Source organism: Drosophila erecta, unplaced genomic scaffold (assembly GCF_003286155.1).
Source record: "Drosophila erecta strain 14021-0224.00,06,07 unplaced genomic scaffold, DereRS2 tig00000219-arrow-pilon, whole genome shotgun sequence".
Lineage (NCBI taxonomy): Eukaryota > Metazoa > Arthropoda > Insecta > Diptera > Drosophilidae > Drosophila > Drosophila erecta.
Window position 1 is genome coordinate 686,718 of NW_020825213.1, and position 144,179 is coordinate 830,896.

At 38.6% G+C, this 144,179-nt stretch overlaps 2 protein-coding genes and 1 long non-coding RNA gene across 4 annotated transcripts; 1 reads left to right on the forward strand and 2 right to left on the reverse strand.

The window, feature by feature from the left end:
* Positions 1-15,423: 15,423 nt before the first annotated feature.
* LOC6541615 (protein CNPPD1) lies at positions 15,424-18,075 on the reverse strand. Its single transcript, XM_001970897.3, has 4 exons — positions 17,917-18,075; positions 17,564-17,857; positions 16,461-16,583; positions 15,424-16,410 (listed from the first exon to the last, which is right to left on the reverse strand). Exons 1-4 carry the CDS (start codon positions 17,950-17,952, stop codon positions 15,727-15,729), a joined length of 1,137 nt encoding a protein of 378 aa, XP_001970933.1. The 5' UTR covers positions 17,953-18,075; the 3' UTR covers positions 15,424-15,726.
* Positions 18,076-51,819: 33,744 nt separating this feature from the next.
* Positions 51,820-53,492, reverse strand: LOC113564605. The gene is made up of 2 exons (XR_003408124.1): positions 53,314-53,492; positions 51,820-52,179 (listed from the first exon to the last, which is right to left on the reverse strand). It is a non-coding gene; the product is annotated as an uncharacterized LOC113564605 (long non-coding RNA).
* LOC6541787 (2-oxoisovalerate dehydrogenase subunit beta, mitochondrial) lies at positions 52,534-90,072 on the forward strand. 2 transcript variants are annotated; one of them, XM_026982842.1, is made up of 7 exons: positions 52,534-52,671; positions 52,845-53,012; positions 53,069-53,146; positions 89,034-89,280; positions 89,342-89,560; positions 89,622-89,714; positions 89,774-90,045. In XM_026982842.1, the coding sequence occupies exons 2-7, from the start codon at positions 52,909-52,911 to the stop codon at positions 89,999-90,001; spliced, it is 969 nt and encodes a 322-aa protein (XP_026838643.1). In that variant the 5' UTR covers positions 52,534-52,671; positions 52,845-52,908; the 3' UTR covers positions 90,002-90,045. The 2 variants fall into 2 exon arrangements, with proteins under 2 accessions (XP_026838643.1, XP_001970931.1); XM_001970895.3 differs by having other exon boundaries at positions 52,538-53,012; positions 89,774-90,072.
* The last annotated feature ends 54,107 nt before the right edge of the window (positions 90,073-144,179 follow it).

Consider the following 144,179-nt stretch of genomic DNA (forward strand, 5'->3'; position numbering starts at 1 on the left):
GACGGTGATTATAATGGCTGCACAGAATACGAAAGTATGTATGTATATGTATGAGGAAGAGCTCCAAAGGATAAGACGTGAGCGTTGTACTTTTTATGTCAGACTAATCCTCTCTCCGCTCCAAATCCTCTCTCAATTTGGGTCATTGGATATAATCCAGACCATTTAACAGTACTCTTTAAGCGAACCGGTATTAGCTCAAACGGCCAGATCGCTCTACAGGTTTCACAAAGGGGCCACCGAAACCATCGTCCCACCGTACTACCTATCGATAAAGCCCTCCTCATCGACTTCAAATGCAACATTAGATTAAACATTTTTGCTTATCATATTTTTTAGAAAAGTAAGTTATTTAAAAAAATATTATTTTTGGATGTTTATTACATAAAAATTGTAAACACATAGTCCTTAATACATTTAATTTGTCATAGTTGCAACGAGCTGGCTCGTCCGTAGGACCATTAGGAACAGAACATTACAAACTATTAAAGAATATAAGAAGCAAAATGTTGCTGGTTTTGAATTCCGATATGCCATCTCTCCAAAGTATCTTTTCAAATGTTACTTCCAGTTGCATATGTTATGGTAATGTCATAGATTATTGGGTCTGCTAAATAAAAAGTTTTTGGAATTATTTAAAACAAGGTCTTTGACTTAGCCATTTGTTAAACGATATTTTTCACAACGTTCTGTACAACAAATGTTTTAAAAAATGTTGTATGTGGTGTCCACTTAAAAAATAATTTAAATTAAAAGAATTGAATACGAAATAAATTTTAGTGAGATATCAAATCGTGTTGCATGCCATTGCTACAATACAATATTTACAATAAAAACTTAACCTATTGACAACTAAAACAGTAATGACACGCAATTCCGCCGCAGCGGCTATATTAAATGAAAAGTTTAGAAACGACGCACTTCAAGTTTTCATCTCGGGATTAAAAATGTCTGTGAAGTGGGCAGTCTTCCCGGCACAACCAATAGACCTTCCATCAGCCCTAGCCTTAGCTCAGAAAGTCGAATCAAGAAATGAGAAATTTTGCAAAATAACTTGAGAAAAAACCCCAAAAGCAAAATTCGCAAAAGTCTCAGATCTAGCATCAGAACGCCCAACAGGGAAAGATGACAATTCTCAAACCGGAATCCCTAATTCCAAAAGGAATTAATCGGCAAACGAAATCTCCGTGCTTCCGTTCATAAGACCAATAGTAGCTGAGCGACACAGGAGTTTCGAAAAACTACATAAAACCCTTCCTACAAGTGACAGCCCTTCGCAAGTCAAATCAATTCATAGGCGCACTAATAATATAAAGTCCTACTTTTTCTTGCTACAGTCACTTAATGACTTCAATAGCATAATTGGTCTTGACCTGTTAAAATAAATAAGGGATAGAGAAAATCATAAATAACCGTGGGGCTCTCCCCATTGTATGGGCACTCAAAAACCTCAAAAAATATAATGTATTAAATTAACCTTCTCGGTGTCGGACAAAAACCCGAATGCAAGAATAAGTGAATGCAATTCAGTGAGAGCTACCCATATTGGCTTTCATCCAACGCTGACATTCTCTTCTACCACCTTTAGAAATTGCAAGAACTTGGTTACAGATGTGGTAAACCCAACGGAGCAAAGGAAAATTGTAACAGCTGAACATAATCGCGCATACAGAGCAGCGCAAGAAAATGCGAAACACATACTTAGGGGCTATTTTTCCCCAAAATATGTCGCTAAACGTCAAAAATAGCCGCAAGCTGTAGAATTTGTGTTATGACTAACTATGATCGGCACCCAAAAAAAGAAGAAAAAGGGAAACCACGAAATTATCGTATGCCAGATAAATGATGCATGTTGTTCCACCCTTTTAAATGAAAGAAAACTGTTATTTTATGTCGCAGTCTCCAACGCATGGATCAAATTTCCGTTTTCGCAAATTAGTAATATTATATGGTTTTCCAAAAATTTAAGAATATTATTAAAAACTATTAGAGTATTAGAAATTTTGTTGTTGAGTGGGATATGGTAATATTTTCTCTATTTATAAACATCGAAATTAATTCTTTTCACCAATTTTTATTAAGAAAACTTAACTACAATGACAAGTTAGTCGGTGTGAAGTTACATATTTTATAAAAATTGTTTTGAATTATTAAAACTGAAAGACGATGTTTGATGTACGAAATAAAAAAATGTTTACATTATTATTAGATATTAAAACAAATAGTTCCCGACTATTAGATACCAGTTAATCAACTAGTGGAAGTGCGAGGAATTTGTTGGTCATTACGGCCAAGCTAAACACCAATACCAAAATCCTACAGAAAAACAGAATCTTACCCTATATACAGAGTGCAATGTCGGTTGTATAGTAGATGTACCGTTAAATATCAATGCTCAGATTGGGTGTATGGACATAATAGGGGTTACTGCACCGTATGTTCAGTCGGCGTAGCTTGTAGGGTCCAACTCTGAACGGAGATCAAGGAAGATATTACAATGAAAATTAAACTGTGTCGGAAACTACAAGTACCTGGAACAGCAGGTACTTGTTACTATGTAACAAAGTATGATACTCTTTATGTCATTTATGAAAACCAATATGCAAAACCTTATGCAACAAAATTAACAGACGTGTGCATCGCACCAGTCCAAAAATTAATGACGCATTTAAGAATATATACAAGCAAAACGGACATAACCGTGAAATAAACTTATGTCTGTATAAGTTAACACGATTGCCCCAGCAAACATTGCCTAACAGCACCTTAACACCACGTCTGTTCTAACCATGTACCACGCCTGCTTGGTTCTTAGGAACGCTACGGGCAACCGCCTGGTTTACGTTACTCAATACACGAAACAGTCGACCGGGACTTCACCACAATCCGGACACGCACATGGGTCCTTGCTAGAATTGTCCCGCCTTCAAACACTATCGGACTCACCCAGCCAACGCCACTGTCTGATCCCGATTCGTGTGATAGCAAGCCTTCTCAACCTAGCCGTGCTTTGTCATGATGGACCTCAGCTACCTGTGTCACAATTTGGTGACTTGCTTAGTCCTGAACGTCTCGCGTTGTTCAGCTACCTGTTTAACAATTTGGTGACTTGTTTATTTCTAAACGTCTCGACGTAGGGATCTCCTAGCTGACTTTCACGGCTGTTGCTCCTGTGCTGCTTACGTTGCTACGCGTTGTTCCCCGTTTTCTCGTTCTTATTGACTGTCCCGTTTCCAGCGCTCACCCTGCTTTTATACGTCTCCTTTAACCGTTCCTTGATAACAACAGAATTCAGGTCCAAGGTCCGCGTTATCCTGGTCCAAAGTCTATCTTGGTACGGTTCATCCCTTTAAATTGGCACGCAGATACTCTCTGTTCTGCTGTTGTCGTGTTCCAATTCGTGCCGTCCCACTCTTGCTCTCCAAACTCTCTTTCTCCACACTCTTGCTCCAGACAATTAATCTTCAGACTCTGTTTCTAAAAAATCTTTTTCTCCAAACATTTCATTTCACATTGCCGTTACTACGCTCTGATATATTGCGTAACTGGCAATAGAGGTTCCTTACAACGATTTTTCCGTGAAAGTCCGTCGACCGTTTTATCAAAAGACAATTTTTGACGTGATCATTTGAAAAAGTCCGTTCTACCAAAACCGTTACGAAAAAACTGAAGCGTTTCAGACCATATAAAGTATATGTCGGAGCATAATTTTGCATGTGTTAGTGTATGGTTATTCTGGTAGTGTATTTCATGATAATGGAAATATTGCATCAGCCTCTATTTGCGCAGTTATTGGTTGCCTGTAGTTTGTAGTTTTGGGAAGAACCGTTTTAGCGCGGCGCGGCCGAGTGTGGTTCGATGGTAAGCACGTAGAAGAAGAGTGCGACACAAGGCAGTTGTGCGTAGTACTTCAGTGCGATCGAAACTCACTGCGCTAGCATTATGGCGAATAACAACGAAACTGCGACATCAGAAGTGGGATCGGGCTCGCTACCTGATATGTCTAGTGAACCATGGCGGATTTTAATGGAAATGCAAAATAAAAACTTTATTGAGCTTGTTAAAACACTGCAAACAACGACATCCGAAACAACAAATAAAAATTCGGTAGTGCTACCCAAACTCAACGCAGACGGTGCTGGCGTCGATGCAACGGCGTGGTGCTCTACAGTGGACATAATTTTCGCAGAAAACACCATAAAAGGCACGCTTCAGGTGAAGAGGGCGGAACTTTGTGAAGTTGTTGAACCCAAGGGCGAGATGGTTCATCAGTGCGAGACATATCCAATAACTTTTGACTCTGGATCGGAATGTTCTTTAATTAAACAAAAGCTAAGTAACAAATTTGTTGGTAAAAGAATTAACAATGTAGTGCTGTTGAAAGGTATTGGCAATGGTAGTATTTGTAGCACATTGCAAATACTTAGTAACGTAAAAATTAACAACTATTGTATTGAGATATTGTTTCATGTTTTGGACGATGTGCATTTAAGAAATGATATCATTATTGGTCGAGAAGTGTTGTTCTCAGGATTTAATATAATAGTATCACCTGGCCAATTTGAAATTATCAGATCAGATAGCTAGACTTCATGGAGCGAATATATTTTACATGCTTAGACATGGCAAGTGGGTACTACCAAATTCCCTTGCATGCAGATTCGGTAGAGTGTACAGCTTTTGTCACCCCAGATGGGCAATCCGAATTTTTGGCAATGCCGTTTGGGCTCAAAAATGCTTCTGCCGTTTTTCAGCGTACAGTGATGCAAGCACTTGGAGACCTTGCAAATACATTTGTTGTCGTATATATGGATGACGTAATGGTGGCTGCTTCAACAAAAAGTGAGGCCTTAGAAAGGTTACAGATTACTCTTGATTGTCTCACCAAGGCAGGATTTGCATTTAATTTAAAAAAATGTTCTTTTCTTAAGTCAACAGTTTTTGGGGATACGAAGTGAGTGAGTGCAGGTGAAATTCGTCCAAACTCGTTAAAAATTGCAGCGTTAACTGCTTTACCACCCCCTCAATCGGTCTCTTCTTTACGACAATTTATAGGATTAGCTTCTTATTTTAGACAATTTATACAGGGATTTTCTTGCTTTATGAAGCCGCTATATCTTTTGACTTCGGAAAGGAGTGAATTTATTTGGAATGCAGAGCATGAACAAATTAGACAAAGGATTATCTCTATTCTTACACAAAAGCCAGTTTTAGTAATATTTGACCCGCGACACCCAATAGAATTGCATAAAGGCTGTGTCGTCGGCTATATCTTTGTTTGAAGTGCCAAATCGCATTATAGCAGATCAGGGTAGGTGTTTTGCCAGCAATAAATTTAGTGAGTTTTGTGATCAACAGAAAATAAATTTGCATTTGATTGCGACGGGTGCAAGTAGAGCTAATGGGCAAGTCGAACGCATTATAAGCACCTTAAAGAACTTATTGACTGCAGTTGAGACTAGCAGCCGCGCTTGGCAAGATGCGTTGGGAGAGGTTCAATTAGCGTTAAACTGTACGGTTAGTAAAGCAACCAAGGCAAGTCCCTTAGAACTGTTTATTGGCAAAGTTGCCCGCCCGTTGGGGTTGCTTCCACCTTGCGATACGGCAGACGAGATTGATTTGGCAGAAGTAAGAGCACAGGCAGTTCACAATATTTCAGCTGCAGCAGCATATAACAAGAAGCAATTTGATAAAGGAAAAGCCAAGGTTGTTAAATGTCAAGTTGGAGATTTCGTGTTGTTAAAAAATGAAGAAAGGCATCAAACAAAGTTAAGTCCGAAGTTTAGAGGGCCTTTTGAAATAACCGAATTGTTGGAGGGGGATAGAACCGCTCAGGTCGTTGACGAACAATAGAAAATATAAATATGCTCACGATGACATAAGAAAAATGCCAGATTGGCAAGTACAAGAAGAATAAGAAAAATGTAAAAAGAATTTAAATTAATTGGTTGAAAATGAAACTGTTGAAAATGAAATGGAAAAGAAAGCTGTTGAAAGAGACAGTAATGAAATGATTAGAATATAAGCTTTAGCAAGTGACACCGCGGAGGCCTGAAGGGCTTATAATAATAATGTAAGCACAAGTGCAAAACAATTGTTTTGATCATGGCGTGTGGCGCATTAGATATTGTAATGAAATGATGAATGAATTATGTTAAAAAGTTTTGTATTACTCTAAGAATGATATTGAAATGTGAAATTTAATTTGTTAATGTAAGTGTAATTTGAAAATGGTTTCGTTGCATTACAGAAAAAGCATTATGATAATATTTCACGAGGTCGTGTAATGGTCAGGATGGCCGTGTCGGAGCATAATTTTTCATGTAGTGTATGGGTATTCTGGTAGTGTATTTCATCATAATGGAAATATTGCATCAGCCTCTATTTGCGCAGTTATTGGTTGCCTGTAGTTTGTAGTTTTGGGAAGAACCGTTTTAGCGCGGCGCCAGCGTGTTGTCGCTGACGCCGAGTGTGGTTCGATGGTAAGCACGTAGAAGAAGAGTGCGACACAAGGCAGTTGTGCGTAGTACTTCAGTGCGATCGAAACTCACTGCGCTAGCATTATGGCGAATAACAACGAAACTGCGACATATATATATTCTTGATCAGGATCAATAGCCGAGTCGAACTGCCCATGTCCGTTTATCCGTCCGTCTGGGTGTCTGTTCATATGAACGTCGAGATCTTAGGAACTATAAAAGCTAGAAAGTTTAAATAAGACATGCAGAATCAAAAATATAATATAAACGCAGCGCATGTTTATTTCCTGATGTTGCCACGCCTTCTCCAACACCCACAAACCGCCAAAAGCAACGCCCACACTTTTGCGAAATGTTTTGATATTTTTCATGTTCTTATTAGTCATGCCAATTTCTATCGATTTGCCAAAAATCTTTTTGGCACGACCACTTTCCCGCCCACAAACCACCTAAAATTGTCACACCCACACTTTTAAATAGTTTTTATTTTTAATATATTTCACTTTAAATATATTTCATTTTAAAATATCTACAGATATTTCAGATAATGTTAAAATGTCTCGTTTGCACTTCCACTAGCTATGTAACGGGTATTTGATACTCGGGGAACTCCACTATAGCACTCTCTCTTGTTTTACAATCAAATCATGTAAGTAATTCATTGTAATTTTCTTTACTCGATTATTTTCTTTCAAATCCTTTCTGAATTAAAATTCTCAACGTGAATGGAATTCCAAAATACCGTCTGTATGAACCAAAAATTATAGGCATGAACGTAGGAAAGTTCTTATAAAGTCACAAGAAAAATGCGAAAATAAAAATGATGCAAAAATTCTTTGTTCATTGTGTTAATACATATGTAAGTTAAGCGAGTACTGCTTCTCGCTCCGTTCTTGCGGCTCTCGTAGCCGCATAGCTCACCTAGTCAATAGTAGGAGAATTCCGGATGCTTTCGTGGATAGTCGGCTCGTCCTAGCCAGGATTCTCCGGAGTAAGTGAATAGTCGCGGTTTGTCGTACGTTATTTTGTGTTGTATTTTGTTTGTATGAGCTTAAGTCGATAATTGCAAGTGCGTTAATCGGGTGTCCGTCGAAGACTGCCTTCTGGCGTTTGTGTTGGCTCTCATAAGACCTCTGGCTCCCTTGCTGTATGCAGCGTTTTGTAGCCAGCGCAGGGCGAGGGGCGACCCCGAGCCGCTTCGACAACCAATGCGAACAATGCCTCCAGAAGGATGGAGAAGGAAACCCTCTCGGACATCCCAGAGAGTCTCCATGTTTTCCATGTTGAAGTCGTTTACATATTGGAGCGAAGGCGCGTACCCGGTGGCGGTGACTGTATCGCTGGCATAACCATGAGGTGGCTCGTAGAGTAGCTCGTGTAGGTTCTTCCAGCCACACTAATCGTCTCATTGACGAACTGGACTATGTAGGTTCCAGTCAAGTTGTGGGTGCTGTGTCCGGCTTGCAATGTTCCGTTGAAGTTGGATAAGAACATTGTACCGTCCTCGAGCAGTTCCTGAGTTATTCCTGAGGAATTCGCATCTAGCTTGATCACCTCACTTGCATCATATAGCTTGGAGTAACCTCGTTCAGTTGCCTCAGGGACTCGTGAGAGGCATCCAACAGCCCAGCGTTAATCCGTACTTGTTGGTCGGCCGTTTTTACGACATTTTCGTGAGCATGAAGAATGGCGTCCCAGTCCGACGCATCCGGTGAGCCCGCAATCCATTTCCAGGCGCACACACTCCAGTCCAGAGATCGACGTCCACGCTGTGTACCCGTCAGTCTCGACAGGCCCTTCTGTGACTCCTCCAAGTAGTGCGCCACCAACGCCGCAATCCTGGGATCTGTCAGCTGCATCGTCTCGCGTTGAGCCTCTTGGATCAGCGACTCGAGTCTTCCTAAGTCGATTAAATGTGTCAGTTTGAAATGGCAGTTGACGCGCCAGGCGGTGCCCTCTTGTAGCGGGACGAGCGGAGCCTCATACTTAAAGATGTCTGCGGCCCGCACCATATGGGTGACAATGATACTTGCGATATTGGTTGGAGAGAATAGTCTTATAAGTAATATTCTTTTTCATGATGTTACTTAAATTAGCTTAGACGTAAGGGATTAAGTACGTAAACGTTAAGGAGAGGTGTGATTAGATTACGGTAAAAGTGTTCTTGCTGTGTATATAATCATGGTCGTGTAGGGGAGGCGTGTGAAACGCACACAAACGATCTGATGCCACTTCAGTTCCGTAGGTCTGACTTCTGGAAGATCTTGCGTGCCTTGTTTTTTATTGTCACAATTCTATCTTCCGCAATCTCCATCGCAATGGCAACCAATTCATTTAATTTGAAGCCAGGATGCTCGCGCTTCAAACACCAGTAGATCTCGAGGAAGGTAGAATGAAACCTCTCGATTTGACCATTGACTTCGCTTTTCAGAGTCGGTATGTTGTACAGAGTGATACCCAATGTACGCAGGTAATTCAAAACTGTTGGGCACAGAAGGCCTCTCTCATTGTCAGAGACCAGTACCCTCGGGACAGTAAAGTAGGGAAGTACCTCAACTAGTTTTTCCCGTAGATGAATCGCGGATTTCGATTTGAGAGGGAAGAGCTTGGCAAATTTCGTGAATTTGTCTATACAGCTCAGGTAAATCTTTTTCTCCAAAGTGAAAATATCGATGTGAAGAATTTCACACGGGTACTTTGGGATAGGTGTCGGTTGGAAAAATGGTTTATTAGGGTATCTCTCGTACTTGAAGAGCTTACAACACTCGCACGACGAGAGTTGCCTGCGGATTGTACTAGCCACTTTGGGGAAATAGTATTTATCCAAAAGCTGCAGCCGCACCCCTTTGGCACCCCTATGGGCTCTGTGATGTTCTCGTTCGATAACTTCGCAGATCTCTTCGGCATCCGACAAGTCCATCACCAGCCTCTGCGGTATTCGAATTTTGAACGCGCCAAAATTCTCTAGGCGTTGGCAAAGGCGTTAGAATGATGGCAGGTACGTTTTCGGGATTTTAACCCCGTTGACCACCGATGGTTTAAGGTATTTACCCAAGGTGACGACTAACTAGGACAAAGGCTAGTACCGGTGGGAATAAGATGGCATTCGAAGCCCCTGTGGGGTTGCTCGTACAAGTATTCCGAACGCTCGGGGTCAAAAATTAGTTGGTTCCGGTAAACGTTAATACCTCCACGTGAGGTAGCAAGTGGGATGCGTCTTCGTCTGCACGAATGCAAAGCTTCGAATGCACAGTGGAGCATTCGAATTTTCCTGCTCCCTAACGCAAACGTCAAAGGTTGATGGTCTGTATAAAACTTAACCGATGCTGCGCCCTACAAATAGGACCGGAAATTGTCCAATGCCCAGACTATAGCGAGCATTTATTTTTCTATAGTGGCATAGCCTTCCTCAGTTTCGGACAGAGTGCGCGAGATATAAGTCAAAGTCTTGCGACAAAATGGTTAGGCGATTTTTGCATAATCGAATAAAGTGTATAAACTTCCTATAGTAGGACGTCATGCCAAGGAAACTCTTCAGTTCCTTGACGTTCCTAGGAGGTTTCATTTTGGATATACCTTCTACCTTTTTTTTGTCCGCACTGATACCGTCATGACTTACGTTATAACCGAGGAACTCGACCTGGGTCGACAAGAATTGAGTCTTGGTCAGATTTATCTGAAGTCGTGCCTTTTTAAGGCCCATCTTTCCCCTCATATTCTAGGTATGAGACGCTGGAGATGCTTCGGTCATAAAATTTGGACCCTCAGTTCTTATTTCAGGGCCGTCCCTGTCTTCCATGGTATCATGGTGAGGCATGCCAATGTTTTCAGCACCGCGTTGATCGTAGTATGAGTCAGTTGGAAGGACTTTACTATGTTAAGCAGGGATAGTAGTTGAAGGGTCATGTACGGGCTCCATGTGATAGAGTTTCGTTGCCCTTTGGAACGGATTCTGGTATTCAGACGAAACCCTCGCTTTGAGGAGACCTGTAATCTTAACGGTGGAACTGGCCTGATCGATTCGACTCCATTTTAATAGCCGGTCTTGGGCCCTGGAAGCGATTACTGTGTTGCGAGCCACCATATCCCGAACCTAACGAAGGTCTACCATTTCCCTGATAGGCAGGGGTGAGGCGAGGGCCGCTCGCCGGTCGGTAAAACCGGGTATTTGGTCCAAAATTCGCCGGTGGGGGAGACTGGACGAACGAGCCTCCTGCAACCGCCTGTAACTCCTTACAAAAGAAGTATGCTTCCTGTAAATCTTTTGGTCTATGCATGACCAACTGTCTGGAGGCGTCGTTACCGACTCCTCGAATGAAGACGTCGAGAGCCTTGTCCCTGGAATGCTCGGACAGAGCCCTGTCTGAGCCCTGACTGCCTCCATTGGGTATCCCATGGCTTTTAATCCGTTGAGGATAAGAGAGAGGTGTTTATTCACCTCCAAATAACATTCTTCCAAAGTCTTATTCCCTTGGCTCAGCTGTCCAAGCTGATACTGCAGCGTTCGCACATCGCGTTTATCCGCGTATTGAAACGCTAGAACTCTTCTAGTCTCTGGCCAGTCGTCATCCAAAACCCCAGAAGAGTCGAGAGCTCCTTCGGCTTCGCCTCTTATTTTCTGTCTAATGTGGCAAAGGTTTTCCTTTGATAACTTCATAGCCATCCAAGATAACTTGCGCACGGTTGACCCAAGAGACGTATCTCTCAGGCTGCCCCACGAACGTTTCAAGTTCCTTAACGCAATCGGGAAGCGTGAAAACTTCCCTCAGCTTGAAATCGTTGCGCGCACGCGTCAAGGGCACCGGGGTGGTATCTATTGGGTTACGGGCTTTAGATTTTGATATATTCAGTGTATATCGACAGTGACGGACGAGTTTTGTGTTGTGTGGAACTTAGCACTGGGGACGTATTTTTCCTATTTGGCCTTTGCCTACTAGGGTACGGTTGCCACACAAACCACTGGGCAACTCTTTCGGGCGCCTCCGCACCGCTCAGCCTATCGAGCAGATTGCCACCCGCCCTATTTTACAATTCACAGTTTATTTTGTTATTATTCTTCTGGTTTTATCTAGGTTTTAGGTTAACGCTATGAGCTTTGACTCACGAATGGGCTTCTCGCTCCGTGGATAGTCGGCTCGTCCTTGCCAGGATTCTCCGGAGTAAGTGAATAGTATGATTCCGTTCGAGACTTAGAAACACAAGCCATGTTAGAAGACAGTATTAGAAGATAAATACAAAAAAACGTTTGGTAATATATTTTTAAAGCTTAAAGTAAAAAAATAAAGAATACCATATCCCCAATATCATTTTGGAAAACTTAGGCAAGGCAGAATATTTTACCACGTTAGATTTAAAGTCTGGTTTCCACCATATATTAGTCGCTCAATCAACGACCGTATACACCGAAGAACAAGTGGAAGCTACCTGAGTCCCACAGTGACCACAGTCTTAATAAAAGAGAGGATTGTTCGCAAGGACGATTACACCAGGTTTTGACCAATAACGGGTATTGACCAGACTACACTGGCTCGAACTGCATACCATTTCCTCAGATACTAGTCTTGTTCTTGCGACATATAAGACTCTCATAGCAACAGTAAATGTAGACATTTATTTAGCAGAATTAATCAATCAATGCTATGTGGCATCGCGTTAGAATTTGTAGCAGATACCCCCGATTTCGACGACTTCGAGAATTTGAAACTTCCACAAAAAGAGCTCAATGAACCAGAAAACAAACAGATACATATTAATACAAACGCAAAAAACAACTAAGCGCGATAACAAACACTGTTGATCTAATAAGTTTTTTATTTTCCGAGAAATGAAAGACGAGCTAGTGTGTATATATATATTTTTGTTTTATTTGTTTGTTTAGAAGAGATTCTGCATCGATGCGCATATGTATAAGTTACGAACGCGATTGAAACGAGCGACTTAAATGCAAGCGCGAGAGGCAAGATAAAAAGAGCGCGAGAGAGACAAGGGAAGATAATCACACAGATGAGGTGCCGTAGATATAAATTTTGTAAATGGCAATAAACAAAAACAAATTAAGTACCTTCTGGCGGCTGCGAAACCCGACCTACGCGCCCTATTGGAAGCTTGGCTTTCAACAGAATCGAAAATATTGGAGGAAATAACAGCTGTGATGTCGGTCGAGTAGTTTGAGATCGCATTGAAATATTTACTGACGAACCATCTGCATCTAAACTAGAATCGCCTATTCCGGTAACACAAGCTGATGATTTTGCCTCTAAGTTGAAGCTAATCTGCGAGTCGGAATGTGCAGTAGAGATCTAAAGTTGAGAAGAGCACGGCAAGGAACCAAGGTTCCTCAACGGGCTTTAACTAGTACGTTAGCAATAGCTAGGAACACAACATCCTTACTAAGATCCTGTGCAAGCAGCGCAGCAGACATCCCAGACAATGCAGTGGGTTCGCCAGCATGTGAGTCAGAAGCATGCGTTTCTCCAAGCTTTGATCTCTCTTGTGACGAAGGCGAAGCCAAGTATCCCAGATGAAGCAGAGTGTGGTGCTTAGAGGCACGGCAACTGACGGAGTTGCAATGTCTCAGTTCATGACCAATCTTGAGACAATGAGTGAGGCAATGAGTGAGCCTTTTGGCTTCTCTAATCGATTAGCCGAGGTCAGGTTTTTCAAGCTCTGGAAATTGAGTGTCTAGAAGCATTGCAAAAGACATAGGTCGAAGGACAGAGGCTTGTGGCAAGCAAGGCGGACGCAAATCAGATGTACGATTACTTCGCACCCGGTCGCCTGACGCATAGTTTGCCATGGCGAAATCCATAGACTCCAGGGTCCTGCATCGCTGCTCCAGAAACAATTCCATGAATTCCCGTTGGAATTGTATTCTTGAAGAATACAAATGCTCCTCCCACCTGGCCTGACTCGCCGAATCCAGCTTCTGAAATATTACTTTGACGATGACGCATTCAGTTTTTTGTTGAAGCATTGAAACTGAACCACTCTGCACTGACCAAACGACGATTAGCAATTCTGTTTTTTAATAAATCCAATGCTATAGCATAGTTGCCATCCAATATTTCCAGTGAGCGAATGCTTTCCAGCGCAGTTTTCCTGCGTGATTGAAGATGCTTAAGCTTTTCTATGTTCGTGAGATCAGAATGGTTATCTATTATCGTAGTAAACCTAGAATAAAAATCTTACCAATTAGCATAGTCTACATCGAATATTGTGAGCTCAAGAGAGGGCAGCGACGGTATGAGTGGACGCTGCTGATGGCCACAATCACATGGAGAAATGGCGTCAGCAAAGGTTAAGTGGGAGTGCATTTGCAAGGTGCGCTTTGAAATGACTCCTTATGTAATTTTGAGCAACCAACGGAACTTCATTTATTGCTCACTGGCTTTAATCTGTTCCGAATATTGGAGGCAAATACTGTTGTTTGACAACAAACTCTACAAAAGCGATATAATTAAATTTTGAGCTTTAAACAGTAATTTTATGATTTACACTATTTTTGTTTATGAAAAATCACGTCGGGGTCACCAATATTAAGCTAATTTTTATTGAACTATTTTCCGAGAAATGAAAGACGAGGTAGTGTGTAGCGAGTTCGATGATTGATGTGAGCGACTTAAATGTAAAAGTGCAAGCTCGAGAGCACAAGATAGAGAGAGCGCGAACAAAAGACGCCCCTAGATAAGAAAAGGTAATCGGACAGCTAAGATGCCGTAAAGATAAATTGTGTCTCCAATGATGCCAATAAATAAAAACATAAATTTAGTTACTGCTGGCGGCTGCGAGGCCCGACAAACACAGTAAATCTTTATCAAAAATGCAAAAACAAAACAAATCAATACAGAACACTTATACGAAACCTTGCATTCAAGAAATAGGATTATCATTTCTGCACTCGAAACCTTAATGTTATCGATCACTTTAACAAAAATTGGAATAATCAACTTTGCAATTTTAAACTCTAGCGATTCATAAAATATAATCGATGAACACTCTACAAATATTACGAGTACAGGCCTAATGGGAGTAGCCCAAATTATAGTTTAACTTATTAAAATTTTCTTCATTTTACAATAAAATATCCTAAGCCCAGCCTAGCATGTAAGAAAACAATCCTCCATCCTGTCCAGCACATTTTGCGTAAAACTGCAACATCATAGCCGACTGTGATAGTGAAATATCGATTTGGAATTGCAATGCTACCCTGTAAACATTTTTAACATTTTGTAAGAAGTCGGTCTACACAACCTGTGCGCAACAGCATACTGTATTATTCGACCGAGCCACCTTGACGGTCACCGACGACGTCGTTACAATAATCAATAATGAAACGGCTACAATCAACGGGCAACTGATAACAGGAACATTTCTCATTACATTCGAAGAGCAAATAAAAGTGAACGACTCGATATTCCGCTCTTTAACATAACGGGCCAGTAGGAAATATTGAGTTTGCCGTACTTGAAGCTAAATTTTGTAAAAGGGCTCTACGAGGAACACCAGAAGGTACGACGTCAACGCGATCTTCAAGTTATCATTGACGGCTTCAATGGGAGAAAGGAAGTAGTGAATACGATTGCCCCAGCAGACGTTGCCCAACAGCGTTGACAGCTACAACCACGACGGATGCAAGGTCAGCGTAACCAGCGGATGTTGCCCAACAGCGTTTTCAGCTACGCTATCCAATAGCGTTCCCAGCTCGACGTTGCAGTTCTTGCCTCACGTGATATTGGGCCATCTGCACTAAACAGTGGATCAGCAGCTGTAGGTGTATGGTGTAGGGCCTCGCAAGTAAATCGACACCGAAATTTTATAATTTATGTAGACCGAATTTCATATAGACGTACACGAAAACTATAGAAACTATTTTTTGCCTATATTTGTTCCTACGATTTGTTTTATTAAGAAAAATACACTTTATTTTAATAATTTTACTCGATGTTTTTTCTTAAAATTTTTTTAATTCAATATAATGTAAAATAATCGAACTTATTTTATTCATTTTAGTTTAACAACAGGACGTTTTTCAAAAGTATCCACCCGTACATATACAAAATGTGATATTGTTTTTAAGACCGAAAAATTCAAAATTTTTTTCTTTGTGCAGTAATTCAACATTTAAGTGTGTTGATTCAACTAACGAACATTTCTTTTGTGAAGAAATGAAAGCAGTTCGTATTGCAAGCTCTGTTAATTATTTTAGTTCAGTATCGAGCACCTCCTTGACTTTTGCGGCAAAAAACAATTACTGCATTGCTTCGGTGTTCATATGCCAAATAACGGAAACATTTTCAGCGTTGTGCTTTTCCAGTTGCAGGGTTCGAACCTTGGAAAGATTTCGATTGTTTTTGTAGTCGCTGTAAGGCGATTTAATATTAAGCCAATTCCCTGCTCCATCTTGGTCATACAATATATCAAGTTTTGGAGAAGTGCCTATAAATGACAGCGTACGTACGGGTTGATGGCGCGGGTACTTATATTCAATTTTATTCAGTCTTGCCTTTGCGCAGCTTGGCTCCTCAACATTCCTCAATTCAACTTTAACGTTACTCGTTTCACATAAAAGTAAAGATACGTCGATATTAATAAAAGGAGTGGGCTCTAGTGCATTCGGAACAGATGTCTGGCTGCTACTTGTCATTTTGGTGAATTTTGAAAGAGTTTCCACTTCCCGATGCCATAATGTGCCAGGAACCTGGCTGGCAATAAAAAAAGCTCCGGCTAACGTTATTATGCTTGCTGCATAACTTATCGCTAGTACTGATAGACTGTTAACGAGAAATTTCGTCCATTCAAGGCTAGGCAGCAACTGCACCAGTTCACTGTATGTGAGCCACCCTCTACGAAGTCCCTGCTGCTCAGCCAAAGTACGTTCAACATTTTTTAACTTATCGAAGAAGAGCTCATTGGATATGTATATATTCCAACCCTAGAAGAAACTTTTTTTATTTTTGAAGTTTTAACCTTTTTAAAGTTTACCATGGCGGAAAGAAACTCGAGCTCGATTATCTTAAGCCTATCTTCCGTCATACTAGCTTCACTGGCCCAGTCTTCAAGATAGAACCGTTCGTCATGGCCCGCATAGAATTTTGTGGAAATCATCTGTAAAGATTTTAAATATTATAACCAAACACACTAATTATGGACGAAACATAGTATGTATCAAGGGATAATAGTCAAGCAAAGGTGGATGTGCTGACACAGTGAATACCGCAGTCAAATTCTACAATTAAATATTTCTGCTTAAGTCCAAGCCAGTTTTCAGCCATTTATTTATCTAACTGTTCCTTAAACATTCTTATAATAAAATAATCAGTGATTTTCTATGCAACTCACCAAGGCTAAATCAAAACAAGATAGAATGCTCTAGTCGAGTTCCCCGACTATCAGATACCCGTTACTCACTCAGCTAGTAGAAGTGCTACCGAGAAATTTCAAAATTTTCTGAAATATCGGTAGAAATTGGGGAAAAAATAATGAAATTAAATATAAACTTACAATTTTTTTAAAAGTGTGGGCGTGAGAGTTTTTTGCGATTTGTGGGCGTGGCAAAAAGTATTATTGAAATTTACAAAATATGTATGTACATAAAAGTGAAAAAATATCACATTTTTCAAAAGTGTGGACTTGACATTATTGGGCAGTCTGTGGGCGAGGCAAAAAGTTTTTTTTGGCAAATCTACAGAATTTTACAATATATATAAAAAACTGAAAAATATCACATTTTACAAAAGTGTAGCCGTTACAGTTTTGTGCGGTTTGTGGGTGTAGGACTGGGCGTTACAACATTTAGAAGCAAACTTGCACTGCGTCTATCTGCATGCTTAATCTCAACATACTATATTTTGTAGTTCCTGAGATCGAGGCGTTTTTACGGACGGACATGGCCAGATCGACTCGGCTATTGATACTGATCAAGAATATATATATCTTATATTGCGTTCCTATTGCGTGTTACATACTTTTCAACGAATCTAGTATACCCTTTTACTCTACGAGTAACGGATATAATAATATAATATAAAATATATTCGACGTTTGTATTAGTTTGCAAGTCGATAAGAAGTTTGATGAGGACTTACTAGTGACACAACAAACAGCTCCTGTGGGGTGATTCTGCAGCTATAGCCCGAGTCGATGACACTTAAGCGATCTAGGTATATCAACGCCATAATTAAAGAGCAAGGCGTGGCATGCACTTGTGCAGCAGATATGCAACTAAGCCGATGTAAGGAATGGCCGCGGTGCGTCTCCGAAAACAAATCTGCCGCGTACTCCGCAAAGGGTAAAGAGACAGACATGTCTGTGTCTGGTGTTCCAAAACCATAGTACAGGCTTTTTCGAATGCGTTTTATAAAGTCTTCATACTTCATTACCTAAAAAGTTATCAAATTTTCAAATATACATAACTTTGTAAGTAATTATTTGTTAATACCTTTCTCGGCGTAGAGAATAACTTCAAACAACCCATTTGGAAACTGAACTAAATACGAAAATATTAATTAGTCATATAAACTCGCCGATGACAATAAGTTTAACATTAAGCCCATACATTTTAAAAACGCGTCAAGATGCCGACGGTAACATAGAAACGTTCTGAGAAACGATGAGATAGAGACACTTTTTTTTATTTCTCTGAATTTGAATAAATAAATCACATCAAAAGTAGTTTCCAAAAGCAAGGACCATAAAAGTTAATTACAAATAGAAAACAGTAACGATTACTCTCATTATTTTGATACAGATGTATATGAATATATTTCCGTTAAACCACTCTTGATACAAACTCATTGTCACTAAGTTACTTATTTAGAAAGTTGTTTAAATATTATTAGATTATCAAGCCAATGCTTCTAAATTATGTTCATAAAGATTAATATCATCTTTATATAAAATAGCTTTACATAAAGCAACAAATATTTGAAGTTTAACCCAAATGTGAAATACCGAATCAATATGACCGTTGAGCCAGAAAATCAACGAATCTTACGAAGTCTCGATGCTTTTAAAAATAACATCTTGTTCGATACATCGAAATGCAATGTTGTACGTGATTCCATATCAAATGTAGAATATAAAAAATAATATCCACCCAAGCTATGGAAAACATCAATGCAGATCAATACATACCGCCGCCGATATTTCCAGCTCTGTCAGAACACATTGATCATTCTAATCACCATCAGGTCTTTTTTAACGCAATTGATTAAAACTAACATTAGGCATATAATTTTGCTGCAAGACTATTGGTTCCAAAAGATTTTATTGGCGGTCAAATTAAATGCAATAAATCGATATTATTATTTTTTTGTACACTTCAGAGCTAGCCAGAACTAGCTGAACTAATACTTTACATTGCATTACATACATTGTCAAAATTCATGGCTTTATCAGTCTGTCGATAAATGGTTATGAATTTTTGAAAACTAGGACTGGTTGCTCTTTTAACTTTTCACAGCGGACATACATTGTTTAATATTAAGCATTTAAGAACTTCAGAAATAATAACTTAAGTATCTTTTTTATATTAAAATGTTAAATAGATAACTTTTTTTTAAACATGTATCTAGTGAAAGATGTTTTTACTACCATTTCTTATTTTTTTTAAATATAAGCATAATATGGTTGAAAAGTATGTGCTTTTTAATATATGTACCGCAGTTTGTCATGGGTTACGAAAGCGAATGTGTAATGAGCGAATAGCAGAACGATAAGCCAAAAGGATAAGCGCCAGAGTATAGAGAAACCGTGGGAGACGAGCTTAGATGCTCCCGCAGCTTTTTTGCAAAGATATCAAAAAATTATCGCACAGCTGAGGTCGGCAATAAATAAATAAATAAATTTGAGAGATCTTCAGCCGACTATCTATTCGATGAAGTCCAACATGGTCAATGAAGGGTGAAAGCGAGGCAAGTGATGGCTTTACTATTCCTTACGGAGATTTTACAAGCAAGACTCTTCGACTAAGTTCCAGTATTTGCTTCTGTCACAATTTTGTAGGTGGCCAATTATAGGGCTAATGTCCATGGGCTTCCTTATTGGGTGGAGCAGCCATGTCAGACGAAACATTGGGTTCATTTCAGCAGACCCCCTTCGAATGTTGGGAATCTGACTATGACCAACCTAACATTTTTGATTCGTGAGGTATTTTATTTTGCGCCTAAGAGAATTTGAATATCTACCCGATCAGGGCCTATAGTATGCTATGTGGCATGTCTAGTTGATTGTTCTATGACCTCCTGCATGATAGTTCGTACTTCTCTTATGATCCTGAATGCTCTCTAATGCTAATCCATCAAAGTGTCGCATGGTTGAAAACATTAATGTGGAGAATCCCGGATGCTTTCCCGATTAATTCAGGACTTCATTTCGGAGTCACCAAAAGGATTGGGATCGTTCTAGATGCAGGGATCGTTCCGGCAGCTTCTCTGCATATTTACGTTAATAAGGAACGATATACAAATTGCAAAGCTGGGGTGCCGTAGACCATAATTGTGTTATTCTTAAATAAAAGCTGATTTGCAGTAACGTTTTCAGAATTTTTAGCAGCCATGGCAACAGCAACAACTATAAACTGGCAGAACAGCGCCTCAATATTAGGTTTAAGCGGGAAGAATAGCTACTTAGCTATGAACGCGTATAACTCCTTATGTACATATGTATGTATGCTTGCGTAACCAATGAATATATTGAGGATGAACTGAAAGACTTCCTCCACGTTCCGATCCATGAGATTTGCGACAGGTTCCCGTATGTTGGCCTTAATAGAGTTTTTCTAACTAAGCTAGAGCAAGTGTTTTGCACGAAATAGCGAACAGTTTCCAAGCACTACTTTCTTATCTTTTCTGTTAATCGGAGCATTACAAGAATAAAAACAAAAGTTCTCTGTTAACCATGTTAACTATGTTAACTTTTACTGCTATTTTCTTTTTTTGAATTTTTCCTGAATTTGACATTTTATGGCAACTATATAAAATCGGCTATAACTAGAGTTGATGCAGAATAACTTCGTACAGCTTTCTAATTGACAAGTGAGAGCAGTCAAAAGATACTTTAGAAATTATATTTGCTGGCAACTTGCAATTCACGTAGCTATCAGATGTATTTTTGGGGCTTAGCATCAGTAGTGCCTTGCGAAAAAAAAATATAACAGCCGAGCGACTATTAAGTATGGATATTCTATTAGAGTTAAATCTTTAATGTTCTCTAATAAGTGTTCGTCTAGTCCATTCTAGTCTAGTGTTCGCTAGCTAGTGTTCGCTCGAAGCAAGATTTCCGGATAGCTGAAGCTAAGGCTATTTTCATCTATTGGTGTAAGTCAACCCTTGACTCGAGAATCGAGAAACCTCGATTTGATATCCGCTGCTGAATAGCAAAGTCGTAGGCCTTCTTAAGGATCGCGCTTTTCCTTATGAAATGCAATAGTAATATTAAGAAAATACACTTAATTAATGTGAATGCGATTAGAAAATCTATATCTTTGAACGTTGTAATTATTAGAGGCTTGCCCCTCGTTGTGCACCAAAAGGTATGTAATGGTTAACTAACAATGAATTCCCGGCACACGCGGTACCCAAAACAACTTTTTGGATCTGACACTTTTTCTAAGCTAGGAAGAACGGCGGGTGGAATCATGTGGTGCCGTGGCTCTTTCGGCGATGGGTTGGGTTGAATTGTCTTCCCTAACTGTGCACATATATTAGTTTGGCAAATATCTCCCTTCCGCCTTTTTGTCTTTTGAATTTCGCGGCTATGTACAAAGCGCTACAGAGCTCGTTCAGAGCGGACAACCTATTATAATAATAGGTTGGCAAATATCTTCCTTCCGCCTTTTTGCTCTTTATTCAATGCTTTATAAAAAGTGTTACAGTGATCGGATTTAGTTCAAATATACGCCGTTTTGTTCGATAGTCCGTTTCCATCTAGACGGCAACTTCATAATACCTCCCTCGTAGAAGCCCCCTCCTTATTTGCGAAGAACTCGGACAGCCACTTTTCACAAGCCTCTTTTGAGTTCAACTTTACACCACCAAGGGCATTCGCCATGGACAGGAACAGGTGGTAATCACTTGGCGCTATGTCCGGGCTATATGGTGGATGCGATAAAACCTCCCATCCGAGCTCCCGTAGCTTCTGACGAGTCATCAACGAAGTGTGTGGTCTGGCGTTGTCCTGGTGGAACACTACACTCTTCCTGTTGGCCAATTCTGGACGCTTCTGGTCGAACGCCTGCTTCAAGCGGCCCAGTTGTTCGCACTAGATGGTAGAATAAAGCGTCTGGCCATATGGGAGCAGCTCATAGTGGATGATTCCCTTCCAATCCCACCAAACACACTGCAAAACCTTCCTGGCCGTCAATCCCGGCTTGGCCACTTTTTGGGACGATTCACCGGCCTTCGACCACGACCGTTTTCGCTTGATATTGTCGTATGTGATCCATTTTTCGTCGCCAGTCACCATCCGCTTCAAGAATGGGTCGAGTTCGTTCCGTTTCAGCAGCATATCGCAGGCGTTGATTCGGTCCAGAAGGTTTTTTTGCGTCAAATCATGCAGCACCCAAACATCAAGCTTTTTTTTGTATCCAGCCTTCTGCAGATGGTTTAAAATGGTTTGGTGACTAACTCCCATCTCCTGGACGATGTCACTAGATGCCACATGCCGGTCTAACTCGATGTATTCCATGATTTGATCGGTATTTGTCGTCACAGGTCTTCCGCCGGCTGGCTTATCCATGGTGTCGTTTTCATCGGCTCTGAATCGTCCCCCAAAACACCATTAATCTCACGGAATGTTTCTCTAGCGGATTTGCCTTTAACGAAGAAAAACTTTAAAATAGCGCGAATTTCGGCGTTAGTGAACTCCATGTTTACACGTCTATAACTGTTGAACGCAATATCCAAACTAATCATGCATAGCGTCGTTTTGTAGGTTATGTCAAGACCTTTCAAATTATGTATAGTATTGTCAGATACGAGCTCTGTAGCGCTTTGTACATAGCCGCGAAATTCAAAAGACAAAAAGGCGGAAGGGAGATATTTGCCAAACTAATATATAGGAAAAATATGAATCTTAATAACCTTAATACAAGTCTTCTTAATCGTACATATATTTATTAAAAAGTGTAAGTCTTTAAAAAGACTTGAGCTTGTAGTATGTTGCGTCGATGATTTGGGGTGTTTATCAATAGATAGCACTGGATTGATGATTTTGGTGGCGCCCCCTTTGGCCGTTTGAGTTCGCTCAGAAATAATGTCCCCAGATCCATTTCGGGAGAGAATTAGATATATTGCGGAGGGCATATGAAGTTATTTATTAATGCAATGGTTCTTAGAATAACCGGGGTTATTAAGCGTTAGGGTAGGGTTCCCTACCTTAATAATTGTGAGCCAATCCGGAGTCTGAATTGCGAGTCTACATTTTCCTCGTGACAAATTTTTAGTAAGTCTGACGGAGAAAGTACAATGCATACTCACGATTTCGCACGTCCCGTTTATACCTTGGAGCCCTTATACCAGGATTAGGTGACCCTGTATACGTCCGATTTCAGTGCTGTAATCACAAGCACCTCACACATTGCGGGGCAAGTCTTATGCGTTGTTTGTAGCTTTCCCAGGCCATCTGTACTTACCGCTTTGAATGTTCCTTTAAAGCACTCGACTATCAAGAATGATCTCAGAGGCTGATGAAGGGATTGATAGGAATGTAAATTATTTAACAAATAGAGTACTTCTTGGAATTAAATCAAGCGTACTAAGATATGTGTGAGTGTTCATAGGGGGGACGAAGCTGACATAGGCGCCTGCACTAGGACTTACCAATAAGAGGTGATGTGGTGAAGAGAGATAATCTAAGAAGTATAGATAGTTTTTTCCGACTTAACACTAGACCAAATCAAATTTGGCATATTCTAGAGCAATGGTCTTACAAAAATTATATTTTTGTAAACACTCGAACAATGTTTATTTTATTATTAAAGAATGGGAAAGAAAAGCAAAACAGCAAATGATTTTATTTAGAATATTTTATCCGTGCACTCTTCTGGCGCTGGCCACTCTTCTAGCTATCTTTTAACCAAAAGAGGCCCATTAATATGATGGACAGGAAACTTAGAGCTTAGAAACCCAAGGCGTAGTGAAACTCGAAATACTAAGGGAACAGGCTCCCCAAAAAGTCATCAAAGTGGAGAAGATACTCAGGTTTTCTGCCAACAAACCATCGGACGTCTGATAAAGTTTATCTTTGATACCACAAACCTTCCAGCGACCCTAAAAATTCGCCACGTGAGTGCTATGGTTCGACCATACATCCCTTTACCTCTTACCTTAATGCCGTAATTGCCCCTGACTTGGACACATCCCAAAAACCTGTAGAAGCCCAAAATTTTGTTTCAGCTGCCCCTGCTGAACACACATCCGACAACAATTAACAAATTCTGCATTAACTGCAGAAATGATGTCAACGACCAGCACAACCACAGTTCGGTAGACAAATCATGACCAGCCTTCCTCAATCAAAAAGAGAGCACAGCTAGTAAAGTCATTGAGCGATTGGATTTTAAGGAAGCCACATAAATTTATTACACCCGGCACACTCATCAACCCACTTCATACGCAAAAATAGCCTAAAAAAGCACAAATACAAACACCCAAATGGAACAAATTAAGAAACCCCAATAACGACCTTTAATGAACTATGACCTCGTTTTAGACAGCCAACCTTCCACTTCCCGGACTTCGATTTCACACTAACGTCTGATTGAAAGCGAAAAGGAAGACATAGAAATCGACCACATTCATAAGGTCAACGAAAAGGACCCACCAGAAACCGACCGTAAGCTTAGAAGCCATAATAAAGACAAATCAGTTTTATCTAAGACCCTTGGACAAAGACTTCGATTAAAAACCGTACAAATCCGAATAACTGAATTATATAACCCTCAGACCGTAAAACTTATACCAAACCGCCGACACCTCCTCTAAGTTAAATTGTAAGCCCCCATTTATTAAAAATGTCTTTGTTAGTCCTCAAATGTCCTCAATGGAACAACTTTCCCATTATCTCGGCCCTATTTCCAACAACTAGTACACAAAAATTCAACAGACCCTTTTTCAAACTGAAAGAAGCCAACTGGGAACAGTACAACGTTCTCACTCAACAAACAAACCAGAAATACCCTTTTCCCCAAAACGTAAAAAAAAAGCCGCCCAAATCAACATAATTATTCTATATAGCACAAGCCTTTCCATCCCACAAAACTCACGAAACATACATCAATACAAAAAAGAAAAAAAGACATTTCCAACTCTTTCACCTCAAACATCCAACCCACTACCCCTTCATACAAAAAAAAGGGCTAATATAAGACGCTTCTGCGGACTAAAGCCAGTAAAACAAATTCATGCCATCTCAAACCCTCTGAACAATGAGACAACATTACATTAAAAGGATCTTCTCCAGGACTTAACAGAGTCTCATATCATATGATCAAAATAAGCTACCCCACATCAAAAAAACAGAACAACAAAACTATTTAACGAAATATTTAATATCCACCTATTTAACACCACAAGCTTTCAAAACAAGTCTAATCATCCCAATCCTCAAGCGGAATACCGACAAAACTAAAACTTCATCTTACCGACCCATTTCTCTCAATTGCAGTATAGCAAAAACGGTAGATAAAATCATAGCTAAAAGACTCTGATAGTTTCTGACACATAACAACCTACTTAACGAAATCCAATTCGGATTTAAAAAAGGCAAGTCGACTTCGGACTGTCTAATCACACCTCCCTCATCACTCTTGATTTTTCAATAGAATTTGATCGAGTAGGTGTGCACTTAATAACCCATCAACTGCAGGAATGGAAAACAGGGCCAAAAATAATCAACTAATCATGCTAATCATGATTAATCCATCGAACCCATTTCCCCTATTCAATGGAATCCTCAAGGTTCACCCATATCCGTATCACTATTCCCCATAGCTTTCAATAAATTATCTAACATCATATCCCTTCATAAAGTAATAAAAACGCATACGCCGACGATTTCTTTCTTATGTACAACCTCCATGGACAACCTCTTAAACGAATTGGTGCTCCTACTCAGGGGCATTGCTATCCCTATCCAAATGCCAACACCTCCACATTTGTAAAAAAACATAACTGTAGTTGCAGCTCCGTTAACGTACAAATTCCGACCGTTACTTCCTTAAAAATTCGCATTATAACAACAAAAAACAAATGTAAATGGAATACATACATAAATTCACTTCTACATAAACTCGACAATAAAGTAAATATAATAAAATGCCTATACAGTCCAAATAAATTGCAACACGTATAGCCAAATTAGAATTTGTCTGTTTCTATACGCCCACGCTCCCTAATGGTTTCGAAAGAAATTAAAAATACCGCAATCCGTCTAGCCCTGGGAGCCTATCGCTCCACCCCAATGAACAACTTACTCTACGAAGCAAACATTCCCTCCTTAGAAGTGAAACGAGCTTTTCAAACAGTCAAACTATACCAATAACTTATTTTTTCAAAAACACTCCACTTCCCAAGATTGTCAAGCTTAAAAAATATAAAAAGAAAACACTACCAATTATAGACCAGACTATCAAAATTAGCCTAGAACTTAATCTACTCTACAAACTAGAAGAGCTCCATTTTGGGCCCTCCAAAATCTAATAGACACATCACGCCGAACCCATAAAAAACAAGAAACAGCTCCAGAAACATACGGAAAACTGTACGAACTCAAACAAAAAAATTGCAAACCACATACACTCATATTGAATATGACTATGTAGTTCAAAAATGAACTGCACAATAACATTCGCCATCATTTTGAAATACTGCCCCCATATTCATCCGTCCACATCTCAGAAACAATCGCTATCCTAGAACCAATTGAACATATTAAAATTCAATTTCTGTTCCGACTCCCTATCAGCAATAGACTCAATCAAAAACTCAAATAACAGCAGCTTTTAATACAACACGCTCCCAAAATGAAAATAATGTGGATTCCTAGCCACACAGGAATAAAAGGAAACGAATAAGCCGACCAAGCTGCAAAATTAGCAGGCAATATGCCACTTATCCTCACCCAAAACATAAACAACACAGATTTAAGAAGACATTTTAAAAAGGAATTTTCGATAAAACAAAAAGAAAACATTAAACACTGCGGTCAATTGTAACAATCAATCTATACCATTAACTCACACACCTGGGAATATCTTTAAAGTTCTCACCAAAATTATACCAGATTCGACCAAATAAAAATAATACGACTTCGACTAGGACACACAAAAATAACCCACCAAAACACTACCTAAAACCAAACTCTATACCAAATTGTCCGTTTTGCCAAGGTGAATTTTCAATAAGCCATATACTCGTACTTAACTCATGCCCATTCCTCCTGAATCTCACGCGCTTGATCTCAAACCTAATAATTTAAAGCGATGAAAATGTAATGATAATCGTGGTGAACAGCATGCGATGATATTTGAAGAAAAAAATAAAATATTTCATTATAAGCCGACTGCTTAGCCGACGCTCTCAGTCGGCGAACACATGGGCATCGTAAAAACTATAAATTTGCATAAATTAAATTGTATAAATTATAAAGGGACAGGGCCGAGTGAAAGGCAATTTAAAATAAGAGAACGAAATAGATTAACGGATTTATTTTCTGAAAGGCACGCGCTCTTTTTCGCGGAGTCATTTGCGATTTGATTTTTATTGAGTGCCAGTTAAAAAAGGAAAATGCAAGGTAATTTATTTTAAGTTAAATTAAATTAAATTTTTAATTATTATTTTCGAATTTAATTAATTATTTATTTCAGGTAATGGATTCATTATATAAGCAACTACAAATACAACTCACAAAAGGGATAATTTAGGGTAAATTGTGTTAATACATTTTTGTATACATAATACTAATAGTTTTTATTGAGCGGTGATTAAGCGCTCGAGATTTATACTGACTGGTGAAAATGTGGTGAATGGAACTGTAGAGTAACATGAAAATAATATGATATATATGTCTAAATCAGATATTATAGAACACTCTAGCTATTTCTGCCCGTCTTTGGACGTGGCTTTGGCTTTTTGGTCGCTTCACTGCAGTTGGGTGAGGCCGCAGACTCGAATAAGCTTCGGTGCAAATTTGTATGTCCGGCGAGATTCGTAATATTTTTCACTTGCTTATCGGCGACTTTTTTTTACGAATGTTTTCGTTTCGAAGATTCCACGGAGCCCCAGTTATAGTTCGCAGGATCTTGGACTGTGCTCTCTGGATAATTTATACATTACTTTACATTAATTTTTGGCGTTACACCACAGACATCTTTTCAAATTGGTTTCAGCACAGAGTTATAAGAGTTATAGAGTACCTTGTATTCCAGGGTAAGTGCGGAGTGGACATTGATAAGCCAATGGAGGCCAGCTGTTCTTAGTTTCAAATGTGCATTCTTGGATTCTATGTGCTTGCGCCAGGTGAGCATCCTATCTAAGTGGATTACCAGATAGGTTACCTCATCAGCTTGCTAAATACGTGTGTTGTTGAAGACTGAGGGCGGACAGGTTTCTTTGTTAAGAGTTAACGTAATGAGCTTCCTTCTGTTTTCATTTATTGTAATGCCAATCTGCAAACCATCTCTATACAGGCATTCAATTTCGTGCTAGTTGCGCAGTTACCTTTTCTGGACATCTGAAACGACTGAGTGCAGTATCATCAGCAAACGTAGACGTCGTTAGCCTGTAATCGGTGGGAATATCTGACGAAGATATCTGGAAGATGTAAGGAACAGGACCGAGATTACTGTCCTGGGGGACTTAAGCTTTAAAAGAATAAATGAGTTGTTAGCTGGATTCGGCTGGAATACTTTTTCTATCGTTTTCCATAGTGCATCAGATGATGCACTGGCTCTTACTTCATCTCTTTCTAGCCAGATTCTAATAGAGTGGTTTCGGCTAGTGCCTGAAGATTTCGGCGAGGTTTCCATAATGGATGCTTTATACTAGTGGCGACAGTTTTTCAATGTACCGAAGTTGGGCAATTTCTTTCCCTAGCTTTAAGGTTTTGGTAAGACTGCGTGTGGCTACTTTTAAGCTGTGGCTGGTGAATAAGCTTAAATAAGACAGAAGAGTGATCAGATGATAAATATGGAAGTGACTCAGTTATTATATTTCGGGGAATCCTTTTAGTGATAGCAAAATCAATAAAGTTATTAGATTTCGGGGAATCCTTTTAGTAATAGCAAAATCAATTAAGTCTCGCAGCTTTTTATGATCGGCTGGCCAGTATGTGGGCGCCCTTGAAGAAACGTAGTTCAGCTTATTTTGCGGCTTGATGATCACATTATATACCTGCTTTACCTTTGTGGTTGCAAGACGAGATACCCAGTGCGTGTGCTCGACGGCTGCAATAAATCTCTCCCCTAGTGATTTGAAGAATTACAATAATTTCACCTTAGAGATTGGGAAACAGCCAGTTGCTGCAGGTTGTCCTGCACATTTATATGTGGTGTCTAATGCACTGTCTGAAAAACCTTTGGGGTATTTGTTCCTGGCGATTTAGTTCCTGATTTTAGAATGCGAGCAAAAGAAATGCTATGGTGGGTATGAAGTTTGGTCGAGGATGGCATACCAAGTGAAGTCTGTTGTATTAATGGGTGGATAATCGCAGTGGCTTGAGCTCGCGCTGAGACGTGAGTACGGACGGACATTTCCAGTTATTCAATGAAATTAAAGGGAAATAACGGGACGATGCAAAAGAAGCTCGGGACCAAGAACCGACGAGGAAGTCTACAAGGCTTAGACTGCAACGTTCAGATCAACACGTTGAGGCGGCTACAAAAGAAGACGACAAGGTCCTGGCGTGGTGGAAAAGAATAGGGATAGCTGTTGAAGTTCGCCTTCTAGAGTCTGGTTCTCTGATTTGAGGACGTCATGACTGAAACGCAAATTTAAATTTGAAACTAATCAAACTAAGAGAGAACGCTGTAGTCGAGTTCCTCGTCCAATAGATATTCCGCACACAGCAGGAAAACTTTGCGGGGTATCTTAACTCCCAACAAGAGCGTAGACAGTGCTTCTTTAGAGTTTATACAAACGTATCCGACCACGAAGCAGAAGCCAAAAGAAACAAGTTACAAGCGCAGCACAGTCCATGGTGCAAGATTCACAACGTCGGTTGAGGAAGAGTTGCTGACAGAGCTACCATTCAGGTCCTCAACTGCATAATCAAAGAAATTTGTGGAGCTTTAAGTGGGGAATGGTTGTGTTTAGAAAGGAACAAGAAACAAGTCGACTCACCTGTTTGCATTATAACATTGGACAAATCGGGATGGGAGCGCTTGAGCAACGACGAAGTCGACGACGGTCGATACATCCGATAAATGCGAATGTGATAATTTCCGGTTTAGATTCTTGATGCGGGATGCCTGGAGGGGACATTTTAAACGACCTTCTTTAGCTTTTCTTGTGATGGGAAAGCTAATTGAAGCCGTTAGTATGGCATGTTCTCCCAAATTGATGAAGTTCTGTAATTATGCTTTGCAATTACATATTCGACAATAATAATATGATGAGTTTATCGAATCTTTTTTTTTACACACGATTTTGTTGTTATAAGCCTATTTTGTATAGATTTTAAGTTAAGATTTTTTAAGTTAACTGATTGAAAATAGTTATAGTTTTGAATACAAAAAAAAAACTCAACGCAACTCATTTGTCGTGTCTCGCAGCCAGCAGACTTTGACGGCAACGCAATTAAATAAGGGTCCTTATATACATAAATATGCAGAGATGCTGCGGAAGCATCTAAGCTCGCCTCTCTCTCCCTGTCTTGTACTCTCGCGCTTGCACTTTTATCTTAACGTTCAAACTAACCGGGTAAGCAACCTGTAACTAACACGAACGTGTAGAGCAAGAGTAATTGTGTTTTGATGAAATCAATTTATAATGACTTTGCTTAACAAGTTAATCTTCATAACTAATCAGCCGGATAATCAATTAAATTCGATAATTAAGGGCGTTAATAAAAAAGTTAAAAAGAAGCGGACCAAGTTGGCTCCCTAGTGGGACTTTGGATAAGTCTCGGAGAATACAAGAAAGAGAATTTTTAAAGAGGACCCCTAACGTCCTGCCATTTAGATATTAACAGGGAAACCTAATAAATCATGTTTCCAAACCAAAAGTGAATGATTAACAGAGTCAAATGTGTGGACTAAAGTCAGTGTGGATGACATCTATGTGAAGATCATTTTTGAAAAGATTGTTAGCATTCAAAATTGTAAGAGAAGTACAAATCTATCATGCAGGACGACAAAGCACAAACAACATAAGCTCTGATCGGTTGTCTTAGGCGCAAAATCAAATACCTTATCGAAAATGTTAAATTGCCTGTTGTCATAATCTCAAAATTCGATGGGAATCTGCTCAAATTGACCTAAGCTTTCGATCTATTTAATCCATAGTCCATGATACAAACATGACTACGTTACGGCTGTATTTTAAAACCACTGTAACTGTAGGAAGAAATATTGATAAGGTAGATCGATCTTAAAGAAAAAAAATCTCTGAAAAAATGTTATATAACAACAATCCAGCACCACTTCTGTAGGTACGCCAAGCCACAAGAGTTACAACCTTCTCGACGCCGTAAAGGTGACCGTAAAAGTTTACTATGGTCAAGTTACTACCTTTCTGAGTTTTCGATCACGGTGCGGCACTGTGTATCGAAGGTATTGAAAGAAATCCGAACGAGTGGAGCATGAGGTAATGTATTGATGAAACAAATTCCTAATGACTTTGCTTAACAACTTACAACTTTTGTGTTACCACACTTCATAATCAATTGATTTCGGCAAATCTTTAAGTTCTGAGCGACATTGCTCCAAACTTTGATAAGCCCGGAAGGATTAATACGATTATTATTTTGCAGCTCAATTAACAGACGAGAAAATGGACACACTATTGCGTCCTACCATTCAAATAAGTTAAAATTCTTTTTTAAAGATCAACCAGGAAACCTAGTAAATAAAAATTATTATCAGTGTAGATGACATCTGTCTGAATATTATTTTTGAAACCCTGTATTACGAAGGAAGTTAGCTCCAAAAGATTAGTGGTTGTTGATCTGCCTTTCATAAAACCGTAGTGACAAGGTGATGTAATTGACCTACAAAGGTTCTGCAAATGAGAGAAATAACATTTTCAAAAAGCTTAGGAATAGCCGACTATTTAGAAATGCATCCATAATTACTTGCATCTATTTTGTTACCGTTTTTATCGACAGGGATCACAAAGGACTCTTTCCATATAAGGGGGAAACGTGAAGATCCCAGAGATAAGGTACACAGCTTCAGTAAGGGCTTGCACAGGGCTTCCGCACATAATCTAAGCACACAGCCAAGAATTCCACTGTGACCTGTCGAATAGACAGGCTTAACACGCTGAAGATCGTAAAGAAGTGAGCTTTCGTTTAGAGTGCGACAAAATATTAAATTCGAGTTTGATACCGAGTAAGAGTAAGGCTGTTCGGAATGAAGCAATGCAATATACAATGCAATATGTCGTGAGAGAAAACTGGGCAAATAGATCGGATATTGCCTGATTTGATGTTACATTAGTATTTTCAAAAAATAACAATGAAGGGTAAGGTGCGCTTAGTTATAAAACGGTTTCGCATCCTGTGCGAACTGGAACTTACAACTGTTTAAATAGTTCTTGTAACCCAGATCATTAGGCACGGTAAAATTTAAATATTTAGAAAAGATAGACTGAGAACCGGTAAATTTAAATTTTGAAAAAAGTCTGGACTTTACATTTGTTAAGTGTGTCAACTCTTTATTAAGCTAAGGAGGTTTGTTGGAGATAGACGGATAGTACATCTAAACACAATGCTTACAAAATGATTTGGTTACGGTATAAAAAATATTTATGGCATCCGCCATTTTGTTGCAGGAGTAAAGGTCGAACCAATTAAAGCTAGAAATAAAATTATTTAGCCTCAGAGAAATTGACTTCCGAAAACAGGACCTACTAATACGACATCCGATGGACAACAAATTCCTTGTTCTGAAAAGTCGGCTGCTGGACAAATTTTCGCACCACCACAATCAAAACTAAATCTTTTTTTGCGGAGAGGCGAGACGACTTTTAAGCCATCCAAGATTTTAACAAACATGCGACGCTTGCTCCAGAGCCGGGTAATGAAAACTTAATACATACTCTGTTTCTTGAAAAGAAGCCACAATCTATTCGTCCAACTTTAACCGTTTGGGAGGAATTAGATTTGAACAAACTTGCGATAAGATGCTCAAAGCATTCTACTATTTAAGCAAATGGATCTGACAACTCTCATCCTTTCGATAATTCTGTAAACGCAGTCGAGCAAGTTGGCACTATCAAAGACGTTGTAAATTCGTTACACGCCTTGACCCAACAGTTTAATACCTTGAAAGACAAAATCAAAAGTATCAAGACCTCAACATCGAGCTGATATTCTGGTAGATCGCATAATGGAACTCTGGAATCAATAGAGGTCGGACAGAAACCGATTATGAGCTTTGTTACTACCATCAAAGATTTGGCTCCAACGCTAGAAAGTGCAGGGAACCATGCTCATTCAGCACGTTCTTAAACTAGTACGGCTGTCGACAGCATACGCATCACCTGCGATTACCATGCTAAGCCAATTGAGTTTTCGGATATTATACGATAAAAAATCAAGAATTCGTTTTCCTATTGACTACGCCTCAGTGGTTTCTGTGTTACCTCGAACAGTAGTTAAACAGAATCTTAAGTGTGTTGTTGTATGCAGCCAAACAAACTTTGATCAATGCATTTGGAATCCTATTTAAAAAGCTTGATTTGGACCTCCAATCCAGCGTCACTTGGAATTTTATTATCGCTGACGTTCCGACTGCACTAATTGAACCCGATTTTTTTAATCAAATTTTCCGCTTCTTATCGACTTGCGGAACAGAAGTTTATTTGACTCCACGAATACTTCGAAGAAACGGCCTTTGCGTAAACATAATCATATGTCAACTAGCTCAATCAGAAGTACGTTTCCTCACCTATATCAATGATAGTAATGGGATCAAACCACCTACCGATTGCGTCAACTTTATTTTTAACATTTTCAAAAAGCTTATGGATAACCGACAATTTAGAGATTCTTCTGTAATTGCTTGCATCAAATTTGTTACCTTTTTTACACTGGACTCCTTCCAGGATAAGGTAAACAGTTTCAGCAGAGGCTTGCACAGGGCTTCCGCACAGAACCTAAGCACAGCCAGGAATTCCGTCGTGACCTGGCGAATAAACAGGCTTAGCACGCTGAAAATCGTAAAGCAGTGAGCTTTTATTTAGAATGAGACAAAATATTAAAATCGATTTTGATACCGCGTAAGAGTAAGGCTGTTCAAAATGAGGTAACGTAGAATATGTTGTTTGAAAAAACTGGGCAAATAGATCGGCTATTGCCTGATCCGATGTTACAGTAGTATTTTCAAAAAATAACGGGGAAGGGTTAGGTGCGCTTAGTGTTAACAAAGTTATTCAACGGTTTCAAATCCTGTGCGAACTGGAACTTACAACGGTTTTAATAGTCCTTGTCACCATTTTTATTAGACACGGTCAAATTTAACCGAGCACTTAAATATTTAAGAAAGATAGACTGAAATTCAGTACCTTAAAATTTTGAATAAAGTCTGGACTTAAGATTTCTTAGGTTTGTCACCTCTTTATTAAACCAAGGGGCTTTGTTGAAGATAGACGGATAGTACACTGGAACACAAAAGTTAAAAAATTATTTTATTGCGGTTGTTTAGACAAACATGCCATTTAATAAATTATAGATTTTAGGTTGACAACTCAAATGTACAATACTCATTAAAGATTGTCCCAAATTATACATATATGTAAATCGATTCCCTGAGAATCAATGCTTGCGCTCGTAATATGATCGCACGCACAGGTTTTAAAATTCTCATGTTAGCTACGTGAGCTAGAACTAAGAAAATAAAATCAGTTTTGAAATATAACTCAGAAAATGTAGATGCGTTATTATTGACCGTCTCTACAGCGGTAAAAAAAATATTTTTGGCATCCGCCATTTGTTGCAGGACTAAGGATCGAACCAATTAAAGCCAGATATAAAATTAAATAGCATTAGAATGTTTGCCATGCGAAAACAATTAATTCGTTTGGTTGACTTCCCTGATTTGTCTTTTATTACGGTACCTGTGTCGATTGTCACCTCAAAAGTTGGATGGTATGGATCTTCAGGTTGAGTAAGACGTGCTACTCTGGACAGAAAGTCACTTTCAGGACTTGTTACAAGGCATAGATCCAATAATCGACCAAGAGAGTTTCGAATATAATTAACTTGTAGCAACGATAAGTCAAGCAAGCCGTCAATAAAGTCGTGTTGTGCTATAGAGAGAAGGATATTCGATTTTTCTTCTGTGGACCACGTAGTGGCAGGTATATTAAAATCACGAATAACTACCAATTGGTCCCTATCGGACAGCTTATTTGAGACGGATTAAATAGCGGACAAATGATATAGGTATTCTGGGCCTTCAGAAGACAGCTGAATGTAAGAAGACTTTATAGAGCTATCGTAAAATGACAGCTTTACGCATATGGATTCTACGCAACGGGACTCATCAAAATATGCTTCCTCTGACGTGAGGGTAGACCTAACCGCAACTAAGACTCCACCTCCAAGCCTGGAGGGACGATCGTGTCTGTATAAGTTAACAACGAACTCCCAGGTTAGCATCAGCAGGCCTATTTTTATTCCTCCTATTAATATTAATCATTTTATTACCCATAATTTATTAATATTAAGCATTTAATATTATAATTATTACTCCACTCATGTATGGTCCACCCCAAATTGGGTCCACCCTAATTGGCCCGAGAGCTGAGCCAACATATTGCGCCCTTATGGGCCGTGGCTTTGTCCCATTGGCTAGCAGCGATCATATGACTTCTGCAAAATGTGCGTGGTCAGCGGTCTGCCACGGGCATCCGGTCATGCATGAGCTTTTGTTAGTTCTTAAGTTCAGTTCCGATTTTATATTCAATTAATAAAGAGCACAAACTCATATAACGAAACTCCGGCACTTAGCCGTTAAATCTTTTTATTACAAAATATACCGGCTGAGTCTCTAGGCCAGCGGTATTGAAGGACAGTCTCCTTCCAACGTAATCATCCTATTTCATCATAGAAACAGGACGGCCAACCGGCCCCCCACTGGACAACCAGCAACAGCCAACCGGCTACCTACACTGGGAGACAACGGCGAGGGATATATTATTGCCAACCTCCCACTCCACTTAATAACTGACGCCCAACTACTCTTCGAACCTACCCTGAAGATCATAAAATGTAAGTGACTGTGCGACTAAGATAGCACCAGGTCATGATACTGTAATAAACGAATAAATAAAGTGTGCCTGTGAGTTCTGCATACCTCGCCAGTGAAAATTCCGTACAGTGTAAAATCCCGATATATATATTTCTTTGCATTTTTGTGTGGCGATTATGCCCCGCACCTTTCCCCAGGAGTATTCTGTGAATTTACTTAATTTGCATGTGTCTAATTTTAAATAAAGAAACGTAGAAATTTTGTGCCCAGTATATCTGTGTGTTTGCTAAGCCTGTGCTTCGCTCCAACCATTTCCCAACTGGAATTTTTCTTGGGATGTATAACTCAGCGTTTTTATTGTGATGTTTTCTCGAATTTTCTGTGACTCCACTCTCTGTGCAGCAACTCCAGCAAACGATTGCTAAGTTTTACACATATAAATTCTGCGGGTTTATTATTATATTTTCTCTCAAATTTGTTATACTTCGCCCACTGTGTTGTGACTCCTCTAAAATATTGTACATCGTCGCCAGTCCCTGACTTAGCTACAAGTGTTGGCCAACTAAAAGCGGTGCGCGAAACGCAAATTTTACCTTTATTCGCCACCCATATTACTGCCAATTAATTCACTCAGCTCCATTTGCGGCCGATGAATTGGGAATATAGGGAAGTGAAGCAAGAAGTAGACAGTGACGATAGTGAAGAAATCGGATTTTGCCCCGCAGTGAGACAACCAGACTCATCAGAAATGAATGCAGAAATGGTCCAAGCGCTCATAACAAATGCCGTCAACGCCGCGCTAACCGCACAGGAGCAGCGCTGGCGGGCAGAAATTGAATCAGTTAGAAACCAGGTCAGCTCGTTAACTGTGCAGGCACCCCAAGTAGAAGTTTATGAAAGGGTAACGCCGGACCCCAGCATAAAGTGTGATGTCAAGTTAGATATTGTGAAATCGCTCCCAACCTTTAGCGGCAGCCACGATGAATACGTGTCTTGGAGGCAGGCCGCATCAGATGCGTACGAGGTATTCAAGAGATACAAGGGCAGCGAGGCCCACTATGAAGCAGTGGTAATTATTAAAAACAAAATTTGTGGTAACGCGCGAGCGCTTCTCACGTCACATAATACTGTGCTAAATTTCGATGCAATTCTGGCTAGGCTGGACTGCACATACGCGGACAAAACGTCCCTACGAGTATTACGTCAAAATCTCGAGATGGTTCAACAACGTGATGCCGATCTTATGGCATACTATGACGAAGTCGAGAGGAAACTCACGCTCGTCACGAACAAAATAGTTATGTCGCATAGTGTGGACACGGCAACTATCTTAAATAAATAGGTTAGAGACGATGCCCTACACGCATTTATTGCTGGGCTGAAAAGACCGCTCAAGGCACTGGTGCTACCAGCACAACCAAAAGACCTTACGACTGCGTTAGCGCTTGCGCGGGAGGCTGAAAATAGCATTGAAAGAAGTGCATTCGCGGCGTCATACGCGAAGGCCATCGAAGACAAGGCTCTTGTGCACGATGGCAACAGGCGTACTAATAAATTTCAGGGAAAGCAATGGAAAGGAGAGGATAAAAATCCACACTTCATTCCTAAGCGATTCCAAAGCAAGCTCTAAGAGGACAGCCCCTGGCAGAAGCGCGGGGACCCCGAAATTGTAGACCATAACAAAGTACAGCCTATGGAGATCGACCCTTCGACAGCCAAATTTAGGCAGGAAAAAAATTGGGGAAAGCCTCAGAATAATAGCAACAACAAAAGACGGAATTCATCTCAGCGTTATTCGGGACAAAGACGCCAGCGTGTTAATAATATAACTCAATCCCACGAGCAGGAAGAGTCAGGGTATTCCGTCACAGCTGAAGCGGAAGTCGCCAGCATTGAAGAAGGTAACGACTCCGACGAACTTAAAGATCTGCTACATTTTTTAGGGAACGCTCACGACTGCCGTTCATCGAACGACAGTTGGCTGGTAGAACACTAAAAATACTTATCGACACGGGGGCGGCAAAGAATTACCTTAAGCCCGTAAAGGAGCTAAGAAATGTAATGCCGGTCGAGACCCCCTTTACTGTGAGCTCTATTCACGGCTCCAGTGACGTCAAGAACAAGTGCATAATGCGCATTTTTGGGTTAGACGCCCCATTTTTCCTGTTGGACACACTCGCTAACGTGAGCAGGAGTGGCATTGAACTTAGGCGACAGCGTAATAAAATACGCAAACGTCACTGAAAAGCTCAAATTCTTTGACTGTGAAAACGTTAATTTCACTAAAATTGATGACATAGTGGTACCATATTCGGTGAAAGCCGAATTTAAAAATGTTATTCTGAAAAGAATAAAGGTGTTTTCGACCTCTAACGAGGCGCTAACTTTCAACACCTCGGTCACCGCCACTATTCGAACTAAGAGTGACGAACCCGTCTACTCCAAATTATACCCCTACCCCATGGGGGCAGTAGACTTTGTTAACAACGAGATCAAGGAGCTGCTGAGCAATGGCATAATAAGGCCTTCCAGATCCCCATACAACAGCCCTGCTTGGGTAGTTGACAAAAAAGGGACTGACGATAACGGCATCAAAAATAAGCGCTTGGTAATCGACTTTAGGAAACTAAATGAACAAACAATTGCTGACCGCTACCCTATGCCAAGCATTCCCATGATTTTAGCGAACTTGGGAAAAGCCAGATACTTTACTACCCTAGACTTAAGGTCAGGGTATCACCAGATATACTTGGCCGAGAAGGACCGGGAAAAAACCTCTTTCTCAGTTAACGGAGGGAAATACGAGTTTTGCCGATTACCTTTCGGATTAAAAAACGCAGGTAGCATATTCCAAAGAGCCATCGATGATGTGCTGAGGGAAGAAATAGGCAAGATATGTTACGTCTATGTCGATGACGTCATTATATTTTCAGAAAACGAAACCGAACATGTTAAGCACATCGATATAATGCTTAAGCGACTGCTCGAGGCCAACATGAAGGTGGCACGAGAAAAGACGAAATTCTTTAAAGAAAGCGTAGAATTCTTAGGCTTCATAGTCACTAGGGGGGGAACGAAAACAGACCCTGAAAAAGTCAGGGCAATACAAGAGTTCCCCGAACCCAAAAATCTGTTTAGCCTTAGGTCTTTCCTCGGCCTGGCGAGCTATTACAGAAGCTTTGTGAAGAATTTTGCCTCCATTGCCAGGCCTCTCACTCATATTCTCAAAGGGGAAAACGGTACAGTGAGTAAAAACATGTCGAAAAAAGTTCCTGTTACATTTGATGAAACCCAGCGCAATGCGTTTGATCACCTGCGTAACATCCTAGCATCAGAAGATGTCATTTTGACGTACCCCGATTTCAAATTACCATTTGACCTAACCACCGACGCTTCAGGCAGTGGTATAGGCGCGGTATTGTCCCAGAACAAGAGGCCCATCACCATGATCTCTCGTACGCTGAAAGACTGCGAACTGAACTACGCCACCAACGAAAGATAATTGTTGGCGATAGTCTGGGCAATAGGCAAGCTTCAAAATTACCTATACGGTACCAAAGAGGTAAGGATCTTTACAAATCACCAGCCCCTCACATACGCGGTATCCGAGAAAAACACCAACGCTAAGATTAAGCGATGGAAAGCATTTATTGATGAGAACAACGGGAAAGTATTTTACACACCGGGAAAACAAAACCTGGTAGCGGACGCGCTATCTCGACAACCCCTGAACAACTTAGAGGCTGAGGCCCAGTCCGATGCAGCCACGGTGCATAGTGAGCTTTCCCTTTCGTACACTATAGAAACCACAGACAAACCTCTGAACTGCTTCAGAAACCAAATCATTTTGGAAGAAGCAAACCAACCGCTTCGGCGAGACTTCATAATCTTCGGAAATAGAACTCGCCATATCATTAACTTTAATGACAAAGACTCGCTTGTAGAATCCGTTAAAGAAATTGTCAACGCCAATGTCGTGAACGCGATTAACTGTGATTTACCTACCCTGGCGCGTATTCAACATGCCTTGAGGCAGGAGTTTCCTGCGACAAAGTTTTGGCATTGTAAAGCCTTCGTCAGTGATATTACCAACGTCAATGAACAGCTTGAAATCACTAACACCGAGCACAATCGCGCCCATCAGGCTGCACAAGAGAACGCTAAACAAATCCTCCGGGATTATTACTTCCCGAATATGTCTAAACTAGCTAGCGAAGTGGTCGCAAATTGCAAAGTCTGCAATAAAGCCAAATGCGACCGCCATCCTAAGAAACAGGAATTAGGAAATACCCCTATACCTTCATACGTTGGAGAAATGTTGCATATCGACATATTTTCCACTGACAGAAAAATCTTCTTAACCTGTATTGACAAATTGTCCAAATTCGCCATCGTACAACCCTTAGTTTCTAGGGCAATCATCGATGTACGAGCCCCTATTCTCCAATTGGTAAACTTCTACCCAAATATCAAAACCATATACTGCGACAACGAAGCCTCTTTCAACTCTGAGACAATCACGTCGTTGCTTAAAAACCAATAGAGCATCGATGTTGTCAATGCGCCACCGCTACACAGTAGCTCCAATGGCCAAATTGAAAGGTTTCACAGTACACTGGCAGAAATCGCCAGATGCCTCAAAATTGTAAAAAAAAAAGAGGATACTGTGGAATTGATCTCACGGGCTACGATAGAATACAACAGGTCGCTACATTCGGTCACAAAGTTTAGACCAGTGGAGGTTATCCACGCTGGCAATGACGAGATCATGTTGGCAATCAAAGATAGAATTGACAAGGCACAACAAGCTAACCTGGACAGAATTAACCCTTCTAGACAAAACCGAATCTTTGAAGTTGGTGAAAAAGTACACCTACGTAACAACAAAAGGTTAGGTAACAAATTGACTCCGCTTTATTCAGAAGAGCGTGTGGAAGCAGATCTGGGAACATCTATTCTCATTAGGGGGAGGGTGGTCCATAAGGACAATATCAAATAGGCATTTCATCTGCCACATTCACCCTTATATTAAACACTCACCATTTGCTATAATTTCCACAGGCTTGCCGTAATATCCATCATACTTCTAACCACCGCAAGCGCGCGAGTCACCGACTTCTCGCATGCAAAATACATCCCGGTGTTAGACGGGAATGTATTAGTATGGGAACAGTATGGCCTGATTAGGCACTCGACAAATGTGTCTGAGTTTTTTAGCATAATTGACTCTACAGTCAGAATGCTTGAACTGTTCCCACAGTCCCACATGAGGAAACTTCTGGAAATCGACATCAACCATGCCCAGAACATGCTGGATGAAATTACCGTGCACCGTAGAATGGCCAGGAGCCTGGATTTCCTGGGCTCGTCACTCAAGGTCGTGGCGGGCACGCCCGACGCGGAGGACCTCTTTAGAATCAAAACTAACGAAGCAGCCCTAATAGAGGCAAACAATAGGCAGGTAGTAATAAACACAGAAACGCAAAAACATATTAACCAACTCACAGACACAGTAAACAGAATCCTCAAAGAGAAAAGGGACGGGTTGGTTGACGCCGGCCACCTTTTCGAGACCCTCTTAGCCAGAAATAGAATACTAATTTCAGAAATACAAAATTGCATGCTCACGATCACTCGCAAAAAACAATATGATAAATCCAGTTATTTTTAATCACAATGACCTTAAATCTATCTTCGACGAACAGCTCACAGAGGTCCCCATAGTTAGTCTTATGGATGTATCTAAGATTAAGATTTTTCAATCTAATATTTTTATCCATGTAATTGTTCAATATCCTAAAGTTAAGTTTATTTGTAAAAAAGTCCTGCTCTTTCCTGTTGCTCACTACCATACCATGTTACAAATTGAAGAAAACGTCTTGGCGGAATGTGATGACGGAGTCCTAGCAGTTTCAGATTGCGCGTCTACCAACTTGGCCACGTTCTGCAAAAAGGCGGTTCACGACACCTGCGCCAGGCAGTTACATGCCGGCGGTGTGGCTGCATGCCGGCCGCAGCCCAGCAATCTAGAGCCCCTTACAATCGTGGACGATGGAGTAATAATCGTCAACGAGAAATTTACGAGGATTACTATCGATGACGGGCCTACAACAACCGTAATAGGGACCCACCTTATTACCTTCGAACGGAAGGCAGTCATCAACGGCTTAGTGTATTTGAACCTCAATTACGCTGTGGATAAGAGCCCTGGAATCGCGGCCTACCCATTAATCATCATCACCGGACATGATCAAATACGCCGCTACTACAGCGGATGAACGAGCACAACCTGCGGCTGATGCAGGAGCTCAGAGAGGACGTGTCCGCGGGAGGTGCACCAAAAATCTGGTTCGTCGCGGGAGTCGCCGTTAGCTTCACGTTATGCGGCTTAGACCTGCTGCAACAACACTGCGGGCGCAAACGGGAGGCATCCCAGTTGCAAAAATCCATTGACGAATTGGCTGTCACCGAGGACGGCGTCTAATTTAAGGGGGGAGTAGTTAACAACGAACTCCCAGGTTAGCATCAGCAGGCCTATTTTTATTCCTCCTATTAATATTAATCATTTTATTACCCATAATTTATTAATATTAAGCATTTAATATTATAATTATTACTCCACTCATGTATGGTCCACCCCAAATTGGGTCCACCCTAATTGGCCCGAGAGCTGAGCCAACATATTGCGCCCTTATGGGCCGTGGCTTTGTCCCATTGGCTAGCAGCGATCATATGACTTCTGCAAAATGTGCGTGGTCAGCGGTCTGCCACAGGCATCCGGTCATGCATGAGCTTTTGTTAGTTCTTAAGTTCAGTTCCGATTTTATATTCAATTAATAAAGAGCACAAGCTCATATAACGAAACTCCGGCACTTAGCCGTTAAACCGTTTTATTACAAAATATACCGGCTGAGTCTCTAGGCCAGCGGTATTGAAGGACAGTCTCCTTCCAACGTAATCATCCTATTTCATCATAGAAACAGGACGGCCAACCGGCCCCCCACTGGACAACCAGCAACAGCCAACCGGCTACCTACACTGGGAGACAACGGCGAGGGATATATTATTGCCAACCTCCCACTCCACTTAATAACTTATATTGTGTACATACCTGGGAAAACATCACAGTTAAGTACCTCTGGCTTTAACCAAGTCTTTGTGAACACAATGATATGTGATGCAAAGGAAAGGCTATCAGAATAAAATTTCGTTAGCTTTCTACGCAAGTTTCTTGAAATTTGATAAGAGATAGTAATCTAGTCTTACTTTCTGCTAGATTTTGGAAAAAGAAGAGGAAGTACGCAAGTTTCTTGAAATTTGATAAGAGATAGTAATCTAGTCTTACTTTCTGCTAGATTTTGGAAAAAGAAGAGGAAGAAGTAGAAGAGGAGACAGTGGTATGAGCAAGTGAAGGAAGGTATATGCCGAGATTGATCGCATGTTAGATCTTGGCGTGACGACTGTTCACCTACATTTAAAGAGCACTTTGTGATGTTGGGCCAGATCAGTGATTGTATACAACGCGCGAAACAAAGAATAAATATAGACAAAAGTAAGTTTGGCTATAGTCAGGCAAATATCTGGGATATGTTGTAGGAGCAGAATGCATACGAAAGGACGATGCAAAAATACAGACACAGAATAATTACAGCACAACCGAACTGGAATGCTATGCTATGGAATGCTATTTCCGCCATCCCAGGACTCCGTGCTTATGTGGAAGGAATGTCCTTTAAAGTATTTATTCATCAAATTTTAATACATCAGTCAAAAATCAGTCCGAACTACGTTCTGATCCATCTTGGAGGTAAAAACAACTTACTAGCGAAATAGCGGTAGTTTTATTATTGGCCAGTAATGTTGATGTGCAAAAGATAGCGAAGGAGTGCGAAGTAAGCAAGGTCAGCAAAACCACAAACAAGAATAGCCGTCCACCTAAGGAAGAACAGCGAGTAACGGAACGAGCCGGCCAAAGGCTTTCCATAGACATTATTAGCATCCCACTGACCAATGCTAGGCTCGGAGCAATAGGGATTCACACCGGGCGGGCTTTGTATAAGTTAATAAAACATAAATTCATCAGAATACCCCGCTTACGCAAACACATTCGAAGTGCAATGCACTTGACGAATTGCTGATCCATACCCACCACACGAGCATCCGCTCCACTAAAAATGCACTTGCCAAAAACGCTGACCTAGCGTCTGCAACACTTCCGCGACTTCAGCAACGAAGCCTCTGCCGCGACCAACACCAGCGGCACTAAAGCCTCTGCCGCGACCAACGCCAGCGACACTGCTTTATTTAGGGCCAGCGTAGGGTAGAATATTTAGTCTAAAATTATCAATCAAAGTAATCGGTCTGTTGACCGTATAATAAAAACATTTATTTTTTTATAATCAAAAATATTCGTGTTTTTAATTGGCGCCCGAACAGGGACCGCCACGCGCGTACAACAAAACTAAGTTCGTGTTAAGTGCTGAAGAATTCTGCACAGTGACGGTTATAAAGAAAACTTTTCGCGATCGAAACAGACTCCCGGTTAAACAAAAAATTTTCCGGTCGATGTGAAACAACATAAAGATAAAAAAAAAAAAAAAAAACTACCACCCCGGCAATAATGGATCGGAGTTGATCCTGCTCTGAGTTGTAAGGTACGACCGCAGCTCGCCCTCCAATTGAAGTGTGTGCTACCGGATCCCAAGTAGCCAAAAGCAAAAAGGAGTAAATCTGGACCACCGGGAAGGATGCAGATCAACATTTTAATGTAAGAAAATATTAAGAAAAATATACAGAATAAAAAAAAATATTAAGGAAAATATATAGAAAAAAAATATAAGAAAATATTAATGAAAATATATAGAAAACTTAAACAAAAAGAAACACTAACAAAATAATTTTTAATATTTACAACACAATTTTTTTTAATAAAACACTAAGATCTTTACAAACACAAAAATTAACATCTTTATTTACAAAGCAAAATTAAAAAAAAAAAATTTATTTTTCCAATTCGCAACACAAATTTTTTTCCATAAGCATAAGAAAATAAATAAGCAAATTTACTTCCCCAAGAAAATACAAAATATTTATCAAATTCAAAATTAATAAGTGAAAGTGAACTCCGACATAAAGTGATAAAAGGAAATAATTTAAAGAAAATGTTTAAAGCTTGTTTGTGAGAGTGACAAAAGAAATTCATTATGTCGAACCCAAATAACCTAGTTAGACCCCCTGTCCTAAATACGCAACCCTCTACGAGTAGCTCAGGTCAACGCAATTCACTAGATATGAATGAGCTTAAAAGCTGGATAACCAGCATAGTGTCGGAAACGTTACAGGAACAGATCCCCGCGTTAGCTAGGTCAATGAATTCATCAGGAAATTTTTTCGACGCAACTGACGAAACGATTAGACCGGTCTTAAGACAGAACTTAAATGACCTCGATAAAGTGTCCGACGTAGTTAAGTGCTTACGAGAATTTTCTGGTAACCGATCCGAATTTAATTCATGGAGAAAGTCAGTGGAAAGAGTCTTGAGTGCCTACGAGGCAATGAGGGGTAGCCCAAAATATTTCGGTATCCTGCATACCATAAGAAATAAAATAATAGGTCATGCAGACGCGGTACTAGAATCCTATAATGTGCCGTTGGATTGGTCCGCTATATCCAGATGTCTGACTCTGCACTATGCAGATAAACGTGACGAAGAACGCGGTAGAAGAGTATTATCAGGAGATTTACAACCATCTCTCCTTGATACTTAACAAGGTGGGATGTATGGAACTGTCGAAAGAATCAGAAAGGGTTATGACACAGTTCTATAGGGACAGGGCCCTGGATACTTTCGTTAGGGGCTTGAGAGGAGACCTACCTAGACTCCTCGGTATCAAAGAACCACAAGATCTTCCACAAGCTCTACACTTGTGCCTAAAGCTTGAGAACCAGAATTTCAGGACCGCGCATGCCAACTTTAGGAATCAGGGTTTTAGACCAGTACAAAGTTTACCGATACCCTTACCCAGAAACAGGAACAATTATAATGATGTTCCAGTGGTACGACAACAACCACATCTACACCAACAATTCTTTAATCAGGTTCCACCACGACAGCAATACCAATTACCGTACCAACAGCTTAGACCACAGCCATTCCCAAGAACTATAGCTATAAATAACGGGTTTCCAACCCCTCCTCCTCGACCATTGGCACCTAAACCATTGCCGAAGCCCGAACCAATGGAGGTCGACCCTAGTATCCGTTCTAGGCAAATTAATTATATGAATAGGCACAGGTTCGAAGCTGGTAAAAGGCCATCTGCACCATACCAAGCAATAGGCGACAAAAGACCAAGACACTTCCACATCCAGACATATGACAACGAACAAACTGACATGACCGAGAAGGACTATGAGCAAATCCTGGAACAGGAAAATGAGGTAGGAGAATTCGACGAGACCCTACAAGAATATACAGACAGGGAAGACGCATTAGGGCCAGACCAGACAGACGAAGAACCCACGGACTTACATTTTTTAGAATTACCCGCTCCTCCTTGCCATACTTCGAGGCAAATGTAGGAGCCGGGAAGACATTGAAAATTCTAATTGACACAGGTTCTAATAAAAATTATATTCAGCCTCGGTGGGTCACAAATCCGATACCCAACGAAAAACCATTCGATGCAATCTCAGTAGGAGGTAGCATCAAAATCACCCATTATATAAAAGCTAATTTGTTTAACATTTCAGACGTTCCTATTAAATTTTTCTTACTCCCCACTTTTGATGCTATTTTAGGAAACGATAGCTTAAAAGAATTGCAAACAACTATTTACACAAATAGGAATTTAATGATAATAAAGAACTGTGTCAAATTACATATTAAGGAAAAGAAACTCGAGGCAGTGAACAGCATTTGCCCCCGTACCGACCATATGACTCCACCACAAATCAAAGAATTGAATAGATTGACAAATAAATACCCACAACTTTTTGCCAGGCCAAACGAAAAATTAACGTTTGTAACTAACGTCAAAGCGGACATCCGGACAAAATCGGACGAACCCGTCTATTCTAAATTTTATCAATACCCTATGTCTCTCAAAGATGAGGTAGACAAACAAGTGAAGGAACTTCTCAATGATGGCATCATTCGACCCACAAGGTCACCTTACAATTCACCAGTGTGGATTGTCCCCAAAAAAACTGATGCATCAGGAGAAAAAAATATAGGATGGTTATAGACTGCCGCAAGTTCAATAAAGTAACTATCGTAGATAAATATCCCATACCTGAAATCAATGAGGTACTCTCGCAACTTGGAAATAATAAGCTGTTTTCCGTACTTGATCTCAAAAGTGGTTTTCACCAAATACCACTGAGAGCGTGCGATATCGAGAAGACAGCCTTTTCTGTCAATAATGGCAAATACGAGTTTACACGACTCCCCTTTGGGCTCAAAAATGCTCCATCTATTTTCCAACGTGCTCTGGACGATGTTCTTAGAGACCACATAGGGAAAATATGTTATATCTATATAGATGATATTGTGGTTTTCAGCAAAGATGAGAAATCACATTCACAAAACTTGGAGATAATTTTTAAAACTCTTAAAGATGCTAACATGAAATGTCAGCTGGACAAGTGCGAGTTTTTCAAGACCAGGGTAGAATTCCTCGGATTTATAATCTCTGATAAAGGGATTGAAGCCAATCCAGCTAAAGTCACAGCAATTGCCGAATTTCCAAACCCAAAAACCTTGAAAGAATTAAGATCTTTCCTTGGATTATCAGGGTATTACAGGCGGTTCATAAGGGACTACGCTAGACTCGCTAAGCCCCTGACTTCTCTTTTAAGAGGGGAAGTTGGACGTGTGTCCAAAAATCAATCCAAGGCTAAGACAATAGAACTTGATGAAGAAGCTTTACAAGCTTTCAGAAAACTAAAAAGTGCCTTGATCTCAAAAGAGGTCATAGTTAGCTATCCTGACTTTAAGAAAGTATTTCAATTAACAACCGATGCTTCCAACTACGCTTTGGGAGCAGTGCTCTCGCAGGATGATAAGCCCATATCCTTCTTGTCCAGGACATTGACAAGAGCGGAGGAAAACTATGCTGCCAACGAGAAAGAAATGCTGGCCATAGTATGGGGATTGAAGACTCTTAGGAACTATCTTTATGGTAGAGCTAAGGTCAAGATCTATACCGACCACCATCTTTACTTCAAAGACCGACCACTACAAGTTTAGTATCCCCTTCCCTACTTACCATAGACACGAGATTCACAGGGAACAATATCACAAAGACGAATTAATAAAACTTCTCAAGACATACCTCAACCCATCTGTCATTAATGGCATACAAACCTCAGAACCAATAATGGGTAAAATTCAAGAAATATACCCAGTCCACTTCAAGAGGTACAGAATTCGATTCACCCAATCTAAGGTAACAGATTTGGCAAACGAGGCCGACCAAGTTGAGGAAATCTTGAAGGTTCATAATAGAGCTCATAGGAGTTCTTATGAAAATAAGCTTCAACTATCCGAAAGATTTTATTTTCCGAAAATGAAGAGGAAGATGGACACGATAGTTGGGCAATGCAGGATTTGCAAAGAAGGGAAATACGACAGACATCCCCCAAACCCGGAATTAAAACGGACACCGCTTCCGAATTACCCAGGTCATATTATCCATATCGACATCTACTCGACTGAGAAGATGCTAGTGTTGACTGCGATTGACAAATTTTCCAAACTGGCTCAAGCACGAATAATTAAATCTAAAGCGGTGGAAGACATTCGACTCCCATTAAGAGACCTTGTCTTTTATTTCGGCGTTCCCAAATACATCGTAATGGACAACGAAAAGGCCCTCAATTCAGTCTCAATAATTTTTATGATCAAAGACCAACTTAACATTGAAGTTTTTCGAGTACCACCCTATAAGAGCACAGTCAATGGACAAATCGAGAGATTCCATTCTACACTCTCAGAAATAATGAGGTGTATTAAGAAGGATGGAGTTCATAGGAATTTCGAAGAATTGTTGGATAGAGCTGTGTACGAGTATAATTACTCGATCCATTCGGTCACAGGGAAAAAACCGCTCGAGGTTTTCTTTGGGAGAGTATCGACAGTCAGTCCCGAAGATTTCGAAAAAACTAGGCAGGACAATATAGACAAATTAAGACAAAAACAAAACCAAGACCTACAATACCACAACAATAAACGAAAACCCATTAAAACGTACAAGACAGGCGATGAAGTTTATGTTAGAATTAATGCCAGATTAGGTTCAAAGCTATCACCCAAATTCAAAAGGGAAATAGTTAAAGAAAACAAAGAAACCACTATAGTAACAGAGACAGGCAGGACAGTACATAAAATTAACCTAAAGAATGATTAACACTTTTTGCAGAATACTGACTCTTGGGACACTGACCGGAGCAGACGCAACCATGGAAATTACGAACTATACGGACGTACAAACAGCGACGATTCATAAGGGAATAGGTAAAATAAGAAATTCAACAACCAGACTAATACATGTCATCGATTTGAAGCATATCGAAGACACACTAAATAAACTATCTGGACACATAGAAAATAACCTAAAAACTACGGACAATTACCACATCCTGAACCACGAAATGAACCAAACTTTCTCCACTTTCTACACCATTAACTCCCTCTTCCATAACAATAGACCCGTTAGAGCCATTAATTTACTGGGAACCGCATGAAAATAAGTGGCAGGTACCCCAGATCATGACGACTTTACATCCTTAGAAAACAACGTTAACGAAATAATAGACAACAATAATAAACAAGTACTAATCAATAACCAATTTAAGGTCAGACTTAATAAATTGTCTAGTGTCACTAATTCCATAACTAATTTTATTAGGAAAAATGATCACTTTACGGAAGAGATAACACTTAATCTTCAAAACCAAGTTAGGCTCATCAAAGAAGAAATAATAAATATAAAATATGCCATTCAATGGGCAAAAATTAACGTAATAAATACATTTCTATTAGGAGAAAATGAAGTTCAGGAAGTAAACAAAATTTTTGAAAATGGAAATCTAACGTCGTTATCCATAGAGGAAATGCTAGGTTTTTCAGACGTTTCAGTCTTACATAATAGAACGACACTTTTATAGAATAAAGAATACGAAAACATTTTAATCAAGCCAATCGTAAAGAATAATACAATCATCAATGTTAAATTCAAAGAGTTATTAATAAAAAATTACGAAATGTTTGGAATAATAAAAAATTGTAAAACTTTTAATAATATTAACATTTGTAACAAGAACGAAATCGTAGACCTAAGTAAGACATTATGTTTGCCTAGGCTTTTAGTAGGAGAACAGTCGCAGTGTGGATTTGGTAATGCAGATCATATCAAGACGATCGAAGAGGTCGACGATGGAATATTAATGCTCAACAACTTCAATGGCAAAATGAATGAAATGAAGCATTTGGTGGGCTCCTATGTGGTAAAATTCTTCAACGAGACTCTAAAGATAGACGATATGGAATTTGGCAACACCGAAGTGACATTGACGAGGCCAAACGCACCCATCATACAATTAACCCCTGAAGAGACAGAGAGAATCAAAATAGTTTCTCTGGAAAGATTGGAGAGTCTGCATGTCGGCAACATCAAGCTATTGCATAAGCTTAAGGTTGACAAAATCTTCATTAGAAGCACTATCATAATCTTATTCGGCATTTCACTGCTGATCACGGGTGCTTGTTTCCAAAACAGAAGAAAGCGAGAGAGGGTCATACTACAGGTCGCACCCCCCGAACTTAAGCAGAACAATGCAACATCAGCGAATAGCGCATCAACCGTCATACGAGTACCTCGCTTTAACGACCTGCCTTACTTCTAACGCTTGGGGACAAACGTCAAATAAAGAGGGAAGAGTTAATAAAACATAAATTCATCAGAATACCCCGCTTACGCAAACACATTCGAAGTGCAATGCACTTGACGAATTGCTGATCCATACCCACCACACGAGCATCCGCTCCACTAAAAATGCACTTGCCAAAAACGCTGACCTAGCGTCTGCACCACTTCCGCGACTTCAGCAACGAAGCCTCTGCCGCGACCAACACCAGCGACACTAAAGCCTCTGCCGCGACCAACGCCAGCGACACTGCTTTATTTAGGGCCAGCGTAGGGTAGAATATTTAGTCTAAAATTATCAATCAAAGTAAACGGTCTGTTGACCGTATAATAAAAACATTTATTTTTTTATAATCAAAAATATTCGTGTTTTTAATTTATATTCACCCTTGTACAAGCAACGCTGTCCATGATATATTTAAACACTTCGTGTAGAGTTGAAAAAAATACGTACTTTCAACTCCGGTGTCGACTTTCGACTCTCTCTCCTAAGGCTACACGCAGTGTCAGCTCATTTAGCACGTCAAAGCCCATTTACAATATCACAGACTTAGTGGCACAAATGGAAACTCACAACTGTCTAAATCGGACGCAGTTTAGCTCATAAAGATAATAAATAAAATCACATACATAATATATATCACAGAATACTGTGCATTGACAATATCACTCATCTTGATCATATATATTATTAGCATATCTTCTACCAGGGTATATACGAACAAGAGAGAACACTACGGTATACAGATAAAAATTGGCAAAATAAAAATTATAACCAAAAAATTCCAAACCTTATATAAAAAGTGTTGGCAGTTTTGGGCGGTTTGTGCGCTTAGCCTTTTTTTTGTATTCGCTGACAAAATCGCTGACAAGTTTGTAAAAGGAAAACGATTCCGATTATAAAAAGTATATAATATACATACGTAAATCAATATAAGTAGTGTGCAGGGGGGATCCCTCGCTGCAGTCAGTGGTATATTGCCGGTTGGCCGATGATCTCCAGGTGTCCCTTGTGCGGAGGCGGGGGGTAGTGAATTCACTTGAAGATTTATGATGATTATGTTGGGAAGATGACTGATAGATGACAGATAGCTATGGTAGCTTATAATGATAACGACAGATGCCGGAGTAAGTTTTATGAGCTTGTGCTCTGTATTATTGGATAATCCAAAACGAACTGACATAGCGGCTTCTGCCAATGTGTAGAGCTTTTGCCGGCTATGTGCGAGCTTCCGGCCAAATGCTAGGTCAGCAGTTTGACCGGTGCTGGTGAGCGCACGATTGGTCCGGTTAACTTACTTAACTTCTATATTTTTGATCGGGATGACTACCAGAGTTCATCTGGCCATGTCTGTCTCTTTCTCTGTAATATGTAATTGTGGAAACAAGAAACTGCAATTGGATTTTTTCGAATTTCTCAATAGTTTAGATTTTTTATATTAGAAGTAAAAATACTTATATACAAAACTAGCTTATTAGATAGGTGTACTCTTTTATAGGTGATGTGAATTTTGGCATTTCTGTCAAAACCCCAAGCAGCAAACTAACAAAAACTTCATTTAGTTTATTGTATTGCCAACATACAATAAATAATAATAATTTATTAGGTGATCGCTCACAAAGAATAAAGTTTTTTTATAATTTACTGTTTTTCCTTTTCATAAAGAGCGGTATTTCTGTTATCCATTTTGGTTTCGAGCTCGATCGATCAGCTTTTCTTAAAACACCGGTGCCTTGTATAAACGGGTCGCAACCATTTGCTTGCTGCCGCTATTTAAGGCGGCTTGTTGCAGCTGTATTGTGAATACCCCAAATAACATTAAAAACATGTAAAATGTCTAATTGCATGAAAATGGTATTAAAATAATTTATTAGGCCAAAATTCATTTTATTTTAGTAGCGGTCATAACAAGTGTTACGTAATTGTATTCTATAGCGTTTTCTATTCTGTGTTATTGTATATATATCAAAGAAAATGAACATTATAAGTGCTCATAGCTTGCATAATTATATTCGGTCCAATATAAGGTGCTCCTTGTGGATTCGATCATATTTTACCTACTACCCTACATGTTTGGGAACTGGAAAACGAATGAATATGTTTAACGCCATAAATAATGCAATGGATTTGGCGCTAGAGGAAGACAAATCGGCGTTGTTGTTTGGCGAGGATGTGGGGTTCGGTGGAGTTTTTCGGTCAGTAAAACATTTTAAATAGACCATATGATTTTTATTATGTTTGCATTCAACAGGTGTTCAGTTAATCTACGGGATAAGTACGGAAGTCGGCGCGTTTTTAATACTCCCCTATGTGAGCAAGGAATTGCAGGGTACGTTATTTTGTAGTTACTGTATTTAATATACAGTATGTATATATTTGGAGGGATATATATGAAGAGAAAGTCATCTTTAAAACTAACAATATATTTTGTTATATACGTATAAGTATATTAATAGAATATAGAAAAAGAGAAAAACACCAGGATTATTAAATTACCTTGGGTAGAAAGAAAAACTATATGAATATAACGTTAAAATTGATGAGCACTGTATCCCGATTTTGTTCTATGTAATTGGCGATGATCACATGCAAAACGATATTGTTATTGGCCGCGAAATATTTAATCAGGGTTTCCATCCAAAATAATAAAATTATGTACTGGTAGCGAGCCTGCCTTTATTGATACCGTACTTGAAGGACAAGATAAAATAAAACTAATTCATTGTTGTCAAAGTACTCTAATTGTTTTATAAAATATATTCCATATACTAAATTTAAAGTTGGCGAAATTAAAATTAAATAAATCGATCCATGAAACACTGTTCTAAGTTATTAAGTCCATGAGCTGTTGAAATGTAATATAATAAACAGCTAAAAAAAAACAGCGGTTTTGATAGACTTTGTGTTGACTATAGAGAGCTTAGTTCAAACACAATCGCCGCTAAGTACCTGTTACCACTTATACAAGACCAAATAAATAAACTTCGGGGGGTTAATTATTTCACATGGTTAGATATGGCCAGCGGATACTATCAAAATCCATTAAATTCTGAATCCATTGAGTATACAGCATTTGTGACGCCAGATGGCCAATATGAGTTTATGTCAATGCCATTCGGGCTTAAAAATGCGCTCTCTGCTTTTCAACGCTTAGTAATACAGGCGCTCGGTGATCTAGCCAATTCATATGTCATTGTCTATATGGATGATATTATAATAACTGCTGAAAAACAATGTGAGGCTTTAGAAAGATTAGAGATTGTTTTAAATATTTTGACAGAGACTGGGTTTTCATTCAAAACTACAAAGTGTTCTTTCCTGAAAACATCAGTTCAATATTTAGGTTTCTGTGTTAGTGCTGAAGAAATTCGTCCAAACTTTCAGAAAATTGTAGCATCGATTGCCCTTTCACCTCCAGTCTGTTACAGCAATAAGGCAATTTATCGGATTGGCACCATATTTCCGACAATTTATTATGGGATTTTCTCAGTTGATGCAACCGTTATCTTTTTTAACTTCAGAGAAAAATAAATTTATTTGGAAAACAGAACATGAAGAATATGGAAGATGGTTATGGTTATTTTTACCCTTACTGATAAACCAGTCCTTGTTATTTTTGACCCAATCTATCCAATTGAGCTACATACAGATGCAAGTTACAGTGGATACGGTGCAATCTTATTGCAGAAAATTCATAACAAACCCCTAGTAATAGAATACTATAGTAAAACCAAAGACCCTAGAATAATAAGATGCGTAACGCCATACGATTTTTTTGCACACGGTTTTTTCGTGCTGGCTCTAGAGTGGCTCCAGGCTCTCTCGAATTTTTGTTCAAGAGCCAGAGAGAGTGCTCTAGAGCCAGCAGCTCTCTTGTACACATACAGAAACAGCCGATCACTGTATGTGTGCACACGTATGCTCATAAATTGTAAAATTGACAAAATATGCCCTTCACTTCAGAAGCTTATGGCTTTTCAATCTATATTATTTGTATTAGATTGCCACCAAGTAAAAAACTCTGATTTTGCATTGCTTTAACATGATAATTATTTAAATAAATCATAATATAATAGATGAATAAATGTACATAATAATACCTAATTCATTTCATAGATTACTTTATACTAGAAAATATGTCGTTAGAGTATTCAGTCGCGAGGTGGAAGAAAAATTTGAAGTTAGTGATTCTTAGGTGCGCGCAGGTCCTGCCTTAAGAATTCAACTTTATGCAATAAACAGGTTGCATATTAAGTTTTTAAACTATTTGGTATATTTATTAGTACAAATTAATAATAAATTAATTAAATAATACCTAATTTATTTCATAGATTACTTTATACTAGAAAATATGTCGTTAGAGGTTTCAGTCGCGACGTGGAAGAAAAATTTGAAGTTAGTGATTCTTAGGTGCGCGCAGGTTCTGCCTTAAGAATTCAATTTTATGCAATAAACAGGTTGCATATTCAGTTTTTAAACTATTTGGTATATTTATTAGTACAAATTACTAATATACAAGTAAAAAAAAATAAGCATGCTTATGTAAATGATCAATTTTCAGTATTTGAAGTGCAAATATTATTTTGTTGCATGTTTTTGTTATATTCTAATTTGATATTTTTAAAAACATCGCAATCTTGCGGGTGTATAAAAAGGCGCGTTAAATTTATTGTTTCTTTTTTTAGTTCCTCCTAATCCGTTTGTTTAAAGCTGACAAAAAGATAGAGCTCATCGTTTGCTACTATTTTTCCAAATTTTAATAATATAACCGCATTTTTATTCAATAAAAGTTTATATGTAAAATTAATATGTAATGTATGTAAGCGGTAGGTAATTCGAGCGCCGATTTTAACTAACGAACTTCTTAAAAAAAATAATAATCACGGCAACAATTTTTAAATAATATTTCATTAGATCAATTGACGAAATTGACCAAAACAATAATCAAATTCGTTTCTTAGATCAAAATTGATTTCGGACCGAAAATCGTCTTCTAGCACAACTAGCACACATGCACACTTTTTTGCTTACTGTTTTCACTCACACAAGCAAGTGAATTCTATTTTCACAATCATTTTCTCCCAAACAATGGAGAGTCATGTCAACGATATAAGCACGGTTCTAAACACTGTGCGATGCAGGCATGAGAGTGTCAGTTGAAAAATCGAAGTTCTTTAAAGAGAACGTAGAATATTTGGGAATTCCCGAGGAGGAATTAAAACTGAGAAGGTTAAGGCTATAAAAAAGTTTCAACCTCCATCCACATTGTTCAGCCTCAGGTCATTTTTGGGATTGGCCAGTTATTATAGATGTTTCATAAAGGGGTTTGCTAGCATCGCAAGACCTCTGACGAGTATTTTAAAAGGTGACAACGGAAAAATTGGTGCAAACCACTAAAAGAAAGTCAAACTGGAACTGACCAACGAGCAGCGAAAATCATTCGAAAAACTAAGAAACATCCTAGAGTCTGAGGATGTCATGTTGGCATACCCAGATTTCACTCAGCCATTTGACTTGACCACTGACGCCTCTGGAAGCGGCCTAGGGGCTGTTCTTTCACAGAAAGGTCGTCCGATCACCATAATTTCTCGCACGTTACGCGAAACCGAGATTTCAATGGCAACAAATGAACGAGAACTACTAGCAATAGTATGGGCACTTCAAAATCTCAGAAACTATTTATATGGCGTAAAGAAGTTAAACATATTCACCGACCATCAAACAGTGACCGGTTCAATAAAAATCCGAGTCCCAGGCTCAAAAGGTGGAAAGCGTTTGTTGATGAACATAACGCACAAATGTTCTGCAAGCCAGGAAAAGAAAACCACGTAGCCGACGCCTTGTCGCGACAAAACGTAAATGCTTTAGATAATGAGACACACTACATCGCTACTATCCACAGCGAGGAGTCGTTGACCTACACTGTAGAGTCAACAGAAAAACCTGTAAACTGTTTTAGGAACCAAATAGGGATCGAACAGGCGGATTTCCCGTCTATAAAGTCAATCATCCTTTTTAAATCAAAAACGCGTCACATTGTGCGATTTACAAACCGCACAACATTGCTTCGTAAAAATAGATGTCGTCAATGCAATCCACTGCGAGCTACCTATACTCGCCTTCATTCAGCACGATTTAATCGTCGCTTTCCCTCGAAGAAATTTAGACATTGTAAGAGCTTGGTCATCGATATAACAAACAGTACCGAACAAAGGGAAATTATGACCACGGAACACAATAGAGCCTATAGAGCAGGACAGGAAAATGTAAAACAGGTCCTTCGTAACTACTTTTTTTCCAAAAATGGGCCAGCTAGCGGCAGAAATCACCGCAAATTGCAGAACGTGTTCCAAAGCAAAATACAATCGTCACCCAGTACAACAAACCATAGCGGAAACTCCAATTCCCGGTTATACTGGGGAAATTATCCATATAGATATATTTTCAACTGATCAAAAGCATTTTCTAACTTGTATCGACAAGTTTTCAAAATTCGCTGTAGTCCGTAGATATCAATACTCCTATACTACAACTAATAAATCTGTTCCCCAAAATAAAAACAGTTTACTGCGACAATGAAAGGTCTATCAAATCACAAACCATACGAACCATCCTAGAAAGTAGGTATGGTATACAGGTCTCAAATGCGACCCCGTTGCACAGCACATCTAATGTCCAAGTTGAGAGATTTCATAGCACCCTAGCGGAAATCGCACGGTGCATCAAGATAGACCAAAATATAATTGTTGCGACCGACCTTATTCTATTTGAAACAATAGAATATAACAGAACTGTCCATTCTGTTACAAATAAAAAGCCTCACGAAATAGTTAACGCTATGCCACCAGATCTTGCGGGCACAATAAGAGACAAGATCAAAGAGGCGCAAGGGAAAACACTTGGGTACTCGAATGCAGACAAAGGCAATAAGCAGTACCAAGTAGGCGAAAAAGGCTGGTTAAAAACCAACAGATGCCTGGGTACCAAATTAACGCCACTCTGCTCAGAAGAGGTCATTGAGGCTGATCTGGGCACAACAGTGCTTATTAAAGGGAGGGTGGTCCATAAGGACAACTTTTAGAAAAATAAGATGATGAATAGATGAATTTAAGATAAGATAAGATAAGAAATCATGTACAACATGAAAATAAAATCTTAGATTTCGAGGACGGTAGCATGGTCGCGGATTGCGGAGCGGAAACCTTCGCCGTCAAGAACTGTAATGTATCAGAGGGCACCACCTTTTGCAGGAGATCAAAAGCGCCAACCTGCGCACAGCAACTTATCTCTGGTATGGTTGCCCATTGCAACACCCAGCCTGGACACTTAGAACCGGTCACCATAATCGAAGAGGGAATGCTCATCACCAACGATATAACCATAAATATCACCGACGAAAAAGGAATAAGCCAGATAATATAAATGGATTACATTCGACAATATCAAGCGAAAACGGTCGTGGTCGAAGGCCGGTGAATCGTCCCAAAAAGTGGCTAAGCCGGGATTGACGGCCAGGAAGGTTTTGCTGTGTGTTTGGTGGGATTGGAAGGGAATCATCCACTATGAGCTGCTCCCATATGGCCAGACGCTTAATTCTACCATCTACTGCGAACAACTGGACCGCTTGAAGCAGGCGATCGACCAGAAGCGTCCAGAATTGGCCAACAGGAAGGGTGTAGTGTTCCACGAGGACAACGCTAGACCACACACTTCGTTGATGACTCGTCAGAAGCTACGGGAGCTCGGATAGGAGGTTTTATCGCATCCACCATATGGCCCGGACATAGCGCCAAGTGATTACCACCTGTTCCTGTCCATGGCGAATGCCCTTGGTGGTGTCAAGTTGAACTCAAAAGAGGCTTGTGAAAAGTGGCTGTCCGAGTTCTTCGCAAATAAGGAGGGGGGCTTCTACGAGGGAGGTATTATGAAGTTGCCGTCTAGATGGAAACAGATTATCGAACAAAACGGCGCATATTTGAAATAAATCCGATCACTATAACACTTTTTATAAAGCATTGAATAAAGAGCAAAAAAGCGGAAGGGAGATATTTGCCAACCTATTATCAGGAACTTACATGGTATCGTATACCAACAATATTAAAATGAACGGCACCCTTTACGTCAATAATATCGGAACATCAAAAAAGAAAGCCGCTGTTTCAGCCATGGCTCAAGTAAACGTTCTGAGGCATCTAGAGCGCCTTAGTCTGTCATCGATTCACATCAACCTCCTTCAACCTGAATGCCATTAGGCAACACCTGGATTTTTTTCTCTGCCTCCTCAACAGCCTCAATAACCCTGGTCATCATCCTTCTTGTTTACCGTCTGGAAGCCAAACGTCAACAACCATCTAAGACCGTAGAATCTTGGGACGGCTTCATCTTAGGACAGGGAGGAGTTAACACGAGCATGTTGGAGGGGTGCACCGACCCCGTCGAAATGCCATCCAAGACCGGGTGCACCAACAATAACATCGTCAACGCTGAGCCAGACTAGTAATGCATTTCGCTTTAGCGAAAGCGAAACATGTAAGTGAGATCTTTATTTTCAATTTATCTCTTTTAACGTCAAACAGACATGTGTGCCATATATTTTTCAAATAAAGAAATAAAACAAATAAAAAGAGTGATCGCAATTAAATGTTCAGGTATAGTGAATTTCATTTACAAATTAAAAAAAAATAATTAAAAAATGTTTTTCATACATTGTTTTTTTTTTTTTTTTTTAAATTGTAACCGTGTCAGTAACGAAAACAACGACAGTGACAACCTATTATTACGTGATCATACGCCTTTAGTATGACTTAATAATATTAAAGAGCAAACATGAAATTACAAAGATGGAAAATAATGTTGAACGAATTTGATTACAAAATTAAATATCATCCGGGCAAGGAAAACCATGTAGCGGACGCCCTTGTCTGCACAAAAATTGAAGAAGCCATGCTAGGTGAAGTCGCAGATAGTGCAAACACAACATTCCACAGCGCGAGTGAAGATAATTTAAATTACATATCAATAACCGAAAGACCACTTAATTATTTATCTAGACAGCTAGAACTAGAAAAGGGAAACAGCGACACAAATTACGTTGGCTTACGTTGCCATTATTTTCAAATGTTTAAAATCAAGATAATCAATAAAGAAATGACAGTTGAAGTAGCCAAGAACATCATTAAGGAATATTTGTGCACTAAGAACAGCGCAATTTACTTCCCTAATAACGATTTCTATCTCACCGGAAGCCAAATATTTCTATCATGCATAGACTCCTATTCGAAATTTGCATCACTCATTGAGGTGAAAAGTAGAGATTGGTTAGAGACAAAGAGGGCTAAAACGAAAATATATTTATGGAAAACCATAGGAGATGAAATCGGACAAAGACTCAGCATTCATGTGCATAGATCTGCAGAATTGGTTAAGATCTGAGGGCGCAAACATATCCGTCACTACAAGTAAAAACGGAGTGTCCGATATAGAGAGGTTCCATAAGACCATAAATGTGAAATTATGAATCATTGGCAGCGAATAAAATATAGAAGATAGATGTACAAAGTTTGAAAAAATCCTATTTGTCTACAACCGCAATACTAAACATAACACTACCAAAAGAACTCCGGCAGATATCTTTTTGTATGCAGGAAGCCCAGACGTTAATGTACAGCAAAATAAAATCGACAAAATCAATAAACTTAATGAGAAGAGACATGAGTTTGAAATTAACACGAGATATGGACAAACCCCCCTTGTAAAAAGCGAGGTAACCAACCCATTCAAGAAAACAGGACAAATCGAACAATTAGATGAAAAACATTTCGAAGAGACAAATCGCGGTAGGAAAATCGTACACTATAAGTCAAAATTCAAAAAGCAGAAGAAAATTAATAATAGTAAATACGATAATTCCAGACAACCCGAAGAGAGTTAAGCGATGCCACATACTCCCCATATTACTTATCTGTATGATACCCCTTATCACCATGGTCCAATCCAGTGATATACAAGTAAACTCACTCAGTGCCACCAAAAGAAACTCCGATAAGCTACGAATACCATTATTTAAGCATAAATATAACAAAGACAATGCTAACATTTGAGAACCTAGTAGAAGAGGCAAATCTTTTCCCAAATGTGCCCCAAATTCAATACTTAGTTCCCTAAAACGGGAAATCAATGGACTAAGAATTATTTAACGAAGTAAAAGAGGTCTTTTAAATGTAGTAGGAACAGCGTATAAATATTTATTTGGCACCTTAGACCAGAACGATAGGGATGAGTTGGAAGTAAACATATTTAACCTTTCAGAAAATTTGGTGAAAAACCACGACATAAACATGGTCATAGACGTAATCAATAGCGGAATAGACATTATTAACAAGCTCAGAGCAGAGAAAGAAAAGAACCAACAGATCGCGATATTAATATTCAATTTACAACAATTCACAGAATACATAGAGGATATATAGAGGAATTGGGAATGCAGTTAATTAGGCTAGGAATCTTTAACCCGAAACTATTAAAACATGATTACTTAAAACAAGTAAACTTGGCTTAAAACAGATAAAAACGAAATTCTAATTACTTCCCATGTTCCAAGCGAAATCACAAAAGTTCCAATCTTTCAAGTAGTTCCTTACCCAGATAATATAAGTTAAAGAAAATTCCTAAAAAACGTATTGTAAAATAATCTAAACAAAACGAAGAACATTCGATACCAGATACCTATGTAAAAGAACACATTCAACACGAAAACAATATAGTGATGTATCCAATTTTAACGACAGGCCTAAGTCAATGGTTGGGGGAGTGCCATATCCTCAAGTCCCTTAATACATAGTGTATCAGAAAATAATGAAAACCACAAATAAAGTCACTGGAAAACCTATATTATTAGGCAAATATAATTTATTACTCAACATATTAAGTTATTACACCCTAGTATCAAAAAAATTATATGACATTTTAAGGAAACTCACTATTTTCCCGACTATTACAAATTAATTAAAAATATTAATAATGATTGCGTAGTCTGCGATATTGCAAAAACAGATCATAGACCAACGAACTTATTTTTGAAAAACCCCAGAAACAAACAACCCAAGAGAACTTAACGTAATTGATTTTTTTGATATCCCATTTACAAACAAAGGAATTAATAAACGCTTATGTAAAGCACTACAAGATATTCCAAATTATATGCGTTACGACTTTCGTTATTATGATAATGTGTTTAATCTTGTACCAAGCATATGAGTTCAAGAATATTCCTAAGAAACTTATTGTAAAATATTCTAAACAAAACGACGATCATTCGACACCAGAAACCAATGTAAAAGAACACATTCAAGCCAAAAACAATATAATGACGACCTGAGGACAGGCCAAAGTCAATGGTTGGGGGAGTGACATATCCTCAAGTCCCTTAGACTTCAGCATATGCCTACCGAGCATATACACAGTATAACCAATACACCCCACACTACCCATTATGTACCCAAGTAATACCAGATAAGAACCAGACTGTAATACGAATACAGGATGTTATTGAGACAAATCACCCACTGGTAGACTAAACATTCTTTGCCTAAACCCCAAATAATTGTCACGTTCCGACGTTCAAAGTTCGGACTCGCAAACTCGAAACCAAAAGTTTTAAATTTCAAATAAACAAAATCTTAAGAATCTAAGAGCACTTATAATTATAATTATATATTTTATTCATATTCAGTGTAATTTATATACTGGCTATGACTTAAAGAATTTCAGCATAATTTCTGAGTTTTGTTGTGTTAGCTAAGACTTGAATGTATGTATAGCTATCTCAGCTTCGGCTTCAGTAACTACGTTGGTATCAATGCGTAACTTGGGATCCATATAAAAAAGATCTTAATGGAGTGTTTAAAAATTATTTTATGAATGGATGAACATGGATAATAGATAGTTTCCTAAATAGCTATGAGTCATAACGGCATTCGTTCTCTTTTTTTCAAAAGCTGACGAGGTACAATTGGTAAAGTTGAAGTACATTCCTCAAATTGGGATTCTGTAAAGTTATTGGAAAAAAAAAATCGCATTTACATTTGACCAAATATAACATGCCATAAATAATAAATTTTAATTTTTAAAAGTAAGTTTTTCAAAAGTTTATGTACATGTTTTGTATTTTGCACAACAAATGAAAGCTATTTTTATACCCGTTATTCGTGGAGTAAAAGGGTATACCAGACTCGTTGAAAAGAATGTAATAGGTAGAAGGAAGCAAATTCATTCTCCAAATAAAAAACTTAAACTAATCCTTTGAAAAGCTTCACCCTCCAAAAGCCTCATAGTAAAAATTCTCTCAAGACACAAACGAATAGCACACAATCAAAGCTTAAATTATCGATAAGCAAGCATGTAAAGCTCCGTAGATCTTTAAAGTTTGTTAGAGCATAAGAATAATTTGGATAATTTGTTATTAAGTGACTCTGGTGTAATGAACTACAAATAAATCCATCAATTATATCCATCATTAATTATAAAATTGTCCTAGTAACTGTCCTAGTAAATCCGTATTCCTTTGACAATAAAGTGAGGAGGCAATTGTATGACTAAATTATCCCTTAGATTATGCACGCGAATTTTCCGCATCAAAGTGAATCGGTTGTTTTACAATTAAGGTGGCTCAATCGGTATCCGTCCAAGAACCTGTGTGGTCTTATTATAGGGTGCGTTATGAAAGTAATGCAACTAATGTAACTACCTGTCGTAGCACGCTCGGACCTGTCTGAAAATTTGGGGCGGAGTCTCTCCTTTCCAACGCGCTCGGTCTCAGTTCCCTCTGAGCAATAGAAGTGGTAGGACGTGTCGTAGAGCGAAGTCATTTATTCTGTTGTGTCACGGTGCGATGGAGCGTTCGCTGGAGCAGCGGTACGCCATAAAGTTTTGTGTGCGACTTGGCAAAAATGCATCGGAAACTTATCAAATGCTTCGAGAGGCCTTTAAGGAGGAGTGCATTTCGAGATCTCAGTGTGGAAGGTGGCACAAGGCCTTCAAGGAGGGTCGAGAGGAGGTCACCGACGATCCACGTTCCGGACGCCCAACAACAGCACGAATTGATGAAAACGTTCGCCGTGTGAGAGAAACTTTGCGTTCAGACCGTCGGTTAAGCATCCGGGCAATCGCTGACATCCTAAACTTGTCAACATTTGCGGTACATGGAATAGTGACGGAGGATTTGCAAATGCGAAAGGTCTGTGCGAAGCTTGTGCCGAAGGTGTTGATGGAGGAGCAGAAAAACGTTGGAGTTTTGCGCTGTGAAGAATTGTTGGAATCGATTAGAAATGATCCAGGTTTTTTAAATTTTACTGTAACTGGGGATGAATCCTGGATGTTCGAGTACGATCCAGAATCCAAACGACAGAGCTCCGAGTGGCATTTTTGCCAAGTCGCACACAAAACTTTATGGCGTACCGCTGTTCCAGCGAACGCTCCATCGCACCGTGACACAACAGAAAAAATGACTTCGCTCTACGACACGTCCTACCACTTCTATTGCTCAGAGGGAACTGAGACCGAGCGCGTTGGAAAGGAGAGACTCCGCCCCAAATTTTCAGACAGGTCCGAGCGTGCTACGACAGGTAGTTACGTGACAATGAAACCATGCGCATTACTTTCATAACGCACTCATATTAAAATACCTTATTTAGTCGCCCGCTACGCAAAGCAAGACCGAGACTAAGGTATTAAATAATACACCACAGTACACTGTACTTCACATAAGATATAAGACTCGACATATTGTATCACTCTGTGAACAAGAACAATAAATAATAAAACTAAAATAGCATTTTCTGTTCATAATCTAACCCTACTCCTTCGACAAATACGCAAAGTGCCGCAGTTGTCTAGAGAGTCTAGGATTCTCAGTTCGTTTATTAGACAAATTAAATACCTGCCCAACTTATACCCAACAAATAATGTTCGACCGAAGATCCACAAAGGTCAATTATAGTATACACAAGACCGACGTATACAAATCAGAAAATTCAACAACCCGAAAATTGTTCTATACCAGCCTGCGAACCAACTAGTACACGAAATCATGTTCAACAATCGCAAATGCCGATGTATAGTCGACACTGGCTCATCAATAAACGTTATAAACTTCGTTTTCACCATCTGACATTCAATTAGGAAGAAAAGTTTTAAGGGAAAATATAGTTTGTATAAACGGATTTAGAAAAGATACAATTATCAGTGGAAAAACATTCCTTCGCTAAGAACTTGAACTTTGTGATAAAAATCCATCAAGAAATTTCGAAACAATTATTCAAGAAAACCATTTTACAGCTGAAATGAACTACGCACTAAACAATGGCATTAAATATGGTCACATATACCGACTTGACCACTTAAGCAATGAAACAAAAATACTGATAAAGAATTTTTGGCAATTGTTTGGATAACCAAATACTTCCGTCCATATTTATATGGAGTCTCTTTTGAAATATTAAGTGATCATAAACCTCTTGTCTGGCTAAATTATATAAATTAACCTGATATGAAGTTACAATTGAACTTAGTAATTACAACTTTAACATAAAATATTGGAAAAGAAAACTGAATCACGTAGCAGACGTTTTATCTTGCATTAAAATTTAAGAAAATGTGGCAAATGAAGAAGAAAATATTTCAACACATAGTGTATCAGAAAATAATGAAAACCACAAATAAAATCACTAAAAACCTATATTATTAGTCAAATATAATTTATTACTCAACACAAGTTAATACACCCTAGTATCAAAAATATGATATGACTTTTTTAAGGAACTCACTATTTTCCCGACTATAACAAATTAATTAATAATATCATTAATGATTGCGTAGTCTCCGATATTGCAATAACAGAACATAGACAAACGAAACTTATTTTTGAAAAAACTCCAGAAACAAACACCCCAAAGGAACTTAACGTAATTGATTTTTTTGCTATTGACCATGAACAATATTTACCAGTTTTGACGTTTATTCAAAATTTGAATTTATAAAAACAAATAGTAGCGTTTATCAGCAACCAATAGACTCCTAAGTAGAATATTTAACGACATGGGAAAACCTCAGCAAATCAAAGCAAAGAGCAACTCTTTAAAACTGTTGCTGAATAATGAAGTAATACAAAATAATGTTACCATGAGCAAAACAGGAACGCCTTCACAAAACAATAAATGAAATGATACGAATTATTACATTCTACTTTACGCAGACATTATGATTTCCAGATGATTAAAGAAAATAAAATTAAGAAATTTAATGAAAACCGACTAAACTATGAAATTGACACAAAATATAGACAAGCCCCCATAGCACATTTATAATTTAAAAATCCCTATAGAAAAACAGGAAGAATTTAACAATAAATTGAAAAACATTATAAGGAAAACAATAGAGGCCAACATGAATTTTATAAAAGTAAATTAAAAAAAAAAAAGATTAAAAATGGTATACACTTCCACCCAACCGACACCATCGGATTCATGATAATTATAATGACTTTTATGATTACAATAAGCAGGAACAATCAAAAAAAGAATGAAAACAATGAAGGAGTTTTTTATTATATTTATGCACGGCTGTCTCACAATTAACATAACACAAATTGAAGAAACATATAACAACTTTATTAAAGAAAGTCAGGAATTTAATTACATAACACAAATAAATTACCTAATTGAAAAAATGAAACGTATTACAAAACGTAACAAACGAGGACTGTTTAAATTCGAAGGCTCCACTTACAAATACTTTTTTGGCACACTAGACGAAGACGACAGTCAAATATTTAATAATAATATTCTAGACGACTAGGAATATTTAATCCAAAACTTCTAAAGCACGACAATCTTGGTAACGTTAAGTATAAAAATTTAATGGATTTAAAAACTTCTGCCTGGTATAACACGACGAAATATTCCTAATGTCTCACATACCCACAAACCCAATTGAACAGTCAACTTTTCTTATCACCCCTTACCCAGGCAATAACGGACAAATGAATTAATTAAAAAATAGAAGGAATTAGAAATTTGATCGACAAAATATTTTCCTTAAATACACAAACAAAGAATATAATAAACACCAACTGGTATATATTATATTATAATCCCCTTGTTAGTATAAGCTATAATTTTCACATTTTAGTTTTATATTAAATGTAAAACAGCACCTTATAACATTATAATATCATATCTAAAACCTAAGACATGCAAGAAAGCTAACAAAAATATTGAAACAGTTAACGAAAAAAAATTTAAATAGTTGACATTGAAAATCCAGTATATCCAGAAATAAACGCATGAAGGCAAGCGAAAATCTAAAAGGTGGGGGAGTGAGGTATTCATTCTTCATATGAAAAGCTTCAAAGGGGCCTCATAGTAGATTCTCCCCAAGACACAAACCATTAAACGATAGAGAGCTTAAATTATCGATCAGCAAACATGTAAAGCTCCGTAGATCTTTAAGGTTTGTTAAAACAAGAATAATTTTGATAATCAGTTATTAAGTGACTCTGATCTAATGAACTACAAATAAATCCATCAAATAATATAATTATAGTTTTATTTTTTTTTTAATACGTCATTATAGTATATTTTTGATCAGGATCAATATGAACGTCGATATCATAGGAATTATAGAAGATTGGAAATGTTGACATTAGGAATGCTGATTCTAGAGACATAGACGCAGAACAAGTTTGTTAAATGAATATATAACAGGCAGAAGGAAGCGTTTTCGACCATATATTCTTGATCAGGATCAATAGCCGATTCGAACTGGCCACATCCGCCAGTCCTTCTTTCCGACCCGAGATCTTAGGAACTATAAAAGCTAGAAAGTAGAGCTTAGGTATGCAGATTTCAGAGACATAAACATAGATGTTGCACGCCCACCCTAACGCCGCCCTAGCTTCCTCGGCTTCGGCGTCTGTTACTTCGTTGGTATCAATGCGGATGTGGCTTGGGATCCATATAAAAAAGATCTTCAGGGAGTGCTTAAAAATGTGTTTATGCATCTGAAAATGGATAATAGATAGTTTCCTAAAAAACTATGTGTCGTAACGGTATTCGGTCTCTTTTTCAACAGCTGACAAGTTTGTTAAATCATGTTGCCAGGCCCACAAACCGCCAAAAACTTTCAAAAATACTTAAATAATTTTTAATTTTTTTTATTTGCCTTATAAATTTTAATCGATTTGCATAAAAACGTTTTCCCACGCCGACTATAACGCCCACAAAGCTCCCAAAATTGTCATGCCCACACTCCTTAAAAAATTCAACTTTTTTTTTCATATTATTATTTTCTTTCCAAATTCTAGCGATATTCCAGAAGCGATATACAGGCAGAGTTACTAAAGGCGCCTAACAACTTCAGAAAAATTTCCAATATTAAAAAAGACAGTGCGTAATGACAAAAACAAATTGCTCTGAGGGAATTTTAAAATCACTTTTTGCGGTGTTTTTTGTTCGCGCTGCCATAGCCACGAAATATAGAAGTTGAAACTCGGAGGTGTATAAGTTATCCTTAGAAGTTTTTCGTATAATTTTATTTGTATACAATTATAACAGAATTAGTGCGGTCTGCACTTAATGAGACGAATTTGTATGTTTGTGCGTGGCGATGACCGACGCTTTTGATTTCCAAATATCGACTGCCTATTACAGAATAGATCTAGTATCTTTACCCTAAGTTCCTCAGCAAAGCTTAGCTCTTCTCTCAAAAGCTCCGATGCGCTTGCATTAAACTAAGGGCATAAGCAATATGTAAATGACTCCAGTTAACTTATACGTTCCTCACCCGTTTCACCATAGCTTATGCTGCGACAGCTGTACTGGGGAAATCGGCAGAAACAACTTCGTGGATAGTGTCTCTGCTATTTTAAACGAATGTCTTTCACCGCAAGGATATCCATGTATCCAGATTAACACGATCACGGCTTCCGATCAGTAATGTACAGAGTTTAGGAACGTGCAGTTGGTTCTGGATCCATATAGCGAGTTTGGTAGAAAAGACGGCTTCCGACAGTTCCACTCTAGGTATGGTGAGAGGTCTAGTTGGTAAGTCACCAATTTTGTTGGTGAGCGCGAGTAAATTGGTGTGAGTTGTCCCGTTTATGTCCATAGCTCGGAGGTATGCGCACGCTGCATATGCAGAGGACGATCCATCGCAAGACATGCAACTGGAGAGAGGCAACTTTGCTTAAGTCGAATCCAAGCCACCGTGGCACATGGATGTGTTAGATATTTGGCAGTTGCTTGATGTATTCCTGCCAACGCTCGGCGATTGTGTCTGTTAATGAGTCATCCCAGTCCAGTGCCTCTTCGAATCTCTCTCAGCATTAGCTGTGGAATGAGATCCACACCCACGAGGACGTGGATACCTCTGCATCGGGTAAAGTTGGGATCAGCTAATTGCAATTCTTGAAGGTGCTGAGATGTGGGAATTTCAATGTCTCTTTTGGGAATAGTAAGTGTACGTTAAATTAATGGCGTGGACCCCAATTTCGGCCCCCTACTTCATCTCACTGTGATCCGGACACTAGCGAGCGCAGTGTTCTTACATTCTTGTGTACGATCTGCCATGTTGACACACAAACTCTTCGAGTGAAGGGAATTCCAACCGGCGTGTGCAACCGTCTGTATGCAACTGCTCGCATTTTCTACGCATCGATCTATGCTTTACACACGCTAGCTGGACTACACTTGGCGACAGCGCGACAACGCCGTCGCCTCACTCGTTTCGGTACTTTGGCGCCAGTCTTATTCTGCGTCGTAGTCAAATTCTAAGAATGATTTCACAATATACCAAACTCATTGCGCAGCTGCGTCTTGCAAGCGCAGTGGGCAAACTGTGTTGATAATGTGACAGACACGTGCAGTGTACATCCATAATGCGACATATATTTATATATATAAATATATTATTATATATAATATATATTATTATATATTATTATAATATTATTATATTATCGAGGCTTGACTCAATTCCAGACCCCTCTCCCCGATGTCCGAAGATCCAACTGATTTGCTGGCTCACACACCAGGCCATTTCCTTATTAGAGGGCCGTTGCTTACCACGGCAGAGGAGTTAGTCAGCAGTTAGGCTGATCAGCAGTTTAGTGCACGGTGGAAAGAGGAGTATCTAAAGGAACTCCACATACTCAAAGTCGACGATATGATAGTCGTCAAGGGGGACAATCTTCCATCGAACGAATGGCAGCTCGGCAGAATTGTTTTTGCCTTCCCTGGAGCCGATGGCCCCATTCGAGTCGTTGAGATCCGTACGTTGGCGTCTGCGCTCTGTCTGCCCATCACCCGGCTGGGAGACGACGAGGTTTGCTCGGTGACTATCCGGTCCCGAACAAACCAGCCTAGGGATCCGGAAACCCTTTCGAGCGCTGAGCGACTCCGCAAGGGCCAAATTTGACAATATTCGTTTCGCAGACGACAGCTTCCACCGGCCGGCAATAATCTCCCTGTGTATTTTGTAGGCTTGTTGCTGTAGACAAAGCAGACGTAGTAATTTTTGGTAAACCTGACTAAATTTATTTGATAAATCATCCAGTATCGGAGTCGTTGAAGATAATAGGTCGAGCAAAGTTAATCTTCCCATCAAATCCACCTGCATCGTCTAATGACTACCAAATGCTTCGGAACCGGCAGCGTTTAGATTCTGAACGCTTATGTCGCCTTAAGTTTTAGTATCATACCCGCACAGAAACACTTACCTTCTACCAGTCGGTTGCGGGAAATTAGGAAAAATTAAGATTCGTAAGATTCATTCGTTCTTTTAAACGGAAGGAACGGTGAAACATTAAATATTTGAAGAAGCAATTGAAGCAATTTGTACCTACATATATGCACAAAAAAATGTGATTTAGACAAGTTTTAAAAGCGTAAAATGTTTAAAAATCAAAGTCGAGGGCAACTTTATTACCCATCCAGACTCCCTTACTAAGTTTGAATTTATATATGTAAGGGTGTATTAAATATGAATACACAGTAATCATTTTCAATATGCTTAAGTTTTTAATTTCCTCCCTCCTTGTGTATATAGTAGCATATGTACCATAGTATAACACTTTGTCACACACACACACCACACACACACAGTACATATGTACTGTGTACATATGTACATATGTACATATGTATGTCACACCCACCCAATCCATTTGCCCCAACACATAAGTCAGATCCCAAGCTCTTGGCGACAATAACAATTTCGGCCGCGTTATCATAAAGAATTGATTCATAGACATAAACATCCGCCGATGCCGAAATTCGTTATTCCCACTAAGCAACCAAATAGCTTACGCAGCACAAATCCTGGTAATTTTCCATGCGCAACTCTCTTAAAGAGCGCAACCCATTTGAATAAAGAGGAGAGCCTTCAAGTTCATATAAACAAAGTCGACCAAGGGTTTGCTAAGCGTTCAACTCACACTCCAGATTTAGTTCTAATTCATCCACTATACCATTAAGAAGTGAATTGACTCCGATTCAAAGTTGTATTATTATCTTGAAATAAAAACATATATTTTTTTCAAAACTTGCAACCGCGAACTCGTTATTGGCGCAGTCGGTGGTCCTAAACTTATAGTGACCAACAAAGAACCTTCGTGTGTGATTTAACTTCAACTTTGTGGCTAATCAGTGCTACAAAAAGTAACTATCCGCCAGTCATACAGTGCTTAATAATTAAAACCGCTTCAACTTGGTAGCCCACCATAATAGTGTGACCGCTACTAGAAGAAAAAAAAATTATTACATAAGTGCTGCAAAGACAAGACCACTAAAGGGTAACTGAAGCCCCAGGTTTTGCATATCAACCAAAGACAGTGTGTAGCCCGGAAAACAAAAAGCGTGACCGCTACGAGGAGTGAAAAATATAATAAAATCAACAACAACAAAAACAAGATTAACAACATTGGCACTACCACAACAACAAGTGCAACTACTCTCCGAGAATCATCTGAACCAGGCTCTTGGTCAGATTCGACAGGTACCAACATTTACCGGTACGACACTGGAACTGAGCTCGTTCATAAGAAGAATAGAGTTCATACTTCAACTATATCCATCAACTGACGTCCGCCAGTTACACGTCCTCTTCAGTGCAATCGAAATGCAAATTGGAGGCGACGAGCAATGAGTATCCCAGCTCAGTGCAGCTAATACATGGCCGGAATTGAAGGAAGTCCTAATTGCCGAGTTCAAGACCCAGACACCATTTGAAGAGCTTTTGAGACGACTATATAACACCCAATTCAATGGATCAGTTCGTAAGTTCATAGAAGAGCTTGAAGCAAAATGCTTTGTAATAACAAATAAGCTAGCTTTAGAAAATAATGATCTACATAATCACATTTATACAAACGCAATGAACAATACAGTAAAAAGTGTAATTATTAAAAAACTCCCAGATAGACTCTACATGCAATTAGCCAGATTTGATATAACAACAGTCAGTAAATTAAAGCAAATTGTACAGCAGGAGGGTTGTTCATGGTCCGATCACCCAAAATCCCAAAATACTCAAAATACCCAAAATAAAAATCAGTACAGCCCAAACTATAACAACACTTCAAATAATCAAAATAGAAATCAAAATTATAATCAAACATCAATTAGCCAAAATAAAAATCAATATATGAACAAAAACAATAACAGCCATGACCAGCCTTACGAATACCTATTCCAAGAATTTAAGCAAAAACTCAACCAAGCACAGACACAAAATCCTTTAAATTATTCCAACAACTATCAACAAAATCCAGTTTCTTCATCCGCTCCGAATCCGGCAACAAAAAGGCATAGACCTAGTACCAGCGGCCATTCAAAAATGGATACGTCCGAAAATTTTCATCTACATGCCTCGGACGAAGAAGAAGACACAATTCCTTCATAAATATTGTTTTAAACAATATACCGCTCCGATGTGTTATAGACACTGGGTCTACAATAAACATCATAAGAGTAAACATTTTTAATTTCCCAGTTAAAACTACTAATTTACAAACACACACCATTAACGGTACAATAACCCTAAAGAAAATTATAATTCTAAAACCAAGTAAGCTTTGCCCTACTAAACAAGTTTTTTATATTCATAATTTTTCCGAAAATTATGATATGATATTAGGTACAGGGTTCCTAGAGGACGCCAACGCCCAAATAAACTTTGGCAAAAGAAGTGTAGATTTAAACAACAACAGTTTCTTAATGGACTACCTACCAGAACGATAAGGTAGCCTAGAAGACAACCCCAACTATTTGAATGTTTTACAGCCATCACTATCCACTGATGATGAAGCCACAAATTATGCAATAGGAAACGAGATAAGGGAATCAAATGAATTCAGGCTTGACAATCTAAATAAAGAAGAGTCAAATGCCCTTACTAAAATTCTTCAAGAATTTAGGGACATACAATACAGAGAAGGTGAAAATTTGACCTTCACAAGTACTGTAAAGCATGTCATCAAAACTAAACATGAAGACCCAATCTATAGGAAACCTTATAAATACCCCCAGGCCTACGACAAAGAAGTCGAGGTACAAATCAAAGAAATGATTCAACAAGGCATTGTTCGAAAATCGAACTCACCCTACTGTTCTCCTATCTGGATAATACCGAAAAAAAGCGATGCTTCTGGTAAAACAAAGTTCAGGTTAGTAATCGACTATCGCAAACTAAACGAAATTACTATTGATGTTAAATACCCATTTCCTGTCATGGATGAAATACTAGATAAGCTAGGTAGGTCTCAATATTTCACTACCATAGATTTAGCAGAAGGTTTTCATCAGATCCAAATGGACGAAAGCTCGATTCAAAAAACAGCTTTTTCCACATAAAATGGACATTACGAGTACACTCGAATGCCGTTTGGCCTGGAGAACGCACCTGTGTAGGGACCAACTTAACTTTACACTGCAAAAACTCTTCAAGACACCCTCGCCCTAAATTATAGCAGCTTTGGTGCAAAACAAAAAGCGAGAGAATTGTCTTAGGCCAATCAGAACAGAATATGATCGTACGATTATACAGTTAGGGAAAGAAAAGCTGTAACAGCGACCACCAGCATGCAGCTTCCCCAGAGCTTAGGGCATTATCGGATAAATCTTCGTGGCGAACGCTCATACATTTTTGACGCTGCCCATTTAACTTCACATACACGTGGAAATATAATTTAGTTATATATATATATCCAATCTCATAAAAACAAGAGTTGGTATATTTCAATAAATTTCCGTGTTCGATTCGTGTGAAAGTGGCAACGAGATTCGACCCCAAGGCGCAAGGAAGGCCCGGTCTATATAAGAGCATTTGATTGCTCTACAGCCGACTACCCCCCGTCTCGTCGACCCCCGCATCAGCTCACGGTTTAAACCCCGTCGCTCCAAGAAGAGGCCACGAGGCGACATAACCTTCAGCAACAAGTTACGCAACCAGCCACCTGCCGAATGATAACCAAATATATTGGAAGGCTAGAGTTCATCCAGATATTCAGCTATGCAGAAGTTTAGACGACCGGAGCAGATTTAATTACATTTGAACATCATCATCGTCACGCAGTGAAGATCATCTCCTATGACCAACGGAGGTCCAACTTTGTGATTTCGTCTTATCGCAGCGCAGCGTAGCAGCCAGCGGTTTCCTAAGGTCTTATCGCTGCAATACTGCAGTTATATTTCGTGTTTTGTTTTGATTCTCGATTTTCTTTTGTATTGCGATTTATAATGAATTAAATACTCGCAGATTGACGGAACTTTTGGCATTTGAATAGGAATTTAAATTAGAACCTTTAAAGTTTGACCTACAGCTCGACAATGTCAACGTGAACTTGGGCCCAACTTTACGCACATCATGGAGTGGATATTTAAGGTCGTGAGTACTACAACAACAATGATAAAAACATTATTATGAATCCCCTATAATTAAATTCTAACAAAATGCCACTCGAACGTCTAATTAAAATAATATCTGCATTTGACTAAAGATTATATAACTATATTTGCTAATTTTATATTCAATTACTTATATATATTTGCTTTATACTTTACTTTTATATACTTTATTTTACCCACTGAATATAAGCAAAAATGAAGAGTTAGAGAATGACTAGGATAATTATGCGTAGATAAAAATATTGCTAGTTTGTAAAAGAGATTTAATGGAAACGTTTATTAAACTGAATTTATATAAATGGAATTATGATTTAAGATATATTGGAAAAATAATGAATTGTGAATAAATAGATTTAATGGTTTGTCGAGTACTTATGTTGAACACTTTCTTAAATATGTGGTAGAGTTATTTTGAACTTGACCAAGGGACAATGTAAATATTTTAAGTAGCATTGTCATGGTAGGGAGGGTAAAGACTTAGGGAATCATTAACATCCAAAATTCCCAATACTTATCAGAATCTGTAGTTTATCTTCACACGTGTCGGCGTGTATCATTAGTATCAATATAAAGCCATTTCTTTTGTTAATCGATAATCCAGTTTTGAATATTGTTTATGAGTAAGACGCACTTATTAAAATGTAGTAGCGTTTCGTACTATCCTAAGCTAAAAGAACCCCGACCTACGGCGAGCTAGACCCGAGCATAGCAAGAGTGCGCATCCCTAGCGAAGGAAGTACAAGGTCCTCTTTATTAGTAATTATCACCCACTATTAAAAGACCCACTAGTTAAAAATCTATCGAACTACGTACACTACACATTTTTGGCGCCCGAACGTGTGGGGCTCGAGAAAATACACTACACATTTTTGAAGCCCAACGAGTGGAGCTAGACAAGTACTATACATTTTCGGCTCAGATGTGAAGCTCGAAAAGTCCGTAACTTGTTATAGCACACTAAGCTCTAAAGTAATCCATCCACAGTTAAAACACAATATAACTAATTCCAATAAATTAACATATTGGATTGAGAGTATCTATTTGGAAGGGATAGTAAAACTTAGGAACATGCGATTCAATTTGAAAGAGAATTGATCGACCAAGTGGAACTGTTTCGAATCCACAGGAGCTCATCACCATACGTTTCTTTACTCAACTTTATTTACAATTTGATTTTTCTGGAATACATTATACTTACACTTCAATAAGTCCGTATATTGTCCGATTTTCAAGTAAATAAAAGCATGAGGCAATAGACCAGCTACAATCCACTAACAAATAGAGATACAACTAAGATTCTGATAGAAGTGATCGACATAAAGAAAGACAAACCAAATAATTACAACATATCTTAACAACAATAATATGGCAGCGAAGAATAGTGCAGGTAATGCAGTTGAAGTTTCACAAGGCGTTGAAAATAGCTGTGCCATATGTAAAGAAATCTTAGCACCAACCCTTTTGTCAGCAACAACATCGTGCAGGCACACATTTCATAAAAAGTGCATTATAAACCACTTAAAAAGTACACAAACATGTCCAATTTGCAATGCAGATTGCAACGAATCGAATTTATCTCACTCTAATAACACTCTGTTCGCTGAATTAGATGCTGCAACAGCTGGCACATCCGGCGTAAGCGAATGTCAAGATAATAATGATATTTTCCCATTAAGGAGAAATACCAGATCAGGCAGGATCCGAGGTACACCTCCTAGACGAGGAGTGTCTACCAGAAATACTTACAGAGGAAATTTGGATAGGATCTTAACAGAACCTCCAACGAATTCCAGTATGGCTCTTAGTACTCAACCAGAGTTGATGAACTTTATACAGTTTACTGTTAGCCAACAACAGGCTCAACTCATGGATAACCTTACTTTCTGACATTTGGACAAAATATGATCCTTAACGGCAAGGACTATAGTCTCCTGCGTACTCTAAATATGTTAGCGGACGACACTCGGTTATCTAAACCGGAGGCTTTAGAACTGCAGAGACGGCAAGCTAAACTGAACCTAAACCGATCACATGAAGAAAACGCGAATAGATACAACCTACGTACACGGCAGATAGAATTTAAAAACGGCGATTTCGTTTATGCCAGAAACTTTACACAAAGTAATGCCGTAAAGAAATTCAGTAGTAAATTGGCACACGTATTTATACCAGCTAAAGTTTATAAGAAACGTAGCTCGTACTACTATGAATTAGAGGATGAGAGAGGAAAGAAATTAGGAGTATTCCATTTGAAGGATATACAAGCTAGAAAACAAGGAGTTTCTTCAGATAAGGCCTCCTTGAAATAGTCTCGTTACCCTTATCTGTGGTGAAGGGACCAACTTAACTTTACACTGCAAAAACTCTTCAAGACACCCTCGCCCTAAATTATAGCAGCTTTGGTGCAAAACAAAAAGCGAGAGAATTGTCTTAGGCCAATCAGAACAGAATATGATCGTACGATTATACAGTTAGGGAAAGAAAAGCTGTAACAGCGACCACCAGCATGCAGCTTCCCCAGAGCTTAGGGCATTATCGGATAAATCTTCGTGGCGAACGCTCATACATTTTTGACGCTGCCCATTTAACTTCACATACACGTGGAAATATAATTTAGTTATATATATATATCCAATCTCATAAAAACAAGAGTTGGTATATTTCAATAAATTTCCGTGTTCGATTCGTGTGAAAGTGGCAACGAGATTCGACCCCAAGGCGCAAGGAAGGCCCGGTCTATATAAGAGCATTTGATTGCTCTACAGCCGACTACCCCCCGTCTCGTCGACCCCCGCATCAGCTCACGGTTTAAACCCCGTCGCTCCAAGAAGAGGCCACGAGGCGACATAACCTTCAGCAACAAGTTACGCAACCAGCCACCTGCCGAATGATAACCAAATATATTGGAAGGCTAGAGTTCATCCAGATATTCAGCTATGCAGAAGTTTAGACGACCGGAGCAGATTTAATTACATTTGAACATCATCATCGTCACGCAGTGAAGATCATCTCCTATGACCAACGGAGGTCCAACTTTGTGATTTCGTCTTATCGCAGCGCAGCGTAGCAGCCAGCGGTTTCCTAAGGTCTTATCGCTGCAATACTGCAGTTATATTTCGTGTTTTGTTTTGATTCTCGATTTTCTTTTGTATTGCGATTTATAATGAATTAAATACTCGCAGATTGACGGAACTTTTGGCATTTGAATAGGAATTTAAATTAGAACCTTTAAAGTTTGACCTACAGCTCGACAATGTCAACGTGAACTTGGGCCCAACTTTACGCACATCATGGAGTGGATATTTAAGGTCGTGAGTACTACAACAACAATGATAAAAACATTATTATGAATCCCCTATAATTAAATTCTAACAAAATGCCACTCGAACGTCTAATTAAAATAATATCTGCATTTGACTAAAGATTATATAACTATATTTGCTAATTTTATATTCAATTACTTATATATATTTGCTTTATACTTTACTTTTATATACTTTATTTTACCCACTGAATATAAGCAAAAATGAAGAGTTAGAGAATGACTAGGATAATTATGCGTAGATAAAAATATTGCTAGTTTGTAAAAGAGATTTAATGGAAACGTTTATTAAACTGAATTTATATAAATGGAATTATGATTGAAGATATATTGGAAAAATAATGAATTGTGAATAAATAGATTTAATGGTTTGTCGAGTACTTATGTTGAAAACTTTCTTAAATATGTGGTAGAGTTATTTTGAACTTGACCAAGGGACAATGTAAATATTTTAAGTAGCATTGTCATGGTAGGGAGGGTAAAGACTTAGGGAATCATTAACATCCAAAATTCCCAATACTTATCAGAATCTGTAGTTTATCTTCACACGTGTCGGCGTGTATCATTAGTATCAATATAAAGCCATTTCTTTTGTTAATCGATAATCCAGTTTTGAATATTGTTTATGAGTAAGACGCACTTATTAAAATGTAGTAGCGTTTCGTACTATCCTAAGCTAAAAGAACCCCGACCTACGGCGAGCTAGACCCGAGCATAGCAAGAGTGCGCATCCCTAGCGAAGGAAGTACAAGGTCCTCTTTATTAGTAATTATCACTGTAGTGACCAACTTAACTTTACACTGCAATAACTCTTCAAGACACCCTCGCCCTAAATTATAGCAGCTTTTGTGTAAAAGAAAAAGCGAGAGAATTGTCTTAGGCCAATCAGAACAGAATATGATCGTACGATTATACAGTTAGGGAGACAAAAGCTATAACAGCGACCACCAGCATGCAGCTTCCCCAGAGCTTAGATCATTATCGGATAAATCTTCGTGGCGAACGCTCATACATTTTTGAAGCTGCCCGTTTAAACTTCATACACGTGGAAATATAATTTAGTTATATATATATCCAATCTCATAAAAACAAGAGTTGGTATATTTCAATAAATTTCCGTGTTCGATTCGTGTGAAAGTGGCAACGAGATTCGACCCCAAGGCGTAAGGAAGACCAGGCCTATATATAAGAGCATGTGATTGCTCTACAGCCGACTACCCCCCCCCCCCCCGTCTCGTCGACCCCCGCATCAGCTCATGGTTTAAACCCCGTCGCTCCAAGAAGAGGCCACGAGGCGACCTAACCTTCAGCAACAAGTTACGCAACCGGCCACCTGCCGTATGATAACTGGCCAAATATATTGGAAGGCTAGAGTTCATCCAGATATTCAACTATGCAGAAGTTTAGACGACCGGAGCAGATTTAATTACATTGGAACATCATCATCGTCACGCAGTGAAGATCATCTCCTATGACCAACGGAGGTTCAACTTTGTGATTTCGTCTTATCGCAGCGCAGCGTAGCAGCCAGCGGTTTCCTAAGGTCTTATCGCTGCAATACTGCAGTTATATTTCGTGTTTTGTTTTGATTCTTGATTTTCTTTTGTATTGCGATTTATAATGAATTAAATACTCGCAGATTGACGGAACTTTTGGCATTTGAATAGGAATTTAACTTAGAACCTTTAAAGTTTGACCTACAGCTCGACAATGTCAACGTGAACTTGGGCCCAACTTTACGCACATCATGGAGTGGATATTTAAGGTCGTGAGTACTACAACAACAATGATATAAATCTTATTATGAATTACCTATATTAAAATTCTAACAAAATGCCACTCGAACGTCTAATTAAAATAATATCTGCATTTGATTAAAGATTATGTAACTCTATATTTGCTAATTTTATATTCAATTACTTATATATATTTGCTTTATACTTTGCTTTTATATACTTTGTTTTACTTACGGAATATAAACAAAAATGAAGAGTTAGAGAATGACTAGGATAATTATGCGTAGATAAAAAATATTGTTAGTTTGTAAAAGAGATTTAATGGAAACCGTTTATTAAACTGAATCTATATAAATGGAATTATGATTGAAGATATATTGAAAAATAATGAATTGTGAATAAATAGATTTAATGGTTTGTCGAGTACTTATGTTGAACACTTTCTTGAATATGTGGTAGAGTTATTTTGAACTTGGCCAAGGGACAATGTAAATATTTTAAGTAGCATTGTCATGGTAGGGAGGGTAAAGACTTAGGGAATCATTAACATCCAAAATTCCCAATACTTATCAGAATCTGTAGCTTATCTTCACACGTGTCGGCGTGTATCATTAGTATCAATATAAAGCCATTTCTTTTATTAACCGGTAGTCCACTTTTGAATATTGTTTATGAGTAAGACGCACTTATTAAAATGTAGTAGCGTTCGTACTATCCTAAGCTAAAAGAACCCCGACCTACGGCGAGCTAGACCCGAGCATAGCAAGAGTGCGCATCCCTAGCGAAGGAAGTACAAGGTCCTCTTTATTAGTAATTATCACCCACTATTAAAAGACCCACTAGTTAAAAATCTATCGAACTACGTACACTACACATTTTTGGCGCCCGAACGTGGGGGCCCGAGAAAATACACTACACATTTTTTGAAGCCCTACGAGTGGAGCTAGACAAGTACTATACATTTTCGGCTCAGATGTGAAGCTCGAAAAGTTCTTAACTTGTTATAGCACACTAAGCTCTAAAGTAATCCATCCACAGTTAAAACACAATATAACTAATTCCAATAAATTAACATATTGGATTGAGAGTATCTATTTGGAAGGGATAGTAAAACTTAGGAACATGCGATTCAATTTGAAAGAGAATTGATCGACCAAGTGGAACTGTTTCGAATCCACAGGAGCTCATCACCATACGTTTCTTTACTCAACTTTATTTACAATTTGATTTTTCTGGAATACATTATACTTACACTTCAATAAGTCCGTATATTGTCCGATTTTCAAGTAAATAAAAGCATGAGGCAATAGACCAGCTACAATCCACTAACAAATAGAGATACAACTAAGATTCTGATAGAAGTGATCGACATAAAGAAAGACAAACCAAATAATTACAACATATCTTAACAACAATAATATGGCAGCGAAGAATAGTGCAGGTAATGCAGTTGAAGTTTCACAAGGCGTTGAAAATAGCTGTGCCATATGTAAAGAAATCTTAGCACCAACCCTTTTGTCAGCAACAACATCGTGCAGGCACACATTTCATAAAAAGTGCATTATAAACCACTTAAAAAGTACACAAACATGTCCAATTTGCAATGCAGATTGCAACGAATCGAATTTATCTCACTCTAATAACACTCTGTTCGCTGAATTAGATGCTGCAACAGCTGGCACATCCGGCGTAAGCGAATGTCAAGATAATAATGATATTTTCCCATTAAGGAGAAATACCAGATCAGGCAGGATCCGAGGTACACCTCCTAGACGAGGAGTGTCTACCAGAAATACTTACAGAGGAAATTTGGATAGGATCTTAACAGAACCTCCAACGAATTCCAGTATGGCTCTTAGTACTCAACCAGAGTTGATGAACTTTATACAGTTTACTGTTAGCCAACAACAGGCTCAACTCATGGATAACCTTACCTCTTATTTAGGGAAGACTATAGAGACATCTATTAAAAGTCATTTAGACAACTTACAATTATCTCAGCCCACACAGACAAATTACACACCTGACAGTGTCCAACCAAATACAGATTTGAGCAGGAACAATTCCAATCAAAATCGGTATTCTCAGAATTTAGACAATAATGTAGAAGAAAGAGGCGGAAACAGGAGCAATGCAAGCTCATATGTTAGCCCAGAAAAAGTATCAGGAATCATTCAAAAATGGGGATTAAAGTTCGACGGTAGCAAAACAAGCATCAGGATAGATGAATTCATTTACAGGATATGCTCACTCACCAAACAAAATCTAGGTAATGATTATGGACTTTTATGCGACCATCTGTACCTTCTGTTTGCCGGAAAAGCAAGCGATTGGTATTGGAAGTTTCATCGAAACAATCCAAATTTCGATTGGAACACATTTTGTGGCGAATTTAGGAAGAGATTCGAAGATATAGAGACAGATTATGATATTTGGGAGGGAATCCGAAAACGCAAGCAAGGAGAAAATGAAGCATTTGAAGATTTCCAGGAAACCATGGAACGGTTGATTGACAGACTGCAAAATGGAGTTTCCGAAACACAATTAGTTGAGTTATTGGTTAGAAATTCGAAGCCTAGCTTACATCATGAGTTGTTGCATCTTAAAATCCCAAACAGAACACAACTCCGATACGAAGTGCGCAGGCATGAACAGTTTTATAACAATCTCAGGACGTTTAAGCCGAAACCTTATCGCTCCTGCGTGGCAGAATTAACCACCGAAGAAGAGGAAACAGGTTTAGTAAGAGTAGGTGAAGAAGTAAACCAAATTCAACGTCGGAACACCACAACTTGTTGGAATTGTGACAAACAAGGCCACAGATTCGATGATTGTATGGCTAAAAGAATTATATTTTGTTACGGTTGCGGACTTAAAGAAAAATACAAACCGACTTGTCCAAACTGTAATCCGGGAAACCGACAAAAGGATGTTTCTCTGAGCAACAAGATACATCCGTAGATTCAGAAGTTGCTAAGTCAAAGTCAACCACTGAAGCCCGTGAATTTCAGGAGATAAAACCTTTGGGTCAGCCTGATATTCATTTTTCTTTTATACCCTTACACATAAGAATTCAAAATTACAATAATAAGCGTAGAGAAATATTTAGTAAAGTAGATAGTATAGGGACTCATTTAAAACCCAGACGATCTACTAGCCGATTGAGAGAATTTTGGAAGAAGGTTCGTCGTGACCGACAGAAACTTATTTCCGCTATAGTACTTAGCTCTGACCAAAGACTCTATACGGATATCAATATAGAGGGTCAGACTTACAAGGCTTTATTAGATTCTGGAGCAACAATAAGTTGTGTAGGCGGATTAGCTGCACAGAACTTCCTTAAACACAACAACGTAAAAAAATGTTCTGGCGAAATTCGCGCTGCGAACGGAACAAAAAGCAAAGTAGTGTCAAAACTTATAACTTCCATTAAGTATGGAGAGACGATAGATAATCTTGAATTATTTATAATACCGGAACTTCAACAGGATGTATATTTAGGCATTGATTTTTGGCAAAAGTTCGTATTATTAAATAAAATTACGAGCAATCCGACCATTGCTGAATTAGACATCGGTACTTTGGATGAGGATGAAGATTCTCCAAAATATCATGAGCTGAACCTAAACCGATCCCATGAAGAAAACGCGAATAGATACAACCTACGCACACGGCAGATAGAATTTAAAAACGGCGATTTCGTTTATGCTAGAAACTTTACACAAAGTAATGCAGTAAAGAAATTCAGTAGTAAATTGGCACCCGTATTTATACCAGCTAAAGTTTATAAGAAACGTAGCTCGTACTACTATGAATTAGAGGATGAGAGAGGAAAGAAATTAGGAGTATTCCATTTGAAGGATATACAAGCTAGAAAACAAGGAGTTTCTTCAGATAAGGCCTCCTTGAAATAGTCTCGTTACCCTTATCTGTGGTGTAGTGACCAACTTAACTTTACACTGCAATAACTCTTCAAGACACCCTCGCCCTAAATTATAGCAGCTTTTGTGTAAAAGAAAAAGCGAGAGAATTGTCTTAGGCCAATCAGAACAGAATATGATCGTACGATTATACAGTTAGGGAAACAAAAGCTATAACAGCGACCACCAGCATGCAGCTTCCCCAGAGCTTAGATCATTATCGGATAAATCTTCGTGGCGAACGCTCATACATTTTTGAAGCTGCCCGTTTAAACTTCATACACGTGGAAATATAATTTAGTTATATATATATCCAATCTCATAAAAACAAGAGTTGGTATATTTCAATAAATTTCCGTGTTCGATTCGTGTGAAAGTGGCAACGAGATTCGACCCCAAGGCGTAAGGAAGACCAGGCCTATATATAAGAGCATGTGATTGCTCTACAGCCGACTACCCCCCCCCCGTCTCGTCGACCCCCGCATCAGCTCATGGTTTAAACCCCGTCGCTCCAAGAAGAGGCCACGAGGCGACCTAACCTTCAGCAACAAGTTACGCAACCGGCCACCTGCCGTATGATAACTGGCCAAATATATTGGAAGGCTAGAGTTCATCCAGATATTCAACTATGCAGAAGTTTAGACGACCGGAGCAGATTTAATTACATTGGAACATCATCATCGTCACGCAGTGAAGATCATCTCCTATGACCAACGGAGGTTCAACTTTGTGATTTCGTCTTATCGCAGCGCAGCGTAGCAGCCAGCGGTTTCCTAAGGTCTTATCGCTGCAATACTGCAGTTATATTTCGTGTTTTGTTTTGATTCTTGATTTTCTTTTGTATTGCGATTTATAATGAATTAAATACTCGCAGATTGACGGAACTTTTGGCATTTGAATAGGAATTTAACTTAGAACCTTTAAAGTTTGACCTACAGCTCGACAATGTCAACGTGAACTTGGGCCCAACTTTACGCACATCATGGAGTGGATATTTAAGGTCGTGAGTACTACAACAACAATGATATAAATCTTATTATGAATTACCTATATTAAAATTCTAACAAAATGCCACTCGAACGTCTAATTAAAATAATATCTGCATTTGATTAAAGATTATGTAACTCTATATTTGCTAATTTTATATTCAATTACTTATATATATTTGCTTTATACTTTGCTTTTATATACTTTGTTTTACTTACGGAATATAAACAAAAATGAAGAGTTAGAGAATGACTAGGATAATTATGCGTAGATAAAAAATATTGTTAGTTTGTAAAAGAGATTTAATGGAAACCGTTTATTAAACTGAATCTATATAAATGGAATTATGATTGAAGATATATTGAAAAATAATGAATTGTGAATAAATAGATTTAATGGTTTGTCGAGTACTTATGTTGAACACTTTCTTGAATATGTGGTAGAGTTATTTTGAACTTGGCCAAGGGACAATGTAAATATTTTAAGTAGCATTGTCATGGTAGGGAGGGTAAAGACTTAGGGAATCATTAACATCCAAAATTCCCAATACTTATCAGAATCTGTAGCTTATCTTCACACGTGTCGTCGTGTATCATTAGTATCAATATAAAGCCATTTCTTTTATTAACCGGTAGTCCACTTTTGAATATTGTTTATGAGTAAGACGCACTTATTAAAATGTAGTAGCGTTCGTACTATCCTAAGCTAAAAGAACCCCGACCTACGGCGAGCTAGACCCGAGCATAGCAAGAGTGCGCATCCCTAGCGAAGGAAGTACAAGGTCCTCTTTATTAGTAATTATCACCCACTATTAAAAGACCCACTAGTTAAAAATCTATCGAACTACGTACACTACATCACCCACTATTAAAAGACCCACTAGTTAAAAATCTATCGAACTACGTACACTACACCTGCAACATTTCAACGTTGTATTAACAATCTATTAGAAGACCTAATTTACAAAGATTGTTTAGTTTACATGGACGATATAATAGTTTTTTCCACTTCATTGGAAGAACACTTGTTATCTCTACGTAAAGTATTTGCTAAATTACAAGAAGCTAATCTAAAGTTACAACTTGACAAATGTGAATTTATGAAAAGAGAAACAGAGTTCTTAGGACACATTGTAACTACTGAAGGCATAAAGCCCAACCCAAATAAAATAGAAGCTATACAGAAATTCCCATTACCTAAAACTAATAAAGAAATAAAATCATTTTTAGGACTTTGCGCTTTCTACCGTAAATTTATCCCTAACTTTGCAAAAATTGCTAAACCAATAACACAAAAATTAAAAAAAGGTTCCGTTATAAATTCTAAAGATACCGAGTATATATCAGCCTTCGAAAAATTAAAATTTTTAATTATGTCCGAACCAATATTAATTTACCCAAATTTCGAAAAAACATTCTCATTAACCACAGATGCAAGCAATGCCGCTCTAGGTGCTGTATTATCACAGGATCATAAACCCGTTTGTTACGCTAGCCGTACTCTCAATGAACATGAACTTAATTATTCAGCAATAGAAAAAGAACTTTTAGCTATTGTCTGGGCCACTAAATACTTCAGGTCCTATCTTTTTGGTCGTAAATTTCAGATCCTTAGTGATCATCAACCTTTAGTTTGGCTCGATAATATCAAGGAACCAAACATGAAACTCCAAAGATGGAAAATCAAACTAAATGAGTTTGATTATCATATAAAATATGTACCAGTAAAAGAAAACAATGTAAATAGAAACCAAATAGAAAACTTCTACGGCGAATCTCCCACTTCAGCTGCTACCATACATAGTAGCCATGAAGATAACCAAAATTACATTTCCTTCACGGAAAGACCAATAAACTACTATAATAGACAAATAGAATTTGTCAAAGACGACAATAACAATACAGAAATAAGAAAATATTTTCATAAAACAAAACTAAAAATCCATTATAAAAAAATGACAAGCGCATATGCAAAAGAATTAATAAAAGAATATTTGTGTACAAATAATAGCGTAATTTATTTTCATAATGAAATAGATTTCCTTACATTTCAAAACGCCTTCTTAGAAATTGTCAGTCCGAACAACATAACTAAAGTTATGAGAGCAACCAGTAAATTAATAGATATTGAAAAATATTCAGAATTTAAAGAAGTAATAATAAAAACCCACAGAGAACTCTTACATCCAGGTATAGAAAAACAAACAAAAAACAAAATTTTTAAAGAAAAATATTACTACCCAGACTATCAAAAGTTAATACAGAACATTATCAACGAATGTGAAGTATGTAACATGTGCAAAACAGAACATAGAGACACTAAATTAAATTACGAGTTAACGCCAGAAATTTTCAATCCTAGAGAAAAATATGTTATCGATTTTTATTTAATCGATAATAAAACATTCCTGTCATGTATTGACGTTTATTCCAAATACGCCGCCTTAATTAAAGTCAGCTCTAGGGATTGGCTCGAAGCAAAAAGAGCTCTACTTAAAATTTTTAATGAAATGGGAAAACCGTCCGAAATAAATGCCGATAAAGACTCAGCATTTATGTGTGCTGCATTACATTTATGGCTAAAGTCCGAAAATGTTGACATTAACGTCACAACAAGTAAAAATGGAATTTCTGACATTGAGAGATTTCATAAAACTGTCAACGAAAAGTTAAGAATTATAAGCACTGAGTCCGACCCAGAGAATAAAATAACAAAATTTGAAACCCTACTCTATGTTTATAACCATAAATTAAACATAATACAACAGGTAAAACACCAGCAGATATTTTTATATATGCAGGAACACCTGCACATGACACCCAGCAAGAGAAAATTAATAAAATAAATAAATTAAACGAAAATAGACATAGTTATGAAGTAGATACCAGATATAGACAAGCACCATTAGTAAAATCAAAGACAACAAACCCATATAAAAAGACAGGAGAAATTACACAGATTGACAAAAACATTATGAAGAGAAAAACAGAGGCAGGAAAATAACCCACTATAAATCAAAATATAAAAAGAAAAAGAAAATTAATGAAACTAAATATAACAATAATTCCATATCCAGATAGTAATCAAAACATTTTAATAGAAAATGTACAAAATAAATTTTTCTGTTCAAAATAATCAAACTTATTTGGCATCTTCAAAAACTTTAATAATAAACAAATGCTTAACGGGCATACTTAACCAATTTAATACAGAATGCAGATATGTAAAAACCCATAAAGAATTTGAAATCAATTATGTTAAAGCTAATATAATATTAACTTGGAACTTACCAAAAACCATACTTAACCAAAATTGCATAAATAGAGATATAATAATAGAGGGAGACAACATAATAAATGCTTTTAACTGTTCCATACAAATCGAAGACATCTCAATATCAAACACTATGTTAGATTACACACAAACGATTTATGTTAACAACAATATCACCAAATTAAAAGCCCTTTCTTATATACAAGCTAAAGATATTTTATCCATTTTATCGATAACAAAGCAAATAATAAATTTCAAATAATTACATTTACTACTTTAATAGTTTTAGTTGTCATAATAATATTCTATTATATCTACAAATATAAGAATATACCTAAGAAAATTATAATCAAATTCAAAAGACAAGTACCCACTCTTATTGAATCAAATATTATAAACAATGATGTAACAGAAATAGAAAATAATGTAAATCCTGTCTTGTATCCTAAATTATCCGCCTGAGGACAGGCTAATTTCTTAAGGATGGGGAAGTATCATATGTACCATAGTATAACACTTTGTCACACACACACACCACACACACAGTACATATGTACCACTTGATCACACCCACCCAATCCATTTGCCCAAACACATAAGTCAGATCCCAAGCTCTTGGCGACAATAACAATTTCGGCCGCGTTAACATAAACAATTGATTCATAGACATAAACATCCGCCGATGCCGAAATTCGTTATTCCCACTAAGCAACCAAATAGCTTACGCAGCACAAATCCTGGTAATTTTCCATGCGCAACTCTCTTAAAGAGCGCAACCCATTTGAATAAAGAGGAGAGCCTTCAAGTTCATATAAACAAAGTCGACCAAGGATTTGCTAAGCGTTCAACTCACACTCCAGATTTAGTTCTAATTCATCCACTATACCATTAAGACGTGAATTGACTCCGATTTAAAGTTGTATTATTATCTTGAAATAAAAACTTATATTTTTTTCAAAACTTGCAACCTTGCAACATATAATGTATTATATAAATATATTCTTTTTTATATATTTTATAGCTTTGCCATAGGTGTGGCTAATACTGGAGCAACCGCGATAGCTGAAATTCAGTTTGCGGACTACATATTTCCTAGTTTTGACCAAATAGTAAATGAAGCTGCCAAATATCGCTACCGAAGCGGAGGTCTATTCGACTGTGGATCCTTAACTTTTAGAGTCCCTTGCGGTGCTGTTGGACATGGAGCACTCTATCATTCCCAAAGTCCTGAAGCATACTTTGCTCATACCCCGGGTCTTTGTGTTGTGGTAATATGTAATCAACAATGAATTCTGGAATATTCGAAGCTGTAATGTACAATTTGTATAGGTACCCCGTGGACCGATAAAAGCAAAGGGCCTTATCCTTGCATGTATTCGAGATCCAAACCCTTGCATTGTTTTTGAGCCAAAAACATTATATCGGGCAGCCGTTGAGGAAGTTCCAACGGAATACTATACATCACAGCTCGGCAAAGCTGATATATTGCGACATGGAAAAGATGTCACACTTATTGGTTGGGGTACGCAAGTCCATGTGCTATTAGAAGTGAGTGCTGAGAGACAGCTATCTGATACCAATGTTACCTTGATGATATCCTTTTTTATAGGTTGCAGAAACTGCAAAATTAAAGTTAAATATAGATTGCGAAGTCATAGACTTGGTCTCCATTTTGCCGTGGGACACTGATGCCATATGCAGCGTAACTAATTAAAATATTACATAATTAAGCAAGCTTACGTATAATTACTTTTTTTTTAGTCTGCAAAAAAAACAGGACGAGTTATAATTGCGCATGAAGCTCCATTAACACAGGGATTTGGCTCAGAACTAGCATCGTATATTCAAGAGAAGTGTTTTTTGCATCTTGAAGCACCCGTTAAGCGAGTGACTGGATGGGATACTCCGTTTCCACACGTCTTCGAGCCTTTTTATATGCCCGATAAACACCGGTGTTTGTCAGCTATACATGATATTGTTAAATTTTAAAAATTGGAAGATGCAAACTAAAGGTTTGCATTTCATAATTGCCTAATAAAAATGGGTATAAATATATTATATTCCTGTAAGAAATATAACTTAATTTAATTTGTATTATTTTTTCTATAGAATCTAATTGATCACATGTCGAATCCGTTAAAATCTAAGATGTACCAGGAGCGGATGCTAAAGGAAGGATGTGTGCCAGAAGGGTTTCAGATATCGAAGCCTCGGAGACATAGAACCATCCATAGACAATGGATTAGCGGGCCCTAAGCGTGGAAGCTGTCAGCTTTTTTTTAAATATATAGACATGTTATATATATTTCTTTCGGTCCAGTCACTCCACCTGTCCGGATTATTTTACCAGGACAAGGACTGAATCAGGACTACCGGTACAAGTTGTCCCTTCAGAAACATAATCTGCAGTGTTAAAACCCCCTCTAAGTGGTTCCACTTATAAAAGTGATTAATCATCGCCTGATTAATCATCCTCTAATGTATTGTTTTATATACAAGGCAACTAAAAGACTATAACATAAAAGTGGAATAATGTTACTTACCTTACGCTAATGACATTTAATTTTTCAAGATCACTGTCCCTAACGAGGTATAGTATTTTCAACCATATGTTTGTTCCGCTAAATTTTGGGCGGATATTACGGTGCTGAAAGAGTTTAAAGTTATTATTAAAGCAGGGAGAACTCTATAGTCGAGTTGCGCGACTATCAAATATCCGTTACTGGGTTGATAAAAGTTCGATCGCGAAGTTTCATAATTTTCCTGGCATGGGTATACAAATTGCGGTAAAAAAAATAAAAAATTTTTCTAACCGTTTTGGACCCTTACAAGGTCGGAAAGGCTCCTCTTTACCTGCTATATACTTTTCAACGAATAGGATGTAACGTAAAATAAGTAAGTCCTTTACGACCTCCTCTATGCACGTCCGTCCTTCCCGTCGAGAAGATGTAGTCTTAGTTGCGGATAAGTCTACTCTCATGTCGGACGAGGTAAGAGTTCCGTAACATAGAATTCACATGCGTAAAGTTTGCATTTAGTTTTGTTTATTTAAATAGCAAAATTATTTTAATGATTTGTCGGTTTTCCAAACCGTTTGTAGTACCTGGTACTGCAGGTACTGGTACACCAACATATTGTTGGTGTAAGTTTATTATATTCGAATTTCTGCTGGTCGTATAGCAAGCTTCTTCTGAAACTGTTTACCTTATCTATAAGAACTTTACAGTTCCCCCATATATGGTAGGATTCCTCTGCATAAAAAAGCTAACACATACCTCTAAATTGTCAGCGAACCCAATAAAATTAAAAAAAAAAAGTCAATAATGTTTGTTTTTATAAAAAGACGGTCAAAGGAATTTGATAAGCTCTATATAACTAAAACCTTATTCATCTCGATAGTCCCTTCCATTCTTGAGTATGGATATTCTGTTTTGATTTTAGAGTGTTACGAATTGTTTTTGTTTGTTTTGCTCGCTACGAAGTACATGCGGGTTGCTCAGAACATTTTCCGTGTTCGTCTCACCAAAATGTATATAATCGTGATCACCCAGTTATCAGAAACATATGTTCAGTACCCACAGACGCTAAGGGCATTCGCCCTTTTTACGTCCCTGTAGCCAGACGCCCAGTGAACGACCTAACCTAACGTAGCTTTGAATCAAACTGATGCGAACGTACCTTGATGTGGCGTGCTCGACGACATCGTTTCCGCTATCTTGCATCATTTGTTCTAGATGGCGGCCGGACACTTGGGCAAAATTACTGTCGTGGACTGGCTCAAGGTAACGGATTCACTTTCCAGGCAAATAACAATACTTCAACCCCATGTCTACTCCGACCGGTCGGTTCGGTATCGCGCATGTCACGCAATCTCTGAAACGCTCACAGCTCCTTTATTAGATCACCAGCGCCACCTTCCTCTCATGGCTTTAATATTTTTGTTTGTTTGCTTAACTTGGGGCTTCCCGTGACCTTTCCCGTAAAAACGATCTTTGTTTCACTATCTTCCACTATTGTCCAGTGACTATCCACCGCCTAGTGATCAAGGCGACCTCTTTTCTGAGCACATAGTGACGAAGAGGAATTGCATTCTCTTTCAAATTGTCCTGTTTCCCCTATTTTCGAGCACTTTCTCATGACAGAATGCTGTCTTTGTCTTGGATAATTGATAGAAGTCACTTTGGGTACCCCCGCACCTTTTCGCAATCGTGGTGAATCAGCGAATCTGTATCCAACCCGTATAACCTCAAGGCATTTCCTTTACATTTTTATACCCGGTACTCCTAAATTAAAAAGGGACACTAGATTCGTTGAAAAATATGTAACGGGTAGAAGGAAGCGTTTCCGACTCTATAAAGAATATATTGTGACGTGTTTGCGCCACCAATTTCATTAATTCCATAAACAATAAAGCACTTAATTGGTTCCCGTACTGTATGTCATATGCTCAGTATGCGTTTTGATAAACAAATTCTTTGGGAACAGCACTTAGCCATTCATGTAAACAAATCCCAAAGCCTTACCTAAGCAGTTTTGCCTGCTCTCTATGAGGCTCCTCAACTTAAGAATCCAAGAGCAATGCTCTCCCAATACAGCTTCTCATCAACTTAAGCATCCAAGAGCAATGCATTCCCAAAATACACTAACATATTTCTCAAGCACAGAGGCTTCTCAATTTCACTTACATTTAATTTTCAGTCTTAAGCTGAACACTGAATAATAAAGATCATAATCCAACCCGATTTGTTTTTTTTTTTTATTAGACAAAACTTCGGTTACAGCGTTGGTCTTAGTTACTGCAACGGTCCATTTAATAGACTTAAATGTAATGTAATGAGTACAACATGATTATACAAATTTATTTAAAATAAATTACTGTTCTAGGACTTTAGAGACATTTCGTCTTCTTTTCCTGAGATCGACAGGGTGCCTTCGCTGGTCATTATTCTGAGCTGTGATGCGTTCATTGTATCGGATCGAGTGACGGTTGATCTGTTCTCTGACAGAGGGAATTTGCTAAAAAAAAAAAGCGTGTTCGATCCTATAAGGAATGTATAAATTATAAGTTCTTTGTGAGTTAGTTTTCATATTTCTCTTTATTACCCCACACCCAGGGATATTTCCGAAGGTTAAGTGACGATCGTAAGCCCTGAAGTACAATTCTTGACTAAAATAAAGGTATGTTCCGACCACGGTAATTCGGCAGTTTCTCCCCGTGAGAACTGTCAGTGTTAACTTAAAGAGAGAACTTCAAGAAATAATGAGTTGCTCAGGAAAGACTTTAATAAGTAAGTTCTTTTCTGAGGCTCGCAATTTGGTGAAGGTTGCTCAGAAATGTGAGACTTGGTCCGTTCTGATGAGCCGTTATGATGACCCGTAAGTGTCATGATGACTACAGAAGGTGGAGCCGACTGTCGTCTTGCTGATTCTAATAGGTAAATAGCAGTTTCTCCCCGTGAGAACTGAATGTGCTAACTTGTATACTTTATTCATTCTAAACATTAGGTAAAAATAAGATCCTTAATTCACAGCATGGAACCAGATCCACGCATGTGAAAGTGAATAGGGATAAGTGGGGGCACCGCTATGGGCAAGGAATGTATAGGTGGAATGACAAAATTTTGCAAAAAGTGGGAGCATCGCTTTGGGCAAAGAATGTATATGTGGAATGAAAAAATGTGCCAAAGAAGGCTTTCTACATCTAAATTATTTGTAGTGTCAATATGGGGGCTGGCTGCAAATTCTGACGATTTTTTTTGAACTCTTTAAATTTAGGAAGACATAAAAATGATAGGAATTTTAAGGAAATGCACTTCAACATCGATTAAGATAATTTGTATAAAATTCAGAGCTATGTGACAGGAATATGGAACATGCCGGTAAGTATTTTGAGTAGTCGTTGGAGTAGAGTTGGAGCCTAGAATTCTTAATTTGCGCTTGCACCTTTGGCTTCGCGTTCTGCTGTTTGCTCTACAATTAAGCCTCTCTTGTTATTCACTATTGTAACCTATGCATTTGCGCATAAATGACATTTATCACTTTAACGTACCTAAATTAACTACGGTTTAACGTACCTAAATTAAGTCGTCTTATTATTAAAAATAACTATAAATAAACTCGTGTAAATGTAGCAACCGGCTTCTATTTTATTTAGGACCAGCCAACGGCAGACAACTAAAGATTTATTTAGCAAAAGTGAGCTTTTCTAAAACAACGATAGCATTCAGACGGGTTCTTTCGAAGCCGATACCTGCGGTGCAGCGTTGTCGCCGATTAAAGATCGGTGTTGTACAGTGCAACAGTAGTCCAAGACTCGGGAACTTGTAAAAGAGTTTGAGATGAAGTGTTGTTATTCTACTTTTTAATAAGGATAAAAAGACATTAATATGATGGTACTCCAGATAGCTCTGTCTTATGAAAGCCCAAATGTCAACTTTTATGCACCGTTACTTAGGGCACGTCCAAACCAGACTCTTAGAGCAGCACTATGCCCCAAATCAGCACATTCAGTATGCTGTTGAAATGGAACAATTGAAATGTTTATATTGGCGAATAACCGAAGCAGATTATATGTAAAAAAATGCCCAAGCTCAGTCGTGCTTTTTTGCAGATGTGTGCTTTTTTATAAGTTGAGAGCGACAAACAACAACACGGTTATTGGTTTTTGCGGTAAGCTCAAGCACAAGAATAAAGAATTAAAGCTAAGACACAAATTGTTTAGCCGACAATTTTGATGTGCGAAGATATAAGTCAACGTTTTATATTAGGATCAAAACTTGTCGCAATGATAAAGACCGCAACACACCGAACAGGTGAAAAATTTTATGACTTCATTGATAAGTATTACACAAAGTAATCTGGATGTGAAGATGTAGCGAATAATAGTCGAGGACGATGAATATACCTATATTTCGAGATCTTGACCTGGGATAAGGTTCGAGAAAGTCTATAAGTAACCGGTGGAAAGACCTCAAACTTTTAGAAGCTTTTTCTACACACAATTCATAGCATACAATTCGGAGCTTTAGTGGTTTTGCACACTTCGCACTCATTAATGTAAGGGCTTAACATCTGGTCCGAGCTAAAAATAGTAACGCCTAACCCTTTCAATCGTCTTGTGAATGTCACAATAAGACGATAAAGCTATCTTGAGCTTGCAAACGAACTTCTGGGACCAGTTATTTGGGTATCCAGAGTTTCCGAGTGTGTCCGTCATGAATATGATGAATAATATTTAAAGAAACGTTTCTTGTGTTCGATTTGGAAATCATACCTTTGTAATGCCAAGGACCATCGGTGTAGTTGTGAACTTACGTCGTTATTGGACATTAGCCACATCCAGGTAGTGTGATTGGTTACAATATGAAATTTATGCTCTGCCACACAGGCACTAAACTTCTTAAGAGGCATTCTTGCTCGGTAACAGCATAGTTACACTATGTCTTGATCAGCTTATTCGAAAAGAACGCAATATGCCGTTTGATTCCTTCTTCATTGGTACAGACCAATACCGTGCCTATTCCTGTTTTGCTGGCGTAGCAATGTATAGCATAGAATCTTGAATATTGAAAGAATATTGAAGAGCCTGGGATGCTTAAAATTTAAGCCTTTATAGAAAAAGTTTCAAAATTTGGAAAGCTCTTATGGCTTAGTCGATTAAAATTAACCATTTCTTTGTGGGCATTGGATTTCTTAATCATTAATTAATTTATTAGTGGGGGCAACATTCTACCGATTTCGATATACATTGCCTTTTCTACAGCTGGGGAGACCGGAATTTAATCTTATTGTATATGCTTGGTTCTGGCCCCGTAGTTATATTCCTGGCTAAGGTTCCTCCAACGCAACTTATAGAGGCGCCAGAGTCTAACAATCCGTAAACAGTGCGATCGATCATTTAAATTTGCAAAAAGGCTGGGTTATGTGTTTATCCACCACAGCTAATATATTTCAGTGCCCGCCGATACCCTCTAACATTTTGATAAAATGATTTTATACGGACGGAACTTCTGGATTTCATCTGTACTAGATTTGGTTCCCAGTTTACATCTGGTACATTAATTAACTCTAATATTTAAATTATGTTATAGAGTCTTTACTCTGGCTTGGGATTTTTGTAATTTTGCATCTATTATTGATTGGTCATAGTTGCTTGGTTTCGAACGTCCTTCGGGGGGTTAAGTATGAATAGCGACTTAGAGGTGTCCCCTTTAAAGTTTTTTGTCCCAGCGAACCTCGCCATGAGCTTTATGATTAGCTTTCCCTTCAAAAAGAATGCTGGTGGTTTTGTAAAGAACAGTGATATCATTAGCTAACCTCTCCCTAGTTTGGGTTTCACCAAGGTAAATGAAGTTGTCTAATGACTCGCCTAAAACTAACCCTACCTAAGATCCGAATAAATAAATGCGTGAACTTCTTCGCTTCGGTAAGAGGCTTGACGACTTGGTGTCTGAAACAGGGACAGAATAACTTTCTAATTTTGGTTCATCATTTTATTTTCCACTTGTTAAAACACCTAGTCTTCTCTTTAAGAAAAACGAAAATAAGGGGAGCAAAGCTCTGGTGATTCCGGGACACCACCTGAGCTGAGTTCAGAAAAGTCTTGTCTTGCGCTTCTATTGTTTAATTAAGAAAATTTTAAATCAAAAGAGTTGAATAAAAAAATCATACTCAAAGGTGTGCGCTCAAACGCATTAGAGGTAAATAAATAAATGGTGTAATGATATAATATTTAATAATGATATAAAAGTTAGTTACGTCGGCCAAATATTGCCCTTCTTCTGAAACAGGAATTGGGCCAAGGAGAGGCATCCGATGTTCAGGCACCAGGTTGCCAGCATAAGCTCGTCGTTTTCGGGTTGTTGGATCTCACCTTTCTAACATAACGAAAATAAATATTAGAAGTGCCTGTAAAATAATTGGATTCATTCCGTTCGTCAGTCATCCAGTCCTCACAGCACCACAAAGTTAGCTGTCGCTCGATCATAAAACGATCCGGAAATGTGTCGCATACATTCCCTCCCCTTCACACATTCGTGTGTCAAATGGATCGTCGCGGGTCGCTCAATACGAACCTCTCCACTTCTCTCGTCAGCACTCCCTTCACCTAGGATTGCCAGGATTGTAGAAAACTTTGGCGTTGTGTTGGTCTATATGGGATTTCCACCTCTTAATCTTAGCGTTCGTGTTCCTGTCGGCAACAGCGAACGTGAGAGGCTGGTGGTCGGTGAATTTATTGATTTCCCTGGAGCCTGTGGTGAGGTCAAATGGCTTTTGGAAGTCGCGATACTTAAGTTTCATTAAACTCAACAGAAATCTTCTTAGACATATGCCTACTCACAGAACCATTTTCCCCTTTCAAGATGTCTGTTATCGGACGAGCTATGGCTGCAAAGTCTTTGATAAAGACTCTGTAGTAGCTGGCTAGACCAAGGAAAAATCTAACACTGTAGACGCTTTTGGGTTCAGGGTATTCCTGAATGGCATTCACCTTTTCTGGACCGGACTTAGTCCCATCCTTGCTTACAATGAAGCCGAGGTACTCGACACTTTCCTTGAAGAATCTAGTCTTTTCCTGGCTCACCCTCATGTTCGCCTCGATTAGGCATTTCAGCACAGTATCGATGTGGCGGACATCTCTGAGAAAATTATGACGTCATCAACACAGACGTAACATATATTCCCGATTTGCTCTCTCAGCACATCGTCTAGGGCTCTATGAAAGATGCTGCTTGCATTTCTCAAGCCGAACGGCAGACGGCCAAATTCGTATTTCCCGCCATTTACCGAGAACGACGTCTTCTCACGGTCATGTCCCGCAAGGTAAATCTGGTGATACCCTGACTTTAGGTCGAGGGTAATAAAAAATGTTGCCCTGCCAAGATTCGCTAGAATCACGGGAATACTAGGCATCGGGTAACGGTCAGGAATAGTTCGCTCGTTAAGCTTCCTAAAATCTGTGACCAACCTCTTGTTCGGGCTCCCGAAGGCGTCAGTCCCCTATTTATCCACAACCCAGGTCGGGTGACCTTGATGGCCTGATAAGTTAAAACACCCAAGTTAGAAACACCCATAAGATTTGGGTAAGCTCCTGAGTACACCGGTTCATTGTCTACTGTCCGAATTGTGGTAGTGACAGCAGTGTAAAATGAAAGAGCTTCATTTGACGTGAAGAAAGCTTTCTTCCTCCTTATTATTGTGTCCTTGAACTCCTTTTTAACGGAGGCAGGTACAAAAATATCGTTCACATCAGTGAAGTTTAAATGGGGGCAGCTGAAATAGTAAAGGTTTTCAGAGATGCCCTGGTATTCTAGGGTGTCCACTGCTAGGTTCAACTTTACCCCGGCCTGTGTTAACAGTGTTACCCCAAGCCTATAATAGCGTCGAACGCGTTGAGAGAATCCAGAAGAAAAAATGGGGAGTTGTGCCTGAAGACTTTCATTAAGCACTTGTGTTTAATTTCGGTGGAGCCGTGTATTGAGCTCACCGAGAAAGGGCTGGCGACCGGCATTACATCATTGAGCTCCTTTACGGGTCTAATGTAATTTTTTGCCGTGCCGGTATCGATTAACATCTTTAAGGTTCTCCCAGCCAACCGTCGTTCAATGAACGGCAACCGGGAGCGTCCCCTAAAAAATTCAATGAGTCGTCACTGGGAGCGTACTCATTCTCACTGTCGATCTCCTCAGCTGCAGCCTTTGCTGTCTTTTCATACTCCTCTTTGGGGTCTTTTAATTTAGGAGCTTCTTGGACAAAGTTATTAAGACTTTGTCGTCTCGGTCCTGTCAAGCGTTCTGAGGAATTTCTTTTCTTAGAAGCATTCGATTCATTGGGGTGGTTCTTGTTATGCTCAGTGCGCTGCCTGAATCTGGAGGACGAGTCGACCTCCATTGGCTGAGGAGCTTGCGCCTGATTGTCACTATTTGTTTATCCGTTAACGTTATTTTTTTGACGTTTGAAGAAATGTGGGTTCCTGTCCTGTCCCTGCTCTTCCCTGTTATCTTTATTGGGTTTCCCCTGGAAGCGGCTCTTGCCGCTTGCCGCTGTATGCGCTCGCTCCTCTACGGCCTTGGCGTAGGAGTTTGCGAACATGTTTCTCTCTATGCTTGCTTCTGCCTCTCCAGCCAAAGCCAGTGCAGATGGCAAGTCTTTTGGTTGGGCCGGGAAGACCACAGCTCTAAGGGACTTTTTGAGCCCCGAAATAAAAGCATGTAGGGCGTCGGCTCTGACTTCAGCGTTAAGCAGGTCAGCAACTTCCTGTTCATGCGTCATTACAATATTGTTGGTGACAAGCGTTAGCTTTTTCTCAACTTCGTCGTAGTATTGCATTAATGGTAGGTTACCCTGCCTAACCATTTCCAATCCTTGCCTCAAGAGGCGTAATGACGTCTTGTCGTCAGTCGTGCAGTCTAATCTCGCCAAAATGGCATCGAAATTCAGCACGGTATTGTGGAATACGAGAAAGGATTCAGCTGGGCCACGGATTTTGTTCCTTAATATGGCCACAGCTTGGTAATGAGCACTGCTGACGTTGTAGGGCTTGAAAAGCTCTTAGGCGTATATGGCCGATTGTCTCCAGGCCACATACTTGTCTTGAGTGCCGGAGAACTCTGGCACAGACTTTATTATGTCTAGAGGTATGTCGCACCTAACACCTAACGTTATGATTTGCGGTGCTTCTACCTGCAAACTCGGTACCTGAGCAGCTAGGGAATTTAATTGGGTCTGAAACTGAGTTGGATGTTGCAACAATGCCTGTCTGACAGCATTGTCGACAAGAGCTTGAATTTGATTGGGCTCCATGGTATTATCTACCGGGCTACTATCTAACGGCTGACCTACTATATGGCCTACTTGTTCCTTCTCCCAGCTATCTTCGCTTTCGTATTCGACCTTAACACTTCTGTAGGCTTGTGCCCAACTCATTGGTTATTGTTGGCACAACGCAAATACAATGTTGCGGCGCACAATTGATCGGATAAATAAATACGGCAAGAAAAGGTATGCAATAATTTTGTTTTGTTAAAAGTATGCAATAATATTTTGATAATAGGTATGCAATAGATTTTATTAAAAGGGGTATGCAATGAAAATTGATAAAGCTAACTAGACTATAGTTAGCCGGCGCGCCCAAAAGGGCTGAATCAATAGAGAAAAAGGACATAAAGGGTTCCCAGATTTTCCCGTAAGCTTCAATAAAGCATTAAGAAAAAAAAAAAGGAAGATTTATTCTGCCGAAAGTAAGCAATAATATGTTTATTATAGGTATGCAATAGATTTTATTAAAATGAAAATGTATTCTGCCGAAAGTATGCAATGCTTTTGAGATTGATTTTCACAACGCACAACTATTGGCCAGATACATAAATTTTTTCTTTAATAAGATTTCTGGAGTCGTGTCGAAGAAGTCAATTGCAAATCTTACATGATTTCTAACTTAACTAACCTGTTAAATCAGACTGTTGAGTTCAAGATGCAGTTGGGCGCCAATTATGAAATTATGTAGTCCCGCGGCGATCCTGAGTATTCTGTCCTCGGTCGGCAGCGGTGAGACGATCACGTCTGTTTGGGTCTTCTTATGAAGATTATGATGGAGGGTTTTACTTCGCTCCTTTGGTGAGATTGACTAGCCTTGTGGCGTAGCAATATTGGGTTTTGCGGCTGTACGCCGGAGCAAGCAGTGGTTTATTATAACTCAAAACTAAGACTGAGGAGTTGACAATTAAACTTAGTTTACCCTCGCAGCAATGCATCGCGCCACCTCAAGTCGGCAAGCCGACTCAGCATTCCTTGCAGCGTGAAGCAACACTCCGAATAAGAAGTGTCAGCTTTCCGCTGCCAGACGTTCTTTGCGCGGAGCGCTGAACCCAATTCTGGCGCGTCAGCATTGTTTATACAAAGCTACTTAGTTGCTATGAAGAAATACATTATCAGTTGTTAACTTATACATATATACGTACGCCAACATATTGTGGATCAAACAAAACGTAATACACATAAAAAACCTAAAAATATAAAAAAATATAATATATATAGTGACGTATTTGCGCCACCCAAACCGGCCTTTTTAATTATTTCAAAGAACTATAAACAATAAAGCACTGTATGCCATCTGCCCAGTATGCGTTTTAATAAACAATTCTTTGGCAACGGCAAACAAATCCAAAAGCCTGACCTAAGCAGCTTTGCCTGCTCTCTATGAAGCTTCTCCCAAACTTAAGTATCCAAGAGCAATGCTTTTCCAAAATACAATATTCCTAAAACACTGATGCTTCCCCTCAATCTCCCTTGCATTTGATTTTTAGTCTTATGCTGAACACTGAACAATAAAGATCATAATCCAACCCGATTCGTAATTTCTTTTATTTGACAAAACTTCGGTTACAGCGTTGGTCTTAGTTACTACAACGGTCCATTTAATAGACTCAAAAGTAAATAAAAACGTAATTGGCGCAGTCGGTCGTGATAGTGTTAATTATATTGAATCGCTATCGAAACGCAGTGTCAACAACAAACCTAAATTTAATATCAGGGAGACGCTATTGTATATGTGAGAGGTTGTAAATCCAATTGGTTACCTCAAAACATCGCGGAAAAGCTATAGTGCAACCCTTGTGAAAGTTGAAAACTACATTAAGAAAAACTTAAAATAAGAATAATAAATAAATAAGAGAAACACAAAACTAAACAATATTGAGTAAGATAAATAAGATACAAACTAAGATTCATAAAGACAAAGATCAACTAAATAAAACAAATCAACAACAATAACAAATAAATAAATAATCTTGTTTTCAAACAACAACAAGAACGTCAGCAAAATGAGAAACGTACCACCCTTGTCAGATAGCAACATGACCCAGGTTGCTTACCAGCCGGATTGACTACATACTGGCCCTTTATGTTACCGGAAATGAACGCCAACAGCAGATCCTATTTGGGCATATCGAACGCAGCATCAGCGGACACGTTATGTACTGCATTGGAGCCAACGACATGACCACCTGGCCCCAGCTTAGACGACAACTAATACTCAACTATAAACCTTTGACCTCTAACCACGTTCTTTTGGAGGAGTTTCGGAAGACGCTCGTTCGAGGCAGTGTACGAGCATTCCAGGAAGAAGCAGAAAACCGCAGACAAAAACTTACCAGTAAGCTTGAATTAGAACAAAACCTTGAAGAAAAAACCCTTTATTTAAGATTAATAAATTCCAGTATAGGATCCCCTATTGAAGAATTACCTATACACATTTATTTAAGAATAAATAACCATAACATACCAGATATGCGATCATGGCATGTACGAACAAATAAATCACATTAGTACACCTATCCAAAAACAAAATCTCTCTGATAAGCCACAAATTTAATCACAATACTCATCAGACTAATAACAACATCAGGAGATATCCAACACATTTCCTACATTATAATTCACCAACGCCATATCCAACCCCACAAATTTATTAAACCCCACCAATTAATATCCCACCATATCGTCATCCAACCCTATCACCCTAATACAAACATTATTTTTCAACGAGGCCAACATGCAATCTATGCACCTCGACCAATTTTTAACACCCGGCGAAACAGTGCATTTGATTAGAATAGGTTTAGACAACAACCCCAATATCAAAACCAACAATTATCAAATAATTCGGGTTCCCATATGGCCAATCAACCAATGAAGTGATCAAGACCAGCTGACAGTTGACAGACTGGGATGAGTATTTATGAATCGTTATATCAAGAGATGAATATATATATAGTAGCATTTGTACCATAGTATAACACTTTGTCACACACACACACCACACACACACACAGTACATATGTACCACTTGATCACACCCACCCAATCCATTTACCCAAACACATAAGTCAGATCCCAAGCTCTTGGCGACAATAACAATTTCGGCCGCGTTATCATAAACAATTGATTCATAGACATAAACATCCGCCGATGCCGAAATTCGTTATTCCCACTAAGCAACCAAATAGCTTACGCAGCACAAATCCTGGTAATTTTCCATGCGCAACTCTCTTAAAGAGCGCAACCCATTTGAATAAAGAGGAGAGCCTTCAAGTTCATATAAACAAAGTCGACCAAGGACTTGCTAAGCGTTCAACTCACACTCCAGATTTAGTTCTAATTCATCCACTATACCATTAAGACGTGAATTGACTCCGATTCAAAGTTGTATTATTATCTTGAAATAAAAACTTATATTTTTTTCAAAACTTGCAACCGCGAACTCGTTATTATATGAATATATCATGTTCCTAATAAAAATGTTTACTATCCAAATTAAGACTATTCGGACTATTATCCGGGGTATCAGTATCAAACTGACGAAAACAATCAAAGCCCACAACACAAATGACACAGCAGATTAATACGGAAGAAACAAACAACAATAACCAAAAACCCAACGTCGAACCAGCTGAAAATATTCAGCCACAAGCCTTGGAAAACCCCAATATATAACAATTATATACAAAGAAAATAATTTGAAATGCCTTATCGATACCGGATCCACAGTTAACATGATATCCCAAAATATATTTGACTTACCAATCCAAAATACTAATATTCTTATTCAAACCAGCAACGGACTGCTCATTGTTACCAAAACAGTATAACCACACCTTCAAATATTTTGTTCCCAACACCAAAAGAATTTTTGTTGCACCGTTTCTCTGAAAACTACGACCTCTTATTAGGAAGAAAACTTTTGGCAGACGCAAAAACAACAATTAGTTACCGCGATCAAGTAGTGACTATTTACAACAACAAATACGAACTGATCGACGGCATAAAAGCACAAGAACAGAGTTACTTTCAAAATGTAAGCATGGCACCTGATACCATGCTTAGACAACCAAAAAATAATTCACCTATTCTAAAATCAGACCTATACAGATTGGAATATCTCAATGATCAAGAAACACAAAGATTGTGTGCCTCCTGCAGCAATGCCATGACATACAGTACTACGGAGGTGACAAGTTGACATTTACTAATCAAACAAAACATATCATTAATAGACTACCGAAAATTGAATGAAATCACAGTAGGAGACAGACACTCAATTCCAAATATGAACGGAATCTTAGGAAAACTGGGCAGATGCAATTATTTCACAACTATGGACCTGGCAAAGGGTTTCCACCAAATAAAAATGGATCCAGATTCAGTTTCAAAGACAGCCTTTTCCACCAAGCACGGTCATTACGCATGACATTCGGATTAAAAACGCACCAGCCACCTTTCAACGGTGCATGAATGATATTTTGCGAACACTCTTAAATAAACACTGCCTTGTATACCTGGACGACATAATTGTATTCTCAACATCCCTTGATGAGCAACTACAATCGCTCGAGCTGGTTTTCGAAAAACTAGCAAAGGCCAACCTTAAATTACAGCTTGACAGGTGTGAGTTTCTAAAGCAGGAAACCACATTTTTTGGACATGTCTTAACACCAGGCGGCGTAAAACATAACCATAAAAAATTAAAGCTATTCAAAAATATCGAATTCCCACTAAAGCGAAAGAAATAAAAGCTTTTCTTGGACTGACGGGATACTATCGTTAGATCATTCCAAATTTTGCAGAAACCTATGGCGAAATATTTAAAAAAGAACACAAAAATTGACTCTTCCAACCAAGAATATGATTCGGCATTCAACAAATTAAAATATCTAATATCAGAGGACCCAATTCTTAAAGTACCCGACTTTACAAAGAATTTACATTAATTTACGCAAGCGATATCGCTTTGGGAGCTGTACTCTCTCAAGAGGGGCACCCACTTAGTTACATTAGCAGTAAATACCCACATACCCACTATCCTTTTACTAATAAACACAATTAAAATAATCACTTATCCAGACTCTAACGGCTGTCAGCTAGATTACACAGACACACAATCATATTTTAAAAAAGTTAACAATATTATTAAACACTTAAATCCAATTTGTAATTTTAAGCCAGTCCACAGGAAAGAAATAATAAAATACATAGAACCTAACATAATTCTAACCTGGAACTGGAACCTGGAACCCAAACCATTCTTAAACAAAATTGCCTAAATCCAATTAATAATATATTATAAAAATAGAAGGAATCAAAAAGATAAGAGTAACCCAATGCTAAATAAAAATCGATGGCATAATTTTGAGTGAAAATATTTTAAAACCAGAAATAGATTGGAAAACATATGGACATTGATTTCAGAAAACAACAGAAAATTACACTTTACATACTAATGACCATTGTCATAATTGCACTTATATTATTGTACTTATATTTAAGATTTGTATCATTTAACCCATTTATGGTGCTGTATGTAAAATTCAAAATAAGAAATCAAAATTAAAATAGAAATGGAAGAAGCTCTATTACCATTACTATATCCATCAATCCCAGCCAAAGTATAGGCTCAAAAGTAAATAAAAACGTAAGTATGTATTATATCCGTTCTTGCAACGCTCACAAACTGAAAGATGTTATGTGTTTTCCTTTTATTACTTGTTTTGTAATCTGTATCGGTATTCCGCGCACAAACCGCCCCAACTGTCACACTTTAAAAAAATATTTAATTTGTTTTATTTCATTATTTTTTTCCAATTCCTACCGATATTCCAGAAAATGTTGAAACTTCTAGTTTGCACTCCAGAAGTTGTTTATATCGGTATCGGTATTGTTGGTATATCGGTAGAAATTGGGACATCTCCGACCTTGAACTTGAACGTTTGTTTGACTTGCAAAGCTGTGCAATGTCTATCCCATTCCCTGGCTGACCTTCTTAATTAGTTTTAAATTGATTTTATGGTGGGTCCATATCAGATCGAATACTGGATACTTTTCATTTACCCCTGTACTAGGTTACTATTCTTTTCTTGTCATCTGTTTTAATGTGCTTGGGCAAAAAAAAAGTTCTTTCCCTAAACTTAATCCAATAAGAACTCTGAGCAGTAATTACTGTTTTTTCCAATCACCTTCTTCTGGCGAAATTGAAAAGATCGGTGGAAACATCGGGTGGAAATATGGCGGCTAATTATAATTGCGTCCAAGACCCCGTGTTGCCATTCATCTTTAATAATTAATTTTTTACTGCGCAACTTTTTATGATACAAGAACTACCTGATATGTTGTAAAATATTTTCCAAAGCAATCAAAAATTATTTTCTCTCTTGTTAATTCTATGTGCAAATTTTGTATTCATCACCTCATTTTAATAAAGTGCGACAAATGACATTTACATGGAAATTGCTCATGAACAATCAATGAATAGCTGATCCACAAACTTGATCTCTTGGCTCCGCTCCGAACTTGCTAATATGCATTGACTCTTTCTTGCGAATGAGAAATTTTAACATTTTCTGAAAAATCGGTAAACAGGTAAAAAAAACATTTTCAAAAGTGTTGGCGTGATAGTTTTGGGCGGTTTGTGGTTATGAAAAAATTTCAAACCTTCTTTTAAAAATGTGAGCATGTCAGTCCTGGGCGTTTTTTGGACGTGGCAAAATTTGTTGTTAAAAAACGTTAGAAATCATTGAAAACATTTTTTTATGTGTGCGCGTGACAATTTTGGCTGGTTCGAGTGGGAAAATTTAGCTGCAACTATGTCTCTGGAATCTGCATGCCTAGTGTCAACATTCTAGATTTTTTAGTCCCTGAGATCGACGTTCATACGGACATGAAAAAATTTCAAACCTTCTTTCAAAAATGTGTGGGCTTAGGATGTTATGGTGGGGAGGTGTATCGCCCGTTGGGACAAGCTGAGGCTCTTCCCGGACCACCTTGACCGACCAATGACTCCACTGACCTTTCTGACCGTGCTAGATTCCTGTGCGCTGCCGATGCCCTTCGTTGTCCTGCGGCGTCCTCGGCCGCGGTCCTGTGTTTAGGCTTGGGGCTTAGGATGTTTTGGTGGGAAGGTGTATCGCCCGTTAGTCCGGACCACCTTGACCGACTAATGACTCTCAGGGACCGTCCTCCTGCGCTGCTCGCGTTCTCACTGTTCACTTGTCCCCGGGGTACAGCTTTTCGCGTACTCTCACGTATTCTCACTGACTGACTGGTTATCCTCTTGCACGTACGGCTCCTCGCGTGTTTAGCTGACTGTCCCGAGCTGCGCTTGCGCAGTCCCTTTTATAGTCCGCGGGGATCCCGTTATTTCCCCCTTTTGCGCACGGCCCGCTCGGGTACAAGGTCCAACCCAGGTCCCGTTAGTTCACGGTGCGTCCTCTTTGTGCTTGCCTTCTACATTCCAGCCTTCTTCGATTTTGCTAGGCAGCTCTCTTGCACCTCGATTTGTGGGGAGTTTTAAGACTCCTCATAGTCTATTAAAGTTTAATAAGTTGGTTTAATAATAAGTGTCTCAGAAGATAACGTAGAGAAATACTGGGCTTTAAAATATGTACTTTACTTAAGTCCGAACAAAAAGTGGGCATGATTTTAATAAGTTATGCATCAATGTCCAATTCGGAAATTAATATGCTGAAAGTACGACAATTAACCATAGGTCAGGAAAAACATCAGAACTAGTCTGTAAGTCAACCAGTAGGGAACTGAATGTCCCCGGAGAACAGCTACAGGATTTGTTGTCTGTGATACTGAAAGGTAGGGCACATCATTAATGTTATTTATAGAATCGAGGCGTTATTTCATAAAACTTTTGATGGAAACTATTCGCTCCACCATTTACTTTACCATTTTGCTTTCATAATTGCTTTGATTACGCAGTCGTTTAGGAGACAGATTGCTTAGAATCATTCATGTCTAAGAAAGATTTAATAGAAATATGTACTGCACAGGAATCGAAGGCCTAAAATAAGTTAGGAAAACTTAGGAATATTTGCTTATTAGCAATATTAGCTTAATATTTCCTGGTGGCCCGTTATGTTAAAGACCGTTGATGTAGCTGGCGCCGGAGATTTTTTAATGGTGTTTTTTAAGTTCCGGAATATTGAGTGGCTCACTTGTATTTTCCCGTCGAATGTAACGTTTCCTGTTCCGTCAAGGGCTCAATGTGGCTCAGGCGAGTAGTACAGTAAGCTGAGCTTCCTGAGAGCAGCTGTTGCGCACAGGTTTTGTAGATCGACTTTCTACAAAATGTTGTAGGGTTGCAGGGTAGTGTTGCAAAATCGATATTATTTGACTATCGCAGTCGGCAATAAAGTTGCTGTTGTCCGCAGAATTTAGAATGGTATTGATGTGATGGACGTTCATTTTTTGTAGGATGTCTTTTTCTTACATGCTAGGCGCGCATAGAATATTTTTTTATTGGATGAAAAAAATTGTTGCTTAGTAAAACGTAAATTTGGGGTACTCCTATTAGGTCCGAAATAGTATTTTTTTTATTTACATTTTTGTTAGTGTGATCGGTAACATAATAATTCGAGTTCAGAAATGATAATCCTATTTCTTGAAAGCAAGGTGTTGTAAGCGCATTTATTTGTTCTTCGGTCTTTGGGTTAATAATAGGTTGTCCGCTTTTTTTGCTCTTTATTCAATGCTTTATAAAAAGTGTTACAGTGATTGGATTTAGTTCAAATATGCGCCGTTTTGTTCGATAATCTGTTTCCATCTAGACGGCAACTTCATAATACCTTCCTCGTAGAAGCAGCATATCGCAGGCGTTGATTCGGTCCAGAAGGTTTTTTTGCGTCAAATCAGGCGGCACCCAAACATCAAGCTTTTTTTTGTATCCAGCCTTCTGCAGATGGTTTAAAATGGTTTGGTGACTAACTCCCATCTCCTGGGCGATGTCACGAGATGCCACATGCCGGTCTAACTCGATGTATTCCATGATTTTATCGGTATTTGTCGTCACAGATCTTCCGCCGGCTGGCTTATCCATGGTGTCGTTTTCACCGGCTCTGAATCGTCGAAACCATTCCTCCGCGGTTCGAAGTGATAGAGTACCATCCCCCAAAACACCATTAATCTCACGGAACGTTTCTCTAGCGGATTTGCCTTTAACGAAGGAAAACTTTAAAATAGCGCGAATTTCGGCGTTAGTGAACTCCATGTTTACACGTCTATAACTGTTGAACGCAATATCCAAACTAATCATATATAGCGTCGCATAGCGTCGTTTTGTAGGTTATGTCAAGACCTTTCAAATTATGTATAGTATTGCCAGATACGAGCTATGCGCTTTGTACATAGCCGCGAAATTCAAAAGACAAAAATGCGGAAGGGAGATATTTGACAACCTTATATTTATTTGCTTGTTTTCTGATTCTATGAGCACTTTTTGTGTAAATTTCAAATTCTCGAAGATTTTGAAATCTGGGTACCAGTTAAAAATTTTGCCAAATTGCAATCTAACGTTGGAGATAGGTTATTTATCGTCGGTAGTTATACCATTCACTATGGTCGGAAACGCTTCCTTTTACTCTTCGAGTATAATAACAGGAAAAAAAAACAAGGAATGTCACAAATTCAAAGATCATTTTAGAAAGCCACTCATATAAAGCTCAAAGCCGATGTATGATCGTAGAAAAAGTCAGAATAAGTAGTTGAATTCAGTTAGAGATCTACAATTAAGAAGATCGGTGTTCTTCCACAAAAATTGTAAAACCAGTTTAAAATATTTTTTTTTTATAATAAACCTATGGTTAAATACATAATTATATGGCCGTAAGCCCTTTATTCTGCCTGTTTACTCTAATAATGCATTTTCCTAGCAAATCTGATATTTCTTGTTTTACAAATTTAGCCACACCCATGGGATAGGGATATAGTTTGGAGTATATTGGCTTGTCATCAGTTGTGCGAATTTAAATTTTTAATTGCCTCACGCCGTGAGCGTTCCCTAAAAAATGTATCTGATCATTTTCGTCGGATTTGATATCAGTTTCGGCGAATATGCGTATTCTATTTCCATGTCTTCTCTGGCCTCGAATATTTTCGCCCCTGGCATTGGCAGACTGACCGCTTCCAAATGCGGTGGGCTGTCAATGGTGTGCCATAGTGGAGCCTAACTCCATGGGCACAGGTGATTGGCTAGGGCAAATGTTTATGGCCGCATTATATTGACTATTTTGTAGGAACCTATTTAGCTTTTTGTTAAAATTGGGGTTTTTTCTTTGGCCATCTTCAGTTCTGATTCTTTCGCTGCCCGGAAGTGAATGTAAATTCATTTATTTATAATATAATATAATTTTATATTTTTTATTAATTAATTATTAATTATATTAATTAATTATTAATTTTATATTTTTATATATTTCAGAAGACAATACATCGCGACAGGAGATCCTAGCATTTACCAGCAATATTCAAGTACTACTAATCGACTGCGCCGTCTGCCGTAGAGCAAACCTGGATCTGCTGGTTCAGATAGTAATAGCCGATTCTTAATTTGGAAGCTCACGAGAGGCATCAAGAGACAGCCTTTGTTTTAATCACCAGTTTAGGATCGAGGTGGCCTCTGGCTTAAGACGGATGATGAGAAAGCAAGTGCTTCTGTTTCGCACCTGTCTTTCACCAATTGTGAAGCCATCGCAAATTTTTTGGATACTCCGACTGCTCCGACACGCCCCATAAGACATACCTCACCGCAGAAAGTAATGATGCAACTAAAGGCTTTGCAACCAAAAAACCCCTGGCTACGATACGATGCGTCGATACCAATTAGACACACTTACCGGACGCTTAAACGCTCATCTTTAAGCGCAGTGGGAATGTGATCCTGGACGCTGTGGATTCCGCAGAGCTTGACGCACAGCGTGGCCATTCAAACACCACGTCGGGTCATGGTGGAATGGCGAAAATAGGGGCTTCAAACTTCAAGATGCAAGTAGCGATTGGAAAAAAGGGTAGAAACTGAAAGGCCATTCCAGAAACTCTATATCGGCTTCCTCGTATCCTAGGTCCAAGAGTGTTCGTACACGGATTTTCATCGAAGTGAACAACTTCTTGAAATAAATTTCCGATGTACTCACCCCAAAGCAACGCAGCAAAGAGGGTAAACCGAAATGTGCTGGCGGCAATTCGGAGCTTCTTGGATGAAGATCACAGAGAATGGGATGCACATTTGGAATACCGTTCACATAGCCACAGGAAAGCCACCGTTCTTCACCGTATTCGGCATGTTCCTAAATGGCGCAAGTTATAAGCTAGCCAGACGGCTGAGGTCTCTGTGCCATCATAAGATTGTAGGGATGCATGCAAAGGATAAGCTTCGGGTCATCTATGCCAAAGTCCAGAAAGTCCAGTTCGTGCTGAATGATTTCAGCAAGGCTTTCAACGCCAACATCGCTCGTAAGCTCCTGAAAGCAAGGGTGGTCAAGGCCGTAAGCAATAATGCATTCTTGCTGGAGGACCTACAAGGTCCTATCATGCCAAGGACTTCTGCACGACGAAAAACCGAAGTAAATAATGTCAAGAACCCGAACAGAGATACTTCCGGTAAAGCGTGGGCACCACTCAAAGAACCGTTCGAACTGACTGCCTACATCAGTGACGTGTTGATTTCTGACGTCCTTCAAAGCTCCCAATTATTTCATCGTTCTCCTAAACTCCGGATAGCGGATATCTTTGGTTGGTGTTGGAGTCGATGATGAGAGGTAACACAATGGGACGATGGTTGTTGGTGGCACCCTCCTGGAAAACCTGTTGGGTCAACGCCAGACGGCAGCACCATTGCACTTAAATGGCTTCGATCATGTCCAATGACCCAAATCGTGAGAGGATTTTGAATAGTCTGGGAGCATGAAAATGCAAATCTATGGCAACATAAAATGATTAATTTGTGCCATAAATTAAAGACTGGATTTGGATTTGGATTTTTTGTTTGGTCAAGTAAAGTTATATATTCATGCATGTGTTTTTAGATTCCCAACATAAACGGTCCCCCGAAATTCTTATTGGGAGTCGGGGATAATATATTTCTTGAAGCAAGCTGGCCCTAGCCTCGGGGCGTAAGAATTGGACAATCGTAGAAAAGCTTACCCTTCAACCAATCATTCCAGACACAGGATCCTTACCCACCATCTTCGACGAGGGTGCGCGTCCGTTTCAAGCATCCGAGTAGCTGCTTGCAGGGTGAGCCATAAGGCGTCGACCGCCGCAGTTTCTTCCAACAGCCGCCACCAGCTATCGCTAGTTTTGCCGCTAGTTTTATAGTTCGATTAGTCGTTTTCTTCTCATTAATTCAAACTTTGCTAAACTTACCTCAATCATTGTTAGTGAATCCGGAGTCAGAATTGCGAGTCTGAATTCTCGTCGTCGTGCCGATGGAACTGCCGCTAAATTTGGGTCATATATACTTAGTTAGTCTGACAGAGAAAGTACAACGCATACTTGCGTTTTGCACGTCCCATCTTATCCCTTGGAGCTCCTCAGGATTGGGTGACCTAAAACGCATTTACATACTTCCGCTTCTGTGCCATCATTATAAGCATCGCCAATTGCAAGGCAAGTTTTCCGCGATCTGTATTTACAGTTTTGACTTTCCCACAAACAGTGGACGCTCAAGGGTGATTAACTTGGAGGTTGATAAAGAGATTAATGGAGATGTAAATTATTGTAAGCATTAATTGTTAGAATTACCTCATGATTATAAAGTCAATAAAGCCTACTACTTTGATTGAGTTTTGACTTTAAGGGAGATGGTGCTGTCAAAAAAGCCTAGAGCGACTACGGCTTATCTGTAAAGGGTGATGTCCCGTAAAATTCTCAGGGAATCCTAGGTTGAGTTGGTGCGCATGGCTTTAGCATCTACGCTCACCAGAACTTTAAATATTAAATATTCCAATTTTTGTTCTTACTCGTAGTTCCGTTACTCGTAGAGTAAAAGGGTATACTAGGTTTGTTGAAAAGTATGCAACAGGCAGAAGGAAACGTTTCCGACCATATAAAGTATATATATTCATAATTTTAAAATTTCTCGTTTGCACTTTCACTAGATGAGTAACGGGTATCTGATAGTTGGGAAACTCGACTTGTTTTTTTTTTATGATTAGAGATTGTAGGTGTGTAGTGTTGTGAGTGTTATCGATGTTTATGTTGCGAAATGTGTGGAAGGGGTAAACTCGAACCTGGGAAAACCTGAGCTAGCAACACTGCCATAAGTAAGGAAAAACAGTTTGTAACAAATAGACGAAGGAGGCTGCACGAAACTGGAGTCGGTCAGTAATTTCCGAGAAGCCAAAGCAGACGCAAGTGAACTCGATAATTTTGCACAGTCTTACAAATTATCAGCTGATCAATTAATCAGGTTTCTTTGAATTTACTTAACAGTCGCCCGATTGGCGCCGAATGTCTCGGTGTGTTGGTAACGACGCTGGTCCTGGCTAAAAGAACCCTAAAACTTCACCAGTTTTATGTCTGCGCAGAGCCGGGATATAGAATTGCGGAAAGTCGAATTAAAATGCGACAGGATAAAGACTCAAAAACACATATTAATTATTATCGGTTTGGCCAACCGGGGAATTTTAGATTTTGCCCAAAAATAGGAATGCTGCGTAAGTCTGGTAAACACAATATTTCAATGATAAAAGGCTTTGGTGGTGGCAAGATGGGTAGTACATTGCAAATCCTCAGTGAAGTCATAAACCATAAACGAAAATATTATATTAGTACTGAACGAGCAATTTAAGTGTGATATTCTGATTGGACGATAAACACTTATTTAAGGCTTTGATGTAATTTTGTCATCTGACAAAAAGTTCTAAAATCAAAAGCTGTTAATAGTTGACCCGTTACTGAGCGATCGTTTACCTCGTCTCAACTTCATACCGAATTGGTCAAAAATGAGAAAGCTCAATTGAAAACAGGCAGCTTCATTTACTAAAAAGATATCTCATGCTCGAAAGAAAACAAGTGAAAATTCGTTTGATCGACCGAACTAGAACTGTTCCGCGCCGACCTTACAGATCCGATTGGGCGAGTTAATAAGGTGTAAAATGAAAGTTTTTTTTTATAAATAGTTTTGAATGTTTTTACGAATGCTTTTCTTTCAGCTTTTATCTCAATAAATGAAGATTTCTCAAAACAATGGTTCAGTATGTGTGTTATGAAGTACGACCGGAAGAGATTCTTCAGAATGTACGAAAGATAGCTTCCTTAAGCTCCTTAACCCTCGTCTTCAAACTGTCTGTTGAGCTATAGACGTAATTATAAGCTTTTTTTTTAACGAAACGACACATATAATGATTATGTTTTATGCATCGATGCACATATGAATGAAAGCGAGTATAATGAGCGACTTAAATGCAGAGCGAACAGCAGAACGCTTAGCCAAAAGCTAAGCTGTGTCTCCAAAGTTGGTAATAAATATATAAATGAATTTAAGAACTCCTGGCGGCTGCGTGAAACGATACTGTTACTGGCGTTAGACAATTCATTGGATTGGCCTCCTTCTATCCCAAATTCGTGTCCATTTTCTCCCAAACGTTATGAAACGTTTATATTCGCATTAATTTGGTAATGGAAACATTACATAGAGCGCTGAGCTGAAATAGATCAGAATCAAGATTGTGACGATCCTCACAAGTAATCCTGGTCTTGTAATTTTTGACCCGCTATATCCTATTGAGCTGTACTTTTATGCAAGTGCCTGTGGATATGGAGCGATACTATTGCACCGTATAGAAAATAAACCCCATATAATCAAAAACTCTACATCTACATCTGCATCTCTACAAAAAATCTACAGTCAATAAAGGGAGTAAATTTCAACTACATCACTTTTTGCTAAGCAACGTTTAGACCCCGATTGGTCAATTGGTCAGTTATTAAACAAGTGCACTAGTCTATAATGCATATAGGGCAAAATAAACTTGATACAGTGTATAGGTTGGTACAGTGTGTATTATTGGTTCGCACAATAAACAAGTTTATTTCATTTAATTTATTTAGTTCAATTTATTTTGAACTGCATAACATGTACATACTGTTTTCCTTTCCGGGAAAGTTCAAGGGGAACTTTCTATTCCCAAGTTAAGTAAACCGTGGCACTCTATTTATATATAAGTTAAGGTAGGACCTTTTGTTGCGCCCCCGTTGGGTTATACGCGCTGTTAACAGTTGGACGTCTCGTTGGTATGGCTCCAGATACTAGATTGTCAGGCCGCTCGATCAACGGACAGCGTGAAGCCTCAGCTTAGCGCATGGCTGGTGTTAACTCGCCAAAATGATTGCTTTGTGTAGCAAGGATGTAGTGGCATGACGATCGCTGTTGATTGCGTTGACCTTGGAGATGGATGCGTATCTGCTGATCCATATTCCGTGGTGCCACATTTTGTTGACTCAAGATAGCATCCCAGTCCGCTGCATCTGGTGATCCTGCCACCCATTTCCAGGCCGACCCTATCCAATTGATGGAACGTGGTTTACGTGAAGGTGGACCCTGGCAATTCCTTCGACTGCATTATCCAAATAGTGCGAGACCACGGCCGCGAAATCTCGATCAACCAGTTGTGTTACTTCCCGTGAGCCATCATAGACGAGCTGTTGTATCCTGGACAAGTTGACGACGTGGGCCAATTTGAAAACTCCGTTGATGCGCCAAACGAAACCTTGTTGAAACGGGTTGACGGGAGCATCGTAGCGGAAGATGTCGATACCCACCACCAAAGGAATCAGAATCAGGCTTGTGGTAAGAAAAGAAAGTGTACAGAATTGTAAAAGTGCAGTTTCTTGTTTTGTTAATGTTGTTGCTTAATCAAATTTGTCTTATTTTTAGAAATTCTTTGTAAGCTTAGGATGAATAAAACTTGTTTGCCAGCGTATTATTTTTAAATAAGTTTTTCGTTAATACATTTTTTATCTTTATTCTTTATTTTCTTATGTCGGACTTGTGAAAGACTTTGCCTAATTTAATTTTAATGGTGATGCCGCCATTCTCTTGCACCTCCTCTGCTCTAAATCTGAGTTTTTCTTTAGTTTTAATTTGTTTGTTTGTAATATAGACTGTGTGACCCGGATCATAGGTTTTGGGGTGTTCCCTGGTCTTGTTATGGTTGTTGTTAGTTAGAAGTTGTTTGTGCTCTATGAGGCCTCTTACGTCCTCCAAGGTCTGTCCTGTAAAATTCGACAAGCCCTGGTATTTGATTAAGGATGCTCGATCGAAAAAGATATCCACTGGTTTCCTGTTAGTTAATGCTCCCCACGCGTAATGTTCGTTAAATGTTTCGCAATCTTTTCGTAATCGCGTATGAACTTTCTATAATAGCAAGTCATGCCTAGGAAGCTCTTTAACTTCTTAATATCTGCCCTGATGCCCTCTGATGTGACCACATAACCCAGGAAATCGACCTGAGTTGCTAAGAATTTAGATTTCCCCAAGTTAACTTGGAGTCTCGCCTGTCTTAAGTTTTTGAAAATTGAACGCAGGCTCTTCCTATATAGAACCTTTCTTGATGTCATCGATATATACGTAGCATATCTTGCCAATGTGTTCCCTTAACACATCGTCAATCATGCGTTGGAGGCGGAGGCGTTTTTCAACCAAAAGGGAAGTCGCGAAAACTCGTATTTCCCATTCAATGTGGAAAATGCTGTTTTCGGCGTGTCTAATTCCTTCTGATTGTCGAGTGTGGGAAGTATTTAGCTTCGCCTAAGCTTGCCAATGTAGAGTTAATGTCAGGAATGGGATATGTGTCAGAAATAGTGACAGCGTTTAAGCGATTGAAGTCAATTACGAGGCGATATTGTTTCTCTCCACTTGGTTTTGGTTTTTTTTTACTGGGTAGTAACAATTGGAAATTTATAAGGACTTTTTGCCCCTCATGTTTGCTAGGTAAGGGTAACTCTTAACGTAGATTGGATCGTCCATGGACGTACGAATTTTCCTTCAATAAAGACTCTAGTGTCGAGTTGACTTCTTGTGGGTGTTGAAAATGAGCAAAGAATGAACATTGCAAGATTTTTTTTCAAAGATGAGTTTAATGAGACCTGGGGAAATTGTTAACCGATTATTCTCCCTATCGATCAATGCTATTAAGTCTTTGAGGGTGTCGTCTCCAATGATTCCGTCAAACGAATGTAAACCAGGTAGCACAAAGAATGTGAGTGTGGTATTGTTGCCAACGGGCTTGAAAAATTTACCCACTAGGCAGAGTGTGATTTTAGTACTGCCTGCAGCGGATTGAACATGGAAGGAGAAGGGAGTGGAGTACAGTCGGCTAAATATCGAGTACTGAATTTTTATTCGCGCCGGTGTCTATGAGAAATTCTAATTTAGCCCCGTCCTTGGTTGCATACTCTAGGTATGGAACGCTGGAGAGGCGGCTGTCATAAAATGTAACTCCTCCTCGCCTGTGTTGTCTAACCCTTCGCTCGGAACCTCATGGTTAGAATGCTTCGGTGACGGTTGACGCCACTCGTTGCCTTGCTATTGTTCGCAAAGGGTGGTTGCGCAACGATTTGGTCGCACTGTTCGGTTTCCGTAGCTGGTTGGTCTAAGAACGGTTGCATGTGATATAACCTCTGGGACACTGCGTCTAGATTAATATGACTGCCCCGATCGATCTGATTCCTGTTTGATGGCTTGTACTGGTCTTGACCACCTTTGTGGGGACAGTGGTGCTCTTGGTCTTGGCTGACCGGTGTACTGTGTGTACAAATTGTCGAAGGGAGGTCTATTGTAGTTTTGGTAACCACCCTGAAATCTGGGGTGGAACCCTTCTTAGGGCTGTGGAAACCTATTATGTACCATTTTGGATTCGAAGTAAAGCCCTGAGTCCACATTCTGCAATTCCATGCAGATAGAATAAGCCTCAGGCAAGGACTTGGGATTGCGCACTAGCAGTCTTGAACAATCCCCTTTAACTCCTCGAATAAAGACGATCAAAGCTCTGTCCCTACATGTCTCGATAAGGGCATCCACAACAGCCGGATCTTAATTTGTTGAGGATTAAGGAAACCTTGGATCATCTGGCTGAGTTGGTGTTCTAATGTGCGTATGTCCCTTTTGTCAGCGTAATGTAGTGTAAGGATTCGTTTTATTTCCACCCAATCGTCATCCTGCACACTATATGCCAGCAATGCTAAGTCAGCGTCACCTCTAATCTTCTGTCTGATATGTAAGATGATAGCCCTAAATAGAGGTTTGCTCCTCATGACTTCGTAATCATTGAGGACACACTCCGCCCTGTTCACCCATGACATATAACTTTCAAGTTGGCCCTCAAAAACCTGCAAAATCTTCACAGGTGGATTCATTTCTGCTTAGGCAGTAAGACGCAATATTTCATATGCCGATATAGCTCGACCTATAGGGGCTCAAATAGTGTCAAATACGGCAAAGCATTCTCAAAGAGAATCAGACTCATCAAAAGACTTTGGTGTTGGGAATAAAACAAAAATGTTTAAGTTAATTGAGCAGACTGTTAAGTTTAACAAGGCATTTCGAGAAGTGGTCAAGCTTTTTTTAACTCGGATTCCAAAATGACGAAACCAATCATAAAAATCGGATTGTGGAACGCACGGGGGCTAGCGAAAAACTGTGATGAGCTCTGTGTCTTCATGTCTTCATGTTCGTTACCGAATCACACATGCGTGAAGGACAGCGTATCTACCAACTTGGTTATATCTCTTACCACGCCTAAAATCCCAGTGACAATAGCAGAGGAGGTGCCTTCATCATTTTGCGTTCATCCTTGTGCCACTGCCCCCAACCTCCCATCTCAACGAATGACCGACAAATAGCGATAGTTCAGCTGCTGACATCGGAGGGAACTTGCAGCTGTGTACCTCCCACCCAATGAGAGATTGTTGAAATATGTGATTAAATCCCAACTAGCTTTACTAAGCAAAAAATGTAGGTGGTGATTACAAGGCAAAACACGCTTGGTGGGGCAATCATAGGAGCTGCGCTAGAGGCAAGTTGTTGCAGGAAGTCGTTGCAAACGGTTGGTACCAAATATTAGCAACGGGAGAGCCATCTTTTTACTCTTCGAACCCTCGATTAACACCATCTGCACTCGATTTCTACATAACCAACGTGTACGCCATGAGCAGGTTTAATATCCGAACGCTTCATGAGCTCTCATCTGATCACACTCCACTTCTGGCAGAATTGCACACTATGCCGCACACGATACACACGGTTACTTGCTCATGGTGCTAATGTAGAGGCTTTCAAGACTTACCTGACGCAAACAATTGATCTCAATTTTAAAAAATGTTTCGATATATATATTCATTTTTTTATTAGTCTTTAAATTTTTACAGATTCGCCAAAAACCTTTTTGGCACGCCGACAAACCGTCAAAGACAGTCACGCCCCAACTTTTGAAAAATTATAATTTTTAAAATTTTTTTTTTGTTTTTCGTAATTTTTACCCATATTTGAGAAAATTAAAAAAATTCCCGTTCGCACTTCCTTTAGCTGTTAGTCAGAGAACTCGACTATAGCATTCTATTAGGCGTGCAGATCTCAGAGACATAGACGCAGCGCAAGTTTGTTAAATGATGTTGTTACGTTCACTCCAACGCCCACAAACCGCACAAAACTTCCACGCCCACACTTTAAAAAAAATGTAAAGTTCTTTTTCATTTTATTCTTTTTTTCCAAATTTCTTCCGATACTCCAGAAAATGTAGAAATTTCTCGTTCGCACTTCCACTAGCTGAGTAAACGGGTATCTGATAGCCGGGGAACTCGCATTCCATCGTGTTTAAAACTGTGGGCGTGTCAGGTTTTAGGCGTTAGAGTGAAAATATATCAAAACATCCCAAAAGTGTGGAAGTGCCAGTTTTTAGTGGCTTGTGGGCGAAAGAGTGAGCGTAGCAAAAAGTTCTTCGGAAACTCGATAGAAATTTACAAGACTAACAATAAAACCGTGTAACCAAAGAACCAGCAGTGCACACGGCACAGGGTCACTGGCCATTCGAGCCGGCACGGATAAGCAGTCGATAACAAGGAAACGACGACGAAGGAGGGACGCCACGCAGACGACGGCGAGGACTATAGGAGTCTATCGTTGAAGAAGTCTGTCAATAAAGCTGTTTAGGAAAACAAGGAAAACAATTCGTTACGACTGTCACGTCCCAACTTTTAAATAAATTGTAATTTTTTTTCCTTTTTTTAATTATTTTTCGAAAATTCTTCCGATATTCCAGAAATTAAAGAATCTCGTTTGCACTTCCACTAGCTGAGTAACAAGTATCTGATAGTCGTGGAACTCGACTATACCATTTTTATTTTGTTTTTTGTTTTTTTTGTTTTATATGTGGCTTTATTTGGTCCGATCTTTACTCCTGCAAAATAATGGCGGATGCCATAAATATTTTGTATACCGCAATCAAATCATTTTTTAACTCTTGTGTTACGCTGTACTATCCTTCTATATCCAACAAACTTCTTTGGTTTAATTAAGTAATGTAAATGTTTATTCAAAATTTTTACCAGTTCTCAGTCTATTTTTTCAAAGTATTTAAAACCTATTTAAACCGTTGTCAGTTTCAGTTCGCACAGAATCCGAAACACTTTTATAACTTCGTTAACAATAAGCGCAAAACGATTACTAACCCTTCCTCGTTATGTTTTGAAAATACTACTGTAGCATCGGATCAGGCAATAGCCGATCTATTTGCCCAGTTCTTTCAAACAACATATTCTACGTTACCTCATTCTGAACAGCCTTCCTTTTACGCGGTATCAAAAATCGAATTTAATATTTTGTCACACTGTAAACGAATGCTTTACAATCTTCGGCGTATTATTTTTTATAATAATAATAATAATAATAATAATAATAATAATAATAATAATAATAATAATAATAATAATAATAATAATAATAATAGTAATAATAATAATAATAATAATAATAATAATAATAATAATAATAATAATAATAATAATAATAATAATAATAATAATAATAATAATAATAATAATAATAATAATAATAATAATAATAATAATAATAATAATAATAATAATAATAATAATAATAATAATAATAATAATAATAATAATAATAATAATAATAATAATAATAATAATAATAATAATAATAATAATAATAATAATAATAATAATAATAATAATAATAATAATAGTATTTCCCGACGGTCCCTGGCTGTGTGCTTATATTCTGTGCGGAAGCCTTGTGCAAGCCCTACTGAAACTGGAATCCTTATCTCTGGAATCTTCACAGTTTCCCCATATATGGAAGGAGTCATTTGGGATCCTGCTCAATAAAAGAGGTAACAAATTGAATGCAATCAATCCAGCTTCCCACTGTACTTACTTAATTACTTACTTTACTTATTAACGACCTTCCCTTGGTAATAAAAAATCCGCGGGTACTTATGTACGCAGACGATATTAAATTATGCCTGTAATATTATAAGTTTTTTTCTGCCATTCGGACTTAAAATCCGATCTAGATAGCTTTCTTACTAAACTTAAATGGTGTAAAGTTATGATCGCTTGAATCGGTACAAAAATCTTTTTACTGCCTTAAGTCGCAAAATTGGGATGCAAGCCTTATATTACCTCCTTATTCCAGTAGACTAATGTTAAATAATTTGCCTTCCCTAGCTAACCGTAGAACGATGCTTGGAACAGTCGGCTAAGCTTCTAGCTTCATTGATTGTGTTGCATGACCCCTAAAGAGTATTATGTTTTGAATATTTATCCTATTATCTCTAATCCTGACTATCTGCCGTTCTTATAGCGATCAGTACTAACTCTTTTAACATAAATTAGATCGATATTAGATTAGATTAGATATATCACGTCTATATTATCGCGAATCGAGCCTTACGATACACAACAGCGCCTCTCGTTCGGTTGGGCGTAAGGTGTGGCCGTGGGACTCGCACGGTAAAAAGAAAAAAATCCGAAATTCAGAGGACCGTTTTTGATAACTGAAGTTTTAGAGGGTGACAGGAATATGTATACGCTAAAGTTGTTGACAAGTACAAGTAATCAATCATTCGTTCAAGTATTGCCATGAGATGGTCTTTTCTCTATATTCTTGTTATTCAACATTTCCGTAATTTTCCGTCGAAAAGTGAAGATTATTTGTAAGATATCCGTCAAAGTGTGACGGTGAGTTGTTAGTTGTCGAGTTGGCACGATGAATAAGTAAGAAAGAGTTATCCCGCAAGCGAGACAAAAAAAAAATCTGTGTCCCCAGTAGTTTGTAGCAAATACGTTCAGAAAAGACGATGAGTTTGATTTAAATCAATAATTGTTTGTGTGTGAATGGGCAAAGATCGGTACATGGGTATTCAAAAATAATAAATATATAAAGATAAGTTGCCAAGTTTAAGTATTGCTGCTCAATGAAATTGAATATACAAATTGAATGAGTTATTTCAGCACCAATGAGTAGAGTACAAGAGTATACTAGATTCGTTAAAAAGCATGCAACAGACAGAGGGAGGGGCTTTCCGCCATATAAAATATATATATTTTTGATCAGGATTAATAGCCTAGTCGAACTGGCCACATCCGTGTGTCTGTCTGTCCGTATGAACTCCTCGATCTCAGGAACTACCAAAGCTAGAGTGTTGAGATTAGGCATGCAGCTTCCAGAGACATAGTCAACCGCAAGAGCGAACCTGATCTACTGATCCGGTACAAAAAAAAAAAACTTTTTTTTTTGCTGACTACTGCTACTAGGTAGGATTACACCACCCGATCACTGTCGGATGTCCTCCCCATACACGGCCGGCCGCCCGCTTTATGTAGGCCCTGGCTAGTGGCCTAGTGTGCCCGCCGCCTGTGTGGAATTCTCCTGAATGAGTGCCCGTGCTCGTTAGCGCACGATCTGGTAGGCCTTAGATTATCGGAGTGAATCTTAATTTGTTTTTGTGTCCTTTAAGTTAGTTATTTTCAGTAATAATAAATGCGACATTTCGGTTTGGTGGTAAAAATACGGTTGAATTTGTATTCTGCAAAATCTTATATATGTAATACAAAGTTTCTTACCTTGTTAAGAATCCAGTGTCGTCTGGAATAAGTGCTGTGGTCGACATTTCCTCGGTCCTTTGAGTTCTTCGAATTTGTGGCTGCGAATTGTGAATTTGTGGGTTGAATGCTAGGTAGGTGCCACGAGGGTGGGGTGGAATACAGTTTTGTTATTCTTCAGGATCCAAGCGGCGATTGCTAACACGGTTGAGATAGAGATTAATATGTATATGATCGCCAGATGGATCGATGCTCTGTTTTCTATGACGGTTAGAGCCCAGCCATATTTGAGGGTGTGTAATTTGTGGAGATTGATTGGCTCTATTGCAGGTTTTGTCCTCAAGTTATTCTGCGTCTTAGTAGTTATTTTAATTGTGTCCAATACTTTGGTGGTAATATCAGCGGATTCAGTCCCATTAGCGAAGACGGAGCAATTGTCGTAAGTTTTTAGTATTGGATTACTGAATATTTTGTCGGGAATACAATTTCATGTGATATTAGGGTTTTCTGCGTTCAACATGAGTAGTAGCCCTTTCATTGGGCTCTAAGTTTCACTCCACCGTGCTGCATGTTGCGGTTATGTCAGCGAAGAGCTTGAGGGGACATTATGGATCTTTTGGGGTTAAAGGGGTTTCACAAACATGAATGTCGTCAATTCTTACACAGGGTGTACTTAATTATCTTATTTCTAAATTGTTTTTGATAATGAATTGTAGTAGATCCACAATTTCAGTTTTGTTAAAGATTAATGCAATAAGTCGATATAACTTGAAATCGTCCTTCGACAGGATTGGAATTTTAATTTCGTATTTTAATGTGTTGCTCATCGAATTTGTCTCTAATAACAATAATTTGTAGACCTCGTGGTCCGACAATATTTTTAGCGTGTCTTTAATCTTTTTTTAAAGTTAAAGTTTTTTGGAAAGTTAATGCTTTGCAAACAAAGGACTTTCAGACAAGCTATTTAAATGAGAGTAAGAAGGTCTATGTTAAAGTTTATCCTTATTATACTTTGAATGATCTCGATGCTTCTATAATCCTTATCTAATATCTTAAAATATTGTTCCGTTTGTATTGAAGAAACTATTTATTACTTTCTGTTGTCTATTGATGTGGTCTATAATATCTTTAAACCTAACAAAGGTTTCTTTTCGCAGTTGTGCATTTGCTTTTCCTCAATTACCCTTAATTTCACATTAATTCTTTCTTCATCAGTGGCGTCCGTTGATTGACTCTTTTGCCGTACCCTGGAGGGCAGAAGTGAAGATACTATTCATTTTGAATAGGCTTCTTGTATTAATGAGTAAAATTTGTCAGTCGCCATTATAGCTAAAGTTTTATGTGGCTTAGTATCGCCTTTAAGATGCCGTTAAGCTAATGTCATGTCTAAGTTAATGAATGGTTCACTTATTTGTCTTCTAATTTTGTTTTAAATGGTGTGCTTACTATCAGAGAGGGTTCTTTTGAAAGTAGCTTGTATGTTAAATAAGAGAATTTTTAGATAGTGATCGTCGAGTGTGCCCTCCTTGATGAGAACGTTCAACTCTGCTCAATGCGTCTGCGACAACGTTTTTATGTTCCAACTCGTAATCATATTCGCTTAGCAAGTCTCTCCAATGAGTGTAGAATTTTGTCCACTGAAATTTATCAGTCCCAGTAGTGGCTTATGGTAAGTGATCAATTTGAATTTATGACCATACAAGTATGGTCGTAACTATTTTACAGCCAAGATAATTCCTAACATCTCTTTTTGATTGTAGAGTAACGTAATTCGCTTAGTGTCCTGCTAGCGAAGCAGATGGGTTTGTCGAAATTTCTTGGACCCTTTGAAGTTACTTGCATCCGTGGTTAGTGTGAAGTGTTTTTCGAAATTTGGGTATTGTTTAATGGGGTCGTTGATTAAACGTGTTTTGGAAACTTCAAATGCTTATCGAAATTCGTCGCCTATTACGACTGACTTCCTCCCTTTTGGTTGTCTGGTTATTGGTTTAGTGACTTATGGAAAATCATTTATAAATTTTCTATAGTAGTCCAAAAGTCCTAAAAATTATTTTTTTTTTTACGGGTGATATAATTTACCTACGAAGGTGCTGCAAATGAGGAGTGATAAAATTTTCAAAAAAATTGTTTTCTGTAATTTCTTGCATGGTAAAGAGTTTCAGTAGAGACTTGCACTGGGCTTCCGCACAGAACCCAGGCACACAGCCAGAGACTGTCGGGCCTGGCGAATAGACAAGCTTAACACGCTGAAGATCGTAAAGCAGTGAGCTTTCATTTACTGTGGGACAAAATCTTAAATACGATTTTGATACCGCGTAAGGGTACGAATGAGGTAAGGTAGAATATGTTGTTTGAAAAAACTGGGCAAATAGATCAGCTATTGCCTGATCCGATGTTACAGTAGTATTTTTAAAAAATAACGAGGAAGGGTAAGAAATCGTTATTCGCTTAGTGTTAACGAAGTAATAAAACTGTTTCGGATCCTGTGCGAACTGGCTTACGCAGCTTAAATAGTTATTGTAACACTGAGCATTAAGCACGGTAAAATTTAGCCGAGCACTTAAGTATTTAGAAAAGATAGACTGAGAACTGGTATCTTTAAATTTTGAATAAACTTTATATTTCTTAGGTGTGTCAACTTTTTATTAAACAAAGGAGGTTTGTTGGAGATAGACGGATAGTTCATCAGAAGAGTTAAAAAATGATTTGATTGTGGTATAAAAATATTTTTGGCATCTGCCATTATGTACAGGAGTAAAGATCGGGCCAATCGGATATCAGATAAAAAAATTATTTAGCCTTAGAAGGTGTCAGAAACAATGAATTCGTCTGGTTGATTTCTCTGATTTCTCTTTTATTGCGGTACCTGTGTCGATTGTCACCTCAAAAGCTGGATGCTATGGATCTTCAGGTTGAGTAAGAGGTGCTACTCTGGACAGAAACACCTTTTCAGGACTTGTTACAAGACATAGATCCAATAATCGACCAAGAGAGTTTCAAATATAATTAACTTGCGGCAACTATAGGTTGATCAAGCCGTCAATAAAGTAGTGTTGTGCTATAGAGAGAAGAATATTTGAATTTTCTTCTGTTGTAGTGTCAGGTCTATTAAAATCACGTAGAACTATGAATCCTAGAACTATGAATTTGTCCCTTCCTGACAGCTTATTTTGGACGGATTAAATAACGGACATTTTAGATATTCTGGGAATTCAGAAGACGGCTGAATGTAAAAACACGTAATATAAACAGCGCAATCGGAATTTTACAGCTTTATACATATGAATTCTTCGTTACGGGACTCATAAAAAAATGCCTCTTCTGACGTAAGAGTAAACCTAACCGCAATTAGACTCAATCTCCAAGCCTGGAGGGACGATCGTGTCTGTATATTGTGTACATACCTGGGAAAACTTCATAGTTAAGTACATATCTCTGGCTTTAACTAAGTCTCTGTGAACACAATGATATGTGACGCAAAGGAAAGGCTATCAGAATAAAATTTCGTTAGCTTGCTACGCAAGTTTCTTGAAATTTGATAGGAGATAGATTTTAGAAAAAGAAGAGGAAGAAGTAGATGAGGAGGCAGTGGTCTGGCCAAGTGAAGGAAGCTTAATTCCCACGGGGCCGTTTTTCCTTTTGCTTTTTTTGCGCTTTGGAGACTCCTCTAATAGCATAAGGCTATTAAAATGGGATTCTAGAACGGTATGCCGCTTGTTCGGCCGCTAAAACCAGAGCACATAGTGTGCACCATTTACAGCCAAGAAGTCATTTTTGGCTGCTCAGACTTTATTATAGCACGCCATATGTTTTTGAAGCACACAACATTAGTTTCTATATTTGTTTGTTTCAGACCACTGTACAAAGACACAAAATCAAAACTTGCAAGCTGGTAAATGTACCTTGACATTTGAGGAGCGCAACACTGTGATCATGGAAGTCGAAGCATTCCTAAATTCCCGACCAATCACACCTATGTCATCCGACACTTTGACCGCCCCGGCAAATGCGATACAAATGGAAAGCTATGTCGCATAACGTTAAAGAAGGACTGCTAGTACTATTAAAGAAAGACATGTTGCCAGTTATGAATAGCCGGTGGAAAGAATAATGAAGACTAATCCTGGCAATGCCGACCACGTATGTGGCATATCTAGGCAACCAGATGCAGCTCAAGACGCCATAGCTAAAATTTCCCAGTCAGGTTTTTATAAATAAATAATAATTTACAGTAATCGGCTTGACCCAACACAAAATAATTTAAGCTGTTTTACGCGATATCCCGAACCGTTACCAATCGAATTACATTGTCGGAATACAGTTCACATGAATTTGACCTTCTCAATTTATTAAACACAGTTTTTCTGCTTCTCTGTGATTATAGCAATTTATACCGCAGTTTACAATTATATCAGTAAATTTCTTATTTTAGAAAGAATAAGTGTTATTCGAGTTAATGGGTCTTTGAATTGTGCACTTTGCAAAACACCGTGTACTGTTGTTGTGGTCTCCAGGAGACCATAGAGTTGTTAAACTACTCATTGATTGTATTCACCGAATAGTCGAATGTTCTTGTAGTCTCTTTATAAGCTTGATCATATATTCTTAGCAAGTTATTTATAACATTCGTGATCGTAATGTTCATAATATACATATAAATGAAAAATTTAATTAAATAACAAATCTAATTCATAATTAAAACATCTAAATTTTAAATAAAAATGGGTAAAACTTTAACAAAAATGTTTAATTAGTTCGTATGATCTCTACAAAGACGTTCCAGATATTGAATGTTATGGTGGTATTTTAGGCCGAATCATCTTTTTTGACTTTCTTAATGTATAGTCCCATCCTCTCCAACGAAACCATACTATTCCTTGCCGGGTAGTTAGATCTTGGGGATCATGAAGATAAAGACCATTTAGACCCCGTCCACAGGACTTCCACCACCAGCCACCCTAAAAACCACACAAAATTGTGTTATTTTCAAATAATAAAATCAGCTCAAAACAAAAAAATAAACAGAAAATAGGTTAATAATGATAAAAACATCTTAGAGTGCAATAAGATTTAAGTTGATCGTTTTTGGAAAGCTCGAAAAACAAGACGTAAAGTTCTTGTCAACATAGTCAAATCACTATGAAGTAATCATTTTGTAAAGCATGAAGGAGGACCCTCTATAAAAGTCGCGGAAGTCTGTCACAACGCTATATAACCTAAAAATAGGATGGTCCATGGTGAGATTAAGCAGGGCTCGGCCCTACACTATGAAACCCTTGTCCAATACTCCCATATTCATGCCACCATTCATCTTTGCGATGAACCTGTGCATTCCGAAATTTAAAATTTTAAAATTCTTTTGAATTATCGAAACAAATTGGTCAGAAAATAAGTAACAACAAAAAGTAATCTAAACATATTTAAAAATTAGTATACGTGACAGTTTTGTAGGCCGGATTGTACGCCTCAGAAACGGAGTGACCAAACTGTCAAGGTAAATATTAAACAAAAAACAAGATAGGGTGCTAAAGTCGAGTTCCCCGACTATCAGATGCTAGTGGAAGTGCAAAATAGAAATTTCAAAATTTTCTGGAATATCGGAAGAAATTGGGGAAAAAAAAAATTAAAAAAATATATAAAATTTTTTTAAGTGTGGGCGTACGAGTTTTGTGCCTTTTGTGGGCGTTAGACTGGGCGTGGCAAACAGTATTTTGCAAATTTCAAGATATATAAAAAAGTGAAAAAATATCAAAACATTTTTCAAGTGTGGACAGTTTTAGGCGGTTTATGGGCGCTTATAGCTTTTTGAAAAGTCTATACAAATTTTCAAGATATAAGTTAACAACAGAAACTCTTGTTACTCCCCTCGACCGATACAATAAATTACTAGTAATTTGCTTGCAAGAATTGTGCAACAAAGTATTCTAAGAAAACAAGAGTTCAAAATCCTAAAACAACAATATTGTAAGCATCCGCCGCGACGAACCCACGCAACGACGAAATTGCAGAGATTGCAATTCGATCCAGTTCAACCAAGTTCAAACCACTTCAATTCTTCGCCTAGCTGCCGATCACGCCATCAGAGTCGACGCCAACGTTCTGCCGACGCCGCTGCCAGACACCCACAGCTAGCTCAGGACTTACTTTAAAATTCAATGTTAAGTTCTTATTTTGAATCCGGAATAAAAGGTCATCTTTCGCAAAATAAAACATTAACTGGCGCTCGAACAGGGACCTGATGAGTAGGAAATCTTGTTAAGTCAGATTAGTACATCAGTACGACTCCATCAGTCTCAAAACCTCTGTTGCATTCTTTGGTACGCGGATTTACTAAAGGCAACCCATAGGCGGACTACGCGTTCTGTCAAGGTCCGACCGCAGAACACCCTCTACGTGTGTGCATCGCAGGATCCCGAGTAAATAAGTAAAAAGGACAACATCCGGATCACCAGGAGGAGTAGCCGTATCAAGTTAGCAATGTAAGTAGAGTTAAGTGAACCTAATTATCTAAAGTGAAATAAGAAATTAAGAAAACTAAAGCACGAATAATTCAAAAGTAAAACAAAGTGAAAGTGATTAAAGAAATTGACGAAAGTTTGTGAACAAATAAATAAGCGTAAAGCGATCAAATAAAAAAAATCACTGCACTACAAATAAATAAAGCAGTATAACAAGCTCAATCTTGCGAATCCCAAGGGACCCTCCAAGGTAGAAGAGCAAAACCAGACACTGGTTTTCAAAATTAAAATAAAATAAATTCACTCTAAACAAAACACAGTTCTTCGATCACGTTCCTTTTGCTAAAACTAAATAAAGTAAAATTCGAAATTAAAAGCAACTACAATTTATGCAAAACTAAATAAGTTAAAATAAGTTTTACAATTCATAATTTAAAGTAAACTTCAATTAATATAGAATTTAATGCGCGACTAAATTTTACTATTAAATATTTAAATCAAAATTCAAGCTTCAATTTTAACGTGCTATAAACTCTGCTATTAAACATTATTGATTATTAAATAAGATCTAATTATGTCGTAAAATCAAACACAAATTAACTAAATAATTGTAAGGATTTATCAACATATCTTAAGTGACACAATCTAAAATATTCTGATTCCCGCATTCATTTTATACACTTAAATAATTGATCCCATTGCTATAACCATACTTAATTACGTGTAACTGCCTTTATGGCAAATTTCAACAATTTAATGAGACCAGCAGTGCTCAACTTAGAAACAGAATCTGAGGCAGTAAACCGAATAGAACCTAACACACATAATTTAATACAACAACACAGATAAGTCGCAAGACAAGAAACACACCAACAAAATAGAAACATAATGGCACAGCACGAACAATTAGCCGAAATCATTTGCCAGATTCTGTCTGAACAACTCCCAACTCTCTTGCAGCAAAGTCAAAATTCTAGCTTCGATTTCGCAAATGTAGAGAGCCAGGGTATTAACCCAGAACACCTACATAATTTACAAGATTTAGACAAAGTCCCCGATATTGTAAAATCTTTGCATGATTTTTCCGGTGACCCAGCTGAATTCGGTTCCTGGGAAAAGAGTGTAGATAGAATACTAGAAACTTATGCTTACACCATAGGTACAGCAAAGTATTTTGGTATTTTGCACACAATTCGAAATAAGATAAAAGGCAACGCTGACATTGCCCTTGATTCTTATAATGTCCCGTTGAACTGGGCAGCAATCTCAAAGTGTTTAACACTACATTATGCAGACAAACGAGATCTTGCCACTTTGGAATATCAAATGACAACAATATTCCAAAAGCCCAATCAGACAGTTGAAGAATTCCATCAAGTCGTTTACAGACATTTGTCTTTAATACTCAATAAAATAAGTTGCATGGAATTGGGCAGGGAATCAGAATTGCTTATGACCAAGTTGTACAGGGATAAAGCCTTAGATACCTTTATCCGGGGTCTCCGGGGCGACCTCCCACGTTTGCTGGGCATAAAAGAACCCACCGACTTGCCATCTGCTTTGCACCTGTGCTTGAAGTTAGAAAACCAGGCATACCGTACCCATCACGCTTCGGCCAAACTTCAACAGAACATCTTTAGAAGCACACCTCAGGGGCCGCTTCCACGACCACTACCTATACCCAATAATATGGGTTACCAAACCAGACCAATGCTACCCCCCAGACCCATACCAGTAGGAGTGTCTAATGCTAACTTTGGACACCCACAATACCGACCAGCACCGAATAATCTTGGGCAACAATTTCGACAAGCCCCATCGCACCAGCCGTATCCACCACCTCGTCCGATCGCAACAAAACCCCAACCACGACCAGAACCAATGGACGTGGACAGAAGCCTTCAGTCTAGACAAATTAACTACATGAACAGACCTCAACTTAACGCCTCTGGTAAACGACCCCCAATACCTATCACAGATCCAACCAAAAGGCAAAGAAATTTTAATATCCAAACAGAAATCGAACAACAAACTGGGGCAGAACAAGAAGCACCGATAATGACCGAATACGAACAGACTTTGTCAGAACAAGATGAACAAACGGACTATGAGCTGCCAGACACCCACAGCTAGCTCAGGACTTACTTTAAAATTCAATGTTAAGTTCTTATTTTGAATCCGGAATAGAAGGTCATCTTTCGCAAAATAAAACATTAACTTATATTCAAAAATGAAAAAAAGTGTGGGCGTAGGAGTGGACGTGGCAAAAAGTTTTTCGGCAAATCTATAGAATAGAGTGGAAAAATATCAAAACATTTTTTAAAAGTGTGGCCGTGGCAGTTTTGTGCGGTTGTGGGCGTGGCAACATTTGGAAATTAACATTAACATTAACTATGTCTCTGGAAGCTGCATGCTTAATCCCAACATTCTAGCTTTTGTAGTTTCTGAGATCAAGACGTCGTGGACGAATTCTAAGAGTAACGGGTAAAAACTGAGAATTTCAAAGTATAGTTGTAACAGTTTTGGGTAGTTTGTGGGCGTTAGAATGTACATTCAAAATATTTTTAGCATATTTATATAGCCCTATAGCTCCCGCGTTAATCACTGCGTTCTTACTGAACGACAGACGGACTTTATTGGATCGGAATGGATTTCTTCTACTTGTTGCATACTTTTTAAAGAATCGCGTATATGCTTTTACTCAACGAGAAACGAGCTTAATAAGAAAGGAAACTAACTACGCTTATGTAATTTGATGACGCTAGGGAGAAGTTGGAAAATGTATTATATGTAAAAATTGGTCAAATGATATAATTAAACATCTGAAAATTATTCAAAATTGTGGGCTTGCCAATTTTGGTGTGTTATAGTGCTCGGGTAGAGCGGGTAGAACGATGGGCAAAAGGACGTTATGGCAGGAGTTCCGATGTATGAAGTGTGGAAGATGGTTTTATTTCTTTTCAGATTCCAGGGGGCAATTGCTAAGACGGTGGATATGGGAAGTGGTAAGTCATTTTTCACCAGATGGCTTGCTGCTCTGTTTTCTATTATAGTTGCAGGCCACTCGTTTCTGTTTTTTTTGTATTCCTTCAAGGTTAAGCGGCTATTTTGCCGGTATTCCATTTATTTTAAAGTGATCTGTAGTACTTATTGTGTATCAAACACCGTGGCTATAATATAAGCGAATTTGGTCCTATTAGTGAAGACTAATGAAGAGCAATTGTCGTATGTTATTGTCATTGAAATACTGAATATTTTATCTGGAATACAACGTTTAGTATAAATTGTAGACTTTGTTGTCTTTTAAGTTTATAATTTGTTTGTTAATCGTAAAAGCCGTTATACGATACTCGGTCTCGATACTTTAATTGTCTTTTTACTTGGAAAAAACTTTGATTTCAGCGTTGGACTAAGTTGTATACGAAACGGTTTATTTTAATAGATTCAAGCCATGATAGTGTTTAAATCTATTTAATCGCTATCTAAAAACATCACGCTTTTCGACACCCATGCCACGGTCCATATAGTGTTTTAATTAGAACCTCGACAATAACGCGAATCCGTGTAACGGTCAATATCGTATTAAGTTTTGATTGGAACCTCGACAATAGCGGGAAGATGACGCTATTGAATTTGTGAGAGGCTGTAAATCCAATCCTCAAAACTTTTAGTTAAAAGTAAGAATAATAAACAAATTAGTGAAAAGACAAAAAAAAAAAAAAATCAAATAAGATACGTACAAACTTAGATCTGTTAAACAACAAATAAAAATAAAAAGAAATTAAATAAATAAAATAAAATAAAACAAAAAATAACAATATTAAATTAATTTGAAAACAACAACAAGAACAGCAACAAAATGACAGAACCAAGAGTCGTGCCACCCCTTTCAGACAGCAACATGACCCAGGTTGCCTACCAGATTGGCAATGTGGAGAAGTTCAACGGTGATCCGGGCACCCTATTCAGCTATGTAAGCCGAATTGACTACATACTGGCCCTTTAGGTTACCGGAGAAGAACGCCAATAGCAGATCCTATGTGGGCATGTCAAGCGCAGCATCAGCGGAGACGTCATGCGCAGCATTGGAGCCAACGACATCAAAACCCTGCCCCAGCTAAGACGACAACTGGTAACCCCCTCAACTATAAACCCCAGACCCCTAACCACATTCTTTTGAATGAGTTTCGGAGGACCCCATTAGAAGGCAGTGTACGAGCATTCCTGGAGGAAGCAGAAAACCGCAGACAAACACTTACCAGTAAGCTTGAAAAATAACAAAATGCTGAAGAAAAACTTTATATTTAAGATTAATAACATCCAGTATTGAATCCCGTATTGAAAAATTGCCTACACATATTCATTTAAGAATAAATAACCGCAATATACCAGATTTATAAACACTTATAAACATTTTACAAGAAAAAGGAATATATGAACATGAATGTACAAGCTCTTCTATTCAAAAACAAAATTCTTTTTAAAGGCACAAAAATCCTAAACTCACAATATTAATCAGACTAACAATAATACCAGAAGATATCCAGCACCTTTCCAACATTATAATTCACCAGTGCCTTATCCAGCTCCACAAAGTTATCAAACACCATCAACTCATAATCCACCTTTTCGTCATCCTAATCCAAACAATGTATTTCAACCAAGCCAACATGCAAACAAGGGTTTTCAACCAAACCAACGTGTAAACTTTACACCTCGACAAATTTCTAATACCCATCGAAACAATTCATTCGATCAGAATAGGTTCAGACAACAATACCAATATCAAAATCACCAATCAACACAAAACTCAGGTTTCTATGTACCCAATCAACCAATAAAGCGATTAAGACCAGCTGATAGTGGACAGACTGGGATGAGTATTGACGAATCATTGTACCAAGAGGAAGCTTTCTATCAGTGTCCCATATGACTATTTTTACTATCCAGCTTACGACCATTTGGAATATTATCCAGAATATCAGCATCAAACTGAAAACAACAAAAATTCAGAAACAACACAACAGCCACAGCAGATTAATACAGACGAGACAAGCAATGACAACAAAGAACACAATGTTGAACAGGCCGAAAATTTTCAGCCACAAGCCAATATATAACAATTAAATACAAAGAAAATAATTTAAAATGCCTTATTGATACCGGATCAACAGTTAACATGACATCCAAAATCATATTTGACTTACCAATCCAGAATACTAATATTCTTATTCATACCAGCAACGGATCGCTCATTATCAGCAAAAGTATAACTGTACCTTCAAAGATTTTGTTCCCAACAGCAAACGAATTTTTACTGCATCCCTTTTCCGAGAATTACGATCTCTTTTTGGAAGAAAACTTTTAGCAGAAGCAAAAGCAACAATAAGTTACCGCGATCAAGAGGTAACTCTTTACAACAGCATATACAAATTAGAAGAAGAAATAGCAGCACAAGAACAGAGTCATTTTCAAAATGTAAATATGATACATGACACCCGTGCTCAGACAACCAGAAAAAATTTCACCCATATAAGAATCAGACTTATACAGATTGGAACATTTAAATAACGAAGAAAAACAAAGATTGTGTGCACTCTTGCAGCAATATAATGACACACAGTACCATGAAGGTGACAAGTTGGCATTTACTAATCAAACCAAACAAACCATCAAACAAAGCATAATCTACCCATTTATTCTAAATTATACAGTTACCCACAGGCTTATGAACAAGAGGTCGAAAGCCAAATACAAGATATGCTAAATCAGGGTATTTACGTACCAGTAACTCACCTTACAATTGTCCTATCTTGGTGGTTCCAAAAAACAAAGATGCATCAGGCAAACAGAAATTTAGAATTGTAATAGACTACCGAAAATTAAACGAAATAACAGTAGGAGACAGACACCCAATCCCAAACATGGACGATATTTTAGGAAAGCTAGGCAGATTTATTTAATTCACAACTATAGTCCTCGCAAAAGGTTTTCACTAGTTTTCGAAAAACTAGCAAAGGCCAACCTTAAATTACAGCTTGAGTAGTGTGACTTTCTCAAGCATGAAACCACATATTTAGGACATGTTCTAACATCAGACGGAATAAAACCAAACCCTGATAAGATTAGAGCTATTCAGAAATATCCAATTCCCACTAAACCAAATGAAATAAAAGCTTTTCTCGGACTGACAGGATACTACCGATCATTCCAAACTTTGCAGACATAGCAAAACCCATGACTAAATGTTTAAAAAATAACATGAAATTTGATACTACCAACCCTGAATATGACTCAGCACTTAAAAAATTAAAAAGGTACCCGACTTTACAAAGAAATTTATTTTAACCACAGACGCAAGTGATGTCGCCTTGGGAGCAGTACTCCCACAAGAGGGACACCCGCTTAGTTACATTAGCCGAACGCTCGCCGTGTGGTTAGCGGGCGAGAATACTGCCACAGCTTGCCGCAGCTTGTCGTAGGAGGCGACTAATGCGGCAATAGGTCACTCCGCCCGTGCTTGTCGGAGCCAAAGAGTAAGGCCGACCGAGCCTCTAATTTTCGGTACCACGGGTTGAGCAGTTCCAAGACTGCTCATTGAGGTTGGCCCCCTTGTGGGAGTATCGTGGTGGCTGTGGTTGGTACCCACATCGCGGGTAGAGCCTTCATGCTCGACGTTTGAGTAACGGCGCGGGTTGCGCAACACTCGGGTGCTGTGACCCATAGAACAGTAGAGATTTTAGGTAGATCTCGCTCCTCAGCAAGGGGGAGTGCTTGCCCGGCAAGCAAGCACTCGAATTGCTACCGGGGTGGTCGCTATGTACATAGCTATAGCTTCCAGACCGGGACGTTTTGTTCAGCGTATTGGACACATGCATCATATGCTCACTTGTGGGTGTATAGGGTGCCGTGGTTGTAATCCCTTCAATGTGGAACACGCCACATAAAACAAGTTCGGAGGGATTCGATTCATACTACCTACTTGGACGATACTTTGAAATATCCACTGACCATCAACCACTAAGCAACCACAATATGACCAGGGAAAAAGCCGAACAATATTTGATTGAACATTTTTGCGATAAAAAGAGTGCGTTGTATACTGACAGTGACGCAGATTTCGGGATCATTCAAGCCGCACATAAACAGACTATAAACACTAAATATACCAGAATCTTGCGTAGCATAATTTTATTAAAAAACATAACCACTTATGCAGAATTCAAAGAATTGATCTTAAGCACTCGCGAAAAACTTCTACACCCTGGAATACAGAAAACTGCAAAGCTTTTCGGTGAAACGTAATATTTCTCCAATAGCCAACTACTTATCCAACATATAATAAATGAATGCAATATCTGCAATTTAGCAAAGACAGAGCACCGTAACACAGATATGCCAATGAAAACCACACCCAGACCAGAACAATTCTGCGAAAAATTTATCATAGGCAAACATTACGTTAGTTGCATGGACATTTATTCGAAATTTGCCACATTAGAAGAAATAAAAACAAAGGACTGGTTGAAATGCAAAAATGCACTTATGCGTATATTCAACCAGCTGGGCAAGCCAAAAATACTAAAAGCAGACAGAGCTGCGCATTTTTCAGTTTGGCCCTAAAGCGATGGCTGGAGAGTGAGGAAATTGAATTGCAGCTTAGAACAACAAAAACTGGTGTAGCGGACATAGAGAGACTGCATAAAACACTTAATAAAAAAATTCGCATAATCAAAACATCCGACGACGACGAAATCAAATTAAGCAAAATAGAAAAAATAAACAAAACAAGACCAAGCACCACTGGACCACTGGACAGACCCCTGCACACATATTTCTCTACGCTGAACAACCAATATTAGACACCTAACAAAACAAAGAAAATAAAATAACCAGTGACAGAATGGTATACGAAGTCGACACGAGATACAGAAAAGGCCACTACAGAAAGGCAAATTAGAAAATTCATTTAAGCCAACCAAAAATGTGGAGCAAACGGACTCCGACCATTACAAAATCTATAACAGAAATAGAGTTACTCACTACTACAAAACAAAATTAAAAAACGAAAGAAAAATAATTTAATTTCAATTCCACAGGTGCCTGGAACTTGATGACATTTTTGCTTATGCTGATCACAACAGTTCATGGACAGCAAATTCAAATTAATAATATTGACACCAACCACGGCTATCTTCTTTTTTCTGATAAACCAGTCCAGATACCATCCTCCTTTGAACATTCTCGAATGTTCTTGTAGTCTCTTTATAAATCGACAAAGCTTGATCATTTATTCTTAGCAAGTTATTTATTACATTCGTGATCATAATGTTCATAATATACATATAAATGAAAAATTTAATTAAATAACTAATCTAATTCATAATTAAAACATCTAAATTTTAAATAAAAATGGGTAAAACTTTAACAAAAATGTTTAATTATTTCGTATGATCTCTACAAAGACGTTCCAGATATTGTCTGTTGTGGTGGTGTTTTAGGTCGTATCATCATTTTTGATTTTTTTAATGTATAGTCCCATCCTCTCCAACGAAACCATACTATTCCTTGCCGGGCAGTTAGATCTTGGGGATCATGAAGATAAAGACCATTTAGACCCCGTCCACAGGACTTCCACCACCAGCCACCCTAAAAAGCACACAAAATTGTGTTATTTTCAAATAATAAAATCAGCTCAAAACAAAAAAATAAACAGAAAATAGGTTAATAGTGATAAAAACATCTTAAAGTGATCTTATTGCATTAAGTTGATCGTTTTTGGTAAGCTCGAAAAACAATACGTAAGATTCTTGTCAACATTTGACTATGAAGTAATAATTTTGTAAAGCATGAAGAGGGCTTTCAATAAAAGTCGCGGAAGTCTGTCGCAACGCTATATAACCTAAAAATCGGATGGTCCATGGTGAGAGCTCGGCCCTACACTATGACCCCTTTGTCTTTAAAAAAGTGTATATAGCTTTATAGTTCCCCAACGTTCCCTGCGTTCTTACTGAACGACAGACGGACTTTATTGGATCGGAATGGATTTATTCTACTTGTTGCATACTTTTTAAAGATTCGAGTATATGCTTTTACTCAACGAGAAAGGAGCTTAATAAGAAAGGAAACTAACTACGCTTAGGTAATTTGATGACGCTAGGGAGAAGTTGGAAAATGTATTATATGTAAAAATTGGTCAAATGATATAATTAAACATCTGAAAATTATTCAATATTGTGGGCTTGCCAATTTTGGTCGGCTATAGTGCTCGGAAAGAGCGGGTAGAACGATGGCCAAAAGGACGTTATGGCAGGAGTTCCGATGTATGAAGTGTGAAAGATGGTTTTATTTCTTTTCAGATTCCATGGGGCAATTTCTAACACGGTGGATATGGGAAGTGGTAAGTCATTTTTCACCAGAGGCTTGCTGCTCTGTTTTCTATTATAGTTGCAGGCCACTCGTATCTGTTTTTTTATATTCCTTCAAGGTTAAGCGGCTATTTTGTTGGTATTCCATTTATTTTAAAGTGTTCTGTAGAGCAATTGTCGTATGTTATTGTCTTTGAACTAAAGAATATTTTACCTGGAATACAACGTTTAGTATAAATTGTAGACTTTGTTGTCTTTTAAGTTTATAATTTGTTTGTTAATCTTTAATTTTAACTTTAACTTTAATTGTCTTTTTACTTGGAAAAAACTTTGATTTGAGCGTTGGACTAAGCTGTATACGAAACGGTTAATTTAATAGATGTTAGTGATAGTGTTTAAATCTATTTAATCGGTATCTAAAAACACCACGCTTTTCGACACCCATGCGACGGTCAATATAGTGTTTTAATTAGAACCTCGATAATAGCGCGAATCCGTGTAACGGTCAATATCGTGTTAAGTTTTGATTGGAACCTCGACAATAGCGCGAAGCCGAGTAACGCAGTGTCAACAAAAAACCTGAATTTAATATAAGGAAGACGCTATTGAATTTGTGAGAGGCTGTAAATTCAATCCTCAAAACCCCACGAAAAAGCAATAGTGCAACCCATCAATAGTGAAAATCAAAATCTATCTTAAGAGCATTCTTACTTTTAGTTAAAAGTAATATTACGAGGACTGACTGGTTTGACAGCCCTTTTTAATAATTAATATCAAATTAGTACAAACGATATTGTATAATTCTTATTTAATTTATTAACGATTTGGTTTATTATACATACAGCGTTGGTTAAGTGCGCTTAGAATGTAAGTGTCGCGAGAGACAGATTAGAACAAACGAAGAACGACTTACGACTGACTTGAAGAGTCCAAAGCAAAAGCGTAAGAAGCTGAGCATGCGCAAAAGCTCGTTCAAGAAGAAAGCGATAATAACATAGTGAGATAATTGAAAGCTAATATGTGCAAGAAATGACCGATTACAGTGGGCAAGAAAGATTATTTGAAAATGTGATTTACGTTGAAGTTTAAATTGGCAAAAGTATAAATGTTTTAGAGAAATTAAATAGATCGCTAGTTCTGCTCCCGACATGCTCCCCCCGTTGGAAGAGGCTTCCTTTCAACCGAAGTGGTATCGACGGGCAGAACAGCAATCTTGTTGACGGCTCTCTTGATTAGTCCAGTAGAAGTGCGTATTATGGCAACACGCACGCTTCCATCTTCGCCAGGAATGGTTTCTTCAATTCTTCCCAATCGCCATTGAAGTGGAGGAAGGTTGTCTTCTTTGATGACGATAATGTTGTTTGGCTCCAGATTTCGAACGGCCTTGCACCACTTGCCACGCTCTTGAAGAAGAGAGAGGTAATTGGAGCTCCACTTTCGCCAAAAGTTTTGCTGAATTTGGCAGACGCGTTGCCATCGACCAAGACGATTAAGGTCCAAATGCGTGACGTCGGGCTCATCGAAGGTAGCAAAGGTTGACCCAATCAAAAAGTGACCAGGAGTCAAAACATCTAAGTCGCTAGGATTTTCTGTAATTGGACAGAGAGGTCGTGAGTTTAGCATAGCAGAGATTTCACAAACAAGAGTGCGCAGTTCATGAAAGGTCAGGATCGTTTTTCCAACAACTCGATAAAAATGAAATTTGGCCGATTTTACAGCCGCCTCCCATAATCCACCAAAGTGAGGAGAGCGAGGTGGGATAAAATGCCATTTTACACCGATTGAGGAAAGGGCGTTGTTGAAATCCTTGGTTTGCGGATCACTGAGGAAGAGTTGACGAAGTTCCTTGAGCTCATTCTTTGCACCAACAAAGTTTGTTGCGTTGTCTGACCAAATTGTATTTGGTTTTCCTCTGATACTAACGAATCGTTTAAGAGCAGCGATGAATGATGACGTAGAGAGGTCTTCAACCACTTCCAAATGTGTTGCCTTAGTGGTGAAGCAAACAAAAATTGAGATGTAGCATTTGGATGCAGGCCTGTTTCTCACTTCAGATTTGCAATAAAATGGGCCACAAAAATCGACTCCTGTGATGAGAAATGGGCGATTTGGCTGCACACGATCGGCTGGCAATGGAGCCATGATATGCTCACACAACTTTGGCTTCAGACGAAAACATCGTACGCACTTGCTGACAATGGCTGCAACTGTTTTTCGTCCACCGATTGGCCAAAATCTTTGCCGAATCGTAGCAAGAAGACTTTGTGGTCCAGCGTGTAGGAACTTGAGTCACGGCATGTCGTTTTGGAAGCAGTATGGGATGTCGCGCGTTGAAGTCCAAAAGTGAATTTTGCAGTCGACCGCCAACTCGTATTAATCCAGTCTCGTCGATAAATGGATGCAAGGAAAGTAGATCGCTTTTGGATGAGAGTTCCTTTTTCGAGTGCAAAGCCTTAAACTCGTCAGCAAAATGAATCAATTTTATGCCTTTGATGAGTAAATAAGTGCCACTTCGAATGTCTTTAACCGTAAGTTCACCCTTTGAGCGAGGGCGATCTTTGAATCGAAGTTCCAAAAAGCGATGAATGTAAGCGAAGACTCGCTGCAGTTTGCCAAATGAGTTTTGATATTTGCAGCTAAACGATAGTTGATGAGCTGCAACTAAAACTTGACGACGACGTTCGGGAAGCTCTGCTATAGGTGGCACGATTGCAGGCCAATTGTTTGACTCTGAGCGTAGAAAGGCAGGCCTTCACACCATTGGCTCGATGTGACTAGCTCAAGGGGCGAACATCCACGAGATAATATGTCGGCTGGGTTCATCTGCGTTGGCACATGTCTCCATGTCATGTTTTTGGTATTATCTTGTATTTGAGCCACCCTGTTAGAAACAAATATGTTGAAATTGGATGGGGCTTCACGAATCCAGGAGAGCGCTATAGTTGAATCCGACCAACAATAAAAGCTGCAACGATTTTAGAGATGTTGAATATGAGGTCAGAAAGTAGGTGTGCTGCAGCCAATTCCAATTTGGGAATTGTGAGTGTTTTTAAAGGAGCAACTCTTGATTTAGCACAAAGTAAATGCGAAGTAATAGATCCTTGACTTTCTGAGCGAGCATATATACAGGCACCATAAGCGGATATGCTGGCATCGCAGAATCCATGTATTTCCAAAGACGCAGAAGAAAGCAAGACGAAACGAGGAAATTTGAGATATCTGGCAGTTGAGAATTGCGATTTATGTTCCAACCATGATGTATGAAGATTTAAAGGCAAGCTTTCATTCCAATCGAGCTTGTCTTTATGCAACAACTGCATGAATATTTTGAGTTTTGTAACTATGGGAGATATTAATCCAAGAGGATCATAAAATTTAGCGATGGTTGACAGGATGGATCTTTTTGTTGCTTTTTCGACAGCGAGATCTGTTGAGAAATTAAAGATCAAATGATCGCGACTTGGGTCCCAAAAAAGACCAAGAGTTTTTGTAATGTCAGTTCCGTCGTGAAACTGAAGCAGCTTTTCTAAATCCTCTTCAGATTCGCCTTCGAGAGCGGCAGCTTCATTGGAATACCATTTTCTTATTGGGAAGTGACCACGTCGTAACAGCTCTTTGACCTGCATCCGAATTTGCGTTACTTCTTCAACAGAATCGCCTCCCGAAATTAACTCATCTACATAAAAGTCTCGGCGAATGATATTTGCTGCAAGTGGTAGATCAGCCTCCTCGTCCTGAGCTAATTGCTGCATAGCTCGAATTGCTAAGAAAGCAGCCGGCTTAGTTCCGTAGGTCACCGTATCCAAAGTGTATACCTTGACCTCGTCATCAGGATTGTCGCGCCACAAAATGCACTGCAGATATTGATCAGGATGTGTCATGCGGACACAACGGTACATCTTGCAAATATCGCCACACAAGGCAATCCTGAAAAATCGGAATCGAAGTAACGTGGTGAATAGCTTGGGTTGAATTGATGGTCCAGCCAAAAGAAGATCATTCAATGATTGGTTTGTGGTTGATTTTGCTGACCCATCAAATACAACACGCAATTTTGTTGTTGTACTATCCGTTTTGCGAACGCAGTGATGTGGCAAATAGAATTGAGGCAAAGTAGACTGCTTGTTAGAAAGCGACATGTGTTTCAAATCGAGGTATTCCTTAAGAAAGGCTGAGTATTGCAACTTTAAATCCAAGTCTTTAGCAAATTTGTTTTCGAGAGACTTAAGACGGCGTAATGCACGCTCATAAGAGTCTCCAAGAGAGTTCAAAGGAAATTTAGCTGGCAAACGAACTGAGTATTGTCCAGAGCTGAGTCGAGAATATCCCTTTTGAAATAGCTGCTCACACAGCAAATCATCGTCCGATGTGGAAGATGCAGATCCAACGCAATGATCTATCTCCCAAAATCTTTTCAAAATGTTAGGTAAATCTTCAACTTCTGGAGAATGGGATGCTTCTAAGTTTGATACAGCCAATGCTGAAAGGCTTCTTGATAAGGGAACAACAATACCACCTACGATCCAACCGAGTCGTTTCTTTTGAAGATAGGGCACATTTTCTGCAATTTTAATTTGGCCCGCGCAAAGTAATCCATAATATAGACCACCTCCAATTAAAAGGTCTATTCGTTGGCTTTTATTAAAAAGTGGATCCGCAAGATGAATGTTCAGAGGAATATTCCAATCAGAAGATTTAATGTCAAAATGCGGATGATAGCCGGTGATTGTGTTTTGTACGGCAGCAGTAAGCGATGTGTGATACGATGAATCACGAGATTTAAGCTCAACGTCGATTGAACTATTTAATGAGAGAGAAGTTTCTCCAACTCCCGAAATCCGTATGCCAGTTCGATGGGATTTCAGCCGAAGTTGGTTGGCGAGGCGAGTGGTGATTAAATTTAGTTGAGCTGCATTATCTAATAGAACTCGACAAGGAACAAAAACTCCAGAGCGATTTTTGAGATAAACTACAGCTGTGGCTAGCATCACGTATTCGGCCTGATTTTCATTTTTGGGCTTAGGTGATGCAATCGATGTAGATTTAGATACAAGAATAGAAGATGAATTGGGCTGAGAATCAAGAGGAGATTGCCTAACGATAGTGCTGGTGCTCAAATCCATGTGAAGCAATGAGTGGTGTTTGGATTGGCAATGCTTGCAATGCCCAGACTTGCACTGTTGTAAGCTGTGCCCTTTATGAAGGCAGTTTAGGCAAAGATGAAGACGCTTTGCCTCCTTGTAACGCATCGTTGGAATCAAATTCAAGAATTTAGGGCAGTTAAACAAATTATGGTCTTTGGCGTTGCACAATGGGCAAGAGGGGCCAGACGAAGAGATGAGGTCATTTCGATACGGTTTTAATTTTCCCACCTGAGCGCTGGATGTTTGGGTTACCACAGCGTTTTCCAAATTTTCCATCATTCGGCATCTCTTCTCTAAA

Bases quoted from the DNA above. Each gene is read 5' to 3' on its own strand.
- LOC6541615 (XM_001970897.3), bottom strand. From the start codon at position 17,952: ATGGGTTGTTTGAAGTTATTCTCTACGCCGAGAAAG. The intron at 16,584-17,563 runs GTAAGTCCTCAT...AAATCTTTACAG, and splicing joins AGCTGTTTGTTGTGTCACTA to ATGATTTCCACAAAATTCTA. The intron at 16,411-16,460 runs GTAAACTTTAAA...AGTTTCTTCTAG, and splicing joins TCGAGTTTCTTTCCGCCATG to GGTTGGAATATATACATATC.
- LOC6541787 (XM_001970895.3), top strand. From the start codon at position 52,792: ATGAACATTATAAGTGCTCATAGCTTGCATAATTATATTCGGTCCAAT. The intron at 89,561-89,621 runs GTGAGTGCTGAG...CCTTTTTTATAG, and splicing joins AAGTCCATGTGCTATTAGAA to GTTGCAGAAACTGCAAAATT. The intron at 89,715-89,773 runs GTAACTAATTAA...CTTTTTTTTTAG, and splicing joins ACACTGATGCCATATGCAGC to TCTGCAAAAAAAACAGGACG.